This window comes from Populus trichocarpa, chromosome 6, assembly GCF_000002775.5.
Source record: "Populus trichocarpa isolate Nisqually-1 chromosome 6, P.trichocarpa_v4.1, whole genome shotgun sequence".
Lineage (NCBI taxonomy): Eukaryota > Viridiplantae > Streptophyta > Magnoliopsida > Malpighiales > Salicaceae > Populus > Populus trichocarpa.
The window spans coordinates 9,461,474-9,597,028 of record NC_037290.2 but is presented as its reverse complement, the minus strand read 5'-3'; the positions used below and the strand labels follow the sequence as shown (position 1 = coordinate 9,597,028).

Here is a 135,555-nt window from a genome sequence, read left to right as displayed (position 1 = left end):
ATGCATTTAAAAAAACACTTTAAAAAAACAATATTTATCATATTCTTTTGAAATATTTAAAAGAAAATACAATCATTCTTTTCAATAAAGTTATGCTTTTCATATAAAATTCTCTTTTTTTTTGTCCTATGTCAAAATGCATACTGATATGCCTTTAATTAAAGCGTTTGCCCTAGTAGTGTGTGGACAGTGGTGGACATTGGAACGTGGGTACAACGTGACATTGCAAGAGAGCAGGAATCAGCATGGTTACAAGAATCGCCTTGGGTTACGAGTCTGTAAATAATTCGGATTAATTTAAAAAGATGATGTTAGGGTAAAAACAGGTTTTTTACTGACTCGGCCCAAGCAAAATTCCAATTTAATAAGTTATTAGATTAACCTATCAGCTTAGGATTTGTAATTAAAGGAATGAGGATGTATCACGACACAATGAGAGAGGCAAGCCTTAGACATAATTTAACAAAAAAATATAAAAGAGCAAAGCATTCCACAATTTCACTACTGTAAGCCACGGTGAATTCGCACTGTGTATTTTTTTCAGCCACAAAGTTTTTATATTTTATTTAATCCTTTCATATTGATTTTATCTGAAATTAACCACAATAGCTTGTTTTGATGGGCTCATTACGGGTTTCCTGCATAATAAAAAAAAAATTATTATTGAATCGGTGCTTGATTTTGTAAAAAAAATATTTAAGATTTTTTTGTTTTCTAAAAGATTGAAAAGGAAGGGAGTACAATTGAAACTTTGAAGAAAAAAATTAGCCCTTTGTGTCCCTAGAGAGAATAAATCAGGTACAATAAATAAGAAGATAAAAACAAAAATAAAAAGAGAAAAAGAAATATTAAAAAAATGGATCATAAGAGCCGCAACGAAGTTACACCACCACCACGCATTGCTATGGAAAGAATCTCTCACCGAGACGATTCCAACAACACCAATTTAGTTTTAAATTTCATCTCACTCGAGCTCTAATGAGGTCCCAACCGGGGAGAAAACAAGGGAAAGAAAAGAAAATGGATAGATGCCCTAATTGGGTTAGCTCATTATGGTCGTGTCCACGATCTAAATCATGGATTTAGCAGATTAACTCAGATAAAACTAATATGTCGCATTCTCAATATTAAAAAATATCATCTTGCGATTTTCTTGAAGTTGAACCATATTTTTACCTTGTCATCTAGATTGTCTTTGAACTTGCCTAGTCGATTAGGTTATATCGGGACAACTCATACTTGATTTAATTTGAAGGTCGAACAAGGCAAAGAGTCGGGTTGGAAGGTTTCAAAGTTGACATGTTAGGTCAAGTTTAATGATATTATTAAAAAGTTTTCAATAACTTGAATATTATTTTTTTTACAATAAAAAAATGATATCGATCAAATAAAAAAAAATCCAGACATCATCATCTTTAATTTTTTTTCTAGTCATATTGAATTTCCAACAGGTTAACTTATTATGTTATGACTTTACGCCTATTATTAAAAAAAAACATGCTTAGCAAATCTTTACGCGCATCAGAGCACAGGCAACGAAATTAGTGTAGACTATTTGAGCAGTTTTAATTTTGACTTCAAATAAGTTTTTTATACTATCTTGATTTTTCAATCAGCCTTTTTTAAAATATTATTTAATTAAAAATGTTAATTTTTTTCTAAAATGATGCCCTTTTTAATAAGATATATAATTTAGATGGAATCTTTGACCAGATAGGAAAGGAAATACCTAATTAAGGCTGTGTTTGTTTCTCGAAAAGTGATTTTCGAAAAAATACTTTCCTGTGTTTATTTGCCATTAGAAAAATTGGTCAATGAAAAATATTTTTCGGTCAACGGAAAATACTTTTCAGTCAAAGAAAAATTTAGTTTGGTTTCCAAGAAAGTGTTTTCCTTTTATATTTTAGGCGGAAAACACTTTCCGGAAGTTGTGAAAAAATTAGAAATGTCATATTATTTATTGATTTTATCAAATTTGGTCCTCAAACTTTTGATTGTTGTATATTTTTTGTTTTGAATATTTTTTTTTCAATTTCATCCCTTAGAATTTAATTTTTATATTAATTTTGATCTTCATTTTTATAATTGTTATTTGCTTTTCCCTTATCATTTTTTAATTGAAATTTTTTATCTATCAAATTTGATCCTCATTCTTTTAATTGTTACTTATTTTATTTAAAATAATTTATGAAATGTTAATTATTATTATTTTAATTTCTTCATCTTTCATTTTTTTTATTTTTTAGATTTGATCTCTATTATTTTGATTATTATTTATTTTATTTGAGATAATTTGTGAAATTATATTTTTTTTTCAATTTCATTCTCATTAAACTTTTTAATTTGTAAGATTTGTTTCTCATTATTTTAATAAACTTGAAAAAAATAAAATATTAATAATTTATTTTTCAGCTCATTTTCCATTACATAACCAAACATTGAAAAATATTTTCTAATTTATTTTTTATTACACTACTAAACATCAAAAACTAATTCACTTTAAACAAAAAATTTATTTTCCAGCAAATAAACAATTATACATGAATGTTTCTTATCCGTGAGATCGGATATGCCAAACACGTAAGAATATACGTGGATCCCTTGTGCTGAAGAAAGATGGAAACATGTGTAATGGCTCTGGCCCACGTGTTCGAAGTGCTCTTCCCAGTTGTCACCGACCATTGCATTGATCAGTCCACTGCTCAAGTTGCTTGTTAATTATTATTGCCCTTTGCCCCTTACGATTTGCATTTTACTTCAGCGCTGCTTGCTACCCTCCAGAATTATTATCGATGCTTGTCGGATAAAAGGTTATTTTTAACATAAAAAGAATAATTACAATCGCTGTTAACATATCTCTTGGAACCAAGAAAAATTTCAATTGTGAATTGAAAATTTAACACATGTATTTAATAAAATTAATTGATATTTATAATATATTAAAAATATTAAAAAAAATTGATGATAATAATAAAAAAATAAATCAAAAAATTAAAAGATAGATGCAGATAAAAACAAAACATGATCTTATTCCATTCGAAGTTATCCAATTGTAAATATAAACTATTTCCATGGTGAAACCGATTTAACTAAAAAAATTGTAAATACATCATCGTTTTAACTTTTATTTTTTAAATTTTGATGAATAAAATAAATACACAGGGAAGTGATTGAATGAACTATAGGGAAAAAAAATCCAAAACAATATGATGAAGGGTTGCGCAAAGGTAGCGTTTACTAATATAATAAAATAATTTTATAACCTTATCCGAAAATAAAGTAAAAATTAAAAGATATTTAATAAAATAATATCTTAAAGATATTTTAATTTATTTATTTTAATGAGTTTTAATTTAGATTGAAGGGGAAAAAGTTGTTGAGCGCTTAGGTTTAGGTGTGCCAGCATGCTTGATCCATTCAAAAAAAAAAAACATGTGAGATGGATGTATTTTAAGGCAACATGGATTTTTTTAATTAGAAAACAAAAAAAAGTTTTTTATGCTTAGTAAAATAAATAAAATAATAAATCAAATAGAGTTGTTAATACTAATTAAATAATAAAATAGGAAGGTAGTCTTTCTAGAAGAAGCCAAAAATAGATGTAAATATAAATATTTGACACCGACTATCTATCTTATTTTATACATTTTAATTTATTTTATGTTAGAGGTTAATTTTGATTGCAATAACAAACCTTTTCCTTACAAGTGTGTAATTAAAATACAACTTATTGATATAAATTATAAAAAAATAAAATTACATATAAATTATAATAATCTCTTCAAAGCATCAAGAGATTAAATAATGAAATGAGATCATATATTGCCTTTATTTAAGTGTTATCATGGCATGGAGTACCTTACTTTAGTAAATAAGATTGAAAGTACCTTTGTGTCCCTTATTTTGAAAAGAAAAAAAAACTATAGTAGAAATTAAGATAGTTTCTTAAAAATAAAAAGAGAAGATATTAAGTTAGTCTGTACTCGATTACTCATTATTATATAGCACATGAATTCAGATGCTCATTAAATAAATAAATAAATAAAAAATCTTCCAACGATATACTATGCAAGACAGGCTGGTAATATATAGTGGAAATAGCACTATAAAAACTTAATTACTCTGGAGTATCCCTGCTCGTATAGTGGTCTGTGTTAGCTGGATTTGGATGAAATTAATTAATTGAGTGGATGTCTGAGATTTATGGTAATAGTAATTTTTTTAAAATATTTTTTATTTGAAAATATATTAAAATAATATTTTATTTTATTTTTAAATGTAATTTTTAACACTGAAATATTAAAATAATCTAAAAATATAAAAAATAAATTCGTATAAAACACTGTTGAGAACCAAATTCAAAGAAAGTAACTTATGGGGGCAGATGATGGGATTGACTTCTTGAAAGCCTCGTTTGTCATACGTTGTTTTGACTAATATGCCTTCGTTCTCACTTGACAGCCATGTTGCTTTGTGTGATGATAATCTTTTTGGGTAATTGGCACCTTTTCTAGTGGAACAGCAACAGCATTAACCCAACATGTGTAATTGTATATGCATATCGTTGTCTTGTAGCCCCAACTTGCTAGAAAAGTGATCAGTGCTGCTGACCCATCACATTGTTCGGCATAACGGTGCGTTTAAGAGTTTTTTAATTTTTGTTGACACATTTTTAAATTAAAAATAACATGTACCGTATTTCTAAATTAATTATTCATAAAATAGGATGCCGACATTTGCTTTAGATCTGATCAAAGCTTGGATGTCCGTATAATATGATTTGAATGTCATTGAGACTTGTTAGACAAGCAATCTGGAGTGTAGGAGCTGACGTTCGGTCAAATAGTTCAAATCATTTACGATAAGTAAATATACGCACCGATTTATTAAAATATATGGAAGAAAAATGCATGGAAGTTAATTAATTTCCGACCCTGATCGGAGAAAGTCGTTAGATGAAAATGAAGCTCTGCGAAGAAACTAATCTTACTCGAGGGACCTGGTCGGCTGCTTGGTGAGGTTAGTTGTGACTTATGATCACCTCATTAACTTGCTGTGGCGCTAAAGTCCCTGCTATTTGGTTAGTTGACAAGTCTCTGATTGGTTTGGTTTGAGCAGATAACGTAATTTGAAACCCATAGACTAGTTTGGTAAATTAAACTTTTGATATTTAATCAAGTTCAACAATTTAAATAGATTATTCAACGATAACACAGGTTGATCTAGGTGCTAGAAATTGACCGGCCGAGTAAGATCTATCTCTCATTGCGTTCTGCGAAGGAGAGGGATTATAAATTTAATTATTCGTGAATAGCTGAGTTGGTAAAGTAAATGTGAGTCAAGATGTATGCTTTTTATTTGGTTTTTGGTTTGATTCTCTCTGCCAATTAATACCGGTGGCCATGGACTGCAGGGTGTAAGTTATGTTTCTCAAGCCTTGTTTGGGATGCAGCTTTGGGATGCAGCGACCTAATTTGATATGCGTAAACTGATCCGAGATATTTTATATATAAAAAACATTGTAATTTGTCAAGGGAAAAAAATGAATTGAAGAGAGAACTATGCTGTGCCAGATATTTTTTTTTTTTGTTAAGGTTAAAACCTTTGATTAGATTGTGAGAAGTAAAGTTTTCATAAATCTAGAACATAAATAGTTTGCATTTAAATAAATAGGAAAGGAAAGGTAGACTTAGTCTCCTATTAATTAATTAATTGAATGTTTGATCAGGTGGTGGGAGGAAAACCCTGTGAAGAGATGGACTGGTTTGGACCAGAGGAGCCGGCCCATAACTGCCAATAAGATATTGAATTTAACCCATTGGGCTCATGTCCATGGTTGCTTACGTCGGCCCAAAATATACTTTCCATTCCCCAACCCCGTACAGCTAGTGAATAAATACATGTATAGTTGTTGTTAAACCCTTAAAACCTCAAGGACTTGTGTAACGCCATAGCAGCCAGCCATAGCAGCAAGCATAAGCAGCAATGGTCAAGTCGTACCTAAGGTACGAGCCAGCGTTATCGTTTGGTGTAATAGCATCGGTGGAAGGTAACATTGCATACGACAGCTCAGGGAAGCACTTACTCACGCCGGCGCTCGAGAAGGTCGGTGTTTGGCACGTCCGTCAAGGCATCTGCACCAAAACCCTAGCTCCTTCTACCTCTTCTTCTCGCAGTGGTCCCTCTCTCGCTGTCACTTCTATCGCACCCTCGCCTTCATCCTCCTCTCTGGTACAAATATTCTTTCTAAATTTGTGGTTGGAATTCAATATTCTTTGTTAATTAAGCTGAGAAGATCGAAATTAAGTGAATAGTGATACTGTTTCTATTTCATTCAATCTAATGGAGAAATGGAGTCTAGACTATGAAGACAAAATGGGGTTTCAAAAAGTTTTAGCCTTTTTTCGTTTTGAAGGATAAAAATAGGGTATAAGCTTTAGCTATTTTAGTCTTATTATCTTGCTGTTATGATAACGAATTGCGGACTTTTCAAGTCCAACTTATTATATATATGGAAATGGGAATTTGTTGGTTTATATGGTTTTTAGTATCCTTAAGATTTTGAATCTTTTCAAGAATACCTAGGGGTATGATACCGTAAATAGGTTGATATAGGGGAGAGTGGAAACAAATTAATTTGAATTTGAATGCAGGTAGCGGTTGGATATGCTGATGGTAGTATAAGAATTTGGGATAGTGAGAAAGGAACCTGTGAGACCACACTGAATGGCCACAAAGGGGCAGTGACTGTTTTACGTTATAACAAGCCTGGGGCTTTGCTTGCATCTGGAAGTAAAGATAATGATGTTATACTGTGGGATGTTGTTGGAGAAACAGGCCTTTTTCGCCTTCGTGGGCATCGTGACCAGGTTTGTTTCTACAGCCTTTCATTTTAGCGGGGGAAATATCATTTCCATCACTTGGTTTTCTTGATTATAATTGTTTGGCATAAAGTTCATTTCCATCTGTGTCATTTTCATTTTTCAGGTTACTGACCTTGTTTTCTTGGAGTCCACTAAAAAACTTGTTAGTTCTTCAAAAGACAAATTTTTGAGAGTATGGGATCTAGAAACACAGCACTGTATGCAAATAATTAGTGGACACCACAGTGAAATTTGGGCAGTGGATGCTGACCCAGAGGAGAGATACTTAGTCACTGGTTCAGCAGATCCAGAAATTCGATTTTATACAATCAAGCATGACTCAGAAAATACACAAGCCATATCCAATGAAAAAGGAGCTGTAATTGTGAACAGTGGAGATATGCCTACTCAAAATAAATGGGAAGTCCTGAAGTTGTTTGGTGAGATTAAGAGGCAAAGCAAAGATAGAGTCGCAACTGTGAGATTCGACAAGTCTGGAAGTTTACTGGCTTGTCAAGTGGCTGGGAAGACTGTGGACATATTCCATGTACTAGGAGATGTCGTAGCAAGCCGTAAAGCTAAACGCAGGCTTCATAGGAAGAAAGAGAAGAAATCTGCCAAGGGGGCACTTGGGACAACTGAATCTAAAGAGGATACAAAACATGCATCCGAAGAAGATGGAAATACCCCCACAGTTACCGTTTCTGATGTTTTTAAACATCTTCAAACTGTTCGAGCTGGCAAAAAGATCTGTTCCATTTCATTTAGTCCAATTACTCCAAAGAACTCCTTGGCTACTTTAGCTTTGTCTTTGAATAATAATCTATTGGAATTTTACTCCATTGAAAGCAGCACAACCACAAAAACTCTAGCAATTGAGCTACAAGGGCACCGTTCTGATGTCAGAAGTGTTACACTCAGTTCAGACAATACTCTTTTGATGTCAACCAGTCACAATGCTGTAAAGATTTGGAATCCAAGTACTGGTTCTTGCCTTAGGACCATTGATTCTGATTATGGACTATGTGGTTTAATCATCCCACAGAACAAGTATGCTTTTGTTGGAACTAAAAGTGGAAAGATAGAGGTAATTGACATTGGTAGCGGCACTTGCATTGACACATTGGAAGCTCATGGTGGGCCTGTACGGTCTATTGCTGCTCTTCCAAATGAAAATGGTTTTGTCACAGGCAGCGCTGATCACGATGTTAAGTTCTGGGAGTATCAAATCAAACAGAAACCTGGTCAAGTATGGCCTTCTATTCTGTTCCTGTTATTTATGTTTGTGTTATACAATTTTTTACTGTTTGCCAGCATTTTTCCTATTGAAAATTCTTTGCATGTAAACGTTATCATGCTTTCTTTTGGAGCATAATATGGTGCAAACCTTAATGTCCATTTGAACAAATGTTGCATTTATCATAGGCAATTTTTTTTTAGTTGGAAGTGTTGCAGCACTTAGCATATGTAATGTGTTGCTTACCACATAAGAAGCCACGTGAATATGTTAGTAAAAATATTCATATCTTTAGCGTTATTATTTGAGAAACTGTCTTTCTAGCCTATTTTTTAGTTTTAGGTAGCTAGCATGTTTTTATGATTTTCAACCTGAGTAATTCAGCTTCCACAGTTATTGTGTTATTGAGGCAAGATTATTTCTGTTTAATTTACAGGACTCGAAGAACCTTGTTTTGTCAAATGCAAGGGCTATGAAGATGAATGATGATGTTCTCGTGGTTGTAGTTAGCCCTGATGCTAAATATATTGCTGTTGCACTGTTGGATTGTACAGTCAAGGTCAAGTTGTCTTTTCTGATGCTATATGATTTGAACTTGATTTTTTTCATGTCAGTTAGTTTAGTGGATGGATATCTTCCTTAAGATCTTGCTAGGTTGTATCTATGCTAGGTTATTGCCTAATCATCTTTGCTCTTTGAAAAAACATGCTATGGTAGATTTTTTTTGTTCACTTATATTTGATCTACCCCTTCAACCCAATCTTTTACATTTGTCAACTAAATTCATTTTCTGAATATTCTTTCAGTTTTGACATTTCATTATATTATTTTGTCTAGTAATATGAAGCTTAGGCTGATGGCATCTAGATGAACAAAGTGTATTTGATACCTGTATTAATATCCACCTAAAATGCTTAGGGCCATCTTGTCAATTCTATTTTCCCTCACCTAATTGGATTGTGTTAAATTGACATGGTGCAAAAATTTAACTCTTTCTTGTCTGTTAGAACCCATCAAAGAAATTTGTGAAATGCCCTAGTGGAAGGTCAAGCCATAAAATTGTGTTTTAATGGATTAAGACTGCAAGCAGAGGCCAATAAAACTTTATCTGTGACCATGGAATGGGATTTTGATTCTTTGGTGGGTCCCTTTCAAATAACATGATTACTAAAGTGAGGCTTCTTAGCTAACTCCTGCAACTGTGTTTTCCTTACTGCTAGTTAAAAGTCATTAAAACCTATTCGTCTCACTTCGGCCACCATTGATAATCATATCATGTAAAAATGAACAGAAATGGAGCAGATGCTAGTTTGGAGTCAAGATGATTGAGAGGGAGAGATGCTAAGTTATACATTGATCACATTCATTGATTCACTAAAGTGAGCTATTAACTCTGATATATGATTGAACATTATGCATTACAAAGCAGCAAAGATGGAGTGCTGTGAGTGACAGTTAGACAATCTCGTAAAGTCACCTGGTGTGTTTCCAAGAGAACTAGGATGGGGGGGGGGGTTCAATTGAAGGATGTGAGCGCTACTGACCATTATGAATTTCAATAAAAGGTTTCCTGTTGTTGGCTCGGAATTAAAGTAATTGGTATAAAGCACTGGAAATTAATTGGCCAATTAAGCGGTGATTCTCATTACAGATTTTATGATGGGTGCTTATTGATATGAAGCTCTTAATTTCTGAATCCCTTGATGAGATTGCATAGCTGATAAAAGTTTTTGTTATCGTAGTCCCTTCACTTTAGGTGGATCTTGTATATTTGAAATAATATATTCAATATTTCTTTGAGCTTCTTATTGTTTCGAGTCTTTTAACACATTTATACAATGGTATTCAGGTTTTCTTCTTGGATTCGTTCAAATTTTTCCTTTCATTATATGGTCACAAGCTGCCTGTGCTATGTATGGATGTTTCATCAGATGGAGATTTGATTGTTACTGGATCCGCAGACAAAAACTTGAAGATTTGGGGTTTGGATTTTGGTGACTGCCACAAATCCCTTTTTGCTCATGGTGATAGGTGCTGCTTACTTTTTCTGAAGGCACATGAAGAAATTTTTTTCCTTTAATTTCTTATTGCGTGGACGAGGGCTTAAGAGTAATTCTAATGAGCTATTTCTGTTTTAGTGTCATGGCAGTGCAATTTGTGCGGAATACCCATTATATGTTTAGCGTTGGAAAAGATCGGCTTGTAAAATACTGGGATGCTGATAAATTTGAGCTTCTTTTAACCCTTGAGGGACATCATGCAGATGTTTGGGGTCTTGCAATCAGTAGTCGTGGTGATTTTCTTGTTACAGGATCCCATGATCGATCACTACGTCGTTGGGATCGTACTGAGGAGCCTTTTTTCATTGAGGTGCTTTCTTATTGTTGTTTTTCAAGTTTGGTAGTTAATGTTCACCTAATGTACCTTTGGTGCAAATAATGGCTGAGATTGGTTTTCAACTAACATAATGCATTATTGGATTTGCAGGAGGAGAAAGAGAAAAGGTTGGAAGAAATGTTTGAAGCTGACATTGAGAATGCATTTGAAAACAAGCATGTGCCTAGAGAAGAACTTCCAGAGGAGGGAGCTGTTGCCTTGGCAGGGAAGAAAACACAAGAAACCCTTTCTGCAACCGACTTAATTCTTGATGCTTTAGATGTAGCAGAGGTAGAATTGAAGCGTATTGCTGAACATCAGGTATGTTTTTCTTCTCTATTTGATTACAATAAAACTCCCTTTCTGCCCCCTTTTACCTGATTCTGTTAGCTATTTGTATACTGAAAAGAAAAATAACGAAGAGAAAAGTGAGCAGCAAGCGTATATTTTACTAGTTGATGATGATTGTCAACCAAGCTAGTCTTTGAGTAGCAATTCTTGAGTCTCAGCGAACTTATAGGTAAAAGAAGAAACAAACAAACAAGAAAGAGAGGTAAGTGAATGGGAGGTGTAGATTTTCTGGTTAATTGATGACTGTCAAACAAGGTAGTCTTGGAGTGCTAAACCTCGAGTTTCAGCAAACTATTTTGAGTTTTATATGCATGTTCTTGATGTTTTTTCCCCATCTTCTTCATATCACAGTTTATTCTAGAACGAGTTGAGCATTAGGATCGAAAGACACAATAGAATAACATTGGAATTTTAGTTGAGTCGGATGTTTGGACACTTTGGTCATGGACACTAAGTTGTACGTGGTTGAGTGGAAGTGATTAAAAAGTACAGAGGCCTGAAACATGATTATTATTTTTAGGTCCATTAGGAGGCCCAACAGGCCCTGGGCTACCCAATGGAGGGCAGCCCTCCCTATTACATTATTATAATGTAAACTGGAACCTTGCTTGCTTCACTGAAGGAAGCTACCGAGTGTACAACCTCTAGGCTAAGCTTGCTTGTGTTGAAACATGATTGTTATTGAAAGCTATTTGCCTACGAATTTTTTTCAGGAGGAGAACACCAAGGGAAATGTTACAGAATACCAACCAAATGTTATCATGCGTGGGCTCTCTCCATCTAATTATGTTCTCCATGCTTTCACAAATGTTCACACCAATGATCTGGAGCAGACATTACTGGTACTTTAGCATCACACAATGTTGTTCTCATATAGGAGTACTATTTTCTCCATTTATATGTGAAAATGTAGGTGAAATAGGTCCTTTCTATATATGTGGTAAATATCTGTATTACTTTATACAAAGACTTTGTCGGGGTAAATTGCCATGGATAAGAAATTTTACAAGTCCATCCATCACTCTATATGAAACTTCAATAAGTTTATAGATTCCATGTTCCAGTATCAATTAAGTTCCAGATCACTGCTCATTAAATTCATTTTCTACCACTCTGTCTAGCACAGAAATTATGCAGAATATAACCAATTTATTCAGTTCCTAGTGTGATCCTCCACAGGCAACTTAAGCTGGCCAAATTTGCAACATCAGCTGTCCTAGCATTACCTAATCCAACCTCCTAAGGGTGCATACTGTAACCTGGTATTTGGAAAATGTGTGATTGTCGCTGCTGTCATACCACCTCTTCTCATTCTAGTAATTTCACCTACACTTGGACCTTCAAAATTCTCTCTATCACACACACATGTGCGCACACCCAAATTTTGTTCTAGACAGACAAATTTTGTTCTAGACAGACGAGATATCAATCATCCAAACAAATAGCTGTTGTGGAAACAACAACGAAAAATGACAAACCCTTTTTTTTTTCATGTTGCTACTACATGCACCTTCTTTGTTCCTGTAAAGTTAAAAATGCCTTTCAAAACTGGGCTAAAAAACCGATCATTTTTGCTCTCTCTGGCAATTGATTATGCTATAAGCTCGTGCACATGTGATTAGGAGGTTTATGATTCAGATTATTTTCTTGAAGTCTAATGGCAAATGATTTCTGTGCAGGCTTTGCCATTCTCAGATGGCTTGAAGCTTCTGTCTTACTTTAAGGACTGGACCTCAAATCCCGATAAGGTTGGTACTAATAGACTTCCAGTCTTACATACAGAAGTGGTTGAATTTAGAGGGTTTTGTTTACATTTATTAAATGGCATGTGAAATGTTGTGATCTTTTTAGTTTCTGTAATTAAACATCAACATGGAGATTAACAACTGGCCATACTATAAATCATTATATCATAGCTTTTAATAGTGATCACTACATCAATCCATCTGGAGATCTATGAGGCATGTATGTCCATTGCTTTGCGCATGCAAAGGTGTGTTTTTTTTTGTTGCCTTCAAATAGTTGTTGATAATCATTTTTTACACCACTTTCCAGGTTGAGCTTGTTTGCAGGCTTGCTACTGTGCTATTGCAGACACATTACAATCAGTTGGTTACAACCCCAGCTGCAAGACCGGTGTTGACTCTTCTCAAAGACATTCTTTATGAAAGAGTCAAGGTAGTCAAACAATTCAGCATTTAGAGTCCTTGCTCTTATCTTAGTATTTCTTGGATTGGATAGTGAAATTCAGCCCGTGACATGATTCTATTTGAACTTTCATCTAGTTATGCTGGACATTCTCAATGATGTTCATGACAAAATGTCTCGTTGGTTTTTTTTTCCTTTGAACAATATCCGGGAACATAACTTCTTTTTTAATAGTTTTTAAATGTTTATGACAGTGTTTTCCCTTTTCTGTTTTGTGAGAGCATGAGAAATATATGATCCTGTATTAACAATATCTCATTTGAGCTTGTCTCAGGAATGCAAAGATACTCTGGGTTTCAATCTTGCTGCGATGGATCATCTCAAGGTGTGAATTAGTTTTAACTTCTGGCAATTGTGATTAAAAAAAAGCAATTTTTTTTAATTCTTTGTTTTGCCTATTTTGTTTGTCAATTCAATGTATCAGCAATTGATGGCTTCAAGATCAGATGCACTCTTTAGAGATGCAAAAGCAAAGTTACTAGAAATCCGCTCACAGCAGTCAAAACGTCTGGAAGCAGGGACTGATACAAGAGAAGAAAAACGTAGAAAGAAAAAAAAGAAAACATCAAGTGACATGCATGCTTTGACAGGATTTTGAGCAACACCAACTCTGTGTCCTAGAAATGGAATAGTTATGGTTAATCAGTAAACATTACAAGTCTAATGCCTGGGAAAGGACCGCATCCAGATTCCGAACTTGCTGCTTGGTACTTTATCAAAGCCTTTATGCATAAGTTGGAAAGAAATTCATTGCTGGCGAGGCAAGGATGAAGGATGCTTCAAGTTAGCAGCAGGTAGTTTTGGTGTCTTTATTATCATGTAGTATATGTAAAATGATTGTTTGATAACGGAAGTTTGAGTTTTGAATGAGGTATGAGATGATCGCGCAGTATTTAAAAATTATTTTATCCTTTTTTCCATAGAAAAATGCTTTGATTAAATGTAATGATCATCTCACTTGTTTAATCGGAATTTTCCAGACAAATATTTTGTCTGGAGCTGAAGGCATTGTGATTTGTGGTTTAGGAACTGTCTGGATTTCCACATCGACTGCAAAGTGATTCATCACATCACATCTCATCTTAAATTCTGGAAGGTATATTCATTTGAGTTTGTTAGACCCATGTTTTGGAGTGAGATGGTGTCAGAAATGTGGAGAGCATACTATTCGTTATGTTCTGTCATCCATCGCTCAATTTATAGTTCTGAATCTCTCGATGTCTCCCGTCACGTATCTGCACTGAAAAGGAGGCGTTTGCTCAGGACAGCACTGTACCAAGTCTAGCTTATATGTGGTTAAGAATTCAGAGGCAGCTGCAACTCCACGAAAATTGGTGGAAGGAGAAGCGAAATAGTAATACACTAGAAGTATCGATGATGTAGTGATGATAATGGGAAAAGGAGGATAAAAAAAGTGGAATTCATGGAGAGATTGAAGAATACAAAGAAAAGGGATGAGCAAACTTCGTGGAAAGCAAAGGCAATATAAAGTCTTGCTTATTGTCCTGTAATCACAACCGATGCCAATTGGACCGTTACTCTCTTCTGCAGTCAGCATCACGACAATGGCCGTTAGTATCAATAAATCTACCCTGGACGCTAAATTCTATTGATTCTGTTAGTATGAAGTCAGACGTGTATGTCCATAGCCTGCAAACATTTACACATTTAGCAGTCATAACTCGGATATCTTCCCTCACTTTCTTGCACTCCAGTTGAACACTCGTGTGTCTGGCCGAATGGCCCGTTTTGTTGGGCACACGTTTTGATTTTCTGTCTCATCCTTCAACCGAAAAAGAAAAAAGAAATGTGTATTATAAAAGAGAATGGGCGAGGAGAGAGTTTGTGTGTGAAGAGAAAATGTGTAAACTATTCTAGTGCGTGCATGAAGTCCACAATATTACCTGGTGTGTGTTTATATGCTCAGTCACTTGAATTTAACTCACGAAGAAGAAAAATATTTTTTAAAAAAGTTTAGTTATTGATTGTTGTGTCATATTTGTTATAAATAAAAATATTGATAGTTGTCACTGGCTCATGGTACTCGTTTGCTAATGATGAGAGAGTAGGTTCCATTCAAGGGAACATACCGGAAAGAAATTACAATTAATTGAAAAAAATGGTACCGTAATGATAATTGGTAAGCCAGTCGAGATATGATACTGTACTGTCTATCTTTAAACCTGTCATTGCTCTCCTTACCTGATGATTGTGTATTAATATGCTTCAATTATTTGAAATTACTTCATGAAAAAAAAATATTTTTTTAAAAATTGAGTAATTAGTTATTGTGTCATGCTTGTTATTAATGAAAATATTTATGATTATCATTGATTTATAGTGTTCACTTATTAACAACAAATGTAACTCACCAATAATTTTAAAATTAGCTTTTCATGATATCTATAAATTTTTTACTTTAAGATATTTCTGACTCTAAAATTATTGTTATTGGAGGTATACCATGTATTCAATGTTCTATTCTCTTTTTTATTTTATTTTTCTTTTCCTTCTTTTTTTGTTTTCTCTCTCCTGCTTTGATTTTTGTTCCCCCTATTCCTCTCTCTTTCTTCCACCCTTGGATCTCCTTGCTCCTACTCCGGCCATTGAATCTATGTTGACTGTAAAATGTTCATTATATTGGGAGGGCACATTTTGTTTATTTTTCTGCCTGTTTGGGCTTTGAAGGCAAGGCATCTGGGCTGGCCTGAACGACATGGAGGGCATACTGTTTGGGCTTGACTCGAATAGAGTGAAGTGTAGGTCGCTTGGGCCTAGCATCAACAGTTGGATTTCTTTTTGGGCACCGTACGACCTCTTTTAAAAGAATTCCTACAAAACTTGTTGTGACGGAGAAAACATTGCACTTTCCTAATATTAAAATGTAAATATTGATATCGATGATCTTCTGCCATTTTTATATTTTGATATTTAAATAGTGATTCTGTTTCAAAATATTTTTTTATTTAAAAATATAATGAAATGATATATTTTTTATTTTTTTAAATTTATTTTTAACATTATATATTAAAATAATATAAAAACAAAAAAATAAATTTTTTTTTATATAAAAAAAACACTTTTGAAATGATAAACTCCTACTGTGCTCCCATTCTTTCTTACAAGTTTTTCTCATCTCAACTTTTCTTAAATACTAACATGAACAAATGCCAGTAATCAAAACAAACTCGAAGAAAAATACTAAACGATTTACATCATAACATTAATTTTCATGAGATTTTAATAAGATGTGTGCTCTCATATTATTAATACTATTTAAACTTACTGCAGTAGAAATTTATTTTATTTAAATATAAAAACTAGTTTAATCATCGTCTTCATTCATGTCCCATATAGATTTTGGTGCGAATTCAAACAAATAGAATAGAAAATTCTGCATGGGTTTGCTAAACCATTATTTTCCCTCCAATCTGCGAAGAATGGCCTGCCTAATAACGGTGTATCAATTGCTTGTATGCTTCCTTATTCTGGGAGTAATAGTCAATCTCCGCCTGCAAAGAATTCACATAAAACCATGAGAACTTGCATCATGCAGGAATTTAAGAAGATATCAGAGCAGCCTCTCCTTTATTGCACCGTGCAGCTTGGAGGGTCCAAAGCATTATTGTGAACAGCTTTCTCGATCACTAGGTGCAAGCCAGCACTTATTTTGTTTCAAAGCAACTTCTAGGACCATTTCTACATAATTGTTAAAACAAATTTGAAATAAAAGAGTTTTTTAGACACCCAAGGCAACTGAAATCCCGCCTCGATGTCCTTAGTTTAACAAGTAAACCCAACATCGTCCATCTATACCATAGCAGATCCTCACTGATTTTATGTCCTTGCATGTTACTATTTGTTAAACCAAAACAGGACCTGTAATGGTCTACTGCTCTTACATACCATTATTCTAGCTGATAAATCCAATATTTATGACAGTATCACCAACGTTTGGTCGAAACTGTTACAAGCAAACCAAAACTGAAGGCTTCATTTAAGCATGCACTTCCTGGACAACTCAATTATGGGAAAAACTAGTGCAGCTGTAAGAATTAGCCCAAGATGGATCAAGGGCATGAACCCCCATTTAAGACTTAGCTGATAAAGTAGGATTCCCGGATTTCCATGCCAAATTGAGCTTGAGAAATAAGAAATTCTAATATTTTATTCAGATTCTTAGTGAGTAGGTTCAGCATCATCATTCGAAATGATCTTCGTAGACATACCTTGCGAACTCCTTTTATAGCAACCAAAAGCTTTTCCCCAATAAGATCCTCCAACACACTGTCTTTCTTAAGAGCTTCTAGAGATTCAGGAAGTGATTGAGGCAATCTAGGAAGGTTTGCACAGAGAGAAGGGTTTTTATCTGTTTCAATGTCAAGAATGAATACATTAGATGCCAGTGCAATTTTCTTCAAGAACAGGAGCAGAGGCAAAGGAATATCACTATGCAAAATCAGCTACACAGGGATGTAAGAACAGAGCTCAAGTCAATGTTTGAGATAATGTGTAGAGAAAGAAACACATATGCAGATTTAGGAGTTCACCCAGGCCTTTAATTTAGCAATTAATATACAACTTTTCAGTTTTTCCATATGGTAAAGAAAGAATAAAATTTGCAGTAAAAAAGAAAAATGAGTATACGGAGTGACCAATAGCAATATGGATAAACAAAAATGTTAGAAGGTCGAAGAAATGACCAAAAAATAATGGTTAAAGTAGTGCAGAAAAATCCTTATGCCAAAAAAAAAAAAAGCAGTTGCGGAATTTTATATCAAGCTAGATTGTACAGCACATTACTGGTGATAAAAAGTTTGCTTGCGCAGAAAGCCTTTGTTAAAGCACCACAGGGGAAGTGAATAAAAATACAGATCTTGAGTTCTAAGAAACTTGCTCAAGTGCTAACCACTAAGGAAGTGGAAATTCATTGGTGTGTGGAACACTGACAAAAGCTTGTCAGTCTACTGCCACACTAGGTATCAGTGTTCCACAAGAAAACCACTTTCTACGACGTTGTTCACATTTATGGAATTAAAACCAACCTTTTGACTAAAAAAAAGTACCACTGAATTTAAAAATTCACTAGCTAGATGCAATGTGAATAACTCGTGTCAATTAAGCTCAAAACGAAAAATACAAATGAAGCAATTCCATAAAAGCTTCCTTCATGTCTGGAATTATCAAAGATGAAATAAACTTACCAATAGGTTCAGGCAGACGAAGATGCTTTCTAAGGCCATCTATGCCAGCAGCCCCTATAGCAGCCAAGCCCAAGTATGGATTTGCACATGCATCGAAAGATTTAATTTCAAAGTTGCTCACCAAACCATCTATGATACCAGGTGGGCAAGCAGTTCTTAATGGAGCTTCCCTGTTTTCTTTTCCCCAACACTGGTATGCTCCACTCCATGTGTTTGGTTGTATTCGATCATAACTACAGACACCGACAATTGGATGGGATATAAATATAGTGTACAAGGAGAAAATTTCCAGCAAGTAATATTGAGTAACAACCTATTTAGAGTAGCATTGAGAAAGTTAAGATTCCCACAAGTTGTGCATCCAAGATGGAAAGGTGCACGTGCACTTGGCTGTTTTTCAGTTAAAGTCCTTTGGAATCTTACTCGAATATAAGACCTAAAACTGAAATTTGATTGGCAAACTAAAAATGCAGTATTCCTATGTTAGGAAATACGTTAGAGGAGACTATAAGCTTAAGTTTTAGCAAGAAAACCCCTCACGTCATTTATCCATAACGAGAATGAGAAAACACATCAATTAGAAGATTAGGAATCACAAAGAACCAACATAAAATATAAAAAAGACAACCTATTTGGAATTGGCGCTGTGAAGGCCAAAATCGAAGGAAGATGATGCAAAACCCCGGCCATAAACTCCTCTCCAATGCTTGAAATCCCATGCTTGGAAGATCCACCAGATGCCATAAAAACATTTTCTCCATTTCTCAACAAACTAATGTGCACATGGGATCCAGAACCAATGTCATCTAATGCAAGCCTAGAGAAAAAGCAAATGTCTTTAGATTAAGATTAAGCAGAGCAGAATATTAGGTTCTATAAAATTCAGAACCAGACATGAACAGTGCTTAAAAAATATAGCCAAGTAAACTTATAATGTCCATTGTCGGAGCATCCAAACTAAGAAGATTGTATTAAATCATAGACGATAGTTTTGCACAAGGTATGGTGATACTTTGACTTCAATAAAAACAAAATGAAACAATTATTCAAGCGAAATAGGTAAAGCATATTGATGATGCCTATATTAAAATGAAGTTATTATTTTCAAATCAATACTTGTCATTCAGCGAGCATCTTCTTATATTCAAAACTCCAATAGCAGAAAAAGTATTTTTTCCAGTCTCATACTATGAACAAGAAAACAAATATCTACCATATAAAAAGAAAATAGTGAACCTACTTTGGAACAAAAGTTGCCAATAATCCATGTTTCCTTGCAATAGCCCTAATAACTTCACGGGTATATATTAAGTTGTCAGCAGAGAGTGGGCAGGTCGTGTGTCCCATGGCCAATTCAAACTGACCTTTCCCAGATTCTGCATGTAACTGTAAGAACATACCAAAATGAGAGGGAGGGGGGGCAAAAGGACAAGAAGAGAGAAAAGGACTTTCGATGAAAATTAAAGACTACATTATTCAATATTTTTCTACGGAAAACCAAACCTGTTCTTCTTCTCAGTCTATTGGAATGCATAATTGAGAAAGCTTTTATACGATAACAGAAATGTATAAGCTTCAGTAAATCATTTCCCAATTTTTTAGTAGTGAAACTGCATAACTAAAGCACTATGAGTCTGTGAGCTGTTTTGGTGGGGAAATCATTGAAGACTGGTCTATAGAAATAGAATGTGCTGGAAACAACAGTTTGAACTGCTTTGTCTTAGGTGGTTTTTAAATTCATATGCATTTTTTTTTTATAATCAGTGTTTTAATAGTCTGTTTGATTCAATGTCTTATTTTCATTTGTGTCAAATTAAGGAATACAACTGAGTTTCTAGATTTATTTTGAAGGCTTGGAGCCTAGAGTTTTTCTCCTTCTCCTGTTCTTCTATTTTTCACAAGTTTTCTTTTTTGCTTGCTTCAATATTCGGATAAAAAGCTACTGTTCACAGCCTATTCCTAACCTATTACTTCTAAAACAAGTCTTATTCAACCTTAATTCCACATTGATTTTAGTATCATTCAACTAAGTCATTGGCAAGCACTTTATGGTGTGATTTGAATTCCTATGGTGAGCCCTGATTTTTCCTTTCTGTAAACAGTCTTTTAGTCGAGAGCAGCGGTTAAGGCATTTTGTATCAACACTTAAACATGAAAAGGTCAGACATGTCTAACTACCAATAATGGCAAGATATAGTTGGCATACTTCTGGTTTATTGAAAATGCTTCTAAAATTTGAATCTGTTAACAACGTTTGAGTTGTCTACAATACCTGCTCCACTGTAATATCCAAGGAATGAAGAGCACCAACTATTTCATCAAGTATGGGGGAAACTAAATCAAATGATGCTGTAGAGCAGTAGGGAGCTGAGTCAATGGGCACCCATTCTTCTTTCCCTTCCCTGAAAAAGATTTTCTGCTTCAATTTAACCACAAATGTCACAGCCAATTTGATGCTTAAAGGACAAAAGGTCATATACCATGATACACTCTTCAAGAGCACAAACTCATTTTCAAAACCTGCATCCATTACCTGAATATAGGCACTAGAAAATCAGATGACAGATATCTAATATGAAAATATAAAATAAAGTACTTCCCATTTATAAGTATCAAAGATATAAATGCCGGACATACCAAGTCGAACTCATCCTTTAAAACTTTTAAAACCCTTCGTAAGGCCTCTCTTGGGCAATATTCCCAAGGTTCACCAGGTCTAAGATGCATGTCAGCCAAAACCATTTCCTGCCGTTCCATCCTATAGTGGAAGAAACAGTATTAGTACAAATAGAGAGCAATTATAAGCATTTTCAAATCCCCTCAATAGACACTAAGGGAACACAAACTGAGATTTTTAAATTATATGTGAACTTTTTATAACCTAAGAACATTTGTAAAAAGTATTTCTACACCATCTTCTCCTTGCAAATTGGTTATGCTGTTGAATGAGCAATCTGCAACATTTTTATTTTCTGCCAAACAAATGTGACTTTTAGCTAAATCAGTGACTCAAGATAAATAAGTGGTCGCCCAGTACTTGTAATTTTTTTTAGGAACTTAATATTGTCTATTGTAGGGATATAAGGTGGTTTTTCGAATGAAATGGAGAAGTGAGACAACCACCATAGCAGTTCTAGGATACGAAGAGGACAGCTGCCAATGCTGTTCATTCAGGATGACATCATATTAGTTTTAATTTCTGCGGTCCTTTTGTGAGATAGGATGTAGGATAGCACCTTGCATCCCTATGGTGCAGCTTTTTGAGGGCTTTTAGAGTTGTTTCCCCATCTGATATTCAATTTTAGAACTCTTGTCTTGATTTTTTGTTCCTTTTCTTTATTGGAGGATGTCCTCCTCGCCAAATTGATAATGCACCTCTTTTCTTTCTAATCAAAAGCTCTTTTATTTTAAGAAATAGCAAATTAACTTCTCCTCTAAGGATAACCTTATATTTTTTTGTGGCCTGAGTTGATAAAAGTCAGGCACAAGTATCTGGTGATCAAGAACATGCAATATCCAAGTGGAGTGCCTTTGCCTAGGGATCTGATAATGAGAATAAAAAAGTGGAACTAGAGCATAAATTGTTCTCTCTGGCAATCTTCAGTCAGATGCCTGATCTGGTCTGTACTAGGTCCTTGAGCACTAATCTTTCACAGGCATATTGACATGTTTTAGTTGCAAATGAAAATTTTAAAAACAGAAAGTGCATGGAAATACATGACAGCATAAAATAAAACACCAGTGACAATCTCAGATGTAGAAATAGTACCATGGAATTTTCTTTCTGGTTGTTACATCAGGTATTAGTCTGATCTCACCTACTCCAGTAAGACCAGTCTCATCTGATGGAGAATCAGCAGCTGAACTCATCCCCATAGATGCATGAGTCAAGCCGACACCATTCTTCCTAACAATGTCACTGAAGCGCTTTACTGGAACAGCCTGAAAAGACAAATGGAAATTAAAACTATAAAACTAACTATGCTAGAAGACTGATAGTGAGGTCTAGAATGCTTTCAAGTTTTCCCATATGTCACACACCAAAGGAAGTTTATAATTCTTTTCTATGCTTCCTTAAAAAATCTCTCATGGAATCATGACAAAGGCAGAACCAAGCTACGGGAAAGCACTATCAAAAATCCAAATTTAAAAATAAAACTTACACGACATCGGTGCTGTCCAGAGGTGTCAACCCACATGACACGAACAAGTGAACTGCTATTTTCTAGAGCTCTACTCTCAATCTTCACAGGGTTGACAGAAACAGTATCCTTTGAACTAAAAGCATTTGCATCCACATTAATCTTGTAAAATTTAATAGCATTTAGAGCAAAAATGTCTTTAGCTGCTTCAATAGCTTCAGCTAATGTGAGATCACCATCAATGCATGCATCACGTAGAACAGAAAATAAACATTCGCGTGCTTTCTTTGCACCTGAAAAGGCATGAGCAATAGTTTTAAATGATAATCTTTATAAAGCTTCCAAGAAATATGGCAACTCCATAAGTTTATTAGAAGGAAAAAAGCATGGTCTTTCAAACTTCCTAATTTACAAAACCAAAAAATACAGGTACCCCATCGATGCTTCCAGATGCTCATTTTCCTACAAACTAATTTGGTAGTGATGTATGTACGCATCAATGACTGATTACTCCACTAACAAGGGAGCATATCAGCATGCAGAAATGTTCCAAGGACAACAGAAGCCTTTGCTTGGGATCAAGTATTTTCCTTACTTTTCTTGAAGGAAGATTGATCCTAAGTTAAACAAGAACAAATCCCTAACCATGTGCAATTTTTTGAAATATTCCTAGCTGTCACCTCCACCATAATGAAGTGACAATATATGAAATACTAGTCTTGTAGAGATTGAGAAACATCCAATGATATGAAATATAAAGAAAATATATTCTGACATGGTTGCCACAGGAGTCTAGTATAAAACTTGTATCTTATGTAACCATAGATAGATACATTTTGGACAGTAAATTAGCTATTTTCTTACATAAAGGACACAAAAATTGATAAAGTATGTTAATCCTAAGAAATTAGGCCACAGTCCAACATCATCACATACAATAAGACACAAAAGGAACAGTGCATCTACTTTATAGTCATGTGCAGAACACTTACAAAATAAACTACAGACTTTAGATCAATGAAAGTTCAGGCAAAACATGCATTATTATCAAGACTGGATATAATATCCATTCACAAGAAAATAAACAAACCTAAGTAGTAAGTTTCAGGAAATGCATAGCCATCTGTGCTGAACATAACCTGCAGGTTCGTTGACATTGACATCAAACATCATTAGTATAGACAAACTTCATGAGCATCATTGGAAAAGAACAAATAAAACTCATTGAAGATAGAGTTCTGAAATGTGTAAACTAATCACTATGTACAGAATCCATTTATTCTGTATTTTCTCAATAGGGACTGTTGTCACCTTCTTTATTGGGGCTAATTCCAAAAGTTCATTGACAGAAGATATCATGCCATGGACACTGAGTTTAGGAACAGCCAATCCAAAGTCAAGGTACACCTGAAAGTAAAGACATTGGATCATTTTCACAAGAATTTGTGGGCAAGCATCGTAATTACATGTATAGAAAGTAAAAAGAATTCATTGGAAACTAATGATTTCACCTGGGGATAAACAGAGGCAAGGTATGATGCTTCCTTTGAAAATGGGTATGATGCATGTAAGAGAACAACTCGACACTTGGAAAATCTCTCATCGTCAAGAAGCATTCGAAGATGAAGAGGATTGGACAACCGTAAATCCAAATCTTTGTCTCCAAAACTAAATTTGAGAAAGAACAGTTATTTAATAATTAAAAAAAAATGTAGGAGCATTTAGATTATCAATTCCTTGTCTTAGCTATAAATAGGGAAACGAAAATAATGATTGCATGTGGATCAAGCTGAATCCATCCACCCCACCCACAGAAACTAACAGTTTCCTTTAAACTATTTAGTTACGGCCATTAGAATTTACATGGCAATACTTGAATGAATGAGGTCCTTAACATTAACTTCAAAATTAAAACTATTAAGCTTCACATATTGGGTTTTCAGCTCAATGGTACTCTTGCCAAGCAAGAGAGTGAGGTCTCAAGTTCATGTCCCACCTTTGTCAATTCATCACTGATCTCAAAAAATAAATAAATATATAAACAACAGTCAGCTTTGGACTGAAGTCTAGGTTTCCAGTTCCTTTTCCATAATTCCCAGAAATAATCAGAGCACAAGTGCAACTAGTTTAACAAAGCCAAAAATCTTTTTTACCCGGTGTGTATCTGCATCGGCAAGTCAAAGCTTAGAGAAACCTCTAGACTCAGCGTGAAAATATAGTCGATAAAGCTTTTGTTTGCTATGCGAGTAGGGTTCCCATCTGCAAAGAAGAATGGATCAATTATTAAATGCAATAATGGTAGAACAGAAAAATCCACATTTCACACTCACCACGTAAAACTTCAGTGAGGCCTTTCTCAGCATCTTTTCTAGCAACATTTGTATTAATTTCTAGACCACTGCGGTATGCAGCTATGCTTTTCAAACCAACTATCTTATCAGCAACTGTAATAGATTGTAAGAAACTAACAGAAAAAAAGGACAGCTCTACTTATAACCATTAAAACATAAAATAGCATATGCACAAAAAATGCCCACAGCTAACTAAAAGGATATGATTTCAATTTTCTAACAAAAGCTTCAGTGAACTTGTCCAGTGTCCAGCCATCTGGTATCTCCTGTAAAAACACAGAATAAAAAGAACAGCCTCATAAGACCCTAAAATTAAAAGGGCCATAGAGACACTGATGACTGCATATAAAAATTCTGAATTTTTAACAAATAAAATAATATCATTCCATCAAAAAAAAAAAATAGGTGAGTGATTTTAAGAAAAGAAAATAATAATCAGAGATCAGAAAAAAAAAATTAAGAAACCATTCAAGGGTCATTATTAATTTCTACCTCTTGATCAAAATTTAAGTCAAGGTTTATATATTAATGCCTCATTGGCCTAGATATTAATGCCTGCTTCATAATACACAACCACCATTAAAACAAAAAGGTATGACCCCAACAACCCATGAAAGCTACAAAGAATTAATATCACAGACTGGCTTAAATGCTGATAACATTAATTTAGTGCAAAATATAAGAGTATCTCACACTATCAAGAATTTCCTCAGCTAAGGTTTCAATTCTCAAAATTCGACCAACAAAAGGAGCCAAACTCCTGTGCCACTCAATACCAAGCTTCTCATCCAATTTCAGTCCATCGTCAATCAATATAGCAGATATCCTCGCAGCTTCAAAGCATTTCAAGCTACTAGATTCCAACCCTGACGATCTGCGATATTCTTCAACACCTTTCAATGAATTCTCACATCCATACAACTCCGCAATCTCCCTCACATTTCTCTGCCAAAAAACAAAATAAACCCATAATTATTATCATTATGATTGCATAAAGAAAGAAATACGTGAAGATATACGTGTTATTTTTTTCCGTGTGAGGAGGGTACCTTGAAGGAGAGGGAGTGAGGGGCAAAGGACAAGGCAGCGGTGCCAGTGGCTTCAGTGAAGGCATTGATGAAAGAAAATGAAGAATCGAGAGCTACAATGTTGTGAGCATGAGCGTCTACTAATCCCACCTTCTCTATTGCTTCTCTTAACTCTGAAAACTCCATTTTCTTAATTTCTTGTGTGTGTGTCTGTGTATTGCCTGTTTATTTGACCAGAGGTAGAAGAAGCGGTCCTTTTTGTGTTCGGTTTTGGACCTTGTTCCAGTTCAGTTAGAGCATCTTGAATGGAAGATGCTATTTTAAAGAGGTAAAATAATAAAATAATATTTTAAATAATATAAATATAGCTTTTTTTACTTCCATTAGAAAAAAACTATTTGAAAAACCAATTCTATTAAAATAAAATAAATAAATGTTTTTTTTTAATGATTTTAATGTTATTTTTTTTCCATATGGCTAGATTTAATTGGTTTATTTTTTTGTTGGCCCAATTTGTTAGTTTTGGTTCTTTTGAGAGATATGTAAGAATAACTTTTGTGGGAAAGAAAAGACATTTTAGCTTTTTATTTGATTTTTTCATTAAAGTATAAAAAACAAATAAAAAAATATTAAAATATTAATTTTTTATTTTTAACTATCCATTTAGCTTCTCCACTCTTATTAGCTGTGCCCAATTCTATGTAAGGAAATTAATAATTAATTATAAAAATGTGACCTTATAAGCGTAGATTGACTTTTTCTAGCCTTCTCTGTCAGGCATGGTCTTATTTGTCAATAAATCTCCAGGTGGTCTAAAAATGCACGTCAGAATCAGATAATATGAGGGGTATTCATAATTATCTTATAAAAATAAAATAAAAAGTGATTTCCCATAAAATATTTTTCTAATGTTCTCATGTTTAGTTATAAAAAAAAAATCAATAAAATTTATTCTACAGCAAAAAAATTTAAATTTTAAATAAAAAATATTATCCAGTTTAAATATCAGAAAATAAAATGTCAATAAGATATTATATAAGTCTCAAGTGATTTAAAAAACTTATTTATAACTACATTAAGTCTCATCTCTCATGTGATGTATAATTATGTATATAAAGAAAAATGAGAATAGCTTCTATATAATGAAAAATTTTAAATTTGTTTTAAAATATTTTTAAAACAAAAAGTAAACGGGAAAGGTTTTTCAAGTGAAGTCTGGAACTGGGGCAGGTTCACTTAATTATGGACAGATGTCATCTCATCTGAAGTGCGTTGACATGGCTTTAGATGCTAAAGCTGAGTGTACTGGGCTGGTCCGGTGCTTGCCACCGCTTCAAAGGATGACACCGTTCACCTGCTAGGTAATAAAGATTTAAAAATATTGGGTTTATCTGTAAAGTTAGATCGAAGAATTTTAGTTTATCTGTAAAGTTGAATCTGGCTCTAACATCAACGAATATTAAATTTGGTTCAAACTATTTTGCAAAGCTAAACTTAAGAGTCTCGTTATTTTATCTGATCCAGACACTTGAGGTATGGCAATCATGTCATGCACTGGTGCTTGGAGTAACAGTCATATCATGTTCCAGTAAAATCTGAATTAATCATTTTGTTTTTAATCATTTTTTAAATGCTAAATATATTTTATAAAAAGAGAAGAAAAAAACAATCACACCTCCACTTAATGCTTAGCAAAAAAAATTTAACAAGAATAATTTTGTTATCACACTTCTAATTGACAATATCCTATATCTAGATAAACAGTAAAACAGCATAAGTTGTTAGAGAGTGTTTGAAAACACGGGTCATTCCGTGTTTTAAAAAAGTTCAATTTTTATTTAATTTTTTGCTAAAATTTTATTTTGTATATTTTGAATCATTTTGATGCGCTGATCTTAAAAATAATTTTTAAAAAATAAAAAAATATCATTTTAATATATTTCAGCATGAAAAACACTTTAAAAAACACTAACAGCGACTCTCAAATATGCCAACATCTCACTCTTTTGAATTTCAAATATGCCAACATCTCACTCTTTTGAATTCAAACCATCACTCCGTACTCTTGTTTTATAAGGCCTACAAAGACAGAAGTATGAAAAATGGAGGAATATGTGTGTGTGTGTGTGTGTGGAAATAAAGAATCGAAGAGGGTCTATCCGACTTTCACCATACTATTATTATTATAGAATACTAAAAGGTAAAAGGTGTGGATGAATTATTATAGATTGACACTTTTCGTATACTCAAAAAATACTGTGTATTTACTTTTTATATTCTAATAATTCAATTTAGTCCTCAAAATCCTTTTTTGAATGATTTGATCCTGATTTAAACCCAATTACTTTTAATTTCTTAGACAATGATAAAATTAGAAGAAAATTGTGAAATGAAAACGGTGTCAATCATTGATTGTATACAAGAGATTTTACAAAAAATATACTTAGATTCTCAATCTTTAAAAATAACAATATTTATTAGATTTAAATCCCATTAGATTTTCAAATTTCACTTTTGATATAAAAGTTTTTTTAAATTATTTTTAGTTCCTAGCTAGACAAAAAAGATAAAAATGAGTGCCGGATTCCTATGATAAAAACAAAATCACCATTAACACCATTTTTAACTACAGAAATGATTTTTCTTGATATTCATGGTTTTTATTTTTAACTACTAAAATAATTTTTGTTGGCATTCATAGTTTCCATATAATAAAAAAGAATTTGATAGTGTTTTTAAAACCTCAAATTTGCCTAAAAAAATTGCAAGAAGCTGCACGGTGCATTCATTCACGGTAAAAACACCAAATTGGTAATTTAAAATATCAGCAATGTCTATCGTGGTTTTTTGGTGGAAAAAAAATCACCAATAGAGCATATGTAGGCGCAATATCACATATGATGTAAAGAGTGTTTGGAAACACGAGCTAATTCATATTTTAAAAAAGATTAATTTTTTTTGTTAAAAATTATTTTTTTATATTTTGAATCGTTTTAATACGCTAATTTTAAAAATAATTTTTTAAAAATAAAAAAATATCATTTTGATGCATTTCAGCATAAAAAAATATTTTGAAAAGCAACCGTAACCGCACTCCCAAACAAGCCCTACTGGAGGACTGTGAGCATGGTTGTTAAAAACGAGTTTTCACTCGTAAAATCGACGATTTTACGAGTTAAAAAACATAAAACGTGTAAAATCGGGTTTAAAACTCGAAAACCAGTAAAATCGGTCAAACCCGGTCAAACTCGCATAAAATCGGGTCAACCCGTAAAAAACGTTAAAAGCGTATCGATTTCACGATTTCACGTGAAATTGAAATTTAAAAGAGTTTGTCACTTGTCATGCTGAATTGTTGATTGTTGTGCCTATGCTGACTCATCACTCCCTTCTCCCAATTCCCAGTGCCCACTCCCCACTCCCCACCCGTGACCCGACACTCCACAGTCCACCCTTCATCCCTTCCCCTTTCACTTTCCCCTTTACCCTTTCCACTCTCCACTCTCCACTCTCCACTCTCCATCAGATTAAGATTAAGAAATCGGTTGATTCGGTTCCGCTCTCCACTGAGTCCACTCACCAGCAGCGCTGTCTCCAGTCTCCACTCTCTCAGCTGGTTTTGCTTGCTATCGAGATCCGGAGCGTTCTTGGCGAGACGAAGGTAAGAATTTATTCCCAAGCTTTGTTTTTTCTGTCTCGTCTGGTATGTGAATAATGGTGGTGATTCTGGTGAAAGTTTTAGTGTTGGGTTCCTGCAGCATGTTAATAATCTAGAATCTAGATGTTGTGATTTATGGACAATGAAACGGGGGAAAATTGCATAACTCTCTCTGTAGCCTGCATATTTGATTTTTGACTGTCTCGATCATCCCTTCGTTCTTCTAGGTTTCTTCGTTCTCCTTGGTCTTTTTTTTTTTTTTGTCTCTGCTCTCTCTGTTTTTGTTTGGTTGGTTCCTCTATTTTTAATTATGTCTTCATCCTCTGTGTTTATTCATCCCTTGTTCTGAAAACACGCATAATGATTCGACTCTCCTTTTGCTTGCTGAGCTTCTCAATGAGTTCTTTGCAGTTTGCTCGAACTGTACTCCACTCACAAATATATATCCCTTCATATTTTTTTCATCAAAATGCATGTTTATATTCTTACATAGTAACATATAAATTTTGATTTCCAGTTTATTTTTAGTTGTGCTATTGAGAATAAAAAAAAATTACATAAGCCTGTGAAACAATATTATAATTACATTGTTAGCAATGGATAACAGACAAAAATTATTTTAAGATTAGAGAATTGATTCTTGACTTAATCTACATCTTAAGTAAAGTATCTGGGTATTTTGTGTTTATCTTTTACTATTAATTGGTTTGCTTCTGTTCTGGTAAGTCCAAATATTGTGCACCTTTATGTTTTGCTTGCTTAAACTCTGCCTCTAGGCAAGTTCATATTTCTATGTTTACTTTATATGTGCAGTCGTGAAGAATTGATGGTAATGATTTTGATGAAGGTTTTTGGAATAATGAGGAAGATAAAGTCAACGAGGGTGTGTTTAGTTTACATGACATATCAACAGATTATTTATTTGTTTTAGGTTTGTTAACTTTTAGTTAATGAAAGTCTATGGACATGTATGAATTTTTATTTGAATTATGTATTTTAAGGTATTTGGATATTTGTATTGTTTATTTCATTTTTATTTTAATGGTGTTATATTATTATTTACTACTTGACTGATCTTGCAATTTAGTTAAAATATTTTACTTGCGATTTTACGATTTTAGTTAAAAAAATTTACTTGAGATTTTACGATTTTTAGTTAAAATTTTTTACTTGCGATTTTACGATTTTACGATTCGAGTTTACGATTCGAGTTTATAGTGTATGTTCCGTGTCGTGTCAAAAAAGCGTTTTTGACAACCTTGACTGTGAGCCTAATTAATACATACAAGCCTTCAAGTTCAAGCAATGACGTGGTTTGGCCCACACTAACTATTTAACACTAGGCTGGTGGCCAACTCTATTCAGGGACTCGCATTACGTCGTAATTTAATTTTTTTATATAAAAAATATGAATAACAAATTAAGATTTAAAAGTGTTAAATTTATCTATAACACTAGATTCAAGAAAGTATTGGGTCTGATTGCAATGTCAGATTCAGATTCAAGAGTCTTGAGCTAGGCAGAGCTGCAACACCTAAAAAACTTGGAACCGACGCCCCTATCAACCTAAGCAACTTGGGTTCACCCCTTTCCAGCCTCAAGTTACTTGTGTTTGGAAGGGGATGTCAGACCCAAGTTAATAACGAAAGTAGTAATAATAATAATTGATTTTACCCTTCAAATCAAATCTATATTTTTTTCGATAGTAATAATATTTATTTCAAATTTAATAATTTTTATAATATCAATAATAATATTAAATTTTTCTGACCCAAGTTTTATAGTTTTTAATCGCTTCAAATAAAATTTATAGTTTTTCTTTGATAATAATAATATTTTTTAAAATTTATTAATAATAATAATAAACTCATCTAACCCAAGTTCTTATAGTTTTTAATCCCTTCAAATCAAATTTATAATTTTTCTTCAATATTAATAATATTTTAACGTGCGGTTCTGCTATCCAGGCACGTAGGTATGGCCCTTGCGCCTAGGATCTGGCTGACATGTTTGACTCTAGTATCAGGTGTCTGTCAACCATGCTATTCCTCAGCGCCAGACCCCTAAAAATCTGAATTGTTCCAAACCATCCTTTCAATGCTAAATGTATCACATAGAAAAGACAATCTCACCCTCAATTGCAGCCTAACAAGTTTTTTTTGCAAGGACAACCACTTCATCACACTACTCCAATCCATAGTGTTTTGTGTTTTGGTGAATAATATAAGGGTGAACAGTGAAAACTTCATACCATTTAGCTTTTGTTATAATGTGATATGCTGCCGTTGAATAATTTTATTGTTTAGAAAAAATAAATGTGTAGACTTTTTCAATGCATTTTTTTTTCATTAAAAAATTCTTAATAAAAAATTAAAAAGCTTGTGCATACATCTAATTAAAAAAAATTAAGAGATAGATGTAAATCAAGATATTTGATCTCACAAAAATGGTCATTTATCTAGCTGTGTTTAATAACTTTATTTCTTTAAATAAATTTTTTATTTAATCAAATGATTATCCATGCCACTAAAATGTAAAAAAGTTATTAACAATAACTAAAGACTACACTACAAAATAAAAATATAGATGTAGATCAAGATATTTGATATCGCAACACGGGTCATGTATCCAGTTGTGTCTAATAGCTTCGTATCGTAGAATAAATCCTTCATTTAATCAAATGATTATAGAATTGGCCCACACTACGTCACGGGTTAGAGCAAAAATGATTTTGAACATAAAAACAGTTTAGGAGTCAATAACATGTTTCCTAAAAAATGGATTTAAACAATGAATTCAAAATCAACTACAAACTAGACAATGACTTTATCTAATATTGAGATATAAACATATTGGATTTACCTGAGTCAACTTGAGTTGGCCTGTGAAACCCGCAAGAATAATCTTGCAAAAAACAAATCAAGAAGCTTAGTCTCTAGTTAACTTAATATTGAATGACAAAATTGGTAAAATGCAACACTAAATTAAAAAACAACAACTCAAGTAAATTCGAGTCAACTAACCAAACTTATGACACAGTTCATACACGTCACCAAAATCAATATATTTCTTATCGTAAATATTATTTCCATTGAATTAAACGACAATAAAGCATTTTAGATTTTTTTTATATGAAATATTTTTTAAAAGAAAAAAAAACTAGGCATGTGGGCTGAGATAGCTAAAATAGATCATTGATAACAAAAAGTGAAATTGTATTTTATTTAGTTTTAAGTTAAAAAAAATGTATTATCGATTACAAAAGGTGAAGTTTTATTTTAAATTGTGGGAAAAAATGCATAAGACAACAAAAAAGAAAAAAAATAGCCTGGCAGTTTGGCTTCACCAGTCAAACATGCGATCCAGGTCATAGACTCAATCGGGTTCAATAATTTTTTTCTTCTTAAATTTATTTTTAACCTAAATAAAAATTGAAAAAAAAAATAAAAAAAATAACTCATGCATGCAAGCCTGTGGGTTAACGCGATTGAGCCTTCGAAAGGAAGAGCCCAGGCCCGTGTGCCTTTATTTTTTTCTTTTAAAGGGGCGAACAACCTATTTTTTTTTAAAAAAAAAAGAGCAAACAACATGTCATCTGTTAACCCAGATTGCTGGTGGCTAGAAAATTAGGGCAATTGATTTTTTTGCTTGAAAAACCTAATTTTTAAGTTCCCAAAAATGCATTCTCAACACCTTTAGAACACTTAGAAATCAATTCTGAAGTCGTGCAAAAACCTGAGATCAAACCTGGTTAATTTGTCTTCCTCAACTTAGTTCTAGTTTTCAGGTAACATTGAGGCTCTAAATAATAACTAGGAAACTCATTTCATTGCAGGAAAACTGTGGACACCGAGAACAACTATTTCGATGATCAAAAGTGGCATGAGCGATGACTGTCTCTCAATGTCAGAATCTGACAATCTCTCTCTTCTCTTTAAAAAAAATCTTTACACCAAAACTAGATTGCAAAACAATTGAGGAACTAGATGGGTATAACCTGTAAAGTTAGAGGAATCAACTGAGCTTTTTGCAAGAACTTTGAACCCCCTGTTCGTTTTCAACACTCTTTCCACATTGGTCCTCCTTTCAATCTTGTTTTTTGTCAACAAATTTGAATTAATTCTCTTTTAATTTTGTCATGAAACAATGCAAAAGCTCAAAAAATGAAGTTTGAGGACCAAAATAATTTTCTTAAAACTATTAAGTCCATTTGACAGACTCCACTGCGCAAATGTCCATAGTTATTCTCCCACGCATTTTAGTGTTTTCTATAATTTTTCCTGGTTATAGTACCCCTTCACTCTATAAACGCAGTAGAGTTGCTGGTTATAATCTTTTGCTCCTTATAAATTGCATAGGAAAAAACTTCTTTTTATTTTTCATGACGATTCATGTATTTTAATTTTTTATTGGTTTGTTAATAACGAGGGGAGATGATTAACATAGTACTCAATAGGCAAACAAGTAGAAGCAGATTATAGTGTTTGTTTTTGTGTTATAACATGCTTTTCAAAGTGTTTTTTAAATTATTTTTTGATATAAATATTTTTAGTGCTTTTAGAAGATTTTTGTGTGTTGGTGTCCAAAAAAATAAAAAAAACTTTATTTTTGTTGAGACAAAACCAAACACATATGAAGCATTAGAAATTTACTGTTGAGACGTGTCAAGAAGCTAGATATGGTCAATTGTTTGTTAATGATAGCTTTTACAGATTATGAATAGCATAATCCATGATTATATCTCACTAGGAATGAGCTCACACTATGTTGTGGGCCACATGCGAATTGGGTCATGAGTCAGGACCCATTAGACTTGGATCCTGAACACGACCCATTATTATTGGTTCGTGGCACAGGACCCAAGCGAATTGGGTCCTGACAACGACCCATTACCACTGGGTCCTGACGCGACGCAGTTGCACTTGCAGGACAACCCAAATGCTAGGTCTCACCACGTGGTGCACAGGTCTGGTTGGGCGCTCTTGGTAAGCCAGCGTCACGTGACGCTCGGGTCTAACCCAGCGCAAGGGCAGGCAGCCCAGGCGCCAGGTGTCCCCACGTGGTGGTGCAGGTCTGGCTCACGCCCAAGGCAAGGCAAGCCAGCCCCAACGCCACATGGAGCTCGGTTTGACTTAGCGCAAGGGTAGGGCAGCCTAAACGCCATAAATATTATTATTTTTATTATAAGTGAAGGTATTAATATTAAAAATAATATTATTTGTGTTATAAATATTATTATTTCTATTATAGTTCAAAGCATTAATATCAAAAATATTATTATTTGTGGTATGAATATTATTATTTGCGGTACAAATATTTTTATTATAATTGAAAGTAATAATATTTATTTTTATTGTAATTCAAAGTATTAATATACAAAATATTGTTATTTGTGGTACAAAGATTATTATTTTTATTATCATTGAAATATTAATATTAAAAATAGTATTATTTGTGATATAAATATTATTATTTGCGATTCAAATGTTTTTTTTTGTTATTATAATTGAAAGCATTAATATGAAAAATAGAATTATTTATGTTCTGAACATTATGATTTTTATTATAATTCAAAGTATTAATATCAACAATACTATTATTTGGGGTATAAATATTATCATTTTTATTACAATTGAACTAATAATATTTAGAACACAAATTATAATATGTTTGATATTAATGCTTTCAACTATAATAAAATATAATAATATTTATAAGAGAAATAATTATATTTAAAAACCCAAAACCCAATAGCCCCGGGTCCTGACAAAGGACCCACGAAAATTGGGTCCTGATGCAGGACCAATTAGCCCTGGGCACAGGGCAAGCCAGCCCCATCGCCACGTCGGGTCTAACCCAGCGCAAGGGCAGGTCAACCCAAGTGCCAGGTGTTCCCACGTGGGGGCGCGGGCCTGGCTGACACCCAAGGCAGCCCCATCAAAACTTGAAGTGATTATTTTCTCTCTAATCATTTCTTCAATGCCAAATACATCTCAGTGAAAAAGACAACCCCACCAATCCATAATGTTTCAAGTTTAGGTAAATAGTAAGAGAGGCACCAAATTTTTTAGTATATTATATAATATAATTTTTGTTATGTTACTATGTATTTTAGTTGTCTGTCCTTTTTCTATTTTTCTCTCTTAAATATTCTCTCTTTAATGGAACAAAAAGTTTACATACGTGCAATGTTATGTTTTTTTTTTTAAAATCGAAATGCGTGTCTTTGATAAATGGTGGCGTAGAGGTCAAACCGAATTTAAAAAAAAAACTAGTAACTGTTCACATCAAGAACAAACAGTGAACATTACTAAACTAGTTATATCACCTGTGCTACACCGCATGTTATATATTTTTATTTTTTATAATTTTTTTTTTTGTATATATAGGTTTTTTTAATGTATTTTTTTAATTTTAAAAAATTAAGTGTAAATTAAAAAATTTATGTATACATGTAGTCAAATAAATTGAGAATTATATGTGCTAATAAATAAATAAAAAACCATCAACGACACCTAAATATAAAACTTAAAAAAATCAAGAGATATATATAAATTAAGATATTTAATATCGCAAGATGAGACATTTACTTGACCATATTTGCTAATTTTTGTTTATTAAAATGTTTTTTTATTTAATGAAACAATAATAAAAATAAAAAACATATTAAATTGATTGAATAAAATAAAAAAAAATAATATAAAAAACTAAACATATTAGAAATATTATCTGAAAAATAAATATTTTTTATTTTCAATATTATAGTTCATCCATACAAAAGATAAAAAAAATCAATAATGAATTAGAAAAACCCCTTCGAAATTAAACACATAACCAAAAAATCATCATCATTTAAAAAAATGCTCTCTAAACAAAATAAAAGAGAGAAGTGATAATAATGTAAATATAGTTAAGTTTTATTTTTTAAAAATAAAAAATAAAAAATAAGCATTGATTGAAATAAAATTATAGGAAAAAAAAGGACCAGATGTTGTTGGGTTTGACAAGCTAGGCACTCTCGTTTGGTCCATTTCATTAGGGCCCACGCGCGACCAAGCCCTTTATTTTAACTGTATCAGGGGTGAAAGACATGTCGTTTGCTCCAATTTCTTTTGAAAATCAAAACCCGTATCTTAACCTATTTTTGACCAAAAACACTTTAAAAACCATGATAAATCTATCTATGACCTCAAAAAACTCGAAAAATTGCCTAAAAAACCGAACTCAACCCAAATTCAAAAATCAACTCGAGCTCGTATATATTTTTTCATGAATTTTTAAGGTAAAAAAACACCTAATATAAGCTTCCATACCATTTAGATTATAGGTAATAAATAATAATTATATGTTGAAAATTAACCTTGAACTTTTTTTGTGCTCTGCATAAATAAATGTACTTGGAACAGTGATTTTTCTTTATCTCTCGCTCCTTATTTCACCAACAATGAGATTCCCAGGAAACTCATATACCTCTCTCATCTTGTTTAGCAATAACATTTTAATTCTCTTTCTGCTTGCTTGTTCATAGGAGAGGGAAAAAATAGCTCTCTTTCTCTCTCTCTCTCTCTCAAATATATCTCCCACCAATTAAAGATGTTAGCATATCTAACTCAAAGTCAAATATCTTCTAAATAGGGCTAGAAATTTTCTATAATTACCAAGAAAATATAAAAATAAAAATTTAACTTGCGATGTATTCAAGCAGTCCCTGGTTTGGGCTGGGCTGGAAATGGCTAGAAACTTTTTAAGAGTTAAATTGGTTCACATGGGCTGGTCCCTGCTCCATTACCGACAAGTCTTCTTTTTATCTTAATAGCTTCCTCCCTCTCAAGCTTCACTGTTTTGAATCTTTTGATCTGCGATTTTCTTCCAACTCTTCCTTCCTTGATGGCTTCTTCAAGCTCCGGAAACTCAATAGCTGCATCAGGTAGGAACTCAATTACCTTCTTTAACCATTTCAATTCACCAATTTCTCAATTGTTGAGTTTGTTTTGCAGAGGCTGTTCAGGTTTTGGTCTCTTCTCTGGCAGATGAATCCCCCACTGTTCGACAATCCTCCATGGCTTCTCTGAAGGACATCGCTAGCTTGTAATTCATTGCCCTCTCTCTCTCTCCGTAACAATAATAATGTCTGTGTATTTATCAATTGAGATATTTATGTTGATGAGTCCAATTCTAGGAATCCGCTTCTGGTTCTTGATTGTTGCTATACGGTTTCTCGAGGCGGACGTCGAGTACGAATCCTGCTATTCTCTTTCTTTTTTAAATCTGAAATTAATTTAGAATTTGGACCGTCTAATTCTTTTATTTGTTTATTTATTTCTCTTATCAGCGATTTGGGAACATGGCTGGGGTGTTTCAAGTGATGGCACTGGGAGTTAGTGCATTAAACGAAGGAGATGTTGATCCTTCTTTCATGGCAAAGCTTGCAAAGATTGCCACCACAGAAATGATCTCGTCTAAGGTGCATTACTTTGTGCTTATGGTTTTCGTTTCTCATTGCTTAGTTGGTGACACTTCTTGGACTTAATAATTTTTTACTGTGTTTTTGTTTGTACATTATTTGTTTACTTTGTAAACTGTACAAAGTGAAGTCCCAGGAGCATGAAAATTGATGGTACATCTTGGTGTTGAATTGAATTACCAGTTTTGTGGCTGAGTAGACATGTTTAGAAGTTCAAATCCGCCTAAAAAGGGGATTGAATGGTTTCTTTTACTCACCAAAAACAAAAGCAAAGAGAGTGTTGTCAGTGCGTTAGTACAATTACAATCAGATAATCAGCAGTGATTGATGGGTGAACTATAATAAGCATATCTATGTTCAAAGTCTCTCTCTCTCTTTTTAATTAAGATCAGTGCATGTCATCACCAAAACTGGCAAAGATGTTTCTTAATTAATTTCAATAAGCATAAATATTACTGTTAAACACTTGAGAGTTGAGACCATTCGACTTTCTTAACTAATTAATTTGTTAAGGAGTGATGGCTGGTTTGCTTCCTTCTGCTGTTCTATGATGTCCGAGAGGAATTAAAAAACATGTGAATGAATAATTATACATAATACATCCTTAGCAGCTTGTTTCCTATGGGGAAAAGATGTTCTTTTATCAATAATGTTTGGAAATGAATTTTATTGATATTGCTTTTGGATTAATGTTTGGATTAGTTTGGGAAGTAAATTGTTTATGCAATTGCTCTATCAGCTGGGCCGGCTGTCTTCAAGTATCCCTTCTCCCTCTCTCCCATTAAGAGGTGAGGATGATGCTTTGGATCCTTGAACCCATAGGCATGTTTCCTCGAGTTTGTTGGTGACTTGGTGTTTCATTTTGTTAATTATTCCTTGTATCTACAATCACAATACATTCACGTGTGACCTCTTGTAATAATTTGGATCATGTCACTTTGGCATTTTGGGGTTCGTTGCTGTCAATTTTTTGACCTTGTATTTTTATTATGCATCACTTGTTCAACAAATGGAAAATCCACATAACATGCTTTATTATTTTTCTTATTGAGATAGGAACTAAATGCTGACTGGCAAAGGGCTGCAGCAGGCCTATTGGTTTCAATTGGTTCCCATTTGCCTGACCTTGTAAGTTTCTTGCTTTTGTTGCCGAGTCTTAATTTTCTTTTCCCTTTTGTCCTTCTTTTGATGTTCTTTGATAATTGTTGCTCACTTGATTTGGCAGATGATAGAAGAAATTTTTCTTCATTTGTCAGGGCCGAGTTCAGCTTTGCCAGCTATGGTTCAAATACTCGCAGACTTTGCTTCGGCTAATGGTTACTTATCTAACATAATGCACCTTGAAGTTTGGTTTAGCTTTCTAGGTTGCTTTTGGCGATTGCAGTTTGGCTAAATAAACTGAAGTGTGTGTTGTTTTTTTCAATTCATTGAAGCTATACAGTTCATTCCACGACTGAAAGGTGTGCTTTCCAGAGTTTTACCTATTCTTGGAAATGTGCGAGATGTCCATCGGCCAATATTTGCAAATGGTATGGCCATTTTAAGTGATTTCTTAGGGTCCTTTAGAAGCAAGTTGAAACTATCTAATGCCAGGATCAAAGAGTTTATGAGAATCACCTCATATCCTGGCATAAGGTTTGTTGTTAGGTATTTGAATTGGATTGCTGTTTGTTTATTCCTTCATTTCTCTTTACAAATTTAGGTTCCACTTCTAATATTTCCTGGATTAGTGGGATAGGATTGGACTGCAAACCATATTTGACTAAGAGTGTGTTTGAGAGTGTTTTTGCTTCTGATTTTGGATGCTTTTCAAAAGTGTTTTTGACTTCAAAAAACATCAAATTGATGTTTTTTTAGTGCTTTCTAATGGTTTTGATGTGCTGATGTCAAAAATTTTAAAAAAAATTTGAAAAAATTCATTTTGTTGTATTTTTAAGTGAAAAGTTATTTTGAAAAGTATACTGCACCACAATCTCAAATACACAGTAATGCTAATATAAAGCATTGGACAATTTACATTTATTAGGTCAAATTGATATGATAGCACAATTTCATCATTTTTGTTGGGTTTAGTGAAGTTAGTTTGGTTGTTTATGAAATGTGAACAGAGAATGGAAATTTTGCTGCGGCGGCCTTTTTATTTAGTTCTGTTTGCTCAGTCTTCAAAAAAATAAAGGAAATATCCTTTATGTTTTTTAATTAATTTCATAATTTTTTGTCTCATCATTGCACCCATTTTCATCGTCAAATATGATGAGCAACGAGGCTTAAAATAAAAGAAGAAATGCTGATGTGAATGGGTATGTTGGATTTACTAGCTAGAGTGACTGATTGAGTCTGATGAAGTATCCTTTGCTAAGCTTGAACTTACATCTTATGCTTTCCTTTAGGGTGTGCTCTGTTTTTATTGTTTTGTATTCTCTCCTGATCTGATTGTAAATACCCTGCTGCTTATGTTGTATTCTGTTCTTTTGTAGCATTTAGATGTTGGTGTCAGGCTGCTTGGCAATATAACATGGATTTCCCCTCACTTTCTCCTCTTGATGCTGATGTCATGTAAGATCATGATCCCATTTATTGTTTTTTTTCCCCAACACATTCTCACAACATTATGTCTAAGAAAATTGTCATTTAGTGCAGGTCGTTTTTAAATTCTGCCTTTGAGCTTTTATTGAGAGTATGGGCAACTTCAAAGGATCTTAAGGTTTGTAAAATATTCCTTTCATATTATAACATTTTTCATTTGGGTTACGGCCTGCAGGGGCACCTTTTATTGCAGTAAATGCACCTTTAGCATTATATCGACAATTATTTCACCTTGTATCCAGTCAGTTATCTTCCATTGAACAAAACATGTCTTATCATGCTTAAGCTGAGGCTAGTAATACTTATCCTCCAAAGCTGACACTGTTTTATCTTTTCCTTCATGACCCTTTAAGTACCATGCAAGTCTCGAATCAATTTCTTGCGTAGGGATGTGTAGGGGATACACAATCAATTACCTTTCATTAAGTAACCATCATGTATATGAAAATCTCAATCAGCTTGACCATTAGAACGCTTCTCCTATATCTTCTGAAAATCAACATCTTCAGTGTACAACTCCTTCAAACACTAAAACCCAAAATCTTGCTATGAAAAGTGATTAGTAGGGCAACTCGCATACTCATTACATCAACCACCTTGTTCTGAACTTTGGCTTTGTGCTTTAGACTAAAATTGAACTTCTGAAGGAGTGTAATCCACCTGGCCATCTTATCTGTATTGATTTTCTTCTAACTATTCAAGGACTTCGAACCTTCATGATCTAAATATAAGACAAAATCTCTATTAATCAAATAATGCTCTCAAATTCTCAAAGCCCTTACCACAACATAGAGTTCTTTATCATAGGTAGTCTACTTCAAGCAAGCTTCATTCAACTTCTCACTGAAAAAAGGCTATAGGACGTTTCTCTTGGGAAACAACTCCTCCAATATCCACTCCACAAGCATGACACTCAACCTCAAATAACTTGTCAAAGTTGGGTAAAGCAAGCATTGGAGCATTACATAACTTCTCTTATATCAAGGCAAAACTTTGTTCTTCTTTCTCACCCCACTTAAACTTTCCTTTCTTCAAACATTCGGTGATTGGTACCACAATACTACTAAAATTCCGAATAAATCTCCTATAAAAAGTAGTCAAGCCATGAATTCTCCACACATCGCTAATTATATGAGGCATGGGCCAATCACAAATTTCCCTCACTTTCTCCTCGTCAATTCCAACTCCATCAACTCTACAACAAAACCCAAGATAAAAAGTTTGCTGGTCATTAAGCTACACTTCAGTTTCATATATAACTTGTTTTTCAACAATACCTTCAGAGCACTCCTTAAGTGCTCAATATGATTTGTTTCACTACGACTAAACACAAGAATATCATCAAAATAAACCACAACAAATTTATTTATGAAAGGTCGCAAAACCTGATTCATCATTTTCATGAATGTGCTCGGTGCATTCGTCAACTCAAATGACATGACTAACCACTCACACAAGACACAACCCATTCTTTGTCTTGAAAGTCTTTTTCCACTTATCCTTTAGTCGAATTTGAATTTGATGGTACCCACTCCTCAATTCAATCTTGGAAAAGACTGCTGCACCGCACAATGGATCTAGCATGTCATCTAATTGTGGAATTGGAAACTTGTATCCTACAATGATTTTATTGATGACTTTATTGATGATGCGATTATCAACACACACACACCTACCATCCTTTGTGTTAATAAAGCAAGGACATCGCATGGACTTAAGCTCTCTTGAATCATCTCTTTCTTCAACAATTCTTCTATTTTTTCTCTTAAGATCTCCCTTTTTTTTTTGCCTCATTCTGTAATGTGGTAAATTCAAAAGACTAGCCCCTAGTATCAAGTCAATCTTGTGTTGAATATCATGCATAAGAGGTGACTCATCCGGTAGCTTATCTGGAATAACTTCTTGAAACTCTTGCAAAAGAGGCTTAACAATTTCAGGGACCTCAACTGCCTTGTCAGCTTCTTCGAAAAGCAAGGACTTCACAATTAAAGAATGTACTTTCTTTGTCTCCTTTAAATCTGTTTTAATTTCTGACAAAGATTGAGTAATAGTAAGAAATGCCTTTCCTCTAGCTTTTCAGGCTTTTGATTGAGAATTCTCCTTCAGAGGCATCAAAGTAAAATTAATCCCATCCTTAACAAACTTATAGATGTTTTCCCGTCCTCTATGCCATGCATTTACATCTTACTGTCATGACCCACCAAACAAGCATTCATGTCAACTACATCACAATAAACTTCATCCTTATACTTGTTTATGGAAAAAAGAAACTTTACATATTTCAGTTACTATTATCTTTGGTATCTTTTTAATTCAACTTATAGTGTAAGGTTCAAGATGTTTCTTAATATTCAAACCAAATTTAACATAGCTACTGCTATCAATAATAAGGTCAAAAAGTTATTGGTTTACCGTGCACTTGGTACGGAAAAGCTTATGTTGTTGTGTCTCATCACGATCTTTTGATGTGAGCAGCAAACGTCTCATCATATAGGCCTGACCATCATCATCCTCATTCTCACCCTCACCATTGGGTTCACAACACTCCTCACGATACAATTCTGTACCTTTTCTACACTCTTCATTCTCACATTCAACCATGTTCACATGCCTTCTTTGAGGCCATACATTGGATCTATACCCTTCCTGATTGCATCTATAACACTTTATTGGAGGCGGCTTGGCATGAGGATCATCTCCTTTCTGGTTATCCATGTTAGGAATTGCTTGAGGCTTATTTTTATTATAGCTAGAGCCAACAATAGCTTACTTGGATTGACTGTTTGGCTGTGGTAGCTTACCCTTTTTGACAGGTGTAAGTCGAGGCTCTATGGTAGAAACCTTTCTTTGACAATCAAATCTTGTATTGGTTTTATCTTGCATCAACATCTCTGCCTTCAAAGCTATATTTTATGCCTTGATAACGTTTAATAGCATCCAAAGCCCAATTCTATCTCTAATGGCTGGTTTCGGTCACTCAACATATCTAGCAACTTGTTGCCCATCAGTTTCATGCAGATTATTTGACTTAGCTAAGTGCTAAAATTCTGCTGTATATTAATGCATGATTTGAGAATCTTGGGAACACCTCTGATACTTATGGAACAAAAGCTGATCATAATTAGGGGGTAAAAATCTACCTCTCAACAATTGCGTCATCCGCTCCCATGTCTCAATAGGTCTTCAACCTTCTCGTCTCATAGTCTTTAATAGCCTATCCCACTAGACTAATACCACATGCTTCAATTTAAACCCTACAATTTTTACCATCCTCGAATCTAAAATTCCTGTATACTCATAAAATCAATCACATTTAGCTAACCAATCAAAGAACTCCTCAACTCCTAAATCACTACTAAAAGAAAAATCTCAACCTTCATATGGTAATTTTGGTCATACCTATTATTTCCAGTAACCTTACCTCGGTCTTCATCATCAGATGAATACCTGTAGTCATATTGACCACGAGGATTTGCACGAACTAGTTCACGGATAGGCTGGCCGCGAATGTCATCCCCGACACGTGCATCTCTTCTTCCCCGGTTCATGTTTGGGCGCAACTCCAATGCCTTAAGCCTAGTTGTCAGGTCATTAACTCTGATATTGATGTCACCAAACCTAGTTTGCATTCGCTCCTCTAAAGCTGCTATCGCTACTAAATGACAATATAGCCGATCCCAAATAGCCGATCCCAAATAGCCTGCATCCTTGATCATCTTCTCGGAGATGGTTATCACCTACTGCTCCAAGATTTTATTCACGGTATGCCATCGATTTGGATGTTGACCTGCTTTGATACCACCCAACACAATGTATAGCGAAGATAAAACTAGGGTTCTCAAGCCCTAATGTTACAGACCAAATTGTAGAGAAATCTAGAGAAAATTCTAAGGTATTTTTATTAATTTTGAGTTATAGCCTTGATCTTCATAAAATAAATTAGACATCCCTATTTATATTAGTATTAAAATCTTTTATAGGAAAAGGTTCCTAATAAAAACTTATCTAATTAATAAAATCCATCTAGCATTAGGATTTTTAAACAATATAATACTAATTAAATTAAAAGTCCTAAGCTAAGCAGAAAATAAATAATTAAAATTCAAAATTAACTAGAAAAATAATTAAAACAAGAAAATAGTAAGTTCATGCTTCAATCTGGTCCATAAACTCTAGTAATAATTGTTTTATGTCAGTATTGGTAATTATTTCACCTTGTATTCAGTCGGTTATCTTCCATTGAACAAAACATAACATGTCTTCTCAAAACTTGAGCATGCCAGATTTCTTATATGTTATTGTACTGATAATGAGCGTGCTCCTCAATTTGAGATTTAAGTGCAATACTTAACTCTACTTGAGGTGAATTAGTGTATTTTGCACCATTATATTTGAAATTTTATATGACCTTTTATATTTCAAGCAATGCAGCACTGGTGTTGCGCGCAAACATAAGTGGATACCGGAACACAAAAACCTGTTCACATTACTGATTATTGGTTTTTGACGTTTTCCAATTTTAACAGTTATGTATTTGCATCCTGTGTGTGTTCATTTGGAGACCCTTGCATTAAATTATATTTTTTATTTGTTTTATTGCATGTGTATATAATGGACAAAAGCCGCATACAAGTGCCTATACAAAACAAACTGTTTGCATTACCGATAATTGGTTTTTGATTTTTTTTCCAAATATTATAAGTTTTTGTAATCTCATCCTTTGTGTGTGTACTTTGAGGTTTATAGTCGTTTTTAACTGTTCAGTTGTCGTTTCTATTTGATGGTTGAGTTATTTCCCATTTGTGATAGGTTCGCACGTCCTCTGTGGAAGCATTGGGTCAGATGTTTGGTCTTGTCACCCGGACACAACTAAAGACAGCTTTACCCAGGCTTGTCCCTACTATACTGGAATTGTAAGATCAATTTAATCTAATTCTTTTAGTCAATTTGTATGTCATTCTGCCAGAATTCGTTCAACATTTTCTTTCATAAAAAGCATTTTTGAATAGCCAATTGTTTTAGGAACCAGTTAGTATGTTTTTGTGTACAGATATAAGCACTGACAATGATCATGCAATGCCTTCTTTCCGAATCAGGTATAAAAAAGATCAAGATATCGCCCTACTTGCAACTTGTAGTCTTTACAATCTCCTAAATGCCTCGTTACTGTCAGAAACTGGTCCGCCTTTGCTTGATTTTGAGGTAAATTAGACATTTTTATGTTTCTTATACTCAGCAATCAAAACCACTGCTTCCTCAACTCCAAAAACTTTGTTACTATGGAATTACAAATCAAACAGGAATCTCTGCTTGTAACTCATCTGACTTTTGAATTTCCTAATTTTAATGTATTTTATTAATGTAGATTTTCTGAAGGTGCACAAATATATTACTTCTAATAAAACAGATTGGGCTATATATTTGGGGATGCATGAAAGTGGAAAGTATTTACAAAAATATGGGCGCAAAGTCAGTGTTATCAGTCTTTGCATAAAATATTATGTCATTGGCACAACAGTTACTACCTTTTGTTAAACAATAATTTGAATATAGAAAAAAGGGTAATGCTGCAATTCATTTCCTTTCCTTCCCAATGTTGCGATATTGAGTGCCATTTTTCATGTTACACATTGCAGGATCTCACAGTTATTCTATCAACACTCCTTCCGGTTGTTTGCTTTAATAATGATATCAAAGAGAATTCAGATTTTTCAGTGGGATTGAAGGTGTAAATTCTGCCAACACTTTCTGCACGATGTTGATGATTTGAATATGTGAAATTCCCTTCGTTTTTTTTCCTGCTTGCCATTAGTTTCCATTATCCTCTGACATTTTTTAAATATTGTATTTTTGTTTCATGTTCTTCCTTTTGCAGACCTATAATGAAGTTCAACGTTGTTTTTTAACAGTTGGCTTGGTATACCCTGATGATCTGTTTACATTCCTCTTAAATGTGAGTGAAGTTATATGCTAGATTATTTAGCAGGAGTGAGCTCATGAAGTGCTGGTACTTGTAGTTAGTTATTCTTATGTTTTATCTGTTGGGTTAATGGAACTAGTAGGGGTTTTATTTCAGTATTAGTATTGAGCTACATCTTATACCTTGATGCGTCGCTTCTTATAATTTTAATATTTCTGCTGCCAGAAATGCCGGTTGAAGGAAGAGTCTTTGACTTTTGGTGCGCTATGTGTTTTAAAGCATCTCTTACCAAGGTTTTTCCTGCTTCTGTAATTTGAAATTGCTTCTCTTCATGTTCTATTTGACCTAAGCTGTGTATGTTTTCATTTGGAGGTCGTCTGAAGCTTGGCATAGTAAAAGGCCTTTGCTTGTTGAAGCTGTAAAGTCGTTGCTAGATGAGCAAAATTTTGGTGTTCGGAAGGCGTTGTCTGAGGTACATTGTCTTGGACTAATAGCTCTTATGGTTCCTAAACTTTTCATAAAGCAGCACAACCTTTTCCTAATTCGCAATTATGCTGCTTTGGTGGCAGTTGATTGTAGTAATGGCCTCACACTGCTATTTGGTTGGTCCATCTGCGGAGTTGTTCATTGAATACCTTGTATGTCATTGTGCTCTATCAGATCACAATAGAAATGATCCTGAGAACTCCAAGGTAGATTCTGGCTCAATTGTGCTTCAATTTTTGCAGGTCCATACTTGACTTAATTATATAAATAAAAGTTATCGATTTGACTTAATCCAAACAAAAGGATTTCCTTAATTAAAAAGATTCCATGCTAAGAATTTGACGGGCTTAATGATACCGACTTACTAGAACAATGAGCAAATCATGTATTTGTTGTTTTTTGAATAGCTGAATTGAATACATTTCATAACGATCTAGACATCATTTAGGTTCAAAAACAAAAGATATCATTAAAGAGTAATCCTAACCTTGGAGTACTATAATTATTGCTTAAATCTAATCATTCTGTATGCATTATCATGGCTTCATATCGGGTTATTGTTTCCTCAGGTGAGGATAGGAGCCTTTTGTCCTACCAAGTTAAGAGCTGTGTGTGAGAAGGGTCTTCTTCTACTAACTATAACAATTCCTGAAATGGAGGTACACAAAGAAATTCTTCTCTCTCTCCTTTTTTTTTAACTATTTAATTCATATTTTAGACCATCCCGTTGGACCACACTCATGGGATTGTTGGTTTCTTGAGTTCACAATTCCATGAAATTCACCTTTTATTCATGTCTTAATTTCCTGCAGCATATTCTATGGCCTTTTCTATTGAAGATGATTATTCCACGATCTTACACCGCTGCTACTGCGACTGTATGTTCTCTCACTATGCAAATCTATCTTAGTTTACTGTGCATGGAGATTATTTAAAGGATGAATTTAAGTAATCCCAACAAGGTATCGTGAAAAATAGGGACTACCCAAAAGTTTGGAGATTTGATAGAAACCACTCCACATTTGTAATGTGGGGCACTTTCTGTTATATTCTTAATGTTTATTGTATTATTTCATTAATGGTTAAGGTTTTTAGGTTCTGAGGGGTTTAAGAAGAGTCCAGGACGCATTTTGGTAAATCAAGCATAACTTATAATTGATTGTTGGATCGAGATGAAATTTTTGACAAAAAATTCTGAAGGCTCTGTTTTCTATTGAGTTAAAATTTAATGATGATTGGAGATCGGGATGACCTTCAAATAAGGCTTGGAAGTTACTGTGTTGGATTGTTCTTATTTATCTCATTGTATTTGATTTCTTTTTTCTATTTAGACTAGAACTTTAATTTAATTAGTATTTTACTAGTTAGAAATCCTTATGTTAGATAGATTCTATTAGTCAAGTAAGTTTTAATTAAAAATCTTTTCTTATAAATGATTTTAGATCTAGAACTAATATAAATAAGGATGTCTAGTTTATTTTGAGAATATGCAACCTATTCAAACTTTTAATAAAATACTTGAGAGTTTCTCTAAATTTCTCTACAATTTAGGTTTGTAACCTTAGGGATTGAGAACCTTAACTTCTATCCACACTATACACCATGTAAATTGGTATCAGAATAGGTTGGCATTTTTAATGGACAAAGACGATAGCAACCCACTCCGCGATGCAGGACTGGAGGCCCTTTAGGGTGCTGTGCAACCTAAAGAGAAGAAACTAGATGGTTGGAAACAAATGTTTGATCGTTTGGAGTAAACTATAACAGGTGTAGCTCGGCTAATGGGAGATAGAGAAACTTGCTTGGAGATTAACCTCGAGGTAGGCTGAAACCTAGACCTATTTTTTAATTTGATGAGATTCCTTTCTAAGACGCAAAATTTTTCGAAGAAGATTTATTAACTGGTTGATAAAGTTGGAAACTTACTTTTATTTCAACAAGATTCCTTGTAATAAAAAAGTATGGCTTGTCGTACACAAACTTTCTTGTGGTTCTAGAGAATGGTGGTTTGAAGTTTTAAAATATAGAACTCGTACAAGCAAGCCTAGACTCCATCATGGAAAGATTTGAATGAATCATTAATTTTAGAGTTTATATAAGATGATTATGAAGAGATTTTATATTGATTAGATAAGAAAATAGATTGTTGTTATTTGTCTTTTGTTCAACCTTCTCGAATAGGAATGAAGAAAAATATAGAGGAGGTGTTGTCTTTTCAAAGTAGATAGTTTTAACATCACAACAATGATAACAACAACAACCACTCTGTTGCAAATCAAGAAATCAAGAAAGAAAATTACTTGTTGATGTTTCATCTACTTATGGTGAAGAAGAAACCAAGAAAGCTTCTAAATTAATATCTTATAGTGATTATGAAGATCTTGCAAACAAGGACATGAAGGACATTGTAATTTATGACAATTTTCCTAAAGATATTATGAAAGATTATCTTGAAGTTTCATTGTTGAAGGATTGGAAATCATAAATGACGACGAGGTAAAGTTTGAAGTAAACGAATGTATGAAGGAACTACAAGTAGACTTCATAAGAACAGAAAGTATAACATTAAATATGGATTTTTCTTTAGCATATACAGATCATAAGTTAAATTTTGAAGTTCACAGGCAAAAACATGGTACTTTGTGATCATGTTGGCTACACTGCTATATTCGAAGTGTATGTTCATTTGGAGTGGAAGTTCAATTCTTAACAGATAACTCGAGTGCGAGTTTTTCGGAAGTAGAGGGGACTGACGTGGGGTACTTTCTTCAATATTCTTGGCATAATAATGTTTATTGTATTATTTCATTAATGATTAATATTTTTAGGTTTTGAGGAGTTTAAGAAGCAGTTTGGTAAATCAAATATAACTTTTAATCTGACCATTAGGTTACGCTGAAATTTTGACAAAAGATTTATGAAGGCCATGTTTTCTATTGGATTAAAATTTCATGATGATCAAAGATCAAGAAGGCTTTCAAATAAGACTTAGAAGTTATTGTGCGAGATTGTCTTTATTTGCCTTATTGTATTTGGATTTTTTTTCTATTTAGATTCGGATTTTTAATTTAATTAGTATTTTACTAGCTAAGAATCCTAATGAATTCTATTAGTTAGGTAAGTTTTAATAAAGAATTCTTTTCTGTAAAGGATTTTAGGTTTAGAACTAATATAAATAAGGATATCTAGTTTATTTTGAGAACATCCAGATTATTCAAATTTTAATAAAACACAGATTTTTCTATAAATTTCTTTACTGCTTAGGTTTATAACCGTAGAGCTTGATAACCCTACTTTTTATCCACAATATATGCCGCTTCAATTTGAGGAAGTAATACAAAAACCCCTTTATGCTTAAAATGCCCCCATTTATACTAAAATTGGACTTATAGGGCCTAGAGTAACCTTTTGTTTATAAAACAATTAAAAAAAATAAAATCCACTAGGGTAAATGCTTTAATGAACTTTTCTGAAATAAATAATTCATTAACATTCTAATGAATCTATATTCGTTGTAGTTGAAGAAAAATCCATCAGCTCCTCATATACACATGCATTATTTTTTAAGAAAAAAAATAGCTAGAATGTAGACAAAAACTAAATTTGAAAATAAGGGAATTTTTGGTATAAATGGAGACATTTTGGTTATAAAGGGAGTTTGTATTGTATTCTCTTAAACATGGAAGGGATTTCTGTCAAATTTCCAAACTTATGTTTACTCCGTGTAGTTTCACAAGCAAGATTATTGTAATTTACCTGTATTTAAATGCAAGGACTTGATTATTTCTTCTAATGCTTGCCTTTGTTTACATGTCCTTTGTGCTTGAGGGCAGTCATGCCTTATTTAAGGATGGTCCTGGGTTCGTAATTGAATTTGTGCTTTGATTTTGTAATTGAAGTGGCAAGTAAACTTTTTTACTTTGTTTTGCATATATACTACTCTTAAAGGTTTGCAGATGCATCTCAGAATTATGCAGAAACAGATCTTCTAATAGTAATAGTATGGTTAGTGAGTGCAAAGCTCGTGCTGATGTCCCGAGTCCAGAGGTGGATCTCTTTTAGTTTATATTACATGTTTATTCTTGAAGTTTCTTGCCTGCTTTATGAAAAGAAATGCCTACCATCTATTTGTTATTCATCTATCCAGGAGCTTTTTGCTCGCTTGTTGGTGCTTTTACATGATCCACTATCAATGGAGCAGCTGGCAACTCAGATTTTGACAGTAAGCATCCCTTATCTTTGATTAGGCAGACCATTTACTACAATAGTTAGTGAAGATGCGAAGGAAAACTTTGCTCGTACTCTCTGTATTCGGCTCGCAATTTCAGGACAAACAGACAAAATTTCTTTGAGATTTGATAGGTTTGGGAATGGTTGGTTACTCTGCACATGTTTCTAGCTTTTAATAAAGAGTTCAAATGTTCTTTGTTATTCAATGTCGACTTTTTTTTTCCATTTGCTATCGAGTTTTGTGTTCTAAGCAGTTTAAGCAAGCATGAAAGATAGGGTTGACAATTTGTGGAATGAAGAGTAAATTTGGAAGTAAAGACAAGGGGATTGTAAATGATTGTTTTTTTGTTGTGGTCAAAATACAAAAGAAGGAATTCATTTGTATATATATAGGATCATTGAACTACTGGTATTGTAATGTTTAGGCTAGAAGGGTTTTGCCATTCTTTAAATTGTTGCTTATTTTGACATTCTTTTATGAAGGAATATCTGCTTTACTTCTCCTTTGTACCTGCAGGTCCTTTGTTATTTGGCACCTCTCTTCCCGAAGAATATCAACTTGTTTTGGCAAGACGAGGTATACAATTGTGTTGTCATAATTGAGTTAGAAATTGAAGCTTTAAGTTAGCAAATGAGTTAATATAAAAATAAATAAATAAAAAGATTTGGCTGGCAATAAGTAGGATGCAAAAAAGCTGTAACTAATTACATAGAAGAATGGATATTTGAAAACTTGGGTAAAGCTGGGTTATTATCATATCATAGAACAAGAATGAATTTCTGAAACAGGTAAAGCTGGGTTAATTGTTTATCATATTTTCTGCTATGGGCAACACCCTAAGTAACACTCTATCTAATTCTTTACTTTTTGATATTTGTCATTGATATAACATAATTGAATTGGCCTAATGCCACCATTAAGCAATTCATGTTCCATTTACTCAACCATGATGCTATGATGCATGGCTTATGCTGAAATAATATGGTTCTTCTAGGGAATCTAATGGATTCCTGTCTTTGGTAAGCTCTAGATTCCTAAAATGAAGGCTTATGTCAGTGACACGGATGACCTAAAGTTGGATCCTTCATACCAGGAGACTTGGGATGACATGATAATCAATGTGAGATTCTTTTATTTATAACTGACTTGTTTCCTCTTGTTGCATTATCAGTATTATTTATTATGTCATAGGAGGGAGGTGCCAGATGCAGTTCTTTTTTTTTTTTGGTGGTGAAATCAAAGGCTTTTCATAGTAGTGGTTGCCACTAAAACCTCTCTCTTTGTTTTGGGTGACAGTTTCTTGCAGAATCATTGGATGTGATCCAAGACACTAATTGGGTGATCTCTCTCGGAAATGCTTTCACACACCAATACGAGCTCTATACGTCGGATGATGAACATTCTGCTCTTCTCCACAGGTATCGATGTTTTGAATCTGATATCTGGATTCTATAAAGTTGCACTGCAACAATCTTTGCTTCTTATTGCTCTTGTGGGTAATAAAGGAAATTGCAATTGAAGTTGTGAATGTTTGTTCAACTGGGATGCATGGAGTTTTTTCTTGATAGAGGCAGCACTTGTTTATACCAATCCCAATGAAATTCAGCTTTAAATAGTTTTAGCATTCTATGTGATAATTATCATATCTTCCTTTTGATTCTTCATGAATGGCACTGCCTCATTTTTTGCCACTCGTACTTGACTTCATTTGGCCTTATTTACCATGAACACTTTTTAGTTTTGCACTGCAATTTAGTAGGGACAATAAATGCTTGCTGCTATCAAAAAAACATCTTCCAAATACTTATGCTCCATCATAATGGTAAACTGTATATAGTATGTCTGACCAATGGACTATAGTGTCCTAGTCAACTAGTGTAACCAGTGTCTTTCTGTAGCGTGGCATTTCTACTTTGGAAAAAGCATCCCGAATTACCAAATATATCAATAAATTTCACTTGTAAGGATTATTCATGACATCCTTTCATATGAAACTTCCCATGGAACTTATATCCTCAGCACTTCTCATAAGAAACTCTATGATACAAGGAAACATGAGTCACTGTGAATACTGAAACTCATTTGGATACTTCTTACCTATATCACGTGCTTGTTAATGTGTGCAACCTGCAAATAGAAGCCATTGATTTTACAAACGCATTTAGTGGTTGGTTAATTTTGATGGATACAATTCAGATACACCTCTTAACATTTGCTGAATGCAAATAATGTATTGTATGTGAGGTCTGTTTGTAGCTGTAATTTCTTTCTTTCTATTCCAGGTGCCTTGGAATGCTTCTACAGAAAGTTGATGACAGGGCTTATGTTCGAAATAAAATTGATTGGATGTATAAACAAGCTAGCATTGCTAATCCAGCCAACAGGCTTGGTTTGGCAAAAGCCATGGGATTGGTATGTTGGATATTAACACTAATCAGTTTTTCTTTTCTCGTAGAGGATAAATAATAAAAAAATCTCTGATACTGTGTTGCTTGTGATTGATTCCAGGTTGCAGCTTCTCACTTGGATACCGTGTTGGAAAAACTGAAAGTCATTCTGGATAATGTCGGGCAGAGTATTTTTCAAAGGTCTGTTTTTGTTTAGAAGATATAAAAGGGCATGCATACTAATGTAAACGAACAAAGAAACATAGACAGACATGCACTGAGAGATCACACCCCAACCCCCCTCCGCCCCACAACAACAATCACCAATCACAAAATGTGGTTATTTCAGTGATCTTATCCTTCTCCATTCAGAAATAAACCATGATATTCTCTATTGCTGCTTTCTCTTGCACGTTCCCATGCTTCCACACAATACACTTCTTTTTCTTTATTACATTTTGTCTATCTTATGGTTAACAACTGTTCATCCCAAGGTGTTTTAGATTTTAATAATTTCATAACCACAGTAAAACCTGTGAAAGTATGCCATTGTCAGGTGAAATGGTTGAAGCCCATAAGTGTCAGAATTCTAGATTAAATTTCTGAGATCAATGAAGGGCTGTGTCCAGACTTTCTGTGATAATTGGGAATGGTCGTTTAGCAGATGTTTGTATAGCTAATACAATGAAAAATCGATGAATTGATGAACAATGTTTTCTTTTTCACCCTCACCATGAAAACCTTGCTCTTAGAAAATTGGTGAGGACAAATTTGTATGCATCACGCATTGTTAGAATCAGTTTATTTAAGTGGTTAAGATTTTGTTTAATTTGTATGCATCACGCATTGTTTTAATCAAAGAATCTGTATGGAGCTATTAATCATTGTGTATTTTGTTGATGATTTACAGCATTAATGTTGGTTCATATTGTACCCAATACTGAATGCAATTGCATGGGTTCTGCTATAGGTGGTCAACTGTTATAAAAATTTGGTGTAGTTGAGTGGTTAAGTTTTGTTTGATTTGGTTGTGATCCATGTTAGTTATGGTTTTACAGTTTATATGTCCAACTTTTGCAGGTTGTTGTCTCTTTTCTCTGATATTTATAGAACAGAAGAGTCAGATGATATACATGCTGCCTTGGCTTTGATGTATGGTTATGCTGCACGATATGCTCCATCAACAGTTATTGAAGCCAGAATAGATGCCCTTCTTGTATGGTTCTTTTCATATATCTGTATGACTTTTTGATCTTTTCTCACACTGCTATCCTGAAAACTTCCAATACAAGGAAATAATGAAAAAAAGAAGTGTCAGTGTAGAGCTATCAATCGTTGTGTAGTTTGTTGGCGATTTACATCATTAATGCCAGTTCATAATGTACCCAGTAGTTAAATGTGATTGTGTGTAGTCTTCTGTAGGTGTTGTCTAGCACTTTTAAACTTGAAGTTGTAGTTTGTTTCCAATTACATTGTTTAATTACAAGATCTACACTCGAGACATAACTCTTATATCCTTCATCCCCTAAGCTAAAGCCTAAGGGAATGAATATGAAGTTGGTATGGAGTTGTATAATCACATGCTTCTTTATTCAACCTATGAAATGTATCAGGTATTTCTTCTTCTGCATCACCATTTTTTTAATTATTTGATAACAAGATCTCAACTTAAGGCTTACCCAGACTCCACCTCACTCCTTCACATTTGAGCTAAGTCTGTAAGGCATGAATTTGAAGCTGCCATTATTTTGATAATTGTATACTGTCCAAAGTGAGATTAAGCAGGGTTGACTCCTAGATCAGCCTGTGCTATTTTGCCACAAACTTATCTCTTTGTTTATGGCACAATCTGTGCTTGAGAAGTCACTGATACTTTTCATTATGGGATTTGGAAACGTTTGTTCTTGAGATTTGGAACTACCTATTTATACTGAATAAATATTCTTAACTGATTTTTGAAATTGTTTAGTGGAAAAGGTTCTGGCAAACCTTAATAGACTTATAAATATGCTTCATGCTGTGTAATGTCATTGCTTTTACTATAGTTTTTATTGTGCAAGTGCTGCTGGTTGATGCTGGCTCTTGATGGATTATTTATTTCCCCTCAATGTTCTGCTGTTTTCACTGTTTTACCAGTTATGTTACTTTTTAATTGCTAGATTGGTCATTTATTTATTTCTCTGGCTCTCAGGGGACTAATATGCTTTCTCGGCTTCTTCATGTACGTCACCCTACAGCAAAGCAGGCTGTAATAACCGCTATTGATTTACTAGGTTTGTATATGTTAGAAAAGCGTGTTGTGAACATTTAATAGTAACATATTTTCTGCAATTGGTCAACTCTAATTGACATGTGTTTTTGTTGCATATACTCTCTTGCCCATGCGCTTAAAATTTTTAAAGGTTGCAGTTGTGGTTCTCCGTTTTCAAGAACTCAATTAAATGTCTCGGGGAAAAGATATCATTTTACATGGTTAATGTTAATTAAGAGACTTTGAGGATTTTTCAATTAGTTCTTTGAATTGCATTTTTGAATTTTATGTTCTTGCCTGCTTTTAATTGACCAGCCTTTGCATGGAGAGGGTTTTTTAATTGGTTCTTGACTGTCATTTTTTATTTTTTGTTCCTTCCTGCTTTTAATCGATTAGCCTTTTTATGGAATCTTGATCAGTAGTCTGTAAAATGGGCTAGAGTTTAGGAGGAGATCAAGAGTGACAGACTGGGTTCAAGTAGACCATGGGTGTGAGAAAAGGTTTGGTTGCTTGTGGCTTGCTGCAAGGTACTGGATCTTAAGAATGAGTATTTGAAAGAAGAAAAAAGGGGCGGCAGCAGGAACTTTGCCCAGCCCACCTGTACCTGGAACCCAGACCTCAGATAAAATTCTAGCCATTTGGACGAGAACTTAAAATAGAACCTCTCTCTCTCTCTCTCTCTCAGTTTTGATTTTCATTTCTTTCTGCTAGGTACTGGATCTTAAGAATGAGTATTTGAAAGAATAAAAAAAGAGGCAGTAGCGGGAACTTTGACCATCCCACTTGTAGCTGGAACCCACAGACCTAAGATAAAATTCCAGCCAATTAGATAAGAACTTAAAATAAAACCTCTCTCTCTCTCTCTCTCTCAGTTTTGATTTTCATTTCTTTTGTTTGGAATGGTTAATAAGATATATAGATACATTGCATGTTTACGTTCTATTCTGTACAGCCTACCTGACTGGTGATTGTTACTGTAAAGTGATTAATTTGACATGTTTCAAAAGAAAATATTGCAAGTTGCTTTAACTATGTACATTACTTGTTCTGCTATTCAGCCGTGTGATGGTTCTAGCTTACAGTAATGTATTTTTTTTTGTCCATTCTCTTTTTTAGAAGCTTTAGCACATTATTGCTTATGCAGGCCGTGCTGTGATTAATGCTGCGGAAAGTGGTGCATCATTCCCTCTGAAGAAAAGAGACCAAATGCTTGACTATATTCTAACTTTGATGGGGAGAGATGATGATGGTTTTGTTGATTCCAGTCTTGAACTTCTGCGTACTCAGGTTATATTAATTGCTTTGGAACTTCTCCATTAAATGGGAACATATTTTCTTCTTGTCAGATAATTTCCAATTTCTATTAGATTATTATTTTACTCATTTTCTCTTAATGGTTGTTTCTACAGGCTCTGGCTTTAAGTGCCTGTACTACCTTGGTCTCTGTGGAGCCAAAGCTGACAATAGAAACAAGAAATTACATCATGAAGGTACATATGGTATTTCATGGTTCTTGTACAGTAATAGCAATATACTTTTGGATTCTATGTTCTCTCATTAAAAACATTCTGATACAGGCAACCTTGGGGTTCTTTGCTTTGCCTAATGAGCCAGTGGATGTTGTCAATCCCCTCATAGAAAACCTTATCACTCTCTTATGTGCAATTCTTCTAACAAGGTATTGTTTATTCATGAGTTTTTTTAAATTAATAGTATTTGTGAACATGAGTATTTCTTTGATATACAAGTATGATTCAACTGTGTTTTGTTCTGAAAGAAACCCCATATTTTCATCAGAGGATGCTTTCAAGTTTGATTCCAGACTTAACCATTCTGGTTTATGTATGGCATTCCTTGCTTTAAAGACATTGAAAAAATAAGAATGGCCGTAAGAATTAGAAGATGAAAAAGTAAAACTCTTTTATTATACAGACTATCTTCATAAAATTGATAGTTACATTTATCTAGTTTACGATTCTGTATTACTATTCCTACTCAACCAGCAATTTTCTTTTTTTGGAAATTAGTGGAGAGGATGGAAGAAGCCGGGCCGAGCAGCTATTGCACATTATGAGACATACTGATCAGTATGTTTCTTCCTCTGAGGAGCATCAGAGGAAGAGAGGCTGTCTTGCAGTTTATGAGATGCTTCTCAAGTTTCGGATGCTTTGCATCACTGGACATTGTGCCCTAGGTTGCCATGGAAGTTGCACTCACAGAAAACAAACTGACCGTACTCTTCATAGCACCATTTCCAATTTACCATGTAATAACATTTCCTGAGAATGATTAAATTTTCAGTGTCTATCATTGACCTGGTTTAAATCTTTGCTGTCTATTATTGACCTGATTTAAATCCTTACTGTCTATTATCGACCCTACACAATTTCTTTTGTTGTACTACCAGCTGCATTTGTATTGCCAAGTCGTGAAGCCCTTTGTTTGGGAGAGAGGGTCATTAAATATCTTCCACGTTGTGCAGACACTAATTCTGAAGTTAGAAAAGTTTCTGCTCAGGTATGGAATCGGATTTAGTTGTTTATGGTGCTAGTTGAGTGACATACCTATAATGATTAGAAGGGTTTTTTTTTTTTTCTTTTTTTTTTGGGGGGGGGGGGGGTAACAGTCAGAAGTACTACATTTAATATTCACTCAATTATGAAGTAAAACAGGTCATGTTTTTCCTGTTTGGCAGATTCTTGATCAACTATTCAGCCTCGCTCTTTCACTTCCAAAGCCTTCAGGTTTTAGCTTAAATGTGGATATAGAATTGCCCTACAGTGCCTTATCCTCTCTAGAGGATGTTATAGCTATCTTGAGAAGTGTAAGTTCCATTCATTCACTTATTTTTTGCATGACTTTTGTTTGAAGCAGTGAAAGGGAAAATGTAAGACCATCTCAATATTTTGATTTTCTTCTGTTATATATTCAGGATGCTTCCATTGATCCATCAGAAGTTTTTAACAGAATCGTGTCCTCAATCTGTCTTTTATTGACAAAAGATGAGGTAGGGTCATTTATTTTCTTAGAGAATTGTACATTAACAAGATCTGACTTGTGGGAGCATGATTCTTCATTTTGTGTTTTATTGCAGCTTGTTGCCACCCTGCAAGGCTGCTCAGCAGCTATATGTGATAAGATCAAGCCATCAGCTGAAGGGGCTATACAAGCTATTATTGAGTTTGTTATGAAAAGGGGGAAAGAGCTAAGTGAAACGGACGTTTCAAGGTCTGTCATATAATTACAGAATTTTAGTTACTTGTACAGCCTTTTGTTCCCCTCGGCTGTTCTAACTTTCTTCAGGGGACGTGTAATTGTTGTTGTCAGATGCATTATCCCTTATGAAAGTATTCTTACACTGAAAATGTCTGCAGGACAACTCAATCATTGCTCTCTGCTGTGGTTCATGTTACAGAGAAGCATTTGCGTCTGGAGACTCTTGGAGCTGTATCATTTTTTCTTTCCTTTTTGTATAACTTTATTAAGCTATTTGAAATTAAGAGGTGTCCAGTCTTTACTGTGTTGAGTGCTTGTATTTATGCAGCTCTCTTGTTTTTGATTGTTGTCTTCAGCTCTGGGTGGGTTTTTTTTTTTTTTTTTTCCTCTCCCCACTTAAATCCTTAACTGTTTAAAGATTGCTTCTCTAGCTGAAAGTACTAGTTCAAATATTGTCTTTGATGAAGTATTGGCCACAGCTGGAAAGGATGTAGTTACGAAGGATATATCTAGACTACGAGGTGGCTGGCCAATGCAGGACGCATTCTATGTGAGTATTTAATTTTAGTTTATGAGATGGCTTTGTCTCCTTAAGAGGGTTTTATTTTATTTTTTCCTTTCCTTTTTGTTCTCATTTGAAGGTTTGTAATGAGGCATATCATTAACCCGGTACAAGTACTTGGATGATGGCCGGTACTAGTGCTAGGGGTGATGCTTGGTTAATTTCCCATGCAACTTCAGATTGTGATAGTCATTATTTGCTCAATTATCCTTTTGTTATTTATTGGAATCTTTTGCTTCAAAGAATTGGGAAATTGGAAATGTTATTCATGGATTTCAACTCCCTCTTCTTCTTATAGAAAACTGGAAGTTTTCACAAAAAATAAGAAAAAAAAGGGATGGAAGAGAAGGACTAGGTTTTCTTTCCTGAATTTATTTTTGTTGACTTCAATCAAAGTTAGAGATACAGACATAATACTGTTATTTTATGAAAAAGAAAAAGAAAAGAAAAAAAGAAAGAAAGGGTTGCTAATAAATGTCATGTTAGTCTACATGTCTGTCGTACTTGATTTAACTTTTTGTCCGTGTATGATTGTTTGGCTACATGTCTTTGGGGGAGTTATCTATTCATGTTTGACCTGGTTTTTTAATTTATTTTTTTCTAATTGAATGCAAAATTTACTTGCATTGATTTCTCCTATAAATTATTTTTTTTCTGAATTTTTTGTAGGCCTTTTCTCAACACGCAGTTCTTTCTTTTCAATTCCTGGAGCATCTGATATCATTCCTTAACCAGACTCCTGTTGTTAAGAGTGATTTGGAGAAAGGAGACAACTCTAGTCATTTAGCTGATGGTCAGATAGAGGATGACATTCTGCAAGCTGCTATGATTGCTCTCACTGCCTTTTTCAGGTTTGTACCATTAGCTCCATTTGTCAGACATGGCCTCTTTGGATGGTACGTAATTCTGCATTCTTTTATTATAATTGCAGAGGGGGTGGTAAAGTTGGAAAGAAAGCAGTAGAGCAAAGCTATGCCTCTGTTGTTGTTGCACTCACACTCCAATTTGGAAGTTGTCATGGTCTAGCTAGTTCTGGTCAGCATGAGCCATTGCGGTCAGTGTGTAATCTATATTCTATGTTTTGTCTGAATATTCCATTCATTGTGCTTCAATGTTCAGCAGTGCCCACATGTAGACATTTTTAAATGGTTTCGGTCTTCGTTTCTTTTCAGAGCTCTTCTAACAGCATTTCAAGCCTTTTGTGAGTGTGTCGGAGACCTTGAAATGGGAAAGGTATGTAAATATCAGATGCCGTTAACTTGCCCAGTGCAATAACAGAGATTTCCAAGTTTTGAATTAGCAATTTAAAATAAATCAAGAATAAAATTACATGTTTTCTGTAGATTTTGGCTAGAGATGGAGAGCAAAATGAAAAGGAGAGGTGGATCAATCTTATCGGAGAATTAGCTGGCAGCATATCTATAAAGAGGCCAAAAGAAGTAATTTGGCAATCCTCTGAAGTCCATTCCCATTGTTTTGTTCTGATTATTCTCACTTATTTTTTCTTCTTTTATTCATTTTTTCCCCTCAGTTTTAAAAATTTGAGGAATGGCAAAACACATATCGAGCAAAAGATACAATGTATTAGAACATAATGATATTTAAGTTAATAATGGAACAAAAAAGAAAACTGATTATTCATATTTTTCCATTCTCTGAACAAATTTCATATGGGATAGGTAATCTTTGTCCTAAACATATATGTGAAAAAATTATGTTTGTCAGTTGCTTTGTTTGACAATATAACCTAACAGAAAGTTTTGTTTAGGTGAAGGATAATATTTAATATGAGGAATTCCTCCTACCCAACACGTGGCAATCTCTTGGACTGTCATTTGTTGGACAACATTTGTTATTTTAGAAATATATTTGATATCAAAATCATACATGTATAATAAAAAGGGTAAGTTTCTGTTTACCAAAAAGATTATGGCAAAACAAATGGTTTTTGTTGACAAAAAATAAAAAGCAATTAATGCTACCCATGCATGGTGGGTTGAGAGACTGACATGTGCTGGGTAGGAGGAATTCCTACTACCCAAGGCAGCAGAAATTTTTTGTTCTTATATAATCTGTTAACACTGGCTTGAAGGAGATATATCTGTCAAATGGGTAGGAGGAATTCCTACTACCCAAGGCAGCAGAAAATTTTTGTTCAAATATAATCTGTGAACACTGGCTTGAAGGAGATATATCTGTCAAACTTTTATCAGGTTGCTTAACTAGTAAGCTTTAGTATATTAGAAAATCTGTCGAAGTTGGTTAAAACTATTCAATGTAGGTCAGAAATATGTTCAAGTGCAACGTGATGCAAACTTTTCTTGAAGTATCAGGAACCAGATTGTCATGCTCAGGATTGTTCCATGGTTGCTTTGCTAAATATGTGATCTTATGATTTTGTAAATGCCTTTCAGTAGTTTTTACTCTTCTTGTTCTTTGTTAATGCATTTGTGATATCTTTGGAGTTTGTTCTTTTGGTAATTTATTCAGGTTCGGACTATTTGTGTAATTTTAACGGAATCTTTAAACCGACGTCAAAAATTTCAAAGGGAAGCTGCTGCTGCGGCATTGTCGGTGTTTGTTCCCTATAGGTATGCATTGAATGATCTAACTTCAAGTGGTATTCTATCCTGCGCTTCTCTTACTTACTGTTAAAATGTTTCTTTACTTCGTACACATCATGTATCTTTAGGTTGATTAGCATTATACTGCTAATAATTATTGCTTCAATGGTATATCTTTCTCAGTTATCTTTTTAGCTTACTTGTTTAAAGATCTGCAGCAGAAATGATAACCATAAGGTGAAGCATCCATGCAATAACAAGATCATTTGTTGATTAAGTGATTTTCAGGGGCATATAATCTTCCTAAGTTTTGGAGGACCTTTTTTTTTTTATTCTCATATTTAATTTTACAACATAAAGGAAATCTAGTGTTTTATTCTCATTTGTTTTACCCTACCAAAAACAGCCCAAGTCTTTTTATTTTCCTTTTCCGCTGCCATTTCTATGGTATAAATTGATGCTTTGAATTTGTAGAGCATGCAATGCATATCAGCATATCCTTGTTTTGTTGTGTAAGCTAACTGCAGTCTAAAATTGGTTTCATGCAAGCATTCATTATCTTTTCCAGATGCAAATCAATGGTAACACTCTGATTTGATGCTTGTTTTCTGACTTTATTTTACCCGGTTTAATTATTGTAGTCAAGGATTGCCCATCCTATTGTTAAATATCATGTTCATTTTGTATATTTTTGGTGATGCAGTGGGGGGTTTGATTCCCTGTTGGAGCAGATGGTTGAAGCATTGTGCCGGCATGTTTCGGATGAGTCTCCAACAGTTAGACGTCTTTGTTTAAGAGGGCTTGTCCAGGTATTCTTAATTGAGATTTATACAAGCTCTGTATTCCTTTTTTATCATGTGTCATAATGCATACAAATGGAGCTCAAGAAAAATAGGTTTTAGAATTAGGTATTGCTTGGTTTACTTTTTTCTTTAGTACTGGAATGAACTTCAAATGTTTGATGTATGTGCCTAATTTCTGCACACATTAAGGTTCGAATACACTAAAGGGCTTCCACACAATACCCTAGATTGTACATAATTTCTATACATTTTATCAAAAATCATTTAACTTTTCAATGTTAAGGATTAAATATTTATACATGGTCCCAATTACTTTTTGTGGTATGCAATCCACAGATACCATCGCTTCATATTTATCAGCACACAATCCAGATTCTTGGCATAATAGTGGCATTGCTTGATGATTTGGATGAATCTGTGCAATTAACTGCTGTTTCGTGCCTACTGATGGTGATTTACCCATTATCTCTCTTTTGTTTATGTTACATGTGCTTTCTGATCGCACTTTGTTTACCTCACTCATCATTCCTCCTGTTGCATATCTTAGATTCTTGAATCATCCCCAGATGATGCAGTAGAGCCCATTTTGCTCAATCTTTCTGTTCGGCTCCGCAATCTTCAAGTGCGTTTGTTGCTTTTAACATCTTTTCCCTTTTCTTGTTGCTAAAATGAAGATTTATTGTATCATATGCTCCCAAATGCATGGAATTGAATGGAATCATGTGATCACTATTTGCATTATTTGATTTATTGGCAAGTCAATAAAATATATTGAGTTGTATTCCATGTGGTCATCAAAGGGTTTTGTTTAGCTTGCCTGAAAATACAGTTTTGTACAGTAGAAAATTCTCTGTAGTCTTGATGCCTTAATTCTCTACTCTTTTGATGCTATAACTAGTGAGTTTTCTGCAGTAATTAAGCTTTTTTCATAAAAGAAACATTCTATCCTTTTTATTTACTGAAACCCTTGGCCTCAAAACATGTTTTGGAGAGAAGATGTATGAATGCAACATATAACGAAGGAAAATATGGCAATAAAAAGATATGACTTCTCAAATACAATGGACATGTTTATGTCTTCATGTCATTGATTTAGAACTGTGTATGGGAATGAAAAGCAGGACATGCCAGTGTTATGGTTTTGTGCAAAAAATATGACAGGAGAAAATGCACATTGATTTGTGAACTAGTGAAGTACTTTCTGTTAGTAGCAGAGAGGTGGTTGAACTTGAATAACATTGAATAACAATTTCCTTGTGAAGAACATTGTTGCATTTCGTAACTTTTGATTTTGCATCTAGCTGAGGACAGTTGCTGTTGATTAAAAGGCTATAAGATTTCCTATTTATGTATTTTATGGTTGTTTTACTGCTATTGTTGTATCATGAAATAATTTCATATAGATGATGCTTCTCGTTAGAGAACACTGATGTGTGGATCCATATACTTTTCTTTCTTGGGTTAAAACAGATATCCATGGATGTGAAAATGCGAGCTGATGCCTTTGCAGCATTTGGAGCCCTGAGTAAATATGGTGTTGGGGCACAGCGTGAAATATTTCTTGAGCAGGTACCTTATGTACACTGGTCGTAAAAAAGTGTGGAGTTAATCAATGTTTTATTTATTTTTAAAGTGTCGGATCATTCTTTATTTGTTTTAATTCATGATGATATATACTCAACAGTACAGAAACAATTAAGTTTATGAGGATGATCAGCTATGTTTACTTTTGTTCCTGAATTTTTATACAACATGCATTTGCTTTCAGTGCAATAGATGTTTTGTTAATAATTGGGTTAAGAGGGGTGGGGGATGGAATACTTTTGAGAAAGATTTGAGAGTGTCAAGTCTGCCTCTTTCATGCAAGATTTTATAAATTTGAAGCAAGCATAACACAGTGCTTACATAAATTAGCATTACCGTTTGTTGCACCAACATTTGTTTAAAAAACACCAAACCAAGCTTCCTTCTTCTCTTGATATTTTCCTTTTTTTTTCCCGTTTGCTATTTGAATGGGCATTACTGAGTGATGGGTTCTTTTGTGCTTCTTTTTTTCTTTTTTTAACTAGTACTTGGCCAATATCTCGTCTTCTGTCATATCTTTGGATTTGATTATTCACTTATGGTGTGCTAGAAATGTATTTCTATTTGTTTTTGTTATTTTTTCTGGTCAGCATGCTAATATAGATCAGATACTTTTCTCAGATACACGCTGCCATTCCTCGCCTGGTTTTGCACCTTCATGATGATGATCTTAGTGTGAGACAGGCTTGCCGAGTGAGTGTTTACCTAACATTTGACTTTCATTTCTGCATCAAGCTTCTTTACAAAAAATTTCAACTGAATCAGTGTTTAATGAATAGAACACTCTGAAAAGGCTTGCCCACTTGATGGAGATGGAAGAATCAACTGCTCTATTCAACTCGCACTATTTTACTTCTGATCACCGGTATGCAGTAATTAATTGTAAAAACTAAAGTTTCTGAAAAAGCATTGGTGTGACCTATGTTCCTCACGGAGGTTCAAAATAATGTCTTTTGTTCAGAAGTGACTATCAGGACTTTGTAAGAGATCTGACTAAGCAGTTTATCCAGCATCTTCCTTCCAGAGTTGATACTTACATGGCATCAACCATACAGGTGTATATCTTGCTAAGTGATTATGTCATTTTTTTAAAAAAAAAATCCAAAAACAGTTTTTATGATTATAGTGCAAAATCCATGAGAACTCTACTTTAAGAATTTTTTTCTTTTTCCGTTTTGCTTTTTTAGAAAGATATTAAACATGTTTTTTTTTTTATATATATAAATTTTTTGCTTACATTCTTGATGATGCAGGCATTTGATGCACCTTGGCCAATAATACAGGCTAATGCTATTTACTTGGTCAGCTGCTTGGTATCACTTTCAGATGATCAGCGCATTTTAGCCCTTTACCAAACACAGGTCCTTTTCAATGAGTCCTCCAGTTTGACTTTTTTTTTAAAGATAAAAAAGTATTGAGTGCTCACAAAAAGATTCTATCTTCATATAGGTGTTTGGTACGTTGATGGGGAAGATGAGTCGATCACCAGACGCAATCGTGCGAGCTGCATGCTCTTCAGCACTTGGCCTATTACTAAAATCAACCAATTCTCTAGTATGGAGAACAGCTCGACTAGATTTAAAGTGATCACGATTCAAGCCTGAAGTAGGAACGGACAAAGGATAAATGGAAATGATTGATCACCGAGTGTCTGAACACTGTCCTCCTCTTTTTTTTTTCTTGTTGCAAGTTGACTGAATCTACAAGGCCATAATGGCCTCTATTTTAAAGTTAAAGACGGCAATGCAGCAGGCAGGCAAAATACAGCAAGCAGGATAGACGCTCATCTTTGCCACGAACTGACTGTGTCCAGGTTTTGGGAAATGTAATTTATACTTGTAAAGCTTCCGGTTGCAGTTTTGTTAAAGGCTGTTTGTTGTGTAAGATTTAAATTACAGGACTGGTATGGTTCGGAATGTTTGCTCGTAGATTCTTGTACAATAGGTGTAACCCACCCATGTAAAGTTGCAGCAGGACACAAATAGTCAAATACTATGCGGTAGCTACACCAGGCTGGGAAGTTTAATGTATTTGCTGAGTGTGACTCGGTGTATTTTATTTTATTTATTTATTTTTCTCATTCAGTGGCTAAAAAATCTTGTTTCTGACTGCCATGGCCGTGAGATTGAAAATTCTAGGCTGGTGTTCTCAAATCCCTGGTTCGATAATAAAGCTTCAGCTCTCCAGGTAATTGGGAAAACAGGCACTTCTTTAATGGCAGCGCACTAGGGCATGTGAGGCCTTAATTTCAAATAAATAAATAAATGATATTATCCATTCAATAAATGGATTTAGGCATTGATCTCTGAATTTACATGATTTGTCAGGTGCGTTTGTTTGTTGGATGAAAAGTAATTTTCTAAAAATTATTTTTTAAATTTTCTTGTGTTTGTTTATCATTAGAAAATTTGATCAACAAAAAACACTTTCAAGTTAAAGAAAAATTTAGTTTGGTTTTCAGAAAAGTGTTTTTCTTTTATTTTGGATGAAAAATACTTTTCGGAAGTTGTGAAAAATTTAGAAATGTCATATTATTTGTTGATTATATCAAATTTGGTCCTCAAACTTTTGATTGCTATATATATATTTTGTTTTGAATATTTTTTTTTCAATTTCATCCCTTAGAATTTAATTTTTATATTAACTTTGGTTCTCATTTTTATAATTGTTTTTCCCTTATTATTTTTTAATTGAAATTTTTTATCTATCAAATTTGATCCTCATTCTTTTGATTGTTACTTATTTTATTTGAAATAATTTATGAAATGATAATTATTATTATTTCAATTTCTTCATCTTTCAATTTTTTTTTTTAGATTTGATATCTATTATTTTAATTATTATTTATTTTATTTCAGATAATTTATGAAATTATATTTTTTTTTCAATTTCATTCTCATTCAACTTTTTAATTTGTAAGATTTGTTGCTCATTATTTTAATAAACTAGAAAAAAATAAAACATTAATAAGTTATTTTCCAGCTCATTTTTCATGACATAACCAAATACTGGAAAGTGTTTTTCAATTTATTTTTCATTACACTACTAAATATTAAAAAATAATTCATTTTTTTAGAATTTCTTTTTTTAATTCATTTTAAAAAAAAATATTATTTTCCAGTAAACAAACGCCTTTTCTCATTGGATGTTCTTGCCTGCTCTCCTAATTGAACGTATACAATTACAATCTTATTTGGCGCTATTTACAGTTAGAATGAGGAGGAGTACCCGTGCGATGCAGCTGCTGGGATGATAATACGGATGTGATTTTTTTTTCTTTTTTTCCGGTTCAACAATATCCAAGGGAAATGGTTGCTTAAAATAAATGATCTCTGCTTGGGTAAAAAATACAAGCTTCTCCATAATTTTTTCATCAAATGTTTTTTATTGACAAAAATGTTCTATTTCTTTTGGGTAATATCAACATTCTATCATACACACACACAATAAACCTAAAAGAAACGTGCTTTCATAATTTGTTACTATAAAAATGCTTTAATTCATTCTGAATCGAACTGTTAAATGAAAAATGTTGTTTTTTTATTTTTTTTAGTTTGGTCCTTAAACTTTATTTTTTTTCATTTCAACCTTTCATGTGATGTTTGTGATATTTTATGTATTGATATCATCTCCTATTTCAATGTTCTTGACCATTTAATATCTTAGCTAAAATTTCAGGATTGAAATAGAGGTCAATTTGATGAAATAAGATTTAAATTTGCAGTATTGAAAAATTTAAAAGAAGGACAAAAAAAAATAACATGGATTTTTTCAAATTCATTCAAAAAAGTTTATGTTAGTCCAAAAATTCTTTATTTACTCTTTTTTAGTCTCTTTAATTTTAAAATCTTACATTGAGGTCCTGAACTCTTCTTTTTTTTTTGTTTCATTCTTTGGGTTTTACAAGAGGAGAGAGAAATAGGTTAGTTGGCTGCTTTCTGACAAAAAAACAATCTTGATATCATTAAGTTTCTCTTGACGAGAATAGTTCCATTGATGAATTTCTAAACTTTTATCTTGTTGGAAAAGTCTATCAAGGTTTATAATTCTTTATTTGGTTTGATTTTTATTTTTTTTACTGATGTAAAAGTGTTTTAAGATCGAAAATGAGTTTATTGAGGTATTTAATGTTTTTTTTTAGTGTTTTCAATTGAAAAAAAAAAGTTGCAAAATAGTTTTTACATCTCAAAACTCAAATTTTGTTTTTTTAGCCACTTTGATGACTGAAATCTTTATAAGTTGACAACTTGAAATTAATCATAGTGGACCACACATCAATTATTTATTTTTACAAAAAAAGGTCAAGCATATATGCGTGGACTTTTTTGTGTTAGGCCATCTGTACGCCTATGTGTTTCATCTTTTTTTATACAACCCTTTAGTTTTTGTTTTTGTTTTTTAATTTTTTTTAATTTAAATTTAAATATATTGTAAATTAAATAATTAAAAATATTATTTTATTAAATATCATTCAATCTTGCCTTCATTTTCAAAAAAGATAATAGTATTTTTTATAATATTATATTGAATTAAAAATAAAATTTATATATTTTTTTACTTTTTTATCATAAAAAGTTTGGAAAAAACTTTCGATGACTTATTATCCCCCCCCCTCATTTGCATATAAAATATTAATATATGATTTTCAATATTTTTTAATTGATGCTAGAATTTCACATAATGATAAGTTTTATTTATTTAAAACACAACGCTTTTAATAAAAGAAAATATGTTTTCATTAAAAAGAATACATCAAGTTTTTATTTGGATTGATTCTTTTATTTATATAATGATTAACCGTTGTTTTGTGGTTAGATATGAGTTTTATTAAGGTTTATGAGAAGTTTCTTAAGTATTTTCAGGTGAAAAAATTACTAAAAAAAATAAGCATTTGACTTTTTTTTTATCCTTTGTGTTGTTCTATATTTTTTTTCTTCAATTTTAATTGTAACTTATTAAAATAAAATTAATTACAAATTTATTTTGGATGTTATTTTATTAAATACGACGACTAAGTCAATAAAATTTATTAATTACTAAAAAAGTCTATTATTAATTATAGTTTTAAATCAGGATTCTAATATTCCCTACTATGATTTAAAATTATTCATATGTATAATAAATAAAATAAACTGAGCAATTAACATTGTGTAATTAGTGTTAGGTATCTTCAGCGTTTGAGCCTATACATAGTGTTAATAAGTCTTACCTTAAAAAACCACAATAACTAGAATGTTTTGAACTAGGTTCTTTAGACCAAGTTTAAACTTATTATACACATAATATATGAGTGATTTTAGAGTTTTATAAATGTTGCGCTTTTTTTTAGTTATGCACAGTTATCTTGTCTCATGTGTTTCTTAAAAGAGTAGCCCAAGCTCTTATAATGGTGAGTCCACTACCACACTCACCTGGATTAATCATTCAAGGATGTTTTGCGACTAACATCATGCAAATGAAACTCGGGACAATAAAAAGCACATCATAATAAAAATGGGACCCAGGATCACCCACAATATATATATGTAATGTTTATACTCTCTACAATCACCTAACAAATTTATTTTTATTTATTCATAGGATCGTCATATATTTAAGATTTTCTTATTGGTTATTAATTTAAAATCTTCACTCTCATTTCCCTAGACAATTGAATAACTCATTAGGACATCAAATCTTTAGTGAACAAACTCGCAATGTTATTTTCAGACTTTGAAAAATCTAAAGAAATAAAACCATAATATATAAAATGTCTAATGAATTTATGTCTAACAATCATATGTTTTTTTTTTCACATTAGAAAATTTACACTTAGCATTGGCTATAATAACATGCCTATCATAATGTATTGATATAGGTGGTATTTGTTTAGAAACAAATAGTACATAAATTAAAAAAAATTTAAAGCCACTCCCTTTCTGAACTAGCAACATCTTACGCGACCAATCTTTTTTTAATGGTGGAATGAGTAAATATAGTTTGTTTAACAAATTTTCAACAAACCATATCACCATATAAAAGAAACACATACCCACTAATAGATTTTATTTTATTTTTGAATTAGAAATCCAATTAGCATTATTAAATCTCTTTATTATAGCAAGAAAACTAGTGTAATGAAGTGCATAATCAACATTTGCTTTTAGATATTTACAAATTCTTTCTAAAGGACTTTAATGTGAAGCATTAGGATTATGTGTAAATCTATCTAATCTCCGAATTGCATATGCTATTTGAGTTCTAATATGACTGGCTAAATGCAATAAATTCAATAATTTATGAATATTTATATTGATACACTCTTTCACCATTATTATTATTTTTTTAATTTAGTAGAAGGATAAAAATGACTACATACATTAGATACAATAAAATAATTAAATATTTTTAATATTTGTTTTTCAATGTAATGTGATCAAGTTAAAGTAAAACCATTGTTGTTTTTCAATAAATTAATAACCAAAATAACATTAACCTTACCAAGATCCTTCATATCAAGATTTTCAGACAATAAAGATTTAGTAATATTTATAACTTGAATATTACTATCAAAAAGCATAATGTCATCAACATACAAATATAAAATCATATAATAATTTTCAATTTGTTTAATATAAACACATTTATTAGCAACATCTGTTTGAAAACCATCAATTAATGAGACTTGATCAAATTTTTCGTGTCATTATTTTGGAGCTTATTTTAAACTATAAAGATACTTACAAGTTTATGAACTTTCTTTTATTAACCAGGCACAAAAAAAATCTTTCATTTGATCTATATAAATTTTTTCTTCTAAATCACCATTTTAAAAAAAGTCATTTTACCATCTATTTGGATTTCTAATCTATAAAGAAAAGCTAAAGAAACTAATAGTCTAATTGTACTAATTTCATAAATCAATGCATGTGTTAAAAAATCCACTTTTTTTTTCTTGTTTAAACCCCTTAGTAACTAACTTAAGCTTACTTTTTTCTACAGATTTATCGATTCTCAATTTCTTTATAGAAACCTATTTACAGCCTTGTGAAAAATCAATCAAAAACCAAGTTTTGTTAGAAAATTAAAGAATTTGTTTCATCTTTTACCATTTCTTTTCAAAAATAAACTTTAATAGATGTCATAGTTTCACTATATATTTAAGGTTCATTTTCAAGTAAAAGATATAAAACTTAGCACCAAAATATTTGCTCTTTTATTTCTTTTACTCTTTCTAATTTTATTAGATGTATGACTATCAACAATGTCTATATTAGAAGAAGAACTTTCATTAATAGGTTTAGACAACTTGTTTTTCATTGAAAAAATGTTTTCAACTAAAATTATATCACGTGACTCAAAAATTGTATTATTTGCAATTTTAGAAATCTTATAATTTAAAACTAAAAATTATAAATAATACTATTCAAATTTCAAAACAATCCAACAAATGCATAATATATAGTTTTATGATCTATTTTTTTTTTAGTAATTGGAATATTCACTTTGATAAAACACCCTCACTCTTTAAAATATTTTAAAGAACGTTTTTTTATATTAGTTTAATATACTTTATAGCCAATTAGTTGGTTATACGTGACATTATTATATTCGTATAAATATATATTTATTATTAATAAAGACTTAATTTATATTTATTATTCATATAATATTATATTAATGAATCTAAAGTAAATATAAAGTTCATAGGATAAAAATATTTTACAAAAAAAATTATAAAGTTGTTATAATATAGGATTCATATTGCATCAAAACAATGTTTCTAAAATGCTCATGGTCGATGCTCTCTTAAATATTGGACATTCATTAGAGCCGTAGAGATTGATACATATTATGTTTTTTTTCTTTATGAAAGAAAGTAGTTGATCTCATAAGCCGAGATATAAGAGATACCTAGAACTAATACGTAAGTGTTTGTCATAAGACATGTACACTGAACTAACCCACATAAGAATTATATATAGAGAGATCACATATGTCTATGGAAAAACTTACGTGACTATTATGTAAATGATCTTTAGACTTGAGATCATTAAGTTATCTTATATAGAGAATGTTATGCTTTGATCCTGTTACATGTTATCTTAATCGAGGTAATAAAAGAGCAAACATTGGGTATAACATGAACTATATAAATGTACTTAAGTGATCAAGAGAAGATTCATCACTCTAGATAAATTAGAAAAAATATTTCATATGTTCTTAAATAGTATTGACCGAGAAATCCTTGATTAAGATGGGATGAGATTTGAAAAGGAGTTTCAAATCTTATTCAAACAATTAATGACTAATATGTGGAGAACAAACATAATTTAACATAACATACATATCTCATGTTTTAATGTTAAATCATAAAATTATTGATGGAAGTATATTAATTACACTGAGAAATCGATCACTGAAATGTTAAGTCAGACTACAATGACATTTCTAATATTTGAAGGATCATGACATATTGCTAGATGATGCACCTGATCTTTAAATATAAATTAATCAATTATTGAATTGATAATAAATTAAATTGTTTAATTTATTTTATTCTATTTAGTCAAAATCAAAATTTATATTTGGGCTAACATATTAGAAACTTAATGGGTCACATACATTAAGAACCATTAGTCAGAAATTAAACTGAAATGATTTAATTAAATATAACTTGATTAAAATATATTTTATAAATTAAGGACTATAATATAATTAATACAAGGATTATATTTCTAAACTTAGAAAAATCAAGTAAGTATTTGATTGAGTTAATTTCTAAAATTGTTTTGAATTAATATATGTATATTATTTAGGGGACAAATTGATATTTTTTCAATTTATAGAGTTTTTCATATTTCCCTAAAAATAGTATGTTATGCCTTTTATTTTTAAGTTGTTGTTTGTTAGACATGAAAACTATACAAGTCACGGAAAAGAGAGCTAACATTTTAGGAATAACAATCATTCTCTCCTAAATAGAGATTTTAGAGATTTCTCACTAGTGATTTGTGTGAATTATCATTGGAGGCTGGACAATTGGATGGCTTATGGTTTGAGATAACCTATCATTTAAAGAATTATTCAAAGCCAAAGAAGATCATATCTTCAGGTAATAAATCCCTAAACAACTCTAAATTTGTTTAAAAAGACTCCCAAATAATTTTGTTTTATTGTTTCCACTATGTGTATGATATTTAGGAAGCCCAACATTTTATTCTTCCAAAATCCATATGACATTTTATCCAAATTTTTATAAGAACATCTATTAAGAATACAATAAGCATAATACAAAACTTCACCCCATAAGTTATTAGACAAACTAGAACTAATTAATATTGCATTAACCATATTCATTAAATTTTTATTTTTTTCTTTCCGCTATCTCATTAGACTGTGGTGAATAAGGAGGTGTTACTTGATGTATAATACCATATAATTTTAAAAATTCATTTATTTCATTAGAAGCATACTCACAACGTTTATCAAATTGTAAAATTTTTATTTTTTTTTCAAATCAAATTTCAAATTTTGCATTAAAAATTTTAAACTTATCAAACAATTCATTTTTAGATATAGTCAAATAAACATAATAATATCTTGAAAAGTCATCAATAAAAGTTTTAGAATATCTTTTATAACCACAAGTCAAAATGTTATTACTATAAAAAAATATCACCATGTATTAAACCAAATAGATTTGTTTTCTTTTCAGCGGGATTAAAAGTATTTCTAGGTTGTTTAGCTTGTACACATTTTTCTTTTTTTTATTAATATATGACTTGGAAACATGTCAAAGCCTAACATACCAAATAATGCAAAGTAATATTGGAAGAAGGCATTATACTTAATTTATAAAGAACTTTAAGCAAATAATATTTTTAATATAAGATCCAAATCTCCTAATAACTATTTTATTAGATCCTAGCAAGAGCAAGACCATTTTGATCCAATAAAGATACAACTCTAATTTGACTTGGCCTTCTCCTAGGAATTGAGATACATTTTCATTCCAAACTTCATAAATTCAGTCCTTATCATTAAACTCGAAAAGGAATATCAAAATTTAAAAAAAATTAGACAACAATATATGCTATAAGCTTTGAATTCTCTGTAAAAAAAAAAAAAACTCTTAATCATTGAACTATAATAAATTAATTACTAAATCCTTCATAATCAACTCAAAGAAAAACAAAATAATATCCCAACCTAGTTTCTACTAGATTGATTCAGCATATTGAAGACAAACAAAATACCTCATTTGGGCATCCATTAAAATGACTCAATGCAATGACAATATCTCATTCAGGCTTCCATTAAAATAATTATACAAAATCAAATAAGCTTAAAATCTCATATAGTTTCTATCAAAACCACCAACCCATAAAAAACAAAGCCCCCCCCCCCCCCCAAAACTGACTCACATGAGACTTACAATGCCTTCATCAATCTCAAAATTAGTCCATGAAGAATCTTGGCGTGACAAATCAATCACATGGACACTTAACAATGCAATTCAGCATCAAGATCATTAGATTTCTCAAAAAGACAATATTCAAGCTCAAAATCTCATTTGTTGTTGCCAATAAAAAAAAAATTGACTATAAAATTTTCAAGTTTGCTAGATAATAAATTTATGATGTTCATAGCAACATATCAATTTTTTTTAAAAAAGTAAGGAAAATAGCTTATGCTTTTCTCTCTAAGATTGTTAGGAAATAATAGATGGAAATAATAAGGCTAACAAATACAACCAAGATTTTTGTTTTATTTTTCAATATTAAATCAACAACTAAAAGCAATAATACAAATAATTAGAACTAAAATTAAATATTGAAAAAGAGTAATGGTTTAGAAAAAGTCTGAGATTATAACATGCGATGGCGTATAATAAAATATAAAAAAGAAAGTATAATGAAACTTGAAAGGAATATATATATAAAAAAAAAGCCTTAAATTATGTGTAGAGAGATTTGAAAGACTAAGTAAAATAAAAAAGTATTTTTAAGAATTTCTAATGGTGAGAAAATTATGTACGTTTTCATATTAAACGCAAGCTATATATTAGTTACTAAATTTAAAATAATTAAATATAATAAATTAATTTAATCAATAAAATTTATTAATTACTAAAAAAATTACCATTGATTGTAATTTTAAATCAAGTTCCTGACGGCAGGTGACTAGCTGGCTCTGACAAGACCATGGCTGTGAGGAAGATAAGTCAATCTTGTTCTCTAGGGCGGTGCTGCATTATACGCGAGGAAGATAAGTCAATCTTTTTCACGATTCTTTCTTAGATAATGAATTGGCATTGGTCAATATTTTCAACACACCGTAAAAAAAGAAGATATTTCTTATCCTACTTGTCCTCTCAATCTTTTTTTATAAAAATAAATTTTTTTTTAAAAATAATTTTTTTTTATTAATGTGGTTATTCGGATCAGCTTACACACACCTCGATTAATTCCACAAGCCCTGAAGTTAATGACCATGTAAATCTCTAGTAACCTGAGGTTTGTAAAACTCGAATTGGTGATTTCTAGAAAATAAATTTAGAGTCTGACAAGTTAAGTTATACCCCTCAAGATTAATTTTTTAAATAATTACTATAACAAAAAATCACATCTTTTTTTATAAACATGTTCACGTGTGATATGACTTTTATAATTTTTATTTATTTATTTTGGTTTTCTCATTTCTTTACCTCAAAATTTAAATTACAAAATCTTAAATTTCCTTAACTTCATATTCATTTCTTTATGAATCCCTGAGGTTTTAATTTCCCAAAAATCAGATCTTTGTTTCATCGACATACTTTTTAACTTTAACTAAAAATATTAAAATATCAAATATTTATATAAAGTATCTTCTTCAACTACTTTATTGAGTCTTATATTCCCTTTTCTTTACTTTCAAGACTCGTAGACATGTTTTTTATTTGGAAAAATTATTTTAGTCTTCCTAATATTTTGAGCGCGTTAATATTTTATCCCTAATTTTTTAAAAACTATACTTTACATTATACTATTTATATAGTTGGAAACACTTTATATATATCCAGCAGATGTGCACGAGCTCAATTAATGAGAAAATTCAAGAATATTATAGAAATTTAATATCTAAAGTGCATGAAATATTATGGATTTCCAACTCCTCCCTCGAGGTTTTTGTCGAACACTACCGTATTATACATCAATTTCTACTACTTCTACGGTCTTCACCAACATCAAGTCTGTCCAATTCTCTTGCAACCAAAAGCTCGTGTGCATAACCATTTAGGAGGTGTTCTAGTAGTAAGAACTTATGACTAAAAGGTTTGCTCTTTGTGGTTTCAGGTTCGAGCCTTATGGTTGCTTATATGATGGCCACTAGAGGCTTACATGGTCGTTAACTTCAGGGCCCGTGGGATTAATCGAGGTGCGCGCAAGCTGACTCGGACACCCACGTTAAACTAAAAAAAAAAACAGCTTGTGTGCACAATTCAAAAGTAAAACTTCCTCTGATTTTGCTACATTAATTTCCATATTCTCCTATATAAAAAAATAATCTCCAGGTAAGACCAGTAGAGTAGGAAGGAATCACTAGGTTTGATGCCAACACCATTGACAATAAAAATGACATTTAGTTTGGGTAATAAAAAGTAAGCCAACTCGGGTTAATCCATCGAACATGCGATCTAGATCTTGAGATTAGAAGAACCCAATAGAAAATAAATCGAATAAAATCACATAATTCATTTTTTTTTTAAAGAAAAAACTAATGTTAAACGTTGAAATCACCCAAAGAAAATAAGTAAAAAGCAGATAAAACAAAGAATATCAACTTATGATAACTTTTTAAACCCGTAACTTGAGTTATTAGACCGGAAGCATCGTATATAGAAAAATCATGAAGTCCAATCTCTAACTAATCAAATATTGAAGGATGAAATTAAAAAAAAATATATACAAAAGAATCCAAAACAAAAAATAATAATTAAAAAAATAAGAATCAAAATTGAAATAAAAAATAAATTAGAAGACAACTATGAATTTTCACTCAAAAGGTGAAATTGAAAAGAAAAATCACTTTAATAAAATTACAAAAAAAATCAAAAGAATAATAATCAAATTTTAAAAATAATATATTCTAAATTTAGATTGAAGGATAAAATTGAAAACAAAAAATTAATCAGTGAGAGTTTAGATGTTCTCGTCATCCATGTTAGATAAATTAGAAAAAATATTTTATATGTTCTTAAATAGTATTGACCGAGAAATCCTTGATTAAGATATGATGAGATTTGAAAAGGAGTTTCAAATCTTATTCAACCAATTAATGATTAATATGTGGAGAACAAACATAATTTAACATAACATACATATCTCATGTTTTAATGTTAAATCGGAAAATTATTGATGGAAGTATATTAATTACACTGAGAAATCGATCACTGAAATGTTAAGTCAGACTATAATGACATTTCTAATATTTGAAGGATCATGATACATTGCTAGATGATGCACCTGATCTTTAAATATAAATTAATCAATTATTGAATTGATAATAAATTAAATTGTTTAATTTATTTTATTCTATTTAGTCAAAATCAAAATTTATATTTGGGCTAACATATTAGAAACTTAATGAGTTACATATATTAAGAACCATTAGTAAGAAATTAAACTGAGATGATTTAATTAAATATAACTTGATTAAAATATATTTTAGAAATTAAGGACTATAATATAATTAATATAAGGATTATATTTCTAAACTTAGAAAAATCAAGTAAGTAATTGATTGAGTTAATTTCTAAAATTGTTTTGAATTAATATATATATATATATTATTTAGGGGACAAATTGATATTTTTTTAATTTATAGAATTTTTCATATTTTCCTAAAAATAGTATTAAACTATACAAGTCACAGAAAAGATAGCTAACATTCTAGAAATAACAATCATTCTCTCCTAAATAGGGATTTTAGAGATTTCTAACTAATGGTTTGTGTGAATTATCATTGGAGGCCGGACAATTAGATGACTTATTGTTTGAGACAACATATCCGTTAAAGAATTATTCAAAGCCAAAAAAGATCATATCTTCATGTAATAAATCCCTAAACAACTCTAAATTTGTTTAAAAAGAATCCCAAATAATTTTATTCTTCCAAAATCCATATGACATTTTATCCAAATTTTTATAAGAAAATCTATTAAGAATACAATAAGCATAATACAAAACTTCACCTCATAAGTTATTAGACAAACTAGAACTAATTAATATTGCATTAACCATATTCATCAAATTTTTATTTTTTTCTTTCTACTATCTCATTAGATTGTGGTGAACAAGGAGGTGTTACTTGATGTATAATACCATATAATTCTAAAAATTCATTTATTTCATTAGAAGCATACTCACCACATTTATCAAATTGTAATTTTTTTATTTTTTTTTTCAAATCAAATTTCAAATTTTGCATTAAAAATTTTAAACTTATCAAACAATTTATTTTTAGAGTTAGTCAAATAAACATAATAATATCTTGAAAAGTCATCAATAAAAGTTTTAGAATATCTTTTATCACCACAAGTCAAAATATTATTACTATAAAAAATATCGCCATGCCATGTATTAAACTTAATAGATTTGTTTTCTTTTCAGTGAGATTAAAAGTATTTCTAGGTTGTTTAGCTTGTACACATTTTTTATTTATTAATATATGACTTGGCTTTCTCTAGGAATTGAGATACACTCTCATTCCAAACTTCATAAATTCAATTTTTATCATTAAACTTCAAAAGGAATATCAAAATTAAAAAAAAAAATTAGACAACAATATATGCTATAAGCTTTGAATTCTCTGTAAAAAAAATAAAGCTCTTAATCATTGAACTATAATAAATTAATTACTAAATCCTTCATAATCAACTCAAAGAAAAACAAAACAATATCCCAACCTAGTTTCTACTAGATTGATTCAGCATATTGAAGACAAACAAAATACCTCATTTGGGCATCCATTAAAACGACTCACTCAGGCATTAAAATAATTATACAAAATCAAATAAGCTTAAAATCTCATATGGTTTCTATCAAAACCACCAAACCATAAAGAACATTTCAATAACCCTTTTTGTGCATTTGATATAATAAAATACAAAAAAGAAAGTGTAATGAAACTTGAAAGGAATATATAAAGAAAAAAAGTCTTAAATTACGTGTAGAGAGATTTGAAAGACTAAGTCAAATAAAAACGTAATTTTAAGAATTTCTAATGGTGAGAAAATTATGTACGTTTTCATATTAAACGCAAGCTATATATTAGTTACTAAATTTAAAATAATTAAATATAATAAATTAATTTAATCAATAATATTTATTAATTACTAAAAAAATTACCATTGATTGTAATTTTAAATCAAGTTCCTGACGGCAGGTGACTAGCTGGCTCTGACAAGACCATGGCTGTGAGGAAGAAAAGTCAATCTTGTTCTCTAGGGCGGTGCTGCCTTATACGCGAGGAGGATAAGTCAATCTTTTTCAGGATTTTTCTTAGATAATGAATTGGCATTGGTCAAATCTCAACAACACACCGTAAAAAATAAAAATGATATTTCTTATCTTACTTGTACTCTCAATCTTTTTTCAGTAAAATAAAGTTATTTTTTAAAATAATTTTTTTATTATTAATATATGTGTTCAGATTAACTTGCACACAGCTCGACTAATCCTACAAGCCCTGAAATTAACAACCATGTAAGCTTCTAGTGTCTTTTAAGTTTGTGAAACTCGAACTAGTAATTTCTAGCGAGCAAACTTATAACCTGACAAGTTGAACTACACTTGTCAAGTTTACTTTTTGAAAAAATTACTATAACAAAAAATCACATCTTTTTTTATAAACAGGTTCATGTGTGGCAGGGCTTTCATGATTTTTTTATTATTTTGATTTTCTCATTTCTTTACCTCAAAATTTAAATTACAAAATCTTAAATTTCCTTAACTTCATATTCATTTCTTTATGAATCCCTGAGGTTTTAATTTCCCAAAAATCAGATCTTTGTTTCATCGACATACTTTTTAACTTTAACTAAAAATATTAAAATATCAAATATTTATATAAAGTATCTTCTTCAACTACTTTATTGAGTCTTATATTCCCTTTTCTTTACTTTCAAGACTCGTAGACATGTTTTTTATTTGGAAAAATTATTTTAGTCTTCCTAATATTTTGAGCGCGGTAATATTTTATCCCTAATTTTTTAAAAACTATACTTTACATTATACTATTTATATAGTTGGAAACACTTTATATATATCCAGCAGATGTGCACGAGCTCAATTAATGAGAAAATTCAAGAATATTATAGAAATTTAATATCTAAAGTGCATGAAATATTATGGATTTCCAACTCCTCCCTCGAGGTTTTTGTCGAACACTACCGTATTATACATCAATTTCTACTACTTCTACGGTCTTCACCAACATCAAGTCTGTCCAATTCTCTTGCAACCAAAAGCTCGTGTGCATAACCATCTAGGAGGTGTTCTAGTAGTAAAAACTTATGACTAAAAGGTTTGCTCTCTGTGGTCTCAGGTTCGAGCCTTATGGTTGCTCATATGATGGCCACTAGAGGCTTACATGGTCGTTAACTTCAGGGCCCGTGGGATTAATCGAGGTGCGCGCAAGCTGACTCGGACACCCACGTTAAACTAAAAAAAAAAAAAGAAGCTTGTGTGCACAATTAAAAAGTAAAACTTCCTCTGATTTTGCTACATTAATTTCCATATTCTCCTATATAAAAAAATAATCTCCAGGTAAGACCAGTAGAGTAGGAAGGAATCACTAGGTTTGATGCCAACACCATTGACAATAAAAAGGACATTTAGTTTGGGTAATAAAAGGTAAGCCAATTTTTAAAAACTATACTTTACATTATACTATTTATTATACTATTTATATAGTTGGAAACACTTTATATATATCCAGCAGATGTGCACGAGCTCAATTAATGAGAAAATTCAAGAATATTATAGAAATTTAATATCTAAAGTGCATGAAATATTATGGATTTCCAACTCCTCCCTCGAGGTTTTTGTCGAACACTACAAATACATCAATTCCCACTACTCTACGGTCTTCACCAACATCAAATCTGTCCAATTCTCTTGCAACCAAAAGCTCGTGTGCACAATAAAAAGTAAAACTTCCTCTGATTTTGATACATTGATTTCCATATTGTCCTATATATAAAAAAATAATCTCCAGGTAAGACCAGTAGAGTAGGAAGGAATCACTAGGTTTGATGCCAACACCATTGACAATAAAAAGGATATTTAGCTTGGGTGATAAAAGACGAGCCATCTCGGGTTAATCTATCAAACATGCAATCTAGATTTTGAGATTAGGATAACTTGATAGAAAATAAATTAAAAAAAACTACACAACCCATTTTTTTTAAAGAAAAAACTAATGTTAAACGTTGAAATCACCCAAAAAAATTAAGTAAAAGCAGATAAAACAAAGAATGTCAACTTATGATAACTTTTTAAACTTGTAACTCGAGTTATTAGACCAGAAGCACCATACATAGAAAAATCATGAAGTCCAATCTCTAACTAATCAAATATTGAAGAATGAAATCGAAAAAAAAATTATACAAAAGGCTCCAAAACAAAAAATAACAATTAAAAGAATAAGAATCAAAATTGAAATAAAAAATAAATTAGAGAACAACTATGAATTTTCACTCAAAAGGTGAAATTGAAAAGAAAAATCACTTTAACAAAATGACAAAAAAAAAGAATAAAAATTAAATTTTAAAAATAATACATTATAGATTTGAATTGAAGGATAAAATTAAAAACAAAAAAATTATTCAAAAGGGTAAAGGAAAAAAATAAGGATAAAATATTATAGATTTGGATTGAATGGTAAAATAAAAAATAAAAAAATTATGGTAAAGAAAAAAAATAAGGATCAAATTGAAAAAATAATATATCATAAATTTAGATAAAAAAAATGAAATTAAAAATAAATAAAAATTATATAAAAAAATCAATAAAAAAATTATATTATTAAATAAAGCCTTGTGCAAACGACATACCAGCCGGAGCATTGTTGGTATTTTATTATTATTTTTACTTTTCTACATTGAATAATACTGATGGATAGCGTGAGAAGAAAAGTTGCGATGACCTTTTAGGGTATTACATCAGCTTAGCGACCTTGAGTTAAGCAACCAATTTCCTGACCGGCTTAAAAAACGTCATCCATCCTTGCACGCATGTATTTTATGTGTCTGACTTGTTAAATAAAATAAAATTTTGTTGGATTCGCCACCAGGACTATAATCAGATTCAGGTATTTTCTTGCTATTATTACTGTAATTTGTTTGCAGAGCAGCACATGCCGACAGCTGCTGCAATGCTTTCTTCCTTGATATTTTAGTGATAATTTCCCTTAACACAGTATTAACCCTTAAATAGCCAGCATTTTAACAACCAGTTGTGGAGTCTTGGGTATCGGTAAATGGTAATTAGGGTTTGAATTTGAATTCTGGGAGAATTTTCAAGGACAGTTGGGCGGGCCATGATTTGGGTGGGAATCAGAGATTCTTTTTGTAGTTGTTGAGCACCCCATTATTTTTAACATTTTGCACAAATGGGAATCTAAAATCTTAAATAAAATATAGAACTCTATTTTAGTAATCCGAAAGAAACAAGTCGGAAATATAACAAACATGGGGTCGCGTACTGAATCAGAGAGCGAGAGAGAGATCTGGAAAGCAATGGAGGTAGCAGAGGGAGCTAGAGGAGATAACTCGAGCTCTCATGTTCTTCAATCTGCATCCCTCACCCTCGATACCTCCCTTTCCCTACCTGATTTGACTCCGCCTCTCATGTTCGTTTCTTTCACCTCTCTCTCTCTTTTTTTTTTTAAATAAGAAAGTAAGAAGAAGAATCATTCGTGTTTATTTATTTTTTGTTCTTCAATATCAGAGAGCTGTGCAAGGATTTGTTTAAGAAATGGTCAAGATTGGATGATTCTTCCTTCTCTGTTGAGACGGTTTCCGGTGGCATAACAAATCTCTGTGAGCATTATTACTTTCTTTCGTATTTGCCTTTTGAACTTGAATAGGCAGACGTGCCTAAATGAGAATTTGTGCAGTGCTGAAGGTATCTGTGAAGGAAGAAGATGGAAATGAGGTGCCTGTAACTGTTAGATTATATGGTCCCAACACTGATTATGTTATCAATCGAGAACGCGAGCTTCAGGTGATTGATTTTCTATGATTACTTGTTACCTTTTAATTTATTGGATGGACAACAATAGGAGCTTTCATTTCCTTTGATATGCTTACAACAACAACAACAAAAAATTGATTTCAGGCCATCAAATACCTCTCGGCTGCAGGATTTGGTGCCAAGTTGCTTGGAGTATTTCAAAATGGCATGGTCCAATCTTTTATAAATGCACGAACACTGATTCCGCAAGGTAAACCATGACAACCCACTCGCTTCCTTTATTATCCCTTCCTTATTTTCATATGCCTTTAAATTCAACTTCTTTTGTTGCACCGCACCCCCTTTTAAGTCTTCAGTAGTGTATGCCTTCAACACAATTCACCGGTCTCAAAATTTGATCGAATTTATTTGCATTTATTTCTCGAAGACTTGCCTTTTACTTTTGATTATCTTGATTAACTTCAAATTTTCCTGACCAACCGTATAGCTATAAAACACATCTACCATAAATGATTACTTGATGAAAACACTGAAAAATTGAGTTTATGAAGGTTCTTAATCTTAACCTTTTTTTGCTTCTCTTTCCTCTCCTGCCCTTTCTCTCGCCCTCTCTCTCTTGATTTTCTTAACCTTGCATCCTCATCAATTGCAGACATGAGAGAGCCGAAGCTGGCTGCTGAAATTGCCAAGCAACTCCATAAATTCCATCGGGTGGATATTCCAGGCTCTAAAGAACCTCAGTTGTGGAATGACATCTTCAAGTTCTATGAAAATGGTATATTTTCTGTCTCTAACTTGCTTCCTTGATTTTATGTTTCATAAGCATCTGCCCATTTTTATTTGAAATCAATTTGGTAAAGGTGCTTTCAACTTTTGTCAGTTCAACCATTGGATATCCTTGAATGTTGATGTAACAGTCATGCCATGCCCATTAGTTGTTAATTTTTCATTTTCAATGGCCACTTCTTGTTGCAGCATCCACTCTTCACTTTGATGATATTGAGAAGCGAAAAAAATATGAGACCATTTTGTTCAAGGAAGTTTACAATGAAGTTGTTGAAATCAAGGTGATCCTCCTTCCGTAAATTTTCTTTGTAATTGGTATCTTGTTAGTCTATCCTTTTTCTCTGAAGCTTTTGGCCTTAGAGACTAGTCTTTTGTACTTGCACCTTACATGAAACCTGTTTTTAAGTTTCCTAATGCGTTGACCCATGTTGTTAACATGCATTTGAAAGTTCAAGATTTTTTTAGTTTAAATATTTTGTAGGTACGTGCATGAAAATTGAGTACAATGAATAAAATGCACTGTTGCAGACTTTTAAGGTAGTCTACGCTAGAGAACTGTTGAACATGCTTTAAAGGATGACTTCCAAGACCCTTAGTAACTTGCACGTGATATTGTGAAACTGAACTAATTAACAGTCTTGTGTAGAAAAAGTATTATAAATGCCAGATGCTCCTTGTAGTTGTTAGTAATAAATCTATATGTGTGGATTGAAACTGTTAGATGGTATCAGGTACAAGGCAGACAACATGGTGTTTCCCTTGGCCTTCCTTAGTTCCTTTTTTTTTTCTTCTGGAAATAGCTATACTTATTAGTGTTTCATAATCACAGACGAGTTCACATTCTTGACTTTGGAACTACATGGGATTTCCATTTTTCAGTTGATTACTTGCAAGGTTTATAGTGATTTCCTTCCTACTTATGGAGGTCTATTTCATGATAATTGAACAGGAATTGACAGATCTTCTCAATGCTCCAGTGGTTTTCGCTCATAATGACTTGCTTTCAGGGAATCTGATGCTTAATGACGATGAAGGTGTCAATGAAAACTGATTTTTAATATGCATTTTCCTCCATTTTACCCCTTTATCTGTTTTAATAGAGTGGCAGCATGTTATTCTTGGTATTAATATTCTACTTTGTTGGTTTCTGTCTTTAAATATGCATTATTTTTATAATCTCTCTCTATCTCAATTGGTGTTGTTTCTGCTCCTTTTCTGATGTATTTCAGTAGTAAACACATGGTAAAAGTTACAGATACTAAGGGGATGTCGGCATTATATCTTCTAGTTGTAAACATGGAGAAATCAATCTTGGTTGGTCTTTCAAGAATTGCAGTATTGAACAGGGCCATTGCCAATGAATTTTTTAATCTGTTATTGAATCTAAGCTACATCAAGTGTTGCAGGACAGCCTTGAGGTTGTTGAAATTTGGTGTTTTAGGTGGGAGCCAGAGTTAGGGTATACGGTATTGGATTGATTATCCAGAAGATTTGAGGGTAAGGTTAGTTCTGTGAATAGTAACCAAGGTACTGTAGCAATCAAGAAAGGAAGAAGACAGAAACAGCACTAGAGAAAAGAGAAGAAACACTCTAGGCATGCAGCCTTCAAACTAAACAAGATACTCTTGGTTCCATTATCAAAATGCTTATGATTACGTAAATTATGTGTTCCTTCTATATGCAGTATGTACCAAAAAGCCTAGTGGTTCGAATCTAAGTAAGAAGTAGAAAACCAAATAGGAAAAAGGAAATGATAATTAATGGAAGAATGGAATTTTCTTATTAGGACTATTGCATGAGGTGTCCAATGACAGGGATTTCATTTGGATTATAAGAATGTCATTGCATTTTGACATTTTATTTTGATTGTCTAGTAATTAAAATTATTACAAGAACATGGGTGTGCCTCTGGCATCTGCCGTCATTATAGCTTCCAATTTGTCCAAAATGTTAAAGGCAAACAGACTTTGAAAATGCAGTGAGATTTCCCGAGACAGTGCCTGATGTGCTTACAGGAAATATTGTGCCAAAAGAGTGTTTTAATTTGCGGATATTTTTTCCTCAGTCTTGTACTATTGATCTCATTACTAATCTTATTAATTTTCAGAGAAACTCTACATCATTGATTTCGAGTATGGATCATACAGTTACAGAGGTTATGACATTGGAAATCACTTCAATGAATATGCAGGCTATGATTGTGACTACAGCTTGTATGTCTTCAATTTTTCTTCTTCTTGTTTTCTCCATTTTCAGTTGCATGTGTAGATTTGTTGACAATTGAATTCGTTTAATGTAGATACCCAAGTAAGGATGAGCAATATCATTTCTTCAGGCATTATTTACAACCTGATAAACCGCATGAGGTACGATGGTCATTTGAAAATTATTTTTTCAATGGTATGTAAATGGACTTTTTAGTTTATATATGACCTGCATTAAAAACTTTTTAATTCTGAATTATTGATTATGTTCGATATGTTCAAATCCTGAATGAGTTAGCTGTGCTTTATCATTTTGAAATTAACTAACGGGATTGAATTCCTTACTCAGCAAACATAGAAATGCAACCATGATATGTCTTTATCAGAAGTTTTGGTTTTGATCAAGTGTCATCCTCAATTGCACTTTTGAAAAAAGCAGTGGAATCTCCTTTGTGGAAATCTTCTGACATGTGGTGCCACCTTTATTTATTTGATCTATGCTATGCAGCTCTTCCATATTTTAGAAGATGCAAGAGGTGTTAAATGGAAAAATACAAAAACAAATTCCCTAAATAATCATATGTTAAATCCCAATGTAGCCTTTCTTCATTCTTATATCATTTTTCCGTTGAATATTTTGTGTGCCTTCATTTGATGCCTAACCCTACTTTGTGAGGTTTCACTGCTAGCACCATGGATGTTTAATCTTTGTTTTTCAATGAATCATTGATAGTTAATCTTGCTCTTTCTCTTATGATTTTGCTACAAAGATCGTCTACTTGTGAGCAAACCTCTCTTTGACTCATTTTAGATGAATACTGGCATGGGAAGTTGAATTTTATTGATTATGAAGTTCACCTGTTACTTTGATCCTGAATCTTGGATCTTCATTAGTAGTTCATACTTCCCTGGGCTAGATGAGTCTGATAGCAGGGTCTAGATACACCTGACCCTATAAATGTATTCAAACTGCATCCACCTGTGATTTTTAAGTTTTGGATTTCAAGGCACTACAATTGGCTATTATTTCTAACAGGTATCTGACAGATCATGAATTCCTACAGGTATCGGACAAAGACCTTGAAGCTCTATACGTAGAGTCAAACACTTACATGTTAGTTTCACACTTATTTTGGGCTTTATGGGCACTAATCCAGGTAATTATGACCCTTTATCTCTACCAGCCATGCCCACTAAACCATATGATAGTGATTGATAATGTTTCTATTAACAGGCCAAGATGTCTCCTATAGATTTTGATTATCTGGGTTATTTCTTCCTGCGATACGATGAATTCAAAAGGCGGAAGGAAAAAGCTTGTTCATTGGCACGATCTTACCTCTCAGGACAAGAGAGTCGGTAGTTTCTATTTTTCCCTCCTGTGCATTGCAAGCACTCTTCATATGGATTCATAGGCAAACATTCTTGTATTTTTTTTTCTTAGCCATTTGAAAGAAAAGTTGAAAAACGAGTATATGCGAATAATTGAGAGGTAGGATGGATTCCTCAGTTCCATTTGTTGTAGTTCTTAGTCTTAGTGCATTTCTTCAATAACAACCTTGCTGTCTTTTGCCTAAGATACATTAGTTTAGGGTATCAATGAAATATCAGTTGGTTGAAATATATGTCGATTCCTCTTCCCCTCCCTGTATTTCTTCAGTGTGCTGATAATTGTTTTATGAGCTGTGCTTGTGCTAGGCTTCAAAGCTGCACACCTTCAAATCCATTATATAGATGAACTCTGTTAATGATAGCACAACAAAATTGCTAACAACTGTCTCCATGTAAAAAATGTGTTTTTGAATCGTGTTTTGATATATAGATATTAAAAATAATTTTTTAAAAATAAAAAAAATATTATTTTAATTTATTTTTAAATAAAAAATATTTTGAAAAACAACTTTTATTATAATTTTAAATATTTCTAAAATAAATAACTAGTCGCATGTTTCAATCAAATTTTTAAATGATCAATTTTAATATTCAATTATATCTATGTTTATAAACAAGAGATAAGAAAATCCTTTAAAATCATAAACATACAAGTAATACGAACAAATTAAAAATTACCTCTTATACGAATGAAAGGTGTTATTTAGCTATTTATTTCAAATAATTAAAAGGCTAGGAAAAAGATTGGACTTATATTAAGAATTACGTGGCGAGCTACATTATTATTAAAAAAAAAAGGGAATTAAGCGGCGCGAGGTGTTCATGATTTGCGCTAGAGATTTATACTCTCCTTCATTCATAATTAGGAATCATTCAATATTTACGATCATTTCCCATTTATTTTGCAAATAAAGTAAGATAAGTTGATTTAAAATAAAAACATGCTTAGACTAAATTAATTAATAAAAAATATATTTCATACTCACAATTCGAGTGAGAATATATATAATAGTTGTTCCATCTTGTCTATATAATTAAAAAGACTTAGATTTTCTGCAAGCTTAAAGGGACATTTTAAACATCGAATTTAAACCAAGAAAAATAATTTAAGTTCATTTTGAGGTCTTGTAAATAATTAATATTCTGACAAAAAAGAGAGGCCAAATGATTGCTTATAATAATAAATAAATAAATAAATAAATAAAGAAGAAAGAGAAACAAAGGGACAAGTTTTACCAAGGTTGTCAATTTTGTTTTGTTTCGTCCGGAATGACCGAAACATTCCATACCAATTCAAAAAACAGAACAAAACGGAACAATTTTCATCTCATTTTAAATCTCGGTTCGTTCCGGATTTTTCAGCTAAATTTCGGCCGGAACGTTCCGGTTTCATTCCACATGTTCCATTTTGTTCTTGAAAAGCCATTGAATCAAATTGAACCTTGTTCAAATTTAATTAATTAAACCACCCAAGTATAAAAAGCTCTTTTTCATTACTATTTTCAATAACAATGATATTAATAATAATATTGAAAATTATTATTACTATTTTCATTAACAATGATATTAATTTTTTAAAATTAGATTTATCACTAATATATATAATTTATATTCATGTTGTTTTTTTCATGTTTATACTTTGGGGGAATTTGAGCACAAAAAAGGATGCTTTAGATTCCATTATTCTCGATAACATTGACCTAATTTTATATTTAAAATATTTGTGTTAGAACATTTTACTTTCATAATATTTTGATATTTTGTTTAAATTGAATTACTTTAAGTTAAAGATCTATTTAATCTTAACTATTTAGAAATATTTTAAATTTTAAAATTATATTTATTTGGCATTGTGTTTGTATTGCATAATTTATAATTAATTTATTTTAAATTTGAATTATATTTATTGAATATATATATATATATATATATATATATATATAAATAGTACAACCCCAAAACGACACGTTAAAATACTTTAAAATTAAAATATTTTATTTTAATTAAAAAATTAAATTACCTATCAAAATAGAATAGACAACCTCGATTTTTACATCCTAGAGTACGAAAAGAGTTTATCGCGTGTGGCACGCTAGCTATAGCATTATGGAGTCAATTAAGCCAAATTATAAGTTGAGGAAAACTGCCACGTATAATTTCCTTTTGGCTAAATCAAATGGAATTAGTCAAAGTCAAGTCAGCTTTACATGCAGCAATGATACACCTGCCGCCACAAGCAATATCAATTTAATTTAAAAAGTAAATCAAGATAATAAATATTTTTTTAAAAAAAAATTTATTTTTAATATTAATATATTAAATTAAAATGATCTAAAAATATTAAAAAAATTTAAAATAAAAATAAAATAATTTTTTTTAATTTTTTTTTTTGAAATACAGGATCAAAAGTTACGGGAAAAGAAAACACTTTGCATTATGGCATAACAAATGTGCCAACTATATTCAACATTTATGGCTTTCATCCAATATCTCCATTTTAGATCATTTCACACAACAATTTATAAGATCGTTTTCACATGCAACAATTCACACACACACACTGTATATATATATATATATAAGGAAAATAAAGAAGTTACGGCAGCATTGCAAGTGAGTTTTGAGATGGTTGAAAGTTTAATAACCGTTGTTTTTTAATGTTTTTTTTTTTAAAAAAATATATTAAAATAATATATTTTTTTATTTTTTAAAATTTATTTTTAACATCAATATATCATAATAATTTAAAAATTAAAAAAATAAAATTAAAACAAGAAAAAAATAAAATAAAATTTCATTTTTTTAAATTATTTTTCAAAAACGAAAACAAATAGCATTTCATCGTCAAATGAGAGCAGAGGCATGTCGGAGAGGATTATAATTAAGGCCACAGCCCATAGATTAACAGGGCCGATATTGAATGTAATACAGTCAATTACTGGCTTCAAGGGCTGAATATGGTGACAAGATGATATGACTATTAACTTTGAATACAATTCCCTTCGTCCAGCTTCCATAACTTCCACAAGCAATCTTAACGAAAAGCAACAGGTAGAAGTTTCAATCCTTTGCATACTTATCAACAAATCAATGTGCAAAACTCATTTTTGAACTGCTCGATATGAACTCTATAAAACAAAAACAAAAAGGTGATCATTTAGAGAAGCAAATCAAGGGAAAAAAAAAGAAAAAGAAAGCCATTTAAAGAGATAATTAAAAAAAAAAAAACCAAGTCCATGACAACTACTGGTTGCAGGCGTGCAGGTCGGGTCAAAATATGCAACATGTGACTCCACTCCTCTGCTCTTGAATTCAAAATCATGATCTGCATGAGTTTGGACTTTGTCAAAGGCAAAACCCGATCCACGTCGGTCGAGTCAAGGAAGTAAAAAGGAAATTGCAACCTATATATTTGCCACTCACCTCAGAACATGACTTGTTCAAAGTCAAGCTCACATAATAAGACTTGGCCAATAATGGGATTGCGAAACCTACATTTGACAAACCAGTTTTGTTTCCTCTCCATTTTTGTATAAGTAGAAACATTACCAGTCCTGCTGTAATGGCGCCTCCAATGTCTAGTCAACTGCACTTTGTGTTGATCCCGCTTATGGCACAGGGACACATGATCCCCATGATAGACATGGCCAGGCTCATTTCAGAGCGTGGTGTGACTGTAAGTTTGGTCACTACCCCTCACAATGCATCAAGATTTGCGTCAATAATCGAAAGAGCAAGAGAGTCTAGTCTCCCTATTCGGCTTGTGCAGATACCGTTTCCATGCGAAGAAGTGGGACTCCCTATCGGCTACGAGAATCTTGACACCTTACCTTCAAGAGACCTACTGAAGAGATTCTATATTGCAGTTGCTAGGCTGCAGCAGCCATTAGAACGCATACTTGAACATGCCAAGCCTCGTCCAAGCTGCATAATATCAGACAAGTGCTTATCCTGGACAGCCAAAACCGCTCAACGTTTCAACATCCCACGGATTGTTTTTCATGGCATGTGCTGCTTTTCTTTGTTGAGTTCTAATAATATAAGGCTTCACAAAGCTCACCTTACTGTAAATTCGGATTCAGAACCTTTTGTGGTGCCAGGGATGCCAAAAAGTTTTGAGATAACAAAGGCTCAGCTACCGGGAGCATTCGTAAGCTTACCTGATTTGGATGACGTCCGTAACGAGATGCAAGAGGCTGAATCTACAGCTTATGGGGTTGTGGTTAATAGTTTTGACGAGTTGGAGCATGGTTGTGCTGAGGAGTACGGAAAGGCTCTAAAGAAGAAAGTATGGTGCGTTGGACCAGTTTCTCTATGTAACAAGCAGAATTTAGATAAGTTTGAGAGAGGAAACAAAGCTTCAATTGGCAAGACACAATGCTTGGAGTGGCTTGACTCTATGGAGCCAGGGTCTGTTATTTACGCTTGCCTCGGTAGCCTATGTCGCCTAGTGCCATCGCAGTTGATAGAACTAGGTTTGGGTTTGGAAGCATCAAATAAACCCTTTATCTGGGTAGTGAAAACTGGAGAGAGAGGTTCTGAATTAGAGGAATGGTTCGTGAAGGAGAGGTTTGAAGAAAGGATCAAAGGAAGGGGGCTTCTGATCAAAGGCTGGGCTCCTCAAGTCCTTATTTTGTCCCATAGAGCAGTTGGAGGATTCTTAACTCATTGTGGTTGGAACTCTACAGTTGAAGGGATCTGCTCTGGCGTGCCAATGATATCATGGCCTCAGTTTTCCGAGCAATTCTTTAATGAGAAGCTAGTCGTTGAGATTTTAAGGATCGGTGTGCGAATCGGCGTTGAGGTTCCAGTGAGATGGGGAGAAGAAGAGAAAGTTGGAGTGTTAGTGAAGAAAGACGAAGTCAGGAAGGCAGTAATTACGTTGATGGATGCAGGCGGAGAAGAAGGCAAGAACAGAAGGAGGAGAGCAATTGAACTTGGAAAGACGGCAAGGAAGTCTATGGAATTGGGTGGATCTTCCAACCTTAACCTGTCATTCTTAATCCAAGATATCATGAAACTACAAAACTCAAAACAAGTCTAAGATTTTATTTATATAGATAATCAATATTGTCATCTTTCAATCCCTAAAGAAGTGCTTCAAATGTTTCGTAAGTGACTTTTGGAATGCATATTTATCATCTAATTAATTTAGCTCTTCCTTCTTTTCCTTGCCTTCTCTTCTCGGAGGAGGTGAACAATCATCAATCTTGCATGGTATGACAGTTTCTCGGGACCAAACCTCATTATAATTATAGGATACTTGTCAAGTAACTGGTCACCAGCATGTCATCTCTGCTGTCAGGTGTTGACAAAGCCATCGATCGCGTCTGATTTTCTTCGTCCTCTGGGTGCCATTAGTCATTTGACTCAATCAACAAATTTAAATTTCCATTTCTTAGGTTATCAAATTTATAGTGTGGACTCTACAAACAACCCTGAAAGTAACATTTACACATCCTCAACATGCATATAATTTAGAAAAAGAACACGTAATTATTAGAGATTAGATAGTCAAGAAAAATAATGCATGCTATAGCTGAACGACAAACTAATATATATAGTCAAGAAAAATAATGCATGCTATAGCTGAACGACAAACTAATATATATATAAATTATTTTGATGAGTTAATATCAAAAATAAATTGAGATTATAATATTTAATTAAAAAACACTTTAAAAAAATAATTTCTACCACACTTTTAAATATTTATATGAAATCATCAGATTTCATATTTAAGTTTTCACATGGATTATAATAAATTGAAAAATCTTATGCCAAATTAAAAACGGGAAATAAGTAAAGTTTTCCAAAACAATAATCGATTCTGTACGTATGCACAACACTGTTTTCATAATTAAGGAGACTAAAATAGAAATCTTGTGTAAAGATTTGAAGGCAATTCAATCCCAAACCAACTCAAAAGAGACTGAAATAGAAATGCTTGTAGATCATTTGTAGTTCCATAAAGGCAACAATTGATTATCAAGGAATCTATTATTTATATAATTTAAAATTATCATATTAATTTTAGGACTAATATATTAAGGATAATTACTTTATAAAAATATTATTTTTGAGATCTTGTTTTCTTAAATTATAATTACCATTTAGAGTTTACATTATTTCTATTTATTATGATTAATCTCAGTTATTAGATTATAACTAAGTAAGTTTTCTACAGGAAAAATATTGAAAATAACTAAATATATGTATATATCTTAAGTTTGCCAATTCTATATATTTTTTATTAGAAAAAAAAAACATTGTAATTTAAAATGGATTTACTAATTTGATCTATATAAAATGCTTTCACAATCTAATCGACTAAAATACAAGATGACAAAGATTAGAATATATTTTCAATAAAATACAAGATGACAAAGATTAGTTTGAGAGATATAGTAAAAAGCAAAAAAGTTTTTTTTTTAATATATATATATATATATATATTATTTACCCTCCTTCACTAGAAATCCTAGCTTCCCACTGTATGCGCAGGAATAATAATGCATACCATACATCAAAAGGTTGAGTTAATTCTCTTCTCCCTAGTGAAACGCGAGTAGTTTGGTTATTTGTAAAATTGAGAGCGCTGTCAATGGGAAAATCGTAAAATATCCCATGCATCTCTCTAACTCTATAACTAACGTAACTCCCAAAGTTGGTAAGACATAAAATATCACCCTTCTCAACAAGGACCAGCTAGCTAATCTTGTCCCCCTCTGCCTCTCTCTTTCTGAGTTTCCTTGGTGGTAATGTTGTTGTTGCTGTTGTTATCTGACAATCTGTGACCATCAATTGAACAAGAACGCTCAGGAGAATTCAAGAGTAATTCTATCCAGGGAGAAGAAATGTTCCGGTTGCACAAGGCCAGGCCAGCTGCTAAATCATCATCAGGGGAGAAAATTGATTTCAAATTCTCCTATTTCAAGGCGCTCCAGGTCATCGTACTAGTTCTTTTACAAGTCGATCATGCAAGGTTGTTTTCACTTGATTAGATTAAGGAAAGTGGACAAATATCCGTGCTCATATTAACAGGTTCCAAGAGGATGGGACAAGCTGTCTGTGTCTATAATCTCCGTGGAGACTGGAAAAACAATTGCAAAGACGAGCAAAGCAGCTGTTCGAAATGGGAATTGTCAATGGACTGAGAGCTTGTCAGAATCCACGTGGACTGCTTCACAAGATGAGTCTTCAAAGGAACATGACGATTGCCTCTTCAAGTTTGTTGTTGCCATGGTATTAATTAATATTGTTAATTTAATTATTCAATTACTTGCCTCATTAATGATCGTCAATAAACTGCAGATCTTATGTAAACTGCTAGCTAATTGATTCGTTATTACATTAGTTTCGTTATCCGTTCAGATCAAGATTGTTTGAATTACAGGGATCAGCTAGATCTGGCATTCTTGGAGAGGCTACAGTTAATATGGCAAGCTACATGAGCTCGAGTGATTGTGTCCCGGTTTCATTCCCATTGAAAAGGTGCAATCACGGCACCATTTTACAGGTGAGTTCATAACTCCACGCCACTACTTATTTTTGCTGGGTTCTTCGTGCTTTCCAGCTTTTAATCTGTCTGGATCCATTGCTCTGATCAGTCAATTAGCTCCACCTTCAAAGAAAAAAAAAAGTAGTTTCAAGATAGGTGCCGTGGATATTATAGACTGATCGTGTCATAATCTTGTTATTGGAAATGATTTGAATATTGGTCCGTGGAATTAGATTTGAATAGTTCCTGGTCTTTTTTTTTGTTTCATCAAGGAGGTTTAAAGTGCCTTGAGCTGCGCATAAAGATAGTCTTCTTTAATTATGTAATAATTGAGAAATATGAAATTGCCTACGAATTTAGCCCTAATTAAATATCCCAACCTTATCCTTTATTAATGGAACTACAACTCTCTTGCTCAAGAGAAAACCAACTATAACCATGTAGTACGTAACCAATAAGAAGAGCTTAAGATTAAAGGGTTAATTTACTTTTTTTATAATCCTAGTATCGAATCCTGTGGTTGATAATATGATGACCACTGGAGGTTTATATGGTCGTTAATTTCAGGGTCCGTGAGATTAGTTGAGGTACGTGTAAGCTGGCCTGAACATCCAAGTTAATAATAAAAAAACTAACTAAAAGAAATCTTGATGGAGAACCAAAATAAAAACAAATAGATAGCGTGTCCTTATAGCAGTCGATCACTCTACATGTTTTTTTTTTTTTTGCTTTATTTGTTTGATTGAAAATAATTTTTGAAAATTACTTTATATGTATTTTTGAAAATTACTTTCTAAATTTTTATTATATTTAATGAATTTTAGAAAACTTGAAAAATAAGATTCTTCTTTTGCTAGGAAAACGGTGACCTCTTCTTGGCAAAAGAATACACTTCCATTTCTTACTTTTCTTCACGTACTTAGTTAAACATCAATATCTATCTTTTTTCTAACAAAAACAACTTTAGGTAATTATTTTCTCCATATGTTTCTTGTACTGTTAGAGTTCTCCTTCTTCAATTTCAACTTTATGAATCAGCTTTTTTAACATGTTTTTCATGTTATGCGTTATTGCTTATTATAATAAAATTTTCTATGCTAATCTCATGGGTTAATCGTAATTTTTTTTGTTATAGAGTTGTATTCTCCATTCAAATTTAGGTGGTTAGACATTGCTTTCAGATTTTAAAAATAAAAAAATAATAATTTAGCTTTTACAATATAAAAAAATTATTTTGAGGTTTTAAAAACAAAAAGAATATTAGTAGACTTTATTTAAAAATATTTAACAAGGTTATATGTCTATAATATTATATTTAAAATATTTATATTATATATATAGTTACATTTTATAAAATAAACTATATATAAACATATGATATATTAAAAAAAGTTCGTTATATTAGCATTTGCAGGAAAAACACACACTTCACAATTTTATTTTTTTTCACTTAAAAAGAGTTTTTTTATTGATTTAAATGGATATCTTTACTAGTTTATATTGAAAATATCATATGTAATTAATTTATATGATTACTTTTCACAAAAATAATTGACAGAAAGATATAATAGTAAATATAAATAAATTAATTAAAAGTTACAATTAATTGATTTTTTATATAAAAAAATATGATTAATAAATTGTGTAATATAAAAAAACAAATTAACAGGTATGTGGGAATAAAGAAAAGACATGTAAACCAACCTCACAATGTTACAGCAAATTCAAGAGATTAGAGCACTAAATATTAGGATAAATTCATCGTTTTGTCCATCTGATTAATTTTGGAAATTGGTCGAATCAAGCTTGTACTTTAATTTTGTCCATGCGAACCCTCACACTCTTATTTCTATTCACATGTGGGCTCTATGTGTAGCAATAGTTCATTAAAAAGTTCGTGACATGTGTTGCTTGCAATAAGTGTACATCTAAGCATAATTTTAATTAAAAACCGTTATGGAATTAAAAAGAGACAAGGTTAAGATTACGATTAGAAAAAGTCAATTCAAATTAACCTAAAATTTTTATTTTTTTAAAAAAATTAAAATGATATTATTTTAAATAAAAAAAATCATAACAAAAAGTCAACAAGTTGATGGTCGAGTTTTTACGGAGTCATCGAGTCAACTCAGGTTTTTGATTGGTCACCCGAGTGTTTTTCTTTTACTATTTTCTTTTCAACTCGAACCAGTTAAGATCTCAAGTCTACCATATTTCAGGTTGACTTGTCAGATAGATCCAGGTTTTAAAACAATGCATCTCAGTAGATGAAGGGACAATGGTTAACCAACAACCAAAAGTGTGAGGGTTGATATGTCCAATGTTAGAGCATTAGGGCTGATTTAATCAATTTTAAAAACTTGAGCAACCATACAACGTATTTACTACTACAATGTGAATGTTATAAAGGTATGACTTATTATTATTGAGATTTTGCCAGAACATCAGTATATTTGTGGGAAAGCATGAATAAGTAACCCATAGGAAGTTTTAGTAAACGTGTTTGCAGAAAATAATAGAAAAGGATCGATTGATATAGTTGTTCGATAAAGTTCCGACGACTTGCCGTCTAGAAACAAATGATTGTCATATGCAAACAAATAAGAGGATTTGTTTGTTGTTTTTATTTCAATGACTAGTCATTTAAAGTTAGTTTGATGACACATTATTTGATTAGATTTTTTGGTTTGAAGATGCAGAAATTCAAAAATATCCTTTTCCTTTTGGTTTTCCTAAAGAAAGTTTAGCAAGTTGAAAATATTAAACATTTTCAATAAATATTTCTGATTATCTTGTTAATTTATGAGATTGCATAATAAATATGACATCCGAGATAGATGTGAGAGATTGAATTGGAGGAGATATATATAGAACTTGAATGGGCTTGAAGTTATATTGTTTTTGTATTTTCTTGTGTTCTCTTGCATAATTTAATGTCTTAATTCTTCTTCTTCTTCTTTTTACTTCATTTCATAAAAAAAAACACACTAATAATCATTTAATTATTTAATTACTATCCATTTAATCATTTAAAGTGGTTCGGCAATTTGTCTACTTACACAAAGTTACTCATTTTCTCGTATGATAGAAAATTAAAAATTACACCAAGAAAGAAGGAGAAAACTCTATCAACTCAACTCACAAACTCTTTTTATGAATGCAATAGTCTATTTTAATTTTCTTACTCATAAAAATGAAATGCTAAATTTTTAACAAGAAGATTGCACTCTGATTGTCATCGTAAAATGTACACTTTTCATTGTCCTTACCTAGCTCTTTTAAGAAACTTTGCAACTATATCATCTCCTTTATAGCTTTAATTATAGCTACATATTCAGTCTATATAGTAGAAAAACAATTAACCTTTTATAACTTACTCAATACACAGTTATATTACCTAGAGTATACACAAACCATATAGTACTTTTCTTGTTATCAATGTCATCAGCCAAATTATCATCAACATAACCTTGAAACTTCAAGTCTAATTTTGTGAAATAAAATGGCATATATGAAAACCATTCAGATATTTTAAAATTCACTTGATCGCTTCCTAATGTGTTTTTCTCAGAATATTCATGTATATGCTCATAACTCTTACTAGATGTACAATGTCTAGCCTTATACATACCATAAATATGATACTTTTGATTGTTGAATCATAAGTAAATTAACTCATGTATTTCTTTTATTTGTTTGTCTTTCATGAATGCTCCATAATTAGTCTGAAATAATTAGGTAATGGTGTGCTTATTAATTTTGCTTTATCCATGTTGAATTTGTAGAGAACTTTCTTCACATACTTTTTTTTATGAGAGATTCAAGGTACCATTAGCTTTGTTCTTACACCAAGGGTTTGTTTTACACTTTTCAATCCTTCATTTCAAACTATCTTGATAACTTCATCTTAGAGCTTGTTTTAAGCCATATAAATTCATTTTCAACTTGTAAAACATATTCTCTTTTCCCTTTATTGAGAATCTATTTAGCTACTTCATGTAGATATCTTTCTTCAAATCTCCGTAAGGGAAAGCGATCTTCATGTATAATAACTTAAGATACAAATCTTTTACATTTATAATCCCTAGTATTACTTAGTTATTGTAGCTTCACCATTAAAGAAAAGATATATATGCAATTCATACCTTTTTTTTACTAAAATCCTTTTGTCCATTTCAATACTTAGGATCTTACTTTGCATCGACCACACATTCATTAATCTATCTTTAATTCTTCTCTAACGATTTCCTCCACTTATACTAACTTTAACTATGGATTTAGACAATCAAACTCCGTAGTTATGTCTAAAATGATCAAATTAGTTGAAAACTAGTATATAATTATCAAAATTTAACTTTAGACATCTTAAACTTGATCAAAGGAAATATGGCATAATGCATGGCTTAGACTAAATAATAATATAGGTTGCCTCTACTTTTGACCGTACTAGATTATCACCCTATCCAAGGGTGACGTGGTAGACACGTAACAAATAATAGGACTACCTTACTGACATGGTTGGTAATGTGTCTAACCTCATGGATGATGGTATACTGAAGTGATTGAAACTTATTTTCGACTTGGAAGGTGACATATAGGCTAAGATGGCATTGGCCTGGACTAGGTCAGGTCTAATTGATGGGTCATTGGTTCGGGTTGTCGGGCCACATGAATGATTAACATGTGTAAAGACACGAAGGGAGAAGTTGTTTGATGTGTGGGACTCACTCATGTCTTTGTTTTGCATGAGATTTTTATTGTTGTGTTCATCTCGGTAACCTTGTCACATTGGTATATTCAAAACATGTTTTTGAACACTTTGATTTCTAGAAAAAAGAAATCATCCAAGGCTCTGATAACAATTGTTAGAATCTATGATTGATATCCAGAATCAAGAACACATAATTTAACGTGGTTCAATAATTTTTTTGTCCGCATAGCTATTAATGGAATTAAAAATTACAACAAAGAAGGAGGATAACCTTTCTTAACTCAATTTACAAACTTTTTATAATTTTACCTCACTTTTCTCTATTACTCGGTATATTTTTGCTTTGAATATTCTACCGTTGCAAACCCCTATTTATAGTTGAAATAGGCGAACATGCATTATGATTTTGCAAAAAAAATTCATTATTTTGTTGTCTTGATGAACTTGTCACATTAATATGTTCAAAACATATTTTTAAACACTTTGATTTATGGACAAAAAGAAAAACATTATCCAAGTCTCCGATATCAATTTTTAGAATCTAAGATTGATATCCAGAATCAAGAACATTTAATTTAACATGGTTTGATAATTTATCTGTCCACAAAAATATTAATTTTACTCGCCACCATCAAAGAAGATTAAAAACTACACCAAAGAAAAGAAGAAAACTCTCTCAACTCAACTTGACTTGTTAACTCTATGTAATCTTATATCACTTTTCTCTATAGCTCAATATATTTTTGCTTTGAATATTATTTTCCTACGAGCCCTATATTTATAGTTGAAATGGGAACACCCATCCTGATTTATGGTAAACAAACCCCCCAAATCTCTTCCCTGAAAAACTTCCATTCCTTTCCAACTTGATTTGCAGTGGTTGTGTGGCTAATTTGTCTCCACACGAAACACATTTTGGTTGTAGCAGTTGAATATGTTATCATTGATAGTAGTAATCTGAGCCGTTTATCTGATATATATTTTTTTTCAGGTCAAGATTCAATGCCTGACACCGAGAACAAAACTAATCAGGTTTGTGTGGTGCAACTTGTTCACTTTTCCCTCCTTCTCTTTTTCAGTGTTTTGATTTCTCTGTTAATTAATTTGTTCATGAAATATCTTTCAATATGCACAATTTCCAGGGATGACAAATCGAAGGAGACAGATTCCCACAAGGAAGATATAAATGCAGACTCTCAGTCTCGTGAAGTGGAGATCAAGTCAGAGGAGTCTAATGGTACAATTGCAAAGAGTGAAGAATCATACTCAGGTAGAGATTCCAGCTCTACCTCACTTCCGCAAGAACATGAGAAGAGGCCGGTAAGTATGGTTGCAATTTTTGTATGTCACCGGCAGCTCTTCTTTCCCTTTTTCCCTCGTATTAAACTAGCATAACCTCATCCTTCACTGTAGGAAGCCAGTTTCTCTAACTCGGATTCACATCACAGCTATGACTCAGCAGAGGATTTCACAAGAAGGGAAAGTTTCTCGCCATCAAACAACTTAAGTGGTGATGAACCCCCCCTGATTTCAGGAAAACCAAATTCGGCAAGCTCCCAAAAGAGTTATCCTATGGGCAATCCATCTGAATCAAATCATTCATCATTTAAATCACGGATAACGCTTCCAGAAAACCTTTCTCAAGAAGACACACAAGAGTTTGCTACATCATCTTTGAGAATTTCAGGTTCTTCTAAGAGCTTGTTGGAAACGGCAGAAGATACAATCGAAGACCTTCGTAATGAGGCTAAGATGTGGGAGAGGAATGCCAGGAAGCTGATGCTTGATATGGAAATATTGAGGAAGGAATACTCTGAGCAGTCTAAAAACCAGGCAAATATGTACATGGAGCTGTCAGCAGCATGCGCAGAACGTGATGGGCTGCAAAAAGAAGTTGAACAATTGAAACTGTTGTTAGAGAAATCTACTGCGAAACCAGCAGCATTGGAGGATTACACGTTCCAAGATGAAGGTGCAGTTAAGGAATTAGAAAATGATGTTATGTTTCAGAGGGAATCCAATGCTAATCTCAATCTCCAGCTGAAAAGGAGTCAAGAGTCTAATGCTGAGCTTGTATCTGTGCTTCAGGAGCTGGAAGAAACTATCGAAAAGCAGAAAGATGAGATAGATAATCTCTCTGCTCTCCAGTCAAAATTCAGCGATATGGAAAACTCTATCCAGATGAACTTAGAGAAGAACAGGAACTTAATTCTCCACACTCAACAACTGCAAGAATCGGAGAAAATTTTGCAGGCTAAAGTACAAGCACTGGAACAGGATCTGGAGGACAAAAACCGAAGCATAGAAAATGAGAGTATGAACAACCGAAATTTTTTGGATATGGAGACTGAATACAAATGCAAGCTAACTGTTAAAGAAAAAGAAATAGTCAGTTTGAAAGCAAAGCTATCAGAGTCGCTGAATGAAAGGCATTATTCCACAAAAATGGAGTCCATAACTGGAGGTGATGAAAATTTGATCAGAGAAATTGAAGCATTAAAAGTTAAGCTGCAGGAGCTGGAAAGCGACTGCCAGGAGTTAACAGATGAAAACCTTGAGTTGTTGATCAAACTTAAGGAAAAAAAAGAGAGTTCCACGGATGGAGTTTTATCTTCGACCAGTTACATGTCCGAAGGGAATGGCCAAGAATCACAAATGGATAAACTTGAAGAGAAGATGAAGAAGAAATTGCTTCGGGAGATTGAAAATGATCACAATCTTTCAATTCAACAGATTGAAAGCCTGAAATCGCAACTGGAAGTTGAAGTTACAGAACTGAATATGGAACTCGGTGAAAAATTGGCTGAGATAGAAAGACTCAAGGCTAGTTTACTGTCAAAAGAAGATGAGAATGGGCATCTTCAAAGGTATCAGAGAGAATTAGAAGCCAAGCTTTCCGTTCTTCAAAATGAAAAAGGCCAGATGGAAGAAAGAATGGAGATTGTGACAAGGGAAGGTGACATTGCTACGAAGTGCCTGAATGACTTGAGAAAGGATTTAATGGTACTTAGCAGCAGTGTGGATTCGCATGTTTCTGCCAATAAAATTCTTGAAAGGAGATCTTCAGAGCTAGCTAGTGCTAAACAGGAATTGGAGATCCGATTATCAGAGCTAAAGCAAGAAAATGAAGAGTTGTCATCACACATAACTGTCTTGGAAGGTCAAATAACGCAATTGACAGATGAGAGGAAGTCAACAAAATTGGAATTAGAGAATTCCAAAACTCAGGTTCAGATTCTTCAAGATCAGGTTTCAAGATTGAAAAATGACGTGGAGACTCAAACGACTGATCTGAAACAAAATCTACAACAACTGCATGATCAATGGTCAGAAGCTCAAGAAGAATGTGATTATCTGAAAAGAGAGAATCTTAATTTGCAAGCTACTGCTGAAAGTATTGTGCAAGAATGCAGTTCACTTCAGAAATCAAATGGAGAGTTGGAAAGGCAGATATTAGAGTTGCAAGGGCACTGCACCCATTTGGAGGCAAAATTGAGAGAGTCGCACAGAAGATTTGCTGATTGTTCCAGAAGAGTGACGGTTTTAGAAGAAAATATATCTTCAGTTCTAGAAGATAGTGCCTCGAAAGAGAAAAAACTAATTACGGAGTTGGAGACACTTCTTGAGGAAAATGAAAAACAGAATAAGAGATTTAGTTTGCTAAACCAGATGTATTTGGAGATGATGGTTGAAGTTGAGAGTCTTCAAAGAGAGGTGGGAGACCTTACCAAGCAACTTTCTGCAACTCAAGCGGATAGAGAGAGAATAGCTTCTGAAGCTGTGGATGAAGTGTCTGGTTTATGTGCAGTCATAGCCAAGCTAGAATCGGAACTCAATAGTTCTCAGATTGAATCCAACACGAAGGTTCAAGGCTTGATGGGTGAACTTGCTGCATCCAAACAGAACCAAGAAATGTTGAAGGTTGACAATGGAAGAATGTCAAAGCTGTTGACTAATTACATATCTTGCGAAGAAAATTTTAAAACCACTCTTAGCGATCTTGAATTAAAGCTGACAGTTTCTGAGTATGAACGGCAACAAGTCATGGAAGAATCTACCAAATTGAAGGTTCAGCTTCTTGAGATAGGATCTCTTCAGGATGAAGTTGTGGTTTTGAAGAATGAACTCAATGCAATCAAGTATGAGAAAGAGAAACTGGAAACTTCATTCCGCCTAGTATCTGGAGAGTGCAAAGAGTTGAAGATAGAGAAGAGTTCATTTATTGAGAAGATCACTATTTTGCAGAAGGCCGTATCTGAATTAGAGGACAGCAAACAGAAAATAATTTCCTTAGAAGAAAAGCTTTTGCGGATGGAAGGTGACCTAATGGCAAAGGAGGCATTTTGTGAACAGTATGCAGAGATTAACAGTGAACTCACCCGGATCAAGAGAGCAAACAAGCAACTTCAGCAGCAGATGCGACAAGTTGAGGAGGATAAACTTGCATGCTTAACAAGAACTCAATCTCTTGAAGGAGAGGTGATGTTCTTGAAGGAACAACAGCAGAACCAGAGGGACTCTGAGAGGAAGAATTCTTACAGCAACCAACTGCAAGAAGTATGGGGTTCACTTCTGTTTTAAGCTCTATATATATATATATATTGTTTCGATGTTCAACTTTCTCAATTTCTGAAGGATGCTGGTTACGAAAAGAACATTACCAGTGACATTATCTAACTCTTTAAAGAACAGGGTGATTATGGCTACAAAATTCCTGATGGAGTTGTTCCTGCGTCGAAAAGTCAGTCACTTGAGGAAAATCTGGCCAAGGCGCTGGAAGAAAATAATTCGTATAAAATCCAGCTTAAAAGGTGAGTATATAAATACAGCTATCAAATTCTTTTTCAACTTTAAAGAGCGAAGCCATATTCAGTTGAGATTTTGAAAGAATGAGGTCTGAACTAGTTTTGGTATAGGCAGCGTATAACTCATTCACTCGTTTTGATATTTTCGTCACCAGTTTTAACTGCGATTGGACTGGATGCAGGTTGAAGTCTGAGGGTCGTAAAAGCGTCCCAAGATCTAGAAAATCAACAGCTGAAGGTGAAGTTGTACCAAAAGAGAAATTTGAACGCACAAAATCATCACTGGAGGCAGAGTTAAGAGACATTCGAGAGCGATACTTCCACATGAGCCTGAAATATGCAGAGGTCGAAGCTAACCGTGAAGAACTTGTGATGAAGCTCAAGGCATCCAATAGTGGAAAGAGGTGGCTCTAATGAACTCACTTTGTTTTGGGAGTTTCAAGTAGATTTTTAACTCATGATTTTTGGTATTTTTTCTCAAGCAGCATCCATGTTATATAGAGTGAATAAAATAAATTGGGAAAAGAACATAGAGGTCATAGTTCCCAGATGTTGTGCATATGAAACAGTTGAGTTTTGGTTGAAGGTTTTTACGAACCACTACTGGTATGCAGCAGCGTATTTGAAATCCAATCAATAAGAGAAAATTTGCTTGCTCTGGTAGTTGCATACATAGAGACCATCCACCTAAAAATATTTGTCAGAAAATAAACTCAGACTATCCAAGATCAGATGAAAATTGTTGTTCTTCATTATGCATTATCCAAATAAGTACCCCAACAGCTGAGCAGCCACAATCCAAAACAAGGGCCTGCGCATCCAGGAAAATTGTTCTTAATGCAGATGTGAACCTCATGTAGTGGTCTGCATTGTAGCTGCTACTGCTGATGATGGAATTGGACTGGATAAATTATTACCAACAGTTCGCAATGAAGCACTTGTCTTCAGCATATTGAAGCACCTGGCATCGCATATTCCCCTGCACTTCACAAGATGCCCATTTAAATCACCAACTCCCACATTTCCTTCTCATATCCACTCCTTGATCTGATTGACTATCATGGAGCTATTGAAATCCTGCCGCTTGTCTGTTTTTTCTGTGCTTTATTCGGCTTGAAGTTTCATCACAAGCTTAATTAAATTTACTAGCCTATCTACAGCAAAATGAGGAGTTTATTTCATGAATCTTGGTTCGATCCATAAATTACTGCTAATTATAACTATAAGATTGCCGTCAGATGACCTGTCCAGGAGAAAAGCTCCCTGTACGGACATTACGCAATCAGCACAGTATCAAACTCTTCAATATATTGAAAGAACAAAAGAATGATTCTGCTGGTGTCACCCAAGAACATGAAATCTCACTCAGACTGGAAAATAAATTTAAAAAAAAAGCTAAAGAACATTAAAATTAAACGAAGGGGCCTACCTTCCATTAAACAAGAGAGGTGACCTTTTCTGAGGGTGTGCTTTTATGGGGATGATACCGAGAATATTTTTCTTGAACATAACACTTTCTGATGCCAGGTGGCAATCTGGACTTCCTGGCTAGAACGGTCCACTCATAAGAGAGCATGAAATCCCGCAACAAAAACTTACAATCAGGGCATATTCATGAAGATATAGTTTTCGGGGATACATTTGTTGATCAAGACTTGAACCAGTGGAAGAGATCAATTTCGATCCATTAGACTGGTCATTTAACAAGAATTCACCTGCCACTAAGCCAACCTATATTACAATAGCATACGTTAATCAGTTGGTTATATATAAAATTTATTTAATTTATATAAACATATTTAATTTTAATAAAGGCTTTATTAATTTTTAATTTTCATCCATTATTTAATTAATAAATCTAATATTTGATTATCTAAAGTAAATATAAAGTCTTCAAAATAAAAATGATTTGCAAAAAAAAATTATAAAATTATTATAATTGTAGGATTTCTATTACATTAAAACATTGTTTCTAAATATTCTGGTCAATAGTCTATTAAAATTGAACATTAATTAGAGTGTTTGAGACTGATACATATTATATTTTTTTATTTGTGAAATGAAACAGTTATTCTCGTAAGTTAAGGTATGATGAATACCAATTTAATTTAGGTGAAGGTCACTAAAAGATAATTAAAAAAACATTCTTAAGTATTTAGGAAGAACTCTAAATAATGGTGTTCTAAGTTAAAAGAGTTCCAAATAAAAAATCAAAATAGATTTTACAACTAAAATAGAGTATACATCTGCATTTGAGGAGAAAAAAGAGGTTGTTTGAGTCAAGAAGTTCATCATTGAACTAGTTGTGGTTCCTAATATTGTTAATCTAGTAGCCCTATACGGTGAAAATAATGGAGTCATTGCATAAGCAAAGGAACCAAGATCTCATCAATGATAAAAAAAAATATATATATATATATACTTAGATAATTCTATTTTATTAGAAAAATATAGAAAATATATAAAGATAGAGTGGGTACCTATTGAAGAGAATTTTGTAGATCTTCTTACTATGTCATTGTCCCAGTAAAAACATTATCATCAAGTAGAGCGATAAGATATTTGATACATGAGTAATTAACTTTAGTGTAAGTTGAAGATTGTTATTATATATGCTTTGTAGTCAATCAGTTGGTTATACGTAACATTGACTTTATTCATGTAAACATATTTAATTTTAATAAAGGTTTTATTTATTTTTAACATTTATCAAATATTTAATTAATGAATCTAATAATTTATTAATGAATCTTAAGTAAAGATAAAGTCCTTGGAACAAAAATGATTTGCAAAGAAAATTATAAAGCTGTTATAATTTTGAAATTCTTATTACATCAAAGCATTGTTTCTAAATGTTCCTGATCAATGCTTTATTAAGACTAGATATTAAATATTAGAATTTTTTGGACTAATACGTATTATGTTCTTTCCTTGGTCAAAGAAAGCAGTTGTTCTCACAAGTCAAGGTATGAGGAATACCTAGAACTAATATGTATGTGTTTATTAGATTAAATGTACACTAAACTGGTCTACATGAGAATTTTATATGGAGAGATTACTTGTGTATATGGAAAGGCTTGCATGATGGTTGTGTAAGTGATTTTTAGACTTGAGATCACTAAATTATCATATATAGGGAATGTTATGTTTTGATCCTGTTACACGTTATCCTAATTAAGGGTAACAAATGAGCAGATATTGGGTATAACAAGAACTATATAAAGGTATTCAAATAATCAAGAGAAGATTCATCACCTCAGGTGAATTAGAGAAAATATTTCATCTGTTCTTAAATAGTATTGATTATAAATCCTTGTGTAAAGTGGAGTGAGATTTATAAAGAGTTTGAAATCTTATTCAAATAATCAATGACTATGGTATTAAAAACAAATATGATTTTACATGATAAACACACTCAATGCAATAATAACTAAATTAAAACATTGTTGATTAAAGGATAATAATTATATTTAGAAACTAGTAGTTGAAATGTTAAGTCAAATCAGTAATGATTTTCATAATATTTTCAAAGAATCAATGACAAGTTATTAGACATTATACTTGATCTTCAAATATAAATCAATCAATTGTTGAATTGATAATAAGTTAATTTATTTAATCTTATTTTATTTAGGATTATGGTTTATATTTGGACCAACTTATTATGAAACCTAATGAGAGGCACACATAAGAACTATTTATCATAAATTAAAATGAGATGATTAATCAAGTGTGACTTTGACTGTAAATAAATTTTAAAAATTGAGGACTAGGGTGTAATTTATATAAGGAATTACAATTCTAGAACTAGAAATATCAAGTAGGGAGTGAATTGAATAAATTTTTAAAATTATTCTAAAATAATATATGTGGTATTATTCAGGGGCAAATTATATTTTTTTCATTTATAAGGTTTTTAGGTATTTTTTATAAATAGATTGTTGTGCCTTTTATTTTCTATGTGGTAAAGAAACAGAAATCATGTAAGTTACAGAACATCTGAAAAAAAAAAAAGAGTTAGCACTTTAAAGTATAACAATCTCTCTCTCCTAAAAGGGTTTAGAAGATTTCTCACTAGTGGTTCATGTAGATTACTGTTAAAGGTTGGATACTTGGACAACTTGTGGTTTGCGACAACCAAGCCTTCAAGCAATTATTCAAAGCAAAAAAAAAAAAACATCTGATTTTCAAGTAATATTTGTATAAACTTTAAATAACTTTATATATATCTAACAGGATTTTAAGACTCCTAAAAAAATTAAATTTACCATTTTCACCGCGTATTTATTTTTCAAAAAACCCAACAACTATATTATCTGTAGTTTCTGCATCTTGGAAGCTTGTTTAAATCTACCAGCCCAAAAGCTAACATGACTCTCGAAAATCTCTTCTCATAAGATTAAAACAAGAAAGTTAATTAATTGTGACAATATAAAAATGATGTACTTGGAATTAGCAACATGAAAGAAATGGAATGAGGGCTGTCATCAGATGCGGAGGAAATTAAGGAGCGAGGTGGCGACAATGGCATATCCCATGGAAGATGCTAAAACGTGCAACCCTCCAACTCACTATCTCACTTCACTTTTTTTACGTTTCCTTTAACTAAAAGTGACTAGACCCTACTACTTAGTCATCTCAGCCTTTTATTGCCCTCGTGACCAAGAAAAATAAACCCTATAACAACCAGCACAAGCTTAATATGCAAACCCTCTTAGTACTGCACCATCTCATCGTCATGTGATCCTTTTGCTCCTCCCTGGCCACCCCTACCGATGTTCTTTATTGCTCTAAAAATGAAGTTGCGGGGTGGTCACATATTGTTTCCCTGGTGCAGTTTTTCTTGTTTTGCTTCTAAAATATCCTTTCCTTGCGATCCTTCGTTCAGGATTGTGGGGCTGATATTGCTGGCTGTTGAAACTGAATCGCCTTCTTGAGGGCGGTTTCTCTTATAGGGCAACTTCGATCCTTTGGCATTTTCGTTCCCCTGGGAGTCTCTCTCTCTGTTCATGCGATTTGGGCTGGAAGGGAGCTTAATTTTCGCAAGGGCGAATCAGCGCTTAATGCTGTGTTTTCATTTACTTCATGTTCTGTTCGCTGTAAAACCTTACTACGATAAGTGTTTTCTGATTAGAACTAATCATATGTATGTGTGTAGGCCTGTGGCCACTTAATGCTTGTTGTTTATGTCATCTTTGATCGTGTTATTTGATTTTTTTTCATGAGCTTTTACTGTAATGCTTCTCTAACAATCATGGGGATCTAAGCTAATTCCTGTCGGAATTAATGTGTTGAGATGCCTGCCATTAGGGTTTGATACGATAACTATCTCAGCTTAATCGATCTTATACTTCTTTCTTTTCTTTTTTCTGGATTGTTAAACTTAGGTGACCCCAGAAGCTTGTCTCTGCCATGGAGGCAAGCATACATAACTTCTTTTTAAAAAAAAATAGTGAGAAGAAGAAGAGATTTTTTTTTTACAGAGATATCTGGGTTTAATTCATTAATTGCATTTTCGGTCTTGAACAACTTGGCAATCAAGTTTAATTTTCAACCTTCGATCTAAGAGGGAAGTGTTTAGATTATGGGCTTCAGCTTGGATACATATCACACAGACAGTGCATGCTAACCTGGCCCAGTTTAAACCCCATTTACGTTTTTTTATATATTTTTTTCATCTTTTTTAAAATCCAAATTATTTGGTATAGTTTTTTTTTTTAATTTTAAAAAAGGTGACACTAAATCCACAAATAGAGGGTCTAAATACACAAATCAGGTCATTTAGTTGATTCAATCTTTCTCTACAATCAACGGTTAAAAAATTGTCCATACATCAATATGAATTTTTTATATTAAACGATAAGAGATATTTTAAAAACAATTTTAGGCCAATCAAAATTATATTTTTTAAAATTTTAAATATATATGTGTGTGTGTACACATATACATACATATACACATCATATATATATATATATATATATATATATATATATATATATTGTCGTATAATTTAGTATATATTTAGAGTAATACAATTCTTAAATAAATAAAATCATTTGTGCATAATTAATATTTTCTTAATGAAAAAATACATTATATAAAGATATGATAAATTTTTATTTGTAAAAAACTAATGAGAAAAAATCCATTATATACAAAGATAGGAGAATGTCTTCCGGAAGCCAAACTACCATAAAAGTTACAATGACAAGTACTAAAAATCAAAGCATGGGAACCCTTGGGTAAGTCATATTGTGTGTGACCTTGTGCATCTTGTCATATTCAATTATGCTTGACATTTTTTAATTATACGAAACTCGTGAATTATGAAATTAATATTGCAATGATCATTTTTCAACTAGATTATTAATAAGTTCATTTTGTATGTTATACTATCCATCTTCTTATTATTATTATTAACAAAAACTCTAAACCGTGTAGGTTTTTTACTATAGTAGTAGACACAGTTTACTATGAATTGCTATAATAAAATTATTTTTTTGTTCCTGAATTGAAGAAAAAAAAAGTATAATGGTGTTTAGAGTGTTTCTATCTTTACAATTTGTTCATTAGTCATTAAAATATTGTTTAGGGTATGTTAGAATTTTCTATTTTTTTTGCACAATACAAATGCATTTTTATCTCTAGATTTAACAATTTCTTGAGTTATTGCTCAAGGGAATTTTAATCTTTTCAAAAACATTGAAATAGTCAAAATACTTATTTACCACTAAAGTGAAAAAACATGAGTTGTTGAACAAGGTTTTTTTTTTTTTTTTTGCACTTTGAAATATAATAAAAATATTATTTTACCTTTAAAAAAGACAAAAATCAAGGCATGCATCAAGGGGCATTTGTGCACCTTCACACATGTTTTTCTGTGTTGTGATTCACAGGTTTATGAAAGGCATTATGGTACTTTTATGTTGGAAAACTATTATTTTATTCGAAAAAGGTGTTGGTGTATCACGTTCCCACGCCAACGAGTATGTATTGTTCACAGTGTTTAGGTGGTGTGTGCAAACACATCCGGTGGCTAAACTACCCTTCTGCCGTGTCATTTGATGCACCATTGTGTCCTTTTTCTTATGAGGTGGCGCGTGTCGACGCATTATGGTCGGTTTCTTGCTGATGATCTTTTTTTTCTTTCTTCTTTTCCCCCTCTTCTAGAGAAAGTGCACTTTTGTCCTTTTTTCTTTAGATTTGTCAATTTTAGTCCCTTTGTTTGTTATTGTTTTGTCGTCCTTGGTCATATTATAAAAATTTTAGTTTTTTTCAATTTAGTTCTTGAACTATAATTTATCATATTTTTTTTTTCAATTTAGTCTTTATTCTTTTGATTTCTTGATTTTTTTTCTCCTAGCTCTTTTGTTAAAGTTTTGTTGGTTTACAATCTCTTCCTTCAATCAAAGTTTATGTTTTTTATTGTTTTCAATTTAACCCTCATTCTTTTGATTTATTTTTCATTTTATTAGAGTTTAATTGTTTTTAAATTAACCCTCTCTAACTTAAATTTTTTTTCATACCCTCTAATTTATTTTTTATTTCAATTTTCTACCTCATTCTTTTAATCACAATTTTTATGTGTGTTTTTTTTCCCTTGTTTCGTCCTTTAGCCTTTGATTTGAAGGGGAAAGGGCTTCAGAGCTTTTTCATTTGTAATGCTTCTGATCTATTGACATGAGTAACGAGTTTGACAAGTTCATGCAATTCGGGATCCATTTTCTCAATTTCTTTTACGATTTTAACATTCAACATTACTTCTTTTTGAAAAAAAATAGTTTTGTGGTTATCTTCAATTTCTTCTCTATCGATTTATCCTAGTCTCATGGCTTAGGCCGTGGGTTTTAAAGAATTTTTTTGAATTAAATTTTTTTTTAAAATAATTTTTTTATTTAATTTTTGAATAATTCCTTTTATTTTATACAAGTGAGCTTTATTTTATATAAAAAATATTTATTCTTAAATAATATTTCTTATATGTTTGGCCTTACATAATATTTTCACTTTCGTATTTGTTTTTGTTTGTATTATTTTTTATTGTTTTTAATAAGTAAATTCAGTAGACACAAAACGGGTAAATATCTTATTTTGCAAGATCAAGTATCTTGATCTATATCTATTTCTCAACTTTTTCAATTTCTCTTTTGATTATTGTTAATGATTTTTTTTATTTATTTACATAAATAACTATCGGTTTATTTAATTAGAAGCTTGTATGAGTTTTTTGATTTATGCTTTGATTTTTTTAGAAAATAATTTGCATAACCAGGGTTTAAAAAAAAACATTACAACCCGTGGTAGCACGCAAGTTAAATAGCTAGTTATTAAACTAGAAGAGATGGTTGTTTTACTGTACACCCACCCATGTTCATCGCTTCACATTTTTCTAATCACAACAATATTCATAGATATTTTTTTACTTCTAGCTTTCTAAATTATTATTTTTTTGCATTCCACTTATTGAATTTTTTAAAATTTTATCGTTTTAATCTATGTTGACATAGTTTTATGTGTTGAGATTTATTTCTATTTGCATGTTCTTGCATATTTGATGTGTTATAGAATATTTTAACGTTAAATTAAAGTTTGATTCATTTATATAAGATTTTAGGTTATTTGTTAAATAATGGCAAAATAAAAAAAAATAGAGTTTTTTAAAAAGAAACAAAAAACTTCAATTTAGTTCCTCAAGTTTCAAATTATACATATTTGGCCCCTTTTATTTAATGTTTTTATGTTTAAGTCCAAATTTTATTTTTTTTATATTTTAGTATTGAATGTTGAGGGAGGAGAGAGAAGTTTGCTAAAACAAAGAGACGAAATACAAAGTGTTTAGTTGACTACTTTTCTATTACAAAAAGGTTGAACATATTGTCAATAAATTCGTTTTAGAGATGGTTCAATGAATGTGATTTTGTACTTTATACATGATAGTGAGAAACACATTTATAATATTGACATTTTTTTTTCTTGTGTAAGAAATTAATTTAGAATTCTAAAATAGTTGACATACTCTACAATTTAAAGTGCTGTCAAACATCAAATTCAAAGTAATTCAATTGATATTTTATATCAATGTGCTTGATTTTTATATAATTTTTATATATTGTTAGTTTTAATTTCATACTAGTTTATTTTAATATCTTACTTTATATAATTTTTCATTAATTATTTAATTTATTCATGCATTACATTAATTATCCCCTAACATAGTACCTATAATCCCAACCTGTTTTGTTTGCTTGCGAGTGTAGTTATAATTGCTTTTTAAAATATTTTTTATTCAGAAATGTATTAAAATATATATTTTTATTTTTTAAAAATTATTTTTGATATTAGCATATTAAAATAATTTAAAAATACTAAAAAAATATATTAATTTGAAAAAAAAAAAAATTTTGTTTTAAAATTTTTTTAAAAAAGTTTTAAAACGCAAAACCAAAAAGTTACTTAAACCACGAAAACCGCTGCCAAAACAAGCCCTGCAGAGCACGACGAGCAAGTCAAGCCAACCACTTTATCGTCCATTATCCTAGTATAGAAGACAGTTAAGGGTAAGCCAAAGGTGAGGGATCTCTTCTTCATGTTCAAGGATCCTGATCTTGCCTGATCATGGGAACCCTAGAAAGTTCTCACACCTCTATAAATACCTCCAAACCCGTAGCCCCGAAAAGAAAAAGGCAGCAAAAAAAAAAAAGCAATGTGAGAAAAAGAAAGAAAAAGAGAGAATGGAGAGGAAGGAAGACAAAAAGAAAAGAAAAGAAAAGGAAAGTTGAAACACAAGAGACATATTCAAAACCGAGAGAGCCAAAAGGGATAAAGGATAGATTGAAGAGAAAGTGGGGAAAATAGCAACGGTGAGCTTTGTTCTCGATAACAATGGCAACGGTGGTCTCTTCTAGTAACAGCGTTTCTTCCTGTTTGTTTCTCGGGTTTGAGGTATACAAGAGCAGCAGCAACACTCCCAAGTAGCAGTACGTAGTTCACAGTGCCAGCTACAACTCCAAGTTATAACAACAATATTGGTTAATAGAAGACAAAAACAATGGTTCAGCGACAACAACCACCTTCGCCCAACCACCTCTCAGTTTTGCTGGTGAAGTGAGGAAGCTCTAGTATAGCAGCAATATCTTCAGGGAGGAATAGGAGCCATAAGAAGTGTTAGCAACTTTTCTAAGCAGCTGCATGAGGCCATAAGATCGAAGTGTTAGCAACTTTTCTAAGCAGCTGCATGAGCTTAGCTAGATTTGTGAGGACAATGACAATTTATAGCAGTAATAGCCTTTGGTTCAGGCGAGTTTTTTCTTTCTTTCTTTCTTTCTTTCCTTCTTTTCAGTTAAATGATTTTTACTCATCTCTTTTTCAACTGTTGTATGCTTTTGTTTGCAAACATGAGGAATAAATGAGCTAAACATGTGTTTTTCTTTTCTTAAAAGATGATGCATAAATAAAAATACAAGGTTTTCTTTTTAAGAGGGTTTATTAGTTGTGCATTTTAATCATGATTTTGTTGGTTGAGAGGGACATAATTGGATCATGTGTGAGATTTTTTTTTATTTGTAGGTATGTTTGGAAGTGTGGTTATGGTTAATTTTCAAAGTATTTTTCATGCTGAAATGCATCAAAATAATATTTTTTTTATTTTTTAAAATTATTTTTGAGATCAGTGTATCAAAACGATCCAAAAAACTAAAAAAAAATTTAACAAAAAAAATTAATTTTTTTAAAAACACGATTTAACTTGCGTTTCCAAACGCTCCCAAAACCCACAAACACTAGTTTTTCTCTATCATTTACACAATAAAAATCTCATACCAGCTAGTCTTTTATTTTCAAGAATTAAAATTAAATATTTTACAAATAATAAAAAATAAATTATAAATAAATTTAAATAATTAATAGCTAATAAATTTAGAAAATTAAAAATGCATATTTAAATACATATTTTTTATGAAAAGATATGCAAGAGTGATATTAATATTTTTTCAAGTATAATTAATTTTTTCTATGAATTTCTGGAAGCTGTATTTATTTTTAAGATTTCTAGTTTGGATGACAAATCTATTTTTCTATTTTTTTTTATTCAGAATGTCCCAACAATGTGCCGTGTGTGACAGAACCGAAGCTTCTTTTCTAGGATAACTAAGATTATGCATGTAAGAGCGTGTTTGACAATGTGGTTGTGAGTGCTTTTCAAATAGTTTTTCGTGCCGAAATACATGCCAATGATTTTTTTTATTTTTTAAAAATTATTTTTGACATCAGCACATCAAAACGATCCAAAAAATACAAACCGCACTCAATTTTAGCAAAAAAAAAAAAAATTTAAAATTTGATGAAACGCAGTTACAAACACAATTCCGAACGGTAAATAAATATATCACTTTTAATATGTGAAATTTAAAGTCTCGACATAGCATACTTAACTTTGCATCTTATGAACCAAATAAAAATAATAATAATAATAATAATAACAACAGAGTAATAAAAAGAGCTAAGGGATTAATTATATAATTGGTATTTTGTATATGACTCCTTAACTTTTTATTTATTTATTTAGTTGGTCCATTCAGTCAATACATTTTTTTAATACGGTCCTCATCACTCATCAGTCCATTTACTTTCCTTTCAATTTATATTAATTCTTGACGTGTTAGAAAACGTGGATAGGTTTCTAGCATTTGTGGCCACATGTTAATAACTAATAGTAAATTAGATAAAAGGACGACATTAAGAAATTATTTAGAGCAAAGGAGCTATATTAAAAAATAATAAAGAATACAAGGATCAAATTTGCGGATAAAAATAAACGAAAAGGATAGAGAGAGTAGACAGGGAAGTATAAAAACCAAGTAAGAATGCAAAAACCATAATTTTAAAATTCGGCCTTGAGGGTCGATTCAGGGCTGAAATTAAAACATATTGAAAAAAAAATAAGATAAGAAAAAATTTGGTGTGATCTGGTAAGATCCGATCAAAAATTTAGTTGCAACCTATTGACTTTTATTTTTTTTAATTAAATAATATTATTTTAATTTTTTTTTAAACTTGACCCAAATAACCCAGTAAACTAATCAAAACTGGAAACCCGAATTTTAAACGAGGCTGGGTGCGAAAACTCTGGCAAAAACAATAAAACATAATTGTAGTTATATTTTATTATAATGTTTGAGAAGGCGTTAATTTTTATTATTAAAATATGTTTTATTTGGAAAAAAAATAATTAATATATTTTTAATATTTTTTATATATTAATATTAAAAAAACTAAAAAAAAAAATACCATTTCAACTTTTAAACAATTGTTTTAAAAAACAGTAAACATTACAGTACAAAACAAACCTGCGCAGCCAGTGGCTGCCCCCTCCCCGTGTTAGCGCTCCTCTAACCTCCTTTCTCTAGATGGTCACTCATCGCCTCGTAAACAAATCGGCTTCTTTTTCGCTTTCCCTTCTCTCCCTCTCTCCTTTGGATAATCAACAAAATTCAAAATAAATAAAACCCTCAATAAAACCCTAGCACTACCTACCCCAAATTCTCGCTCAATTTAATTTCTCACGTCTCTCCAAATTCCCATTTTCAGTTCCAATTCATCTGTCCCCCTCCCCCTCCTTCCCAAACCCTATAATCACAAAATCCAATTCCAGATTTCATGCTCTATCTTGTTCTTCCAATTCTTCGATTTGATTTCCTCAATTGGCAGGCATGAAGAGAGAGCTAGGTTTTGTGAGTTCACTCGGTCGGCCGACTCAGTCGAGTTCCTCCTGTACCCAACTTTCTGACGATGATCGCAGTAAGAGGTTCAAAGTTACTAAGGTAAATGGTTTCATTGTTTATACTCGAGTGAGGAAGACTAAAAATAACAATATATTAATTGCGGCCGAGGATGATGAGAGGCATATTAAGAGAATTAAGAGCTTAGATGATTCTAAAATTGATGTAGCCAATACAATAAATGCTTCGATTAGTGATGATGGTTTTAAGTGTCTTGAAGTTAATAAGAAGACTGCAATTGGAGAGCGAAATAATTGCAATAACGTAGAAAAGGGGGTTTGTAAAGATGAGAGTAAAGGATCTCTGGCGGTCAAAGGGGGAAAAGAGATGAACCTTGCTGTTTTTGGTGAGAATGGTGAGGTTAAGAGTAATGATAGGCCAAAGAGGGTTAGGAAGTCAAAATTGAAGATTAAGTTGCAACCAGTTGAGGTTACTGTTAAAGGACCAGAAGTTATAGAAGGTGAAGCTCTCTCTAGAGTGGATGTGGAGATGATAGCTGAAGGGAGTGCTTTGACGCCTCCAAAGAAGAATTTAGAGTTGAAAATGTCTAAAAAGATTGCGTTGGAAAATGTACCAATGACAGTTAAAGAGCTGTTTGAGACTGGTTTGCTTGAGGGGGTACCTGTTGTCTACATGGGTGGCAAGAAGGTATAATTTCGACATCCTATTCTCAAGTGTTTCATATTTTTCGTTCTTGCAGAATGGTGGTTTATTATTTATTTCTTTTTTTGTGCACTTTAGTTTCAGGCGTTTGGTCTTCGGGGTACAATCAAAGATGCTGGCATTCTGTGCTCTTGTGCTTTCTGCAATGGACATAGAGTGAGTATTCTTGTTGCTCTTATGTAGATTGATTTCTGGATTTGTTTCATATATTTTAGATCCCTCCATATATTTGATTATTTCTTTTGTCGCTGATGTAGGTTATTCCCCCATCCCAATTTGAGATTCATGCTATCAAACAATATAGACGTGCGGCCCAATACATATGTTTTGAGAATGGGAAGAGCCTGCTTGATGTATTGAATGCATGCAGGACTGCTCCTCTGGATTCATTGGAAACAACAATTCAAAGTGCCATTAGTGGTTTGCCAGTGGAAAGAACTTTCACCTGTAAAAGATGCAAAGGTGAGCTATTTGCTTTTCTTTTGTTTCACTAAACTTCTTATAAAAAGGATATTCAAATCTTCTTGATGATATTGAAAGCAGTTTCCCTTCAATCCTTTGTTTTTTGAATGATCTAGGTACCTTTCCTTCCATTTGTGTTGGAAAAATTGGGCCTTTATGCAACTTATGTGCAGAGTCAAAGGATTCTCATCCCACCCTAACTTTTGGATCTAGTATAATATCTAGGTACGTGTTTTTTTTTGAATGGTTACCAGCTGCAGCTATTAATTCATGCACATTCTGACATCTACTCATGCTGTTTGGTGAACTAGGCTTACAGACTTTTGTTTATTATGTGGACACTTGGTTGTTTAAGCTCATATAAGTAATGTAATTTGTGGGCTTTGGTGAGCTAGGTTTGCTAAATTTCTTTCTTTTTCTGTAAAGCTGACAGTTTAGCCTCAATATGATGTTCTGATTTACTGCTTATTATAATGTTTTGTTTTTTGTACACGACAACCAGGAATGTAGGATAATTTATCTTTGGCATTTGTAAAAAGCTTTATTTGTTCATTCATGATGTGTTAGAATAACCTTAGAGAAAAAGTTGAATATAGATCTTTTTTAGAATATCTGATGCTTCATCTAATATAATTCTCTCTAGTTGGTCTTATTTTCTTTAGTTGGATGGTGTCATGCCTACCTTTAAAAAGGTGTCAAAACTTGCCATCCTCATTCTTAAGTAGTTGAATAATTAATCTGAAGACTATAACACGTGGCCAGTTTTGATTAATGGTGGCGCACACTGCTTTTAGGCTTTCATTTCTTTTGTTTTTTCCCTCTTTTTCTCTTATTTTGTTCTTTTGGGTCTGTGTGGCTTCTCTGGCATGCTGCTTGCAAATTTGGGTTTGCCTTGATATCTTTTAGTGAAGTTAATTATTTTTAGTGAAGTTAATTATAGAAAAGAATGATCTTTTGATTCCTGCTTTTGGGTGCATGGATATGCAAACATGCCCTTAAAAAATGTTGCAAATGCCTTCATTGGTGGAAATTTGTCTATTCTATGATGGGAGTAAGCAAATAAACTCTGTTTGAGATGAACCTTGTCTTTACTTGGGTAGAATGAGGATGCTAAAGTAGGCAATATGACAATACTTTAAGGCTTGAAGTTGTAATTATAGAATAACCTCGATAAATTAATAACCTTGATTAAATAATATTTTTGGTCATTCCCATCTTAGGACCAATGTAGTAAATTAATAATTCACTAAATTTATATGATAATACATTAAAAAAAAGACGTGTCCCACTTGATATATAAATTAATAATCTCTTTATACATCAATATATATGTGCGCGCTTGCGCGACTCAATTAGGAGACCTTTGTAAAATATGACTCCAATGGTACTTGTTTTTTCTTGAAATTCATGTCTCCTTGGATCTCATCTGTAACTTTTCCTAGTGCATTAAGAAGCTCAAATATACTGTTCTCGTATTGCAAGAGAAAATTATGCAACGTGATTGTTGCTTTGAGTGCATTTTTATGCAAGGCATACTCTAGTACATGATTATCGTCTTCAACATTATCTTCTGTGTTATTTCCCATGACGTTCTTGATAATTTGCTCGTGACTCAGCAACTTTGAAATTGATTTCTTGACACCTTTGAGATGAGAAGCCATTGTGTTTAGTTTTATCATTTGTGATACAATTTGTTCTTTTTATTGAAATTTCTGTTTGACTTAATGTTCATGAATTATATTAATTAAGTATACAAGGAATGTAAGTTTGTAACAAAAAGGGATAGATCCATGACTTCTTTTTAATAAGACCAATTACTTTCATGAATTTATTTTGGTTAAACAAATGTATAGAATAATAATAATTCATGATTAGGTAATTACGTAGTATTTGTACAATCACAATACATGATACATGTTTTAACTTCAATTTTTTGGAAAAAAAAGAATACCTTGATAAATTTTTTTGTTAATTAATTATAAATTAATAAATCATTATTTTATTGATTAAATAATATCTCAATTAATTAATAATTTTTCATGGTCCCAAAGGTATTAATTTATAGAGGTTTAACTGGATATTTATAGCTTTAAATATCAAAGGTCATTATTGCACAATGGATTTTGATTTTCTGTTATTTTAAACATGCAACAGAGTTTGTCAAGTCAAATATGTAATGGCCATTATGGCTGTTAGGAGCATTGTTATGCTTTAAATGGCTCACTTATACAAACAGCCACTACCTTGCGCAATACAATTTCAGACTTAAGCTGACTGTCATTTAATGCCTGCACATGTGAACGTTACTGTGATCTCAATCTGAAACACCTTTCATATCTCCTGTATTACTCGATGCAATTGAAATGTGTAGTGTGAAGTTTTGCATATCAGTCATGTTGCAAATCTATGCCATGTCCATATCTATCTGGTGATTAATCTTCTGATCTGTGTGATTCATTCCCCCTCTTCATATTTGTTGCTGGGCTTTGCTCCCCCCCCCCCCCGGGAAAATCATGGGTTGTTTTGCAGGATCCGATTCCAAGACTTTGGTATGATGCTGTGATACCTTGCCTGATGAGACCCAATTTACATGTGTATTCTTAAAAAATATCTGTGAATGTTTTAATGCTGTACACCATTTTTGTGTTTTATCTTTTTTATTAATGCAAGTGGTGCATCTTTTTGTCAAGAGTTGAGCTATTATCAAAGGGACATAGCTTTTTTCTAGAGCACATTAAAATGTGCCGAAGCTGTATTTGTGCACATGGAGTGGTTGCGGGTGAAATATGCTTTAAACTAACTGCTTGCCTTTCAAATGGTTTTAGATGCTGATTGCTTTTGGTTGGCTTTTTCTTCAGCTTACTATCATAACTGATGTTTAAGTTGAGTAATGATTCATGCCAGTTAGATGTCCTTTCCAGTGGAGAAATTAATACAAAAATCAGTTTGCTCATTTCCTAATATTTTAAGTGAATTGATATACTGTAAAACATGTTAGGAGAAGATTTAAAAGAATCCGCATGTCATGCCATGCATGAATGGGAAGCATTTATTGTACATCTCTTGTCTGACAAGTGCCAATAATACAGTAACTGGCTTCAGTGTTCTTGTTTATTGTGTTGCACGTGTATTACCAGATTTGGTACAATTTGAGATGGTTATTTTGAATTTAGTACAATCTGTGTTATTTCAGCTCATCAGAACAAGTTTTGGCCTTGGAGTACTTCAAACCGGCTTCATTGTCTACCTCCTCACAAGATAATACTCCACGGAAGAAAAAAAGAAAGTTGGTATCCTTTTTTGTCTCGTGTTTTGTTTGCACTGTAGCATATTAATGCTAATGTTTAACTTCTTGCTTTGGACTTCTAAATAATTTGTTATTGTTCTCAAAGCATGTGGAAACATGCTGATGTATATTACTTGTCATCTTGTTCTGATTTGATTTACTCTCTGTACCTTGCTCTGCTTGAGCGACTCTTTCCCTTTTGTATAGGCCTCATATCTTTGTGATTTCAGGTCATCAAAAACAGATTTGAACAAAAGTGCTCCAGCGCGTGTGTCCTCGAGAATTCAATCCAAGATTACACCAAAGTCGGTATCCTATTTTATCTTGTTGGTGTCTTACTTGTTATAGTAGCATGTTCCAGCTTAGTTTTTAATTTTCCTCTTTGGGCTAGTTCATTATCTTTATGTTTATGTCTAAAAGCCACCTGGCCTCCAACATCTTAGGTTGTACTCTTCAGTGGTGTTTCAGTTTATGTTCTAGTTGGCAGTATGGCATGTGCCTTTTGGTAGATGCTTACACATGTTTAATCTGCATTAATTCAGACCAGAAGAACAAGATTCCATCACAAAACCTTCCAAAAGTGCTTCAGTATATCTCTCTTCACGAAAAAGGAAGTATAAGAAGATTTCACCAAGGTTGGTTTGCTTTTTTTATCCCATAGATATACTGTTTGGTTTAGTCATGCTTTCACCTTTTCCTTTTCTCTGGCTGGTAAAGATTTTTGGTTATTAAATTGCATGAAACATAGAAGCATAGTTGTGATATGATATAGTCTTCATTAGAAAATATGCCTACCTATCTCCTTTTTGTCCTTTTTCAGGATATCAAAGTCAGTTTTAATGTCCAAGTGCTTCAAAAATACATCAGGTGGCGTCTCTTCACAAAATCAGTGGAAAATAACAACAAAGTTGGTTTCTTCTTTATTTCCCCACTTCGTTTTCTTTCATTTCATTCTCTTACTTTCCTTTTTTTTTTTCCTTGGCTGGAATGTTTCTTTTCATAGCAATGTTCTGTATTGAATTATGCCTTCTGTTATTGTTTGTAATCTTGTCTTTTGGTATCTTATTTTCTCAAGAGACCAGCGGTTGCATAGATTGGTTTTTGAAGAAGGTGGATTGCCTGATGGAACTGAACTAGCATATTATGCTCGTGGGCAGGTGATTAATATCACATATTCTTATCCTTTTACTTTCTTGCTGCTTATAGTAAATAAAATAAATTCTTCTTCTCAGAAATTGCTTGGCGGGTATAAAAGGGGCTTTGGAATACTTTGCCGTTGCTGCAATTGTGAGGTACTTCTTATTGGCTAAACTTTATCACTCCTTTATCATCTATCAGGCATGTCATCAAGGACCCACGGTTTATGACTAATGTGCAGGTCAGCCCCTCAATGTTCGAAGCTCATGCAGGTTGGGCTACTCGCAAAAAACCGTAAGTCTGATTTTTTATCAGATGGGAAATGCCTTTATATTTTGAGTCTTTCTTTTGTTACACACAAATTTTGATGGTTTCATGTTTCCCCCCACAGCTATGCATATATTTACACATCAAATGGTGTGTCACTCCATGAATTGGCAATTTCTCTCTCAAAAAGTCGGAAGTATTCTTCCCGGGACAATGATGACCTATGCATCATTTGTGCAGATGGTGGGAATCTTTTGCTTTGTGATGGATGCCCAAGGGCCTTCCATAAAGGTGAATGTAAATTCTAAATGTTACAAGGAAAGTAAACTCTTAGTTTACTTATCAACTTATTAAACTATTAACTACGAAAAACTTAATAAGCTGCTTCTGTCCATAGCCCCCTCCTCTCTGTGGTTTGGTTGCAGTTTAGATCTGCAACACATTTCTTTTGACCATGTCTATTGATGCCTTGCTAAAAGTGCTTTATGAATAAACTTTTAGTCGTATAAATATTGTAATTAGATCATTGTTTAGGATTTTTTATGTTATCTGAAGATTAACTTATTTAATATTTAGTAGTTATTATTAATTAAGAGTATTAGTTCATTTCCTATTTTTGTTAAGACTCTTTCTGCCCTTTCTTGCCTGCCTATATAAAGCACAGTTGTGCATTCCTATTTTGGAGGTCGTTTTATGATGAATAAAAATTGAGAATTCAAGTTCCATTTTGAGAGGGATTTCCTCTTGTTTCTCTGTTCTTGTGGATTCAATGAACACCCCTTGTGAATTCAAGGACTTGCTAGTGGTTTCTAGAGAGCTTGCTGGTGGACTCTAGGTTATTTACTTTTCTACCTTTCCTTTATCCTTTACTACATCAGTTGGTATTAGAGCCCAACCTTAGTCCAAACCCTAAACACAAAAAAAAAAAAGTGAAAAGGTTTGTTGTTGCTTCGGTTGCCGGTTCTATTTGCTGGCATTGTTTGTGGCTAATACCTGTTGTTGTGGTACAATCTTAGTAGCTTCCAGCAATCTTAATAAGGTAAGCTTACATTTTCTTGCGGTAATTATTTTGTATTGCTTCTGTTTTGCCCTTAGCTTTGAGCAAAATTAGTGTGCGAAAGCAAAAGTGGCAGACTGGTAAAAAAGAAAAGGGGGAAGGTGAAAAAACAAGGCTATAAAAAAAGAGAAGAAAAAATGAATATTGATGAATGATATTTTTGAGAATTTGCTATTCTGAAAAATTGTTTGTTCTTGTGGACCTCAAGAACCCCAATTTCTTTCTCGATTCAAAAAAGCCCCTTGTGGATTCAAGGGCTGACTAATTGATTCTAGGTATTTTCGCTCTCTTTGTAACTCCAATATGAGAAATTTTAGCTTTCTTGACCTATGAAATGCTTGGTTGTACTCGCTTAATAGGTAGGCACAAAAATTAACAATGTTCTGGGCCCCAAATTTCTCGAAAACAACACTCCATTTTAAGTCCTGGAAAGTGATGTTTAATATTCAATTGCTTGCGTCCATTGTTATTAACCCAGTGATCTTCTTTGATGAGTCACTGTCTTGGGCAGTTGAGAACTTGAGATGACAGAATTTTTCTTGTTTAGCGTACTTGCACCAAGCCTTGTAGCATTTTCAACAGTGCAACTTCCATGTATCAATGTTTTTTTTAATACCATGACTGGGGGTGAACATATTTGTTTTCCAGCAAGTAGTTGTTCTTTTTGTTGTGAACTCAGTTAAAAAGAAAGAGATATTCCATAGCTTCTATGGTGTTGCATTGAGAACTTAGCAGTTCTGATTGGTGTGCCTAGTTTCATTACATTATATATTGTTCTTTATACGTTAAGTGTGTGCAATCGCCTATCAGTACTCTGCATGCATGTGTTTATGCTTTGTGAAATTGACATTATTGATTTAAGTTGCCTCTAGATGATTTCCAGACTACTGATCTGCCCAAATCCATTTTGATGCTCAATTTTATTACCTTTGTAGGATGTGCTTCTATACCAACTGTTCCTAGTGGTGATTGGTATTGCCAGTATTGCCAGAATACATTTGAAAGGGAAAAGTTAGTTGAGCATAATGCGAATGCTTCTGCCGCTGGAAGGGATTCAGGAATCGATTCTATAGAACAGATAACCAAGAGATGCTTTCGTATTGTCAAAAACATAGAAGCTGAACTTACTGGATGTGCATTATGCAGGTCATAGTTACACTGATAAACTGAAATTATTGAAGTTTATGGACTTAGTCTTATGACCTGTTTCATACAGTTTGTAATGAATAGTTGTAGCTATACATGTTTATTGGTCTTTCAACCCCTTCGGCCTTATTCATTGCTTGATATATCTTTAGTTTTTGTTTTATGCAGAGGTTATGACTTTATGAGATCTGGTTTTGGTCCACGCACAATTATACTTTGTGATCAGGTAATTTTCTAAGTTGATCATGTCTTCTATATTGTTGCATTTGTGATTGAGTGATTCAAACAGGGAAGTTCTTATGTGATAATGGTGCTTGCATCCATGCAATTAACTTGATGTTTGCATTTTGATTAGTAGCTTTCCTATTTTTCATGTCATCTTATTTCTCTGTTTCCTCCATGCGTACATGGAGTTACATTTCTTAATTCATTGTTGCTTGAATTTGCCTAGAGGACTGGTACACTTATGATTTATTTCTGATCTGTGCCAGTGTGAGAAAGAATTTCATGTTGGTTGTTTAAGGAGTCATAAGATGACAAATCTGAAGGTGAGTTCTTACATGATCTTATTTTCCTTTTAAGATAGATTTCATTTCCATCAAATCATTGTCACATGCGGAAAACAGTGTACTAAATTTGTGGATAAATATTTTGATGCTACTTATTTGACAGGAATTGCCAAAAGGCAACTGGTTTTGTTGTATGGATTGCAGTAGGATCCATTCTACTTTGCAGAAGTTGCTCATTCGTGGGGCTGAGAAACTCCCAGACTCTCTTTTGAATGATATAAAGAAGAAGCATGAGGAAAGAGGTTTAAACATCAGTAACAATATTGATGTGAGATGGACGCTTCTTAGTGGAAAAATTGCTTCTCCTGAAAATAAGCTTTTACTCTCACGGGCTCTTTCTATTTTTCAAGTAAGTACTGCCCATGCATTATGGAATATTTCTTTGGCCATTGATAGGTACTGCCCATGCATTATGTAATATTTCTTTGGCCATCGATGCTTGAATATAATAGTCAATGGTGCTGCTGCTCTAAATTAATAGCTGTTGGCAGGATTCCAGATTATTGTTATTGGGTTTTAACAATCTGAGGACTTCTTCAAATCTAATAAATCAATATCTTTTGTTTCTGTTTTAGTTTCAAAATAAATAAAGAAGAGTGCTGGAATATCATTATGGAATTTCTTTTGCTTGTTCCTTTCTATAAATAAAGAAGAGTGCTGAAATATTTTGCTTGCTATGCAAAAAGTGCAAGTTGTGTGTGCAGTGTAAGGTGCTTTTTGCCTCAATGCTTGCCAAAGCTGTTTATTAAGGGAAAAAATTGTGCTTTTTGGAATGATGCTCTATGCACCAAGTTTTGATGCTTCTAAAAAATGGGAGGCTTTTCTCTACCATAAAGTTATATGAGTATCATGATCCACTTGCAGTTAAGACTTCTTCTTTAAAACAGTTTTTTAAAGAATTCCCACGCGTTGGCGTGCCATTATTGGTTCACTAAGAAGGAAAATAAAGCAGGTAATAGTATCATATTAGAACATAGCCTCAATTGATCTTCAGTGGTCAACATGCATATTATCATTTGTTTGATTTTTTGCTGGATGTATCTCCAACTATATTATCTATTTTTTATAATCATCATTCTGATCATTTTTAAGTTAGGAAAGAGAATTCAAGTCATCCTGTCGGAAAATTGTGGAGCTTTTGAAAATACAGTGCAGAAACTTGTTGTCAATTCTCTTACTGACTGCTGCGACACAACTTAGTTGATAAACAATGCATGCTTTTGACTGCTCATAAGGATGATGCTGTTGTCACTTTTTTAATCTTCACATTTGCATGCTTGCAAGTAATATGTGAGTATGATGAAATTGTTTTTAAGTCGTCTCTTTTATCAATGAAGTCATGCAGCATTATTGATTTCTACCCATCTCTAGACAATGTGAAATTAACATTTGATGATTTACTTCACAATCTTTACTTGTCTATATCAAAATGCAGTTCTGAATTGTGATTCCTTTTATGTGTTCTTGTATTTGTGGATTGCTTCATCTGCAAATAAAAGCAACCAAAGATGTGCTGGGCTGAGGTTTCTGTCAATTATTTTCCAGGAATGTTTTGATCCTATAGTTGATTCAACAATTGGACGTGATCTTATTCCTTTGATGGTTTATGGGTATGCCTTCATATTTTTTCCCCATTGTTACAGCATGGCATTTTATTGCCAGTTTCTGCGGTTGTTAACGTTATTTAACTATCTTTCAGTAAGAACTCAAAGGGCCAAGATTATGGAGGAATGTACTGTGCAGTGTTAACAATCAAGTAAGAGATAGTCTTGTATCTCCAATTGGTTATAGTTGGAGCTGTAGGAATGTTTATGAAGTCTAAATCTCTAATTTTGCAGCTCAAGTATTGTATCAGCGGGTATACTACGAGTTTTTGGGGAAGAAGTTGCTGAACTTCCCTTGGTTGCAACGAGGAATGGTGAACATGGCAAGGTGAGGTTAACCAACTGGGCTTGATATGTAGTTGTTTCTCGGACATTCTTTTGCACTCACAGCTTTTTCTCTGAGCTGAAATTTGGGGGTTTTCCATGACTTAATTGTGTATTTCAAGGCCTCTATCCACTATAGTTGTGTATTTTGAGGCCTCTCAGTCTTTGATTCATAAGTCTTAAAACATGTATATTATACTTTTCAGCTATTGCGATATGGTTGAGTCTTGATTTGTGGAGACATTATTTTCTCAGGGCTACTTTCAACTGCTGTTCTCCTGCATCGAGAAGTTGCTGGCGTTTTTAAATGTGCAGAATCTTGTGCTTCCAGCTGCTGAAGAGGCAGAATCAATATGGACAGAAAAATTTGGTTTTCAGAAGATAAAACCGGAGCAGGTATGAGTTTCTCTACTGGTGGGCACACATGAAATGCACAAGCTAGATGTGGTTGTGAATCTATCATTAACCTGTCTGAAATTTGATGTTTTACTCTTCAGCTTAACAAATATAGAAAAAGCTGCTGCCAGATGGTGAGATTTGAAGGGACATCTATGCTACAGAAAGCGGTTCCTACCTGTAGAATTGTTAATCAACGTACAAGTCCTTAGGGTATTGTAAAAAGGAGTAATGGGGAGCTACTCTTAGTACGAGGGACAAGACGCCTAATCTTTTAGTTTCTACAGTTTTTTTAATCTTATTTTTTAATTATTTTTAAATTTATGTATAGACCAGATATTGAAGGAAGTATATACATGTCCAGTCCTCGACTTATTTAGTGTTCTAGATCAAGCAATGCAAGCTATTTGTGCTTACCTCGCTCTCTCAATTATTTCAAACAAGTCGTCAATTCCATGCTATCCCAAGTCCCAACTCAGGAAATCGTAGGTGCTGATGCCAGGTGCGGGTGCACGCTCTCTTTTGATTCCGAAGCTGAAGTTCAATTCACTTTTGTGCCTGTGAGACAAGGCATTGTCATACAATTTGGTATATTGTGCTTATCCATCCCTCGTCGGAGAAGATAACAGATGCGATACAACCAGTAGAAAGGTCGCTTCCAGCATGCATTTCACACAACCAAATCAAAGGCAAGATATGCCGCCTGTTTCAAGGGGCTGGCGTCGAAAGCTCCATGTAAGCGAAGTTTGTGTAGTCTGTCACTTGATGTTGAAAGATATCCTCTTCTAGCAATAAAAAGCACTGTGCCATCATCACCTATGCAAAATGGTCATCTAACACATGCAAAATTACCCAATCCCCTCTCTCATCTGTCTCTCCTGTCTTGGCGTATGCACCTTCCTAACCTCAAGCCTGCCCATCTTTCGTTTGCCTCCTTACCTTATTGCGCCATTACTTCAAAAGTAGAAGCTGTAATCATCATCACACGCCCAAACTGATCTTAATGCCCATACATTTCTTGCTTGCCACGCCACTCATGATCTCCTTGAAAAATATGACAACCATATCGCTCCTATTCTACTTGGCTAAAACATTACACGACTTCAACAACCATCAGGACTTGAAGCATGAGAATCAAAGCGATCTCCTTTTGGCTCTTGGCCTTTGCTATTGCTCTAGTTTCTATTGTCATTGCCCTCTATGAAATTTCTCCGTCCCCTTCTACTGGTACTCCGATAAGTAATCTGCATAGCTCATCTCTTACTAATCTTAAAAGGGTTATCAAGAAAAGCGGATTAGAGGTTTTTCATTCTCTCGTAGCAAGTTCCTTTTCAAGACACCATCACCGGAGAAAGCACAAAATCAAATGTGACATGAATAAATGGATCAGCTCTAGGCTAATATACCGTTATAAAGTTTCTCTTGTATTGACAGTAGACTTGAAAGGTTGTGGGAATTTTAGCAGCATTCAGGAGGCTGTTGATGTTGTTCCAGAGCTCAGCTCCTCTACCACTCTCATCATCATGGATTCTGGTACTTACAGGTAATACTGAAGTTCCTGTTGTCTCTTTGTTGACCTTTTCTTATATGCCAAGCGATATGCACTTTTCAACTAAAGTATGATCATGATTAAGATCGCATGAAAGCGTGGAGTTTAAAAACATATAGGAAATTTGTATATGGTTGCAGGGAGAAGGTGACAGTGCATGCTAAAAAAACAAACCTGATACTTCTAGGCCAGGGTTATCTCAACACTGCCATAGCATGGAACGATACTGCAAATTCTACTGGTGGGACTGTTTATAGTGCTTCAGTTGCCATTTTTGCTTCTAACTTCATAGCCTATAATATTAGCTTTAAGGTACTCAAGAACCCATGTTTTATATGTCAGGACTCAAGAGTCAAGCTATATGTTGCATCTAGCTAGGACCTGAGAGTTAGCACTTAATCAGTTGCAAATAATTTATTCCTAATTCTTTTCCCTACTACTTGTGTGATTTTGGTGGGTTAATTTGAAAAGAACACAGCTCCCTGGCCATCTCCTGGAGAAGTCGGAGGACAGGCAGTGGCACTTAGAATAGCAGGTGACAAAGCGGCATTTTATGGATGTGGATTTTATGGAGCTCAAGACACGCTCCATGATGATAGTGGGAGGCATTATTTTAGAGGATGCTTCATCCAAGGATCCATTGATTTCATTTTCGGAAACGCTAGATCCCTTTACCAGGTAGATCACTCTTTAATAAAACGATATGCTATATATCATCCAAACATTTCTCAGAATTTGCCTGGGCTTCGAGGCTGTAAGAGAGAGTCTGTTTTCATTCCACGAAACGCATAAAGAAAGTCAACTTTGATAAATTTTGTGAAACAGGTTAGAGCCTGTAAATCCTTGTATTGACAAGCAATTGTTATATATGTCAGTCCTGCACCATCAGTTCCATTGCAGAACAACCCAAAGCTGGAGTAAGTGGATCTATTACAGCACAAGCAAGGCAATCGGTGAGCGAGCAAACTGGGTTTTCCTTCGTGAATTGCACCGTTATTGGAAGTGGGAAAGTATGGCTTGGTCGAGCTTGGGGAGCTTATGCTACAGTAGTCTTCTCTAAAACATACATGTCTCATGCTGTATCTTCAGATGGATGGAACGATTGGAGAGACCCTTCTAGAGACCAGTCTGTCGTTGATCCTAATTATTAATGTCTCCTCTTTTACTTTTATATTGCTGAATCTTTTCTGGACTATTGCGATGAAAAAACAAAAATAAAAAGCGACGATTGGTTAATGTGTTTTTTTTATTACAGGACAGCATTCTTTGGAGAGTACGAGTGTTTTGGACCTGGAGCAAACTTCACATTCAGAGCCTCGTATGGAAAGCAGCTGACTCAATACGAGGCAGCTCCCTACATGGATATTTCATACATTGATGGTAATCAATGGCTCTATCAGCAAAACATTTTGCCCAGCATTTCTAACAATGACAGGGAACGAAGAAAACATTTTATCCAGCTATTCTAACTATGACAAGGATGAAGAATTTACTCATGCATACTATTAATGCACTTGTAGTAGTTCGGATGCAAGCTTGTTCTTTGCCAGAGAAATAGAGGTCATTCAATATAGAATTGTGATGATTGATGAGCATATATCACATATGGGCAGGATATATTATTGGATTGCCCTACGACGTTCTCATATTTGGAAAAGAAATCACATAAGAACTTGCTAGTGAAGGAAAATGTCACTCTTGAGGAGTCATACCATGTTCGAGCCTGATATTGAGTTTGATGTTTTTTTTGTATTTGTAGGAGCATGAGTAAAATCTGATCATTTCATGGGGCGATATGAATATGTTGAAAAAAACATATATACTGGAAATAATAAGCAATGAACCGTAAACTGATCAGAGAAAGTACCGTTTATTCATAGTGCTGCTTAGTAGTCTCAAGGAATTGTTACTTTTGAAACTCTAAAACGGTGTAGAAATAATCGACATAGAATGCACGAAAATAAGAGAAACCAACAGACTGACCGAGCTGCTTAAATTCTTCTTCAGTCCTGTGCTTACCCTTAGCCCTATAAATTGTCATGACAAATATGTCACCTTCTAAGAGAGCTCGTGTCCTGTGACTATCATCTGAATCCTTAGGCAGCACCGGTTCACAAGCAATCAGTTTCCCTCCCACCGGAAGGGCCTTGTAACAGTTCTCCATAATCAGCTTGCATTCATTGTCTGTCCATGTCGTCAAAATCCACTGCCAAATTGACAAGTACATGGAGTATCAAAAAGAGTGAAAGACTATCTTGATCGGTTGTTCAGAAATAAGAAGATGATGCGTATAAAAACTGGCTGGTCAAAGAAATATAATAGGGGGAATCAATTCATATATACGACACTGGGTCCAAAATGGACCATAAAGGACTGGTCACATGTCCTATTTCTAATTGCAAGAGGATCAACCCATGGTTGGCATTATCAAACATTTAAGCAGATGAAAGTGACTCAACGCACCTTCATGAAGATAGCATCACCATCCGGAATTGACTTGAACATGTCACCACCAACATTTGTAACACCTGCAAGGATGAATCACTTCCATTGGTGCAAAAGCAAAAATATGTAGCATCTCGCCCTATTAGCATTTTCAAACGTGTCATACATAATATGCTAGTAGCAGCTACAAAGCCAAGCTTGAAATGAGGTCTTAAGCTATCATTTACCCTAAACCATGTACGGTGGAAAAAGATCATTCCATAAAACCCATGTCTGAAGAGCTGTTTAGGTAAGAAAATGGTAAAATGACGAGACTTCATTGTTCAAGAAAAAGAAAAGGAGAGCATGCCAGGTTATCAAGAAAATGGATATGCCGCGTTACCAGGAATAATAGGTGCTTTAGCAACCACCTCAGGTAAATCAAAGTTGATCCCTTGACGTACACCAGGATGTTTTTTTAAGATCATCCTCAAACAATCCCCTGCACTCCCACCTACATCAACCAATCTTTCCACCCCTTTAAACCCATCATAGCCATCCAACATTGCTTCCATGAACGGGACAGATACACCTGACATTGCCTTCAGCATCAACTCATTCATTTCTGGCTGCTTCCCATAGTAATCATATGCAGGCTCACCATTAGCCTTCACGAATGGCTCTGTTGTGGGATCTAACACTGCCTCGTGCACCAATGGCCACGCTTTCATTAGCGCGTCCTATTTGTTCATATCGTCAAGAGATCATTTACATAGAAACATAGAAATTAGTATTTGCATATATAAGTAACATCTGCAACATTTTTTTTTATAAAAAAAAATAGGGATGAATAACCAATCCATTTTACTCCCTCTGTTGGACAAATTATGAGCAAATTACAACAGCAAAGATGGAGTAAGATTTCTAAACCATCTAATTAATTAAGATCAATCTATATATTATTATTGAAATTATTTTCATAAGATTAGAACGTTAATGAATTGGATCATCAATTGATTTGAATGGTTTGGCGAAGTATAGTGCAAGACAAAGAGAAAGCTATGAAATGGAAAAACATATGACCTGGTGATGCTGGAGCACGTAAGGCGCGTAGGAGAGTCCTTCAGTATCAGTAACGAGGGTTTTACCGACTTCCGTGAGTGAATACTTCCTTTCGGAAACAGAACCATCAAGAGGTGATGATTCGATGGTGAGGTGTTCCTCAAAGACACCGTAGCTAGTGAGCATGCGAAGGATGCGTTGCAAATTCTCAGGGTCAGATCCAGTAGAGGCAATACGTTGTAGGATCTGAGAGGCAGAAAGAGGAGCATTGGAGCCACCTTGCCAGATAGCATCGGCGACTTTTAGACGGACGATAGCGTTGAGAGACATAGGAACACTAATCATGTTGGCTAGCTCAAAGATCGCCAGTCTTGCACTCTTCCTCTTCTCTGCACTCTCCTCGTTTAATGCCATGGTTGGTTTGCCTGCTTTTTTTTCCCTTTACTTTTCTCTGATTCAATAAGAGGAGGAGGAGGAGCTCAGGCGAGGAAGTGGATCGCCTTCTGCCTGTAATTGGTCTCCTTATGAGTTATGACCAGTCCCTCGGTGGACTAACTGTTGATAAGGAAGATAATATTACTGTTCAAAGCCGAGGTAAAATCCAAAAAAAGAAAAAGAAAAAAGAAAAAAGAGGCTTCGCTGTTGTGGGGTCTTCTTGTTTTCCGTTTTTTCACTGACCCGCCTTTTGCTGCTGCACGTGAGCAACTGTGGGCCTAACACACTTGTAATTTTATATTTCTTTTAATTCTAAAAAAATTGCACTCCCATTGTTTTAGTTAGAAGCTAGATTTATCACCAAACATAAGTGTTATTATTATCTATGTATCTGAAAATATGATGATTTTTTTTTAAAATTCAGAAACAAAAATCAAGATTCATGTTTTTATACCTTAAAATCTATATTTTAGCTTTATTTTACTTGAAAACACTCCAAAACATCTTATAAATCTAAACAAATATTTAACAATTCCAGAATACTTTCACACTCTAAAAAAAATTAATTAAATCAAAATAAACCAAATAGAACATGATTAATTTTCCCACTATATTTAGAGAAAAAAACCACTTCCATTGAACTTCTCTTAAGAAAGAAATACATTGACATAAATGTTTTTATTTTTGGTACTCGTAACGTGGCCAGACAACTTCCTCTTTTTTCATTGTTTTCAACAAGTTTTTCCCTCTTCTTTCAAACTCAGGGATAAAAAAATAAAAAAATAAAAATTATAAAAACTTTAAGATTGACCACAAATTTTTCCATGTGTTCTACTTTGTGATTCTCTCTCTTTTAATTTTATCTTGCTACTATAATTTAAAATTTTATCTCATGAAATTAGGTCATAAAAAAATTAAATAAAAAAAATTCAATGATGAATTTAAAAAAATAAAAGAATGAAAAAAGAAGAAGCCTGAGGTGCTTCAATATCCATTTAAGGTTTTGTAATTTTTATTCTGGTCCAATAATTTATTTTGATGATTTTAGTTTTTTAGAATAAAATTTGTATCTTTATAATACTAGTAAATAGTTTTTTGGAATTGCTTTCTAAATAATGATTCTGAAACAATTGAAATAAATTCACTTAAAATTATTTTTTTAATTTTTTAAAATCATTTTAACATGTTGATGTAAAAAATATTTTTTAAAAAAATAAAAAAATATTATTTTAATATATTTCTAATAAAAAAAACATTTAAAAAATATACATTACTTACATTTACAGACAACCGCTAAATCT

At 32.7% G+C, this 135,555-nt stretch overlaps 9 protein-coding genes and 1 long non-coding RNA gene across 15 annotated transcripts; 8 read left to right on the top strand and 2 right to left on the bottom strand.

Moving 5' to 3' along the window:
• The first annotated feature begins 5,919 nt into the window (after window positions 1–5,919).
• Window positions 5,920–14,039, top strand: LOC18100122 (uncharacterized). The gene is made up of 12 exons (XM_006381310.3): window positions 5,920–6,231; window positions 6,654–6,869; window positions 6,988–8,112; window positions 8,537–8,659; window positions 9,950–10,131; window positions 10,239–10,470; window positions 10,588–10,797; window positions 11,541–11,669; window positions 12,507–12,575; window positions 12,883–13,005; window positions 13,310–13,360; window positions 13,460–14,039. The coding sequence occupies exons 1-12, from the start codon at window positions 5,986–5,988 to the stop codon at window positions 13,631–13,633; spliced, it is 2,880 nt and encodes a 959-aa protein (XP_006381372.2). The 5' UTR covers window positions 5,920–5,985; the 3' UTR covers window positions 13,634–14,039.
• A 2,282-nt stretch (window positions 14,040–16,321) lies between these two features.
• LOC7484684 (protein fluG) lies at window positions 16,322–26,066 on the bottom strand. The gene is made up of 18 exons (XM_052453784.1): window positions 25,782–26,066; window positions 25,426–25,677; window positions 24,938–24,998; window positions 24,712–24,828; window positions 24,535–24,640; window positions 23,893–24,049; window positions 23,693–23,788; window positions 23,472–23,520; window positions 22,403–22,674; window positions 22,009–22,181; window positions 20,877–20,997; window positions 20,720–20,772; window positions 20,512–20,641; window positions 19,480–19,625; window positions 18,868–19,056; window positions 18,240–18,472; window positions 17,265–17,404; window positions 16,322–16,547 (listed from the first exon to the last, which is right to left on the bottom strand). Exons 1-18 carry the CDS (start codon window positions 25,944–25,946, stop codon window positions 16,485–16,487), a joined length of 2,523 nt encoding a protein of 840 aa, XP_052309744.1. The 5' UTR covers window positions 25,947–26,066; the 3' UTR covers window positions 16,322–16,484.
• Window positions 26,067–29,120: 3,054 nt separating this feature from the next.
• Window positions 29,121–30,483, top strand: LOC127905459 (uncharacterized). Its single transcript, XR_008059443.1, has 2 exons — window positions 29,121–29,421; window positions 30,232–30,483. It is a non-coding gene; the product is annotated as an uncharacterized LOC127905459 (long non-coding RNA).
• A 6,700-nt stretch (window positions 30,484–37,183) lies between these two features.
• LOC18100118 (protein SHOOT GRAVITROPISM 6) lies at window positions 37,184–66,442 on the top strand. Of its 2 annotated transcripts, none has more exons than XM_024603312.2 (51): window positions 37,184–37,345; window positions 37,416–37,506; window positions 37,598–37,652; window positions 37,751–37,882; window positions 38,939–39,010; window positions 39,108–39,198; window positions 39,316–39,411; window positions 40,360–40,438; window positions 40,523–40,586; window positions 45,278–45,381; window positions 45,565–45,670; window positions 46,105–46,194; window positions 46,344–46,421; window positions 46,614–46,681; window positions 46,761–46,860; window positions 46,958–47,080; window positions 47,444–47,533; window positions 47,687–47,752; window positions 50,823–50,921; window positions 51,022–51,096; window positions 51,622–51,681; window positions 52,136–52,225; window positions 52,402–52,523; window positions 53,388–53,517; window positions 53,614–53,693; window positions 54,573–54,708; window positions 55,684–55,765; window positions 56,888–57,030; window positions 57,153–57,233; window positions 57,321–57,421; window positions 57,771–58,009; window positions 58,151–58,260; window positions 58,439–58,567; window positions 58,676–58,750; window positions 58,838–58,971; window positions 59,118–59,190; window positions 59,378–59,509; window positions 60,191–60,372; window positions 60,453–60,575; window positions 60,694–60,754; window positions 60,865–60,960; window positions 62,012–62,112; window positions 62,789–62,894; window positions 63,225–63,338; window positions 63,436–63,510; window positions 64,359–64,457; window positions 65,094–65,165; window positions 65,252–65,337; window positions 65,437–65,527; window positions 65,726–65,833; window positions 65,922–66,442. In XM_024603312.2, exons 1-51 carry the CDS (start codon window positions 37,306–37,308, stop codon window positions 66,057–66,059), a joined length of 5,088 nt encoding a protein of 1,695 aa, XP_024459080.2. In that variant the 5' UTR covers window positions 37,184–37,305; the 3' UTR covers window positions 66,060–66,442. The 2 variants fall into 2 exon arrangements, with proteins under 2 accessions (XP_024459080.2, XP_024459079.2); XM_024603311.2 differs by having other exon boundaries at window positions 65,434–65,527.
• Window positions 66,443–82,683: 16,241 nt separating this feature from the next.
• Window positions 82,684–88,308, top strand: LOC18100117 (probable ethanolamine kinase). Its single transcript, XM_024604737.2, has 12 exons — window positions 82,684–82,811; window positions 83,156–83,351; window positions 83,450–83,541; window positions 83,619–83,725; window positions 83,840–83,945; window positions 84,348–84,470; window positions 84,671–84,762; window positions 85,431–85,515; window positions 86,589–86,694; window positions 86,781–86,847; window positions 87,750–87,842; window positions 87,920–88,308. The coding sequence occupies exons 2-12, from the start codon at window positions 83,191–83,193 to the stop codon at window positions 88,046–88,048; spliced, it is 1,161 nt and encodes a 386-aa protein (XP_024460505.1). The 5' UTR covers window positions 82,684–82,811; window positions 83,156–83,190; the 3' UTR covers window positions 88,049–88,308.
• Window positions 88,309–91,562: 3,254 nt separating this feature from the next.
• Window positions 91,563–93,228, top strand: LOC18100116 (UDP-glycosyltransferase 73D1). The gene has a single exon (XM_006381304.3). It carries the CDS (start codon window positions 91,640–91,642, stop codon window positions 93,119–93,121), a length of 1,482 nt encoding a protein of 493 aa, XP_006381366.1. The 5' UTR covers window positions 91,563–91,639; the 3' UTR covers window positions 93,122–93,228.
• A 1,487-nt stretch (window positions 93,229–94,715) lies between these two features.
• LOC18100114 (uncharacterized) lies at window positions 94,716–105,750 on the top strand. The gene is made up of 8 exons (XM_024602528.2): window positions 94,716–95,024; window positions 95,122–95,322; window positions 95,474–95,596; window positions 101,281–101,321; window positions 101,432–101,609; window positions 101,703–104,846; window positions 104,982–105,100; window positions 105,277–105,750. Exons 1-8 carry the CDS (start codon window positions 94,935–94,937, stop codon window positions 105,506–105,508), a joined length of 4,128 nt encoding a protein of 1,375 aa, XP_024458296.2. The 5' UTR covers window positions 94,716–94,934; the 3' UTR covers window positions 105,509–105,750.
• An 11,685-nt stretch (window positions 105,751–117,435) lies between these two features.
• On the top strand, window positions 117,436–129,200 carry LOC18100113 (uncharacterized). 2 transcript variants are annotated; one of them, XM_024604363.2, is made up of 21 exons: window positions 117,440–118,521; window positions 118,615–118,692; window positions 118,794–118,998; window positions 119,115–119,223; window positions 122,192–122,284; window positions 122,515–122,589; window positions 122,827–122,919; window positions 123,105–123,191; window positions 123,360–123,441; window positions 123,517–123,576; window positions 123,663–123,715; window positions 123,813–123,979; window positions 125,681–125,891; window positions 126,060–126,117; window positions 126,383–126,439; window positions 126,564–126,809; window positions 128,006–128,070; window positions 128,160–128,216; window positions 128,299–128,392; window positions 128,644–128,784; window positions 128,886–129,200. In XM_024604363.2, the coding sequence occupies exons 1-21, from the start codon at window positions 117,805–117,807 to the stop codon at window positions 128,994–128,996; spliced, it is 2,859 nt and encodes a 952-aa protein (XP_024460131.1). In that variant the 5' UTR covers window positions 117,440–117,804; the 3' UTR covers window positions 128,997–129,200. The 2 variants fall into 2 exon arrangements, 1 of the variants encoding a protein (XP_024460131.1); XR_002982609.2 differs by lacking the exons at window positions 128,644–128,784; window positions 128,886–129,200 and having other exon boundaries at window positions 117,436–118,521; window positions 127,960–128,070; window positions 128,299–128,326.
• A 139-nt stretch (window positions 129,201–129,339) lies between these two features.
• On the top strand, window positions 129,340–132,085 carry LOC18100112 (probable pectinesterase 15). 4 transcript variants are annotated; one of them, XM_024604364.2, is made up of 5 exons: window positions 129,340–130,327; window positions 130,474–130,574; window positions 130,812–131,011; window positions 131,209–131,459; window positions 131,589–132,085. In XM_024604364.2, the coding sequence occupies exons 1-5, from the start codon at window positions 129,912–129,914 to the stop codon at window positions 131,800–131,802; spliced, it is 1,182 nt and encodes a 393-aa protein (XP_024460132.2). In that variant the 5' UTR covers window positions 129,340–129,911; the 3' UTR covers window positions 131,803–132,085. The 4 variants fall into 4 exon arrangements, with proteins under 4 accessions (XP_024460132.2, XP_052309742.1, XP_006381362.2 ...); XM_052453782.1 differs by having other exon boundaries at window positions 130,474–130,645; window positions 130,805–131,011; window positions 131,594–132,085; XM_006381300.3 differs by having other exon boundaries at window positions 130,474–130,645; window positions 130,805–131,011.
• A 99-nt stretch (window positions 132,086–132,184) lies between these two features.
• On the bottom strand, window positions 132,185–134,372 carry LOC18100111 (nicotinate N-methyltransferase 1). The gene is made up of 4 exons (XM_006381299.3): window positions 133,841–134,372; window positions 133,161–133,497; window positions 132,797–132,861; window positions 132,185–132,539 (listed from the first exon to the last, which is right to left on the bottom strand). Exons 1-4 carry the CDS (start codon window positions 134,231–134,233, stop codon window positions 132,240–132,242), a joined length of 1,095 nt encoding a protein of 364 aa, XP_006381361.3. The 5' UTR covers window positions 134,234–134,372; the 3' UTR covers window positions 132,185–132,239.
• Between the last annotated feature and the right edge of the window lie 1,183 nt (window positions 134,373–135,555).

Excerpts from the sequence above, each read along its gene's own strand:
- LOC18100111 (XM_006381299.3), bottom strand. The coding sequence starts at position 134,233 with ATGGCATTAAACGAGGAGAGTGCAGAGAAGAGGAAGAGTGCAAGACTG. Across the intron at positions 133,498-133,840 it reads ACGTGCTCCAGCATCACCAG|GACGCGCTAATGAAAGCGTG; the intron begins GTCATATGTTTT and ends ATGAACAAATAG. Across the intron at positions 132,862-133,160 it reads TAAAGCACCTATTATTCCTG|GTGTTACAAATGTTGGTGGT; the intron begins GTAACGCGGCAT and ends TCATCCTTGCAG.
- LOC7484684 (XM_052453784.1), bottom strand. The coding sequence starts at position 25,946 with ATGGAGTTTTCAGAGTTAAGAGAAGCAATAGAGAAGGTGGGATTAGTA. Across the intron at positions 24,829-24,937 it reads TTTTGTTAGAAAATTGAAAT|CAGTTGCTGATAAGATAGTT; the intron begins CATATCCTTTTA and ends TACAATCTATTA. Across the intron at positions 20,773-20,876 it reads TAAAGGATGAGTTCGACTTG|GTAATGGATGCAGGTTTTGA; the intron begins GTATGTCCGGCA and ends GCCTATATTCAG.
- LOC18100113 (XM_024604363.2), top strand. The coding sequence starts at position 117,805 with ATGAAGAGAGAGCTAGGTTTTGTGAGTTCACTCGGTCGGCCGACTCAG. Across the intron at positions 122,285-122,514 it reads CCACGGAAGAAAAAAAGAAA|GTCATCAAAAACAGATTTGA; the intron begins GTTGGTATCCTT and ends TTGTGATTTCAG. Across the intron at positions 126,440-126,563 it reads ATAAGATGACAAATCTGAAG|GAATTGCCAAAAGGCAACTG; the intron begins GTGAGTTCTTAC and ends CTTATTTGACAG.
- LOC18100117 (XM_024604737.2), top strand. The coding sequence starts at position 83,191 with ATGGGGTCGCGTACTGAATCAGAGAGCGAGAGAGAGATCTGGAAAGCA. Across the intron at positions 83,542-83,618 it reads CGGTGGCATAACAAATCTCT|TGCTGAAGGTATCTGTGAAG; the intron begins GTGAGCATTATT and ends GAATTTGTGCAG. Across the intron at positions 86,695-86,780 it reads TATGATTGTGACTACAGCTT|ATACCCAAGTAAGGATGAGC; the intron begins GTATGTCTTCAA and ends CGTTTAATGTAG.
- LOC18100122 (XM_006381310.3), top strand. The coding sequence starts at position 5,986 with ATGGTCAAGTCGTACCTAAGGTACGAGCCAGCGTTATCGTTTGGTGTA. Across the intron at positions 10,798-11,540 it reads AGCGTATTGCTGAACATCAG|GAGGAGAACACCAAGGGAAA; the intron begins GTATGTTTTTCT and ends AATTTTTTTCAG. Across the intron at positions 13,006-13,309 it reads TTCTTTATGAAAGAGTCAAG|GAATGCAAAGATACTCTGGG; the intron begins GTAGTCAAACAA and ends AGCTTGTCTCAG.
- LOC18100118 (XM_024603311.2), top strand. The coding sequence starts at position 37,306 with ATGGCTTCTTCAAGCTCCGGAAACTCAATAGCTGCATCAG. Across the intron at positions 37,883-38,938 it reads CAGAAATGATCTCGTCTAAG|GAACTAAATGCTGACTGGCA; the intron begins GTGCATTACTTT and ends TTATTGAGATAG. Across the intron at positions 51,097-51,621 it reads TGGCAACTCAGATTTTGACA|GTCCTTTGTTATTTGGCACC; the intron begins GTAAGCATCCCT and ends TTGTACCTGCAG.
- LOC18100114 (XM_024602528.2), top strand. The coding sequence starts at position 94,935 with ATGTTCCGGTTGCACAAGGCCAGGCCAGCTGCTAAATCATCATCAGGG. Across the intron at positions 101,322-101,431 it reads CCGAGAACAAAACTAATCAG|GGATGACAAATCGAAGGAGA; the intron begins GTTTGTGTGGTG and ends CACAATTTCCAG. Across the intron at positions 101,610-101,702 it reads AAGAACATGAGAAGAGGCCG|GAAGCCAGTTTCTCTAACTC; the intron begins GTAAGTATGGTT and ends CCTTCACTGTAG.
- LOC18100116 (XM_006381304.3), top strand. The coding sequence starts at position 91,640 with ATGGCGCCTCCAATGTCTAGTCAACTGCACTTTGTGTTGATCCCGCTT.
- LOC18100112 (XM_006381300.3), top strand. The coding sequence starts at position 129,912 with ATGAGAATCAAAGCGATCTCCTTTTGGCTCTTGGCCTTTGCTATTGCT. Across the intron at positions 130,646-130,804 it reads CCTATAATATTAGCTTTAAG|AACACAGCTCCCTGGCCATC; the intron begins GTACTCAAGAAC and ends TAATTTGAAAAG. Across the intron at positions 131,012-131,208 it reads ACGCTAGATCCCTTTACCAG|TCCTGCACCATCAGTTCCAT; the intron begins GTAGATCACTCT and ends TATATATGTCAG.